Source organism: Rousettus aegyptiacus, unplaced genomic scaffold, assembly GCF_014176215.1.
Source record: "Rousettus aegyptiacus isolate mRouAeg1 unplaced genomic scaffold, mRouAeg1.p scaffold_m13_p_3, whole genome shotgun sequence".
NCBI classification, from domain to species: domain Eukaryota; kingdom Metazoa; phylum Chordata; class Mammalia; order Chiroptera; family Pteropodidae; genus Rousettus; species Rousettus aegyptiacus.
The window spans coordinates 22,647,622-22,791,800 of record NW_023416306.1 but is presented as its reverse complement, the minus strand read 5'-3'; the positions used below and the strand labels follow the sequence as shown (position 1 = coordinate 22,791,800).

General features: G+C 36.8%; 3 protein-coding genes, 1 long non-coding RNA gene and 1 pseudogene across 15 annotated transcripts in view; 4 read left to right on the top strand and 1 right to left on the bottom strand.

Moving 5' to 3' along the window:
* Nucleotides 1-49,334, top strand: part of FKTN (fukutin) — a 56,821-nt gene extending 7,487 nt beyond the window's left edge. For 2 of the 8 annotated variants that reach the window (XM_016156091.2, XM_016156090.2), the window contains exons 3-11: nt 3,143-3,329; nt 9,635-9,694; nt 13,215-13,418; nt 17,926-18,203; nt 18,865-18,997; nt 23,955-24,084; nt 26,092-26,225; nt 29,945-30,072; nt 44,930-49,334. In XM_016156091.2, the coding sequence (XP_016011577.2) occupies nt 3,225-3,329; nt 9,635-9,694; nt 13,215-13,418; nt 17,926-18,203; nt 18,865-18,997; nt 23,955-24,084; nt 26,092-26,225; nt 29,945-30,072; nt 44,930-45,143 (1,386 nt within the window). In that variant the 5' untranslated portion in view covers nt 3,143-3,224 and the 3' untranslated portion in view covers nt 45,144-49,334. Of the gene's footprint in view, nt 1-3,122; nt 3,330-7,487; nt 7,539-9,634; nt 9,695-13,214; nt 13,419-17,925; nt 18,204-18,864; nt 18,998-23,954; nt 24,085-26,091; nt 26,226-29,944; nt 30,073-44,929 lie in introns of those variants that run through there. The other 6 variants (XM_016156093.2, XM_016156092.2, XM_016156095.2 and 3 more) reach the window with 4 other exon arrangements.
* A 7,814-nt stretch (nt 49,335-57,148) lies between these two features.
* Nucleotides 57,149-71,492, top strand: TAL2 (TAL bHLH transcription factor 2). Of its 2 annotated transcripts, XM_016156067.2 has the most exons (3): nt 57,149-57,243; nt 62,238-62,316; nt 70,841-71,492. In XM_016156067.2, exons 1-3 carry the CDS (start codon nt 57,160-57,162, stop codon nt 71,188-71,190), a joined length of 513 nt encoding a protein of 170 aa, XP_016011553.2. In that variant the 5' UTR covers nt 57,149-57,159; the 3' UTR covers nt 71,191-71,492. The 2 variants fall into 2 exon arrangements, with proteins under 2 accessions (XP_016011553.2, XP_016011554.2); XM_016156068.2 differs by lacking the exons at nt 57,149-57,243; nt 62,238-62,316 and adding an exon at nt 63,778-63,814 and having other exon boundaries at nt 70,863-71,492.
* An 18,842-nt stretch (nt 71,493-90,334) lies between these two features.
* Nucleotides 90,335-94,852, bottom strand: LOC118600346. Its single transcript, XR_004949925.1, has 3 exons — nt 94,731-94,852; nt 91,981-92,090; nt 90,335-90,718 (listed from the first exon to the last, which is right to left on the bottom strand). It is a non-coding gene; the product is annotated as an uncharacterized LOC118600346 (long non-coding RNA).
* LOC118600991 lies at nt 91,225-91,343 on the top strand (annotated as a pseudogene).
* TMEM38B (transmembrane protein 38B) lies at nt 94,543-140,374 on the top strand. 4 transcript variants are annotated; one of them, XM_016156101.2, is made up of 7 exons: nt 94,628-94,764; nt 103,369-103,516; nt 111,183-111,339; nt 120,508-120,692; nt 121,511-121,598; nt 125,609-125,726; nt 139,409-140,374. In XM_016156101.2, exons 3-7 carry the CDS (start codon nt 111,233-111,235, stop codon nt 139,622-139,624), a joined length of 714 nt encoding a protein of 237 aa, XP_016011587.1. In that variant the 5' UTR covers nt 94,628-94,764; nt 103,369-103,516; nt 111,183-111,232; the 3' UTR covers nt 139,625-140,374. The 4 variants fall into 4 exon arrangements, with proteins under 4 accessions (XP_016011586.1, XP_036073449.1, XP_016011587.1 ...); XM_016156100.2 differs by lacking the exon at nt 103,369-103,516 and having other exon boundaries at nt 94,543-94,764; XM_036217556.1 differs by lacking the exon at nt 103,369-103,516 and having other exon boundaries at nt 94,582-94,639.
* Nucleotides 140,375-144,179: the final 3,805 nt, after the last annotated feature.

Here is a 144,179-nt window from a genome sequence, read left to right as displayed (position 1 = left end):
GGTAGGTAGAAAGTAGAGACTGGGACATCAGTTAAAATTAGGACATTCGATACAATTAGAATCTAAATTAGAATGACAGTGAAAAAGAAGAGGGAGCTGATGCCAGAGATATTTTAGATGTAAACTCAACAAGCCTTGGCCTCTCTTTTTTTTAAAGTGTCATATTATTCATTTTAAAGTGGTAACTACATTTGTAACGCAAAGGTAGCGCTAGGAAAAAAAGAATGTTTTCACAGGCTAATACTCCTCCTTTGCAGTTGAATTGCCTTGGTATTTATAGAAAGTAACTAATGAAGTAAAGTTAATTGGATATCATCTTGATAATAAAAAATGTAGTTAAGTGATGATAATTTTGACATTTGTTTCATATAAGAATTAATTAGATTGGACACACGTCTAAAGAGAGAACAAGATATTAATTTGGACTTTATGTTTCTGTAGTGGTTTGTATAGATAGGCCTTTTATGCATTCCCATTTATCAATCCAGACGTAGAACAGGCTGAGCTGTAGCACAATCTGAATGTCAATTTAGATTTCATTAGGAATCAGTATACGTTGATGCACTATTCAATACAAGAAACTGAGCTGAAATCTTGAAAATGAAGAATATTCTTGTTACCTTGTGAGCTGCCCTTTTCAGAGTATTTAATTATTTTATTTTAGTAGATCTTAGCTGACAATGAAATCTAATACCATCATCAATGTTATTTTATGTTGCTAGTTTTCATTTTAAGGAGATAGAAAATGATCATGCTTTACTCGGTTATCTTTGCTAAATACACATTATACATCAAGTGGATTGTTTACATCACTGTTGATATAATTTTTTTTAAGTAGTTTGTGGACTTTATAATTGCTTTATATAGGCTTCAGCTCTGGAAGTTCACTTGGATTGGTTTAAAATCCCACAGCAAGACTGCTGATTTCATATGGCAGAGTAAAAACATTTGTGCCCTCTTCTGCCTGAAGTTACCCTGAAACAGCAAGGAGGATAAGAGAGAGAGTTGTAATCACATCTTCAATGAGACTAGAAGTCCTGTAACCTCAAATCAAAATATTTGAGAAATGGTTGTCATATATAAGCAGGAAGACATTAAAAGAGGATGCTGATAGAGTCTCAGACACAGCCTGCAGAACAAGGAGAGATAGATCTCCTGTTTATGGTGGGATCAGGATGCATAGGAAGGCCGTGGGAGCTACCTTGGATTGTTTGGCAACATGAACTAGCAAGAAAGCAAGAGCAAATGAGAAACCACACAGATATACCATCTTTGTAGGAAGCATTCCCTTGGTGAGGCAAGAAGCAATGGTCCAGAATCCAGCCCTGTTTCTTCCTTCCACAATCTTCTTGCAAATAACTGATCTGGGGAGAGCTCACATCATTCAAATATAAATAATAATAAAAGAAATAAGCACAGTATAAAAAATGCTACAAGAAGAAAGAAGAATCTAAACAGGGAAAAATGAGTGGCAAAGAATCCATGAGAAAACTATTAGTCTAACAAATTTAGTGAAACAGTCACTTTTAAAAATAAGAGACAAAGTTCATTGATCCAAGAGGTAGGCAGAAGGAGTAAGGGAACAGTCAGTATATGGTGAATTATAATCGCAAAGCTGAAGAAAGAAAAGAAAGAAAAATAAAATCAGAGAAATAGAAGGCCACACTGAAAGCAAAAAGGAGAGTTAACATTGTTGAAAACTCAGGAAAGGACATGATAACAGGCTTTTGAAAGGTGGACAAAGTGAAGGGAGAATGAAGGTATTGAAACAAGTGCTTAATTGTAGTTCTGGAAATAGAGTTTAACATTAGAACAGAAAAATATTCAAACATATAATGTAAGAAAACTTTGCACAAACAAAAGAAATCTAAATTCTACAAATTGATAGGGCACACAATAAGGAAAAACTAATATACAGTCATCAACATAATTACATACTAGTTTTTTAAAAATTGGATTTCAAAGGTAAGGAATGTGTTCTTTGCTCATTCCATTAAAGTGATCAACTTACCTATAGGAGAGTGTGGGGCGGGGCGGGGAGGGGATGGAGAATCATATTATCAAGGGAATATTTAGCATTACAGAAGAGTGGCACTAAACCTGTAAGTCATCAAGGGTAAGAAATTGTGACCTCAAAGCCAAATATCAATTGACAACCATTTTTGAACAATGCAAGAACTCAAAGTACATAGTACACAGAAGTTCTTTTTGATAAACTATGAGAAGATGAATATCAGCCATCTACTAGATGAATAGAGATGATACGGCAAAAGGATTGGCAGGAAACAGTAGGAATAAGACCAAAATAACTGTGAGATATGTAGTTAGAGAACACAAAAGACTAAAACAAGGTAGAAAGAAATAATAAAAAGGGTTGAAAGAGAAGGCAGGAGGTAGTATAAATTTGCTGTTTTAATTTTAGCTGGAAAACAAAAGACAAAGTTTAGACATCAAGTAATACAGGTATTAGTATATTTAAAGGAGTAAAGATAAATACAACTAAATGTAATATGTTTAACCAAAATCAAACAGTGGAGAGGAGGTTAGAAGAAGTAGAACTATGTTAAATTTCTTGTCCTAAAGAAATAATCAGATGAGACTAAAGGTGAAAGAACAAAAATTTTTGTAATGCTTTCTTTACACTAGCAAAAAAAACTGAGAACACACACGGGTCTTTATAAAAACTGACCACCTCCTAAATCACAAAAACAACAAAGAGCTATCATACAGAGATGGTTTCTTGACCAAAAGCTTTCTCGATTTCTTCTCTGGAAGTAGTTCGTAGTATGGTCTACGGCATCGACATCACCTGGAAACTGGTCAGAAATGGAAGTTCAGAGGCTCCACACCAGATCTACTGAATCAGAAGCTCTGGGGGAGAAGCCCCCCAGTCTTTTGGTCAGTTTTTATAATTATCCAATTCATGGCTTTTGTTAGTTGCAGCCATAAAGAATGCCATGATAAACATTTTTGTTCTTTCATGTTTGATTTCATATCTGATTTTTCTTTAGGATAGGAAATTACCAAATGGAAGAACATTCTGTAGAACGTTAGATAACTTTTTTCTTTTGTTGCTGTTTATTAGAAGTGAAAAATTAAAAATAAGGTTTTTGTTTCTTTAGAAATACCTTTTTGTTCACAGAAAACAGGATTATCTTCTTATCCAAAAAGATGACACCAACTGGGTTACTTTCAAAAGACAACCAAGTGAGCACCGCAGACTAATGAGTAGAATCAATAAGAACGTGATTTTGGCACTTTTAACTTTGACAAGTTCTGCGTTTCTGCTGTTTCAGTTGTACTACTACAAGCACTATTTATCAGCAAAGGTAACTTTTTTCTCTTTTCTCATCATTAGGCCTCATTTTAGCTATATATTTTCCTAACATACTTTCCTTTTGCAATACATAAAATTAACCACAATTTTTCAGATCCTTGCATATTTCTTACCGAGATTCTCATCTTTGTGGAGTGTGGCAAGCAATTAAAAATTGCAGTTAAATGTTATATTGTGATAACATGCTAGAAGTCAGAAGTGCCAAGTTTCAGTGATGTTGAATCTATTGAAATTTTCTGATAGTTATATAAAAATTATTTTTCTAAACAGATTATCCTTCATTAGAAAGAATTCAATGATAAATACATAGACTATTAGGTAAATAGACTATCAAAGAACCCAATGATAGACTATCAAATTAGTTAATTTTAGTACAATGTATTTTTTAATATTGTACCTACCAGGGAATTGTTATGGTATAACTTACCTTTGTTATAATCTGTAGGCATATAGATACAGAGATAATGGATTGGAAACTAATAGCTACTGAAGGTCACACAGAATATACTTCTGTAGTCCAAATAAAAAATACAAAGTTGAGAAGGTTTTGCCAAATTATGAAAAATTACCAAATACTCCCACTGGAGTTAATTATAATGACTTCCATTATTAAGCACTAAGCTAGATCCTCTCCATGCTTGATTTAACCCTAAAAACAACCCTGGGAAAAACATACGGTTTTTGTTTTTACTTTTTTGTTTTCATCTGATAGTTAGAATTTTCTAAAGAAATAGTTCTTTCCTCTCTCTCCCACTAAGGGGAGGCTACTTCACTGCCTACTCGAGCTTAACGATGAGACTTGAATCTGGCTGGTGGAATGTTATAGATATATGTAGATATTTCAAATGGGCTGTCATGATTTGAGTTGCCCTTTGTGCTTACCTGACCTTCCAGGAGAAAAATGTGCCCTAGGCAGGTGCTGTTCCTTCAGGCTGGGCCCTGAATAAGATGTATGAAGCAGATGAAAGCATAGCTGCCCAGCTGACTCACAGATCTGTGAGGGGGAAAATAATGACTTACACGTCTTTATGATCGGGGTAGGTTTATTGTACAGCATTGTTACATGGGGTTGCTAGACCTCATTTTACAGACAGGAAAATCAAAACAGAGATGGTAGATAACAACCTAAATCACCCAGTTTCTAACATGCAGGGAGGACTGTTGAACCTAGCTCCATTCTTCTCAGGCTACATTATTTTTAAAATAATTGGCAAGTACTGAGGCTACCAGATATCTTGGCTGTTTATCTATGAATGTCTCAGGGTGAAATCAACCTTTCCTGATTATTTTCTTAGTATAAAGTCTTAGAGTATAATTTCTGCACATTTTAGATTTTGTTACATATTGCAAAGTCACCTTTCATAAGGATAAGTAGTGTACTGGATTTCCTATACCCTTTCCAAATATGGGAATAATAGCAATAATAATAGTGATGGCATCTGTATCAATTAGAGGTGCTTTTGGCTGACTAATAGTAGCTTAAACTAATAGATGGTTTTTTGTCTCTGATACCTTTAGGTCCAGAGCTTCTAAATTCTCTTGACATTTTCCTTGTCGAGGCTAGAAGAAATAGTGCATTCTACCAAGCTTCTACTTTTGTGACATTAGCCTACAGATTCCCAGCTATAAGAGAATCTGAGAAAGCAAGGTTTTACTACTCTACTGGCGTTGTTATTTAGCTTTTCCAGCCTCCGTGAGATTGCAAAGGAGAAGGGGTTTCGGATTTCTTGAGTTTGGGCCCTATATAGTCTTTCTTTGAATTCTCATTCGGTTATTTGTCTTTCAGCCAGTCACTTAACTTCTTTGAGCCTCAATTTCTTTAAATGACCCTAAGAGAAACTTTGCCAGTTGAGATAATATAGGTAATGCATTTAACTTGGTGTGTGATACATGTAGATGCTCAGAAGTTGGTAGCTATTAATAGCTTACATTTTCTAGCACTTTTAAGGTTTACACTGGCATTTGAGAAATGAAATCGTATTCACTTTAGTGTCTTTATGAACCTATATTTTTTACTTTTTCATAAATGAGTTTAACCCAGATATGTTAAAGTTCTTGCTCAAGATGGCCAAGTGCAGGTCCTATAACTTGTGTCTTCACTCATAGAGCTACTGCAATGGGTAAATACAAGTATGCTCAAAAAAAACTTCTCTGAGATAGATGAGAAGAAATGAGAGTGCTTTAAAGACTGTTGAATCACAACAGAAGATCATAAAATATTGATGCCTTAGTGGAGTGAAGATAACGTCAGTGAACTGTGTTTGTGTAAAGCACTGAGTGAACCAACTATAATGATGTTCTTGACGTAGCCCCAAAGGCACACCGGTGCCAGCAGTAATGAGCTGTTCTCAGTACTGAAGAGACCACTTACAGGGTTCTGTGCTAGGATATCTTACTTTGCATTCTATTTGGTAATCTGTTTGTGTTTTTAGTTAAAAAGCAGGGAAAGGGAATTGAAGGGAGAGTTTGGATTTCAAATTTACAGTAGTCATTCACAGTGAACAATTTCGTATGTCATTATTAGACATAGAAGTAAATCTTTTAGCCACTTAGATAATGTACAGCAAAGATTTTTGAAATATTTTGAATTGGTTAGGTACTCTTTAAAATTATGCAAAAACATGACTTTCCTTTGATATTCTTAGACTATTGGCTAGTTCCATTTTGCTCTGAAGGATATTACACAGGTCATTGCCGGAGAAGAATACTATATATGATAGTCTGATCTAGTATTTAAACTGATAGATGCTGTTGTCCCTCTCTTCCCATCCCACCCTTCCGTGTCCCCCAACTCCTGGCATTATCCAGGAGAAATAAATATTTTTTCATTAGTATTGAAGGATTTTTAAAAATTCTTTCATTTATTCTCAGACTGCAGACTGTATAGATTTTCTGGCCAAGTAGTTTTGATTATTAATAAACATAGCTTTCCCACTATTTCACATTTCTGTTATGAGTCCTATCCACTACTAACTTCTATGTCTGGGGAGTAAATGTGTTTCTCCTGGAAGGACGGGCACCGAGATACAGAGGGGGAAGGCTGCCTGGAGGGTGCATTCACCGTGGTCAGTGCTTCTGAGCCTCAGGTTTGCACATTTATAAACAGTGGAAAAAGATCAGTTATTAAAGACTTCATTTCTTAAAAAATATTACTGTTTGATTCTATGTAGGAATAATTAATGATCATGCCGAATTAAGAATTTGTCTTTTTTGGTTTCTGTCAGAAACTGATTCTTGGATACTGTTTTTCAAAAAAGACAGAATTTTTCCTTAAATCATCACCCGGTTCCCAAATGCATTTTCTTTCATGGCTTATCTTAATTTGACTCATTTATCAGTAAAGTTCATTAGCCATTAGATTTTTTCTGCCAGTCCTTTTCAGTATCTGCTTCCATCTCTCCTTTTATTTGTTTATTTCACTTAAATTTTCACTGTAAATATCCCATAGACAGTGCTTCAGAACATCTTTAGGCTTTTTTTAAACCTCTTGACTTTAACCATATGACATTTCTTATAGAACATTCAAGTATTTATTGAGGGCTTAATGTGTGCCAAGCACAATACTAGGCTATGAGACAGAATGATGAAATCAAGTGTAATCCTTGCTGTCTAAGAACTAATACATTGGGGAAGTTTAGGGTTAAAGGGGAGAGAGGTAAGAAACCTATAGACATATAAACAAATGACAACTGACACAGGTTACTTCTTCAAAACACATTTCATAAAACCCTGTTCTGTCTACTTCCCTGCTTAAAGCTTAAGAACTCTTCTTTCCTTTAATCAGTAGCCTTTGTAATCCTCTACACAGCTGATTTTAAGTAGAGATCTAATCTAGTTATTTTCTGCATGGCATACCTATGGAGTAAGATTCAGACTTCTTAGTATGGTGTGGTAGGGAGCCTCTGTTTGCCCCTGCAGATCTTCTCCTCACTATACTGTGTGCCTTGGGAGGGTGACCTCTCTGGACTGCATTAGCTGAGCTCCCTCCCTTGCCTGTTTTCTTTTCTTTTCTTTTCATTTCATTTCTTTTTTTTTTAATTAATAAAATTATATAAGTTCAAGGACACAATTCTATAATACATCATCTGTATATTGCATTGTGCGTTCACGTCCCAAAGTCAAATTTCTTTCCCTTTATTTTCCATTTGAGTTCAGCCAGTGGAAAACATCAGTTGGAGATTGGAGACCGGCGAAAAGCGAGGTCAGCTTATTTATTCTCTTGGTGCTCTATTTGTAGGGTCGTTAGTTAATAGTGACTGCATTACTTTTGTTTTTTGTTTTTCGGTACATGTAAAGTTTGAGATGTCTATTTGACATCCAAATAGAGACAGTTGGATGTATAAGTGTAGAGGTCAAAGGACTGGCATGTTCGGAAATATAAATTGGGATTTGGAAGAAGATAAATAGTATTTAAAACAGTAGGTGTAGAAGAGTTGCTGTAGAAGTAGAAGGAAGTGAACATAGAGTGAACAAAAAGTCCCATGGCTTGAATTTTGGGAGCCTCTAATGGGTCAAGGAGGTGAGAAGAACTAGGAAATGAGACTAAGAAGGAGTAGCCAGAGAGAAATAGCAGGAAAACCAGAAGTGTGGGGATCCAGAGAGCCAAGCGAATGAAGTGTTTAAGTGAGGCAGAAGCAATCCACAGTTCTTTATAGATTAGATAAGACAAGGACAATAAATTGTGGCTCAAGTGAGTTCATGGAAGGAGACGAGTTAGAGGCAGTGAAAGCAGACAACCCATCAGGAGTTTTGCTGTAAAGGGGAACAGAAAATTATTTGTTGGGAGAAGAGGAGTTAAGAGGCGGTTGGTTTTTTTGTTTATTTTTGTTATTTGTTTTAAGAAAGCAGAGATAATATCCTGTTTTTACACTGATGGGAATTAACACTGATGCCTCTTTTTTCTCAAATATCCCTCAGTATTAAAATGTTAGATTGTCAGGTGGCTCCATAGTGTAGTGGTTAGCACATCTGCTTTACATGCAGAAGGTCCTGGGTTCACTCCCCAGGTGGAGCCATGGACCATACCATACCCTGGGAGCGCCAGGCCCCCCGAGTGCGCTGGGGGCACCAGGCCCTGGTTGCACACTGCGATCTTGTAGGGTGAGATTTCCCCGCCTTCAGAGATCCAGTTCTTAAGGGGAAAGGGCAACATCCATAGGTCAGGGGAAGAAGTGTGTGTGGTGGGGAGAATTAAAGAGGGGAAAAACCATAAATTGAAAAAAAAATAAAAATTAGGAATGTAAATAACTTGAGCTCAGAGAAAATAGGAAACAAAAAAATATATTAATAAAATAAAATGTTAGATTGTCTAAGTTGCTGATATTATGAGAAAGACTCTACCTTCATTACTCAGTATATCCTTTCTTTCATCCCTCCATTCCTCCAATTAACAAACCCTTATTAAGCATTAACTAATTACTATACACCATGCAAGGCACTGGCAATATAAAGATGAATTGGATTTTGTTCCCTGCCTTTGAGTTTATGTTTGAGGTAGGATGAGTCTCCTTTTTAGAAACTTGGAGCACATTTCATTTTTAGGGTGAGACTACTCTATTCTTCAACATCCTCCTATCTATACCTTATAAAGAACATTCAAGGCATACGAAACTTCTGTGGTTCTTCTTTGAGCTTGTCCCTAGGCCATCAGACATTCTTCTGTTATTTTCAAAGTATTTTGGGGCTTATCAGTTGAAAACTGATTCTCTAGGCCTGAATATTTAAAAAAATATTTTAAACTCAACATTTGGAATTATGTATGTTAGGAAAAGTGTGGGCACTGAAACTGTCTGTAAAACAAATAATGCCTACTTTGCAGAATTATTATGTGGGGTAGATGAGAATACGGAATTCAAATGTGGAAATGTCAAACACAGTACACCTAGAAGCTGCTTAATAAATGTTATACTTTCTTATCACTTCGCCAAGGTGTACTAACACTAACTCAGTGTGTGGAGATAAGCTGAAATTAAGGATATGGAGTTAAATGGATAAATCCCAAATCCAAAGAGATAACAAAGGGTTTACTATTCATCAATGGAAATTAATTAGTTTAGAGATGTTGGACATATACACCTTACTGTTTAATAATAATTTATTACAATCTGTCAGTATTTTCCATCATGGGTAGTTGTATACAATAATTATAGAATTCTTAATTCATGACTATATGAAAATGGTGAATGCTTTTTAATGGTTATGAACCAGTTGTATAGTTTGAATCTCACGCTTACCCTACATGTAATGTTGCATGCTGGGCTTTGGATTTACTAAAATGTTCTTTTGTTATCTTCCTAGAATGGAGCTGGTTTATCAAAATCCAAAGGAAGCCGAATTGGATTTGATAGCATACAATGGGTATGTACAATAAGCAAGAAATTCCTCAGTTACAATGTCCATGTAGTTCATTCGTTTATATACTCAGTAGGTATTTGTTGAATGATGACAATGATAATCGCTACCTTGGTGAGGAGTAGGGGTAGGTGGTCAAGGAGAAGGGGCAGACCCTGTGCCAAGTGCTTTACATGCAATGTCTCACTTAGTCCTTATGGAAACTCTGACAAGTCAGTACACACTGTTATCCTTAGTTCACGGAGATTCAGTTAGTGTGCTAAGCGACTGAGTCCTGATTCTGTTTGCCTCTAGAACCCTCATTCACTGAGCTATGGTGCTTCCCCGTGTGAATAAATATGTGAATAAGGAATGAACTACAAAATAATGATTAGGAACCAAAATCTATTCAACATGTTTCCTTTATAAGATAAGGAAAACTAGCAATATATACAATATATCCCCCTTTTAGTTTACAAATTTCAGAGCCTGCACATTTATAAAATATATTTTCTTACCTTTTTTCTAACTAAACTTAGAATGAAAAACTAGATTACTAATAAAAAATTACATTATCCTGTTAGTATACATTCCGGATATGACTAGATATTTCTTGTAGATGTACTTCAGTCTTTGGCTTCTCTTAACCAGGGACACCAAACGCTTTAGTTTAGAAGTGCGCTTTCACATGACCAAGCAGCAATAAAGTACTAGTAATAGTTTTAGGTCACTGTTGACACCAGTTGGGTTTGAACCACTATTGAAAAGGTAAAGTCTAGAACATCCTGTTATCAGGCTCATTATCTATCAAGTCTAGAAATATCGATGTGAACTTTTAATTTATTAAAAATAGCAGGTGTTTTGCTCTGTGAACTTGAGATAGTCTGAAGGGAAAGAGAAGTATGGTACACTTGGGGTTCATAATCCCCAGTCACAATTATAAAGACTGAAGCAGATGAAATAAGGGGGCATTTCGAGCATTCTATCTAGCTCTGCTCTACTTCCATCCAACTTTTAAGCAAAACACATACATAATACTTGGATCAGATTTATTGTCCTATGAGTGAAATAATTTGTTGAGATTTGAAATTCAGTATTTAACAACTGTGAAATATATCCATCCAAAGGTAATGGGGGTGCTCTCTCATACATTTTAACATTCTAAAATGTGATGACACAGTAACAAACTTTTCAAGTTTGCCGTTTATTAAGAGTCTTCATATGTGCATTGAAAGACCATGTTAAGAAAAAGTTTTAAAGCTTTAATAGCTTCAGTGTGACAGAAGACTTTACTTTGGCTCAACCAACAGCATTCCCAAAACCTGTACTATATAAAGCAGTCAGCAAGGATGCAGATTCACTGATATATTTTAAAAATGGAGTTTGTTTCTTATTTATGGCTTAACATTAACAAAAAGTAGAGCAGCCCCATCTTTTTCTTGCAGAGAATGACCATTGAGGTGGAATAAAATAATTGATTTTTTAAAAAGGGTTTACTTTTAAAGTAAATGATCAAAAAAGTTAGAGTGGCTTACTATATTCAGTGAGTTCTCTTTGTTAATTACATTGCACTCTTTATAATAGTTGCAAAACCACAGTGAAGAGAGAAGTACTGAAATACTTTGTTCTAATATTTTATAAGCAATGAAAGGTAAAATCTGATCAACAGTTGTGTACTGAAGCCTGACGGAATGAATTATTAAACACATTACTTAAGAGCACTTAGAAAAGATAATTATTAGGAACTAGCGTTTCACTAAGAACAAGTCCCACCAAGCCCTTCGAGGTTCTGATAAAATTGTAATACACTGGCCGATGAATAGGCTATTATAATGTCAGTGTATCCCATTTTCAACAAGACATTTTTCTTTCTTGTAAACAAAATGAATTACTGAAGGCCAGATGAAAATAGCCATCTTGATTTAGAATTAATTGAATTTAGAGTCTATTGGACATCTCTTTCCAAGAAGCATTGATGATTGCGTTTATAACAGCCTGGAAGGCATATTTACAAGGTGAGTTATAGAATTTCTCCTTGACCCTGACTTAATCTATATTTATAGTAATAATCATAATGAAGCCATCAGTGTGTTTATCACGTTTGTACTTAACACCAAGCGAAAGAGATTCATTCAACAAACATTAAGTACCTTATTTGTACTAGTGTCTGTCATCTAATCATCTTTCTTTTAAAACCATTTCTTCTCTTTATTCTCCTAGTGTAAAGCATAGAAAGCAATAATATAAAAAGAAAAAATTGATTAGACTATCAAAATTTAAAGTTTCTGTTCATCAAAAAACACCATTATGAAAATAAATAGATGTGCCACAGGCTAGAAAATATTTGCAAAACATGTATCTGACAAAAGACTGATATCATGATAAAGAACTTCAACAACTCCACAATAGATTTTGTGCATACTTTTTATCAAATAGAGGAGGTATCCTATTCCTGGTTTGCTGAGAGTTTTTAATCATAAATAGGTACTAAATTTTATCAAATACTTTTTTTGTGTTGAAATTATCATAGATTTTCCCTCTTTATTCTGTTTATATGATGAATTTCATTGATTGATTTTCAAATGCAGTCTTGTGCATGGGATAAACCCTACTTGGCCAAGACATTTATTTTTGGGGTGTCTTTTTTTTTTAACTACTGGAATTGATTTTCAAGTGTCCTATTAAGTATTTTTCTATCTTTGTTCATGAAGGATGGTGATCTATAATCTTTCGGTATGGAGAGGTATACATCCCTTTGAAGTCATAATTGCTTTCAGTGAAGTCCGCTTTTAAGCAATAATACGTACCCCCTTATTCTATTTATCTTTGCTACTTTTAGGTTTTATTATTTTTAAGTGGGACTTAGTTTGTTTCCATTCTAATTTAAAATTTTATTTTTTTTTTTAGTAGAGGACCCTACTTACTGTCCACCAGAATTGTATTTAAAAATATTACAGTATGTGATATTAGAACATACTGTATTAGAAGAATTACATATGTGAACAGCTAAGCAGGCAATGTATTTTAATTGGGGTCTTTTCCTTAGAAAGATTATTAAGCAGTATTATAAATATGAGGGAAAGTGGCATATAAAATAGATTTTTGGTTTCAAAAAAGTTGACTGATTTTTAAAAGCTAATAGATCTGCTATTTTCTCTTCCACTTTTGCTTGAACAGGTTTAGCTAATATCAAGAGAATAATTTGTAAGCTTGACATTTTCATCTCAGACTACTTTTTCTACAAAGATTTTCTTATTCTTTTGACATACAGTTAATTAATAGTTTACCGTTCTATACTTTATAAAATGTTGCATATATTTTTACTGTAGTGTATTTTATCTTGATTTATAAATATTTGTTCATCTTCCTCAGTAGACTGCATACTTCTTGAGGGTAAGGACCATGTATTATTATTTTCTTAGCATAATAATAAGGATGATCTCTATTGAGTAAACACTCTATGTACTTATAAAATTAATAAAATTTAATAAGATAGATTGTTATATTGGTTTAATAGAATTAAGGGGATTCTTTTCTTCTCAAACAGCGTGCAGTTAAAAAATTTATTATGCTAACCACCAGCCAAAATGTACCTGTGTTCCTTATTGATCCTTTGGTTCTGGAATTGATTAATAAAAACTTTGAACAAGTCAAAAATACTTCTCATGGCTCCACTTCAGAATGCAACTTTTTCTGTGTTCCAAGAGACTTTACTGCATTTGCCCTACAGTATCACCTATGGAAGAATGAGGTAAGATGATTTGCTTTCAGATAATGGAATGTGTCTTTTACAAAAAATATGGAATTAAACCAGTTTAAAAGGTAAAATGTTACAATTTTTTCTACAAGTTTTTATATAAATCGCATCAGGATATTTTCAGCTGTAAGTAACAACACAGTTAACTAGCTTAAGCAAATAGGGAAATTATTTTTCTTGTATAACAAGTGGTTAAAAGGTTGGTGGCTGTGATATTAGTTCAGCTGCTCACTGACATCAGGGCTTGTGTCACTGAAGTTCTTTCTTCATTTATCTCATCATCACAAGATAGCTCTCAGGGCTCCAAGGCACCACATTCATGTTCAAGCTGGAAGATGAGAGGAAGGGATAGCAGTTCTATCCATCCTCTGAAGGAAAAATTTTCTCAGAAGCTTTCGATAAACTGCTTATAGCTCACTGTCCAGAACTACGTTCATATGTCTCCTTTTTGTGAAGGAAGCTAAAAGATAGGTTTTCCGCATTTCCATCAGTGTAGGCAGGCAAGTAGGAAGGGATCTGCCACATAAGGTATATGTGAGGGTAGCACCCCTCGTCTGTAGCACCATTCTTTCCACTTCGTAAGTGCACAGCACTTGTTTGGTACTCGAGTGTGGTGCTTCTTAGGTGTATCCAAAATTTGAACTTTTATTTTTATCCTGCATAATGGTTACAGACAATAGTCAGACTAATAATAATAGTAATAATAATAAAGGCTCAATCAGACATGCCAAAACTTTGCTTACTTCTTTATTTAGAATACCCCTAAAATCCCAATTTCATTATTTTTTTCATTCTGAGGGGTTGTTACTCAAATGAGAATAAGAAAATTAACATCAGATTAAATCAACTAAACTAGTTAGTCAGCCAGCCACGATAGACTATGCACTACTTCTGCAGATGAATCTGTTTTAGTTGTGTTGACCTCCGATAGGTGGGGGTTACACTCCCGGGCGATGATGTGGTCTGGGAAAGCAGGATAAGCTACCCGTTTTCTTGATTGCCCTGGATTCTTACTTACCCTGGGCCTCAAAAGAATGAGCTTTGACGTATTGCTAGCCTGTGGTTCTTGTTTTTTCTTTCCTCTCAATTTTATATTTTGAAAATATTTATACTTATGGAAAAGTTGGGACATAGTATTTTAAATGTAATTTTTACTTTTTAAATCATAATGCTAGTACTAAGTTTAAAAAGTCAGATAGTAATGCAGAGCTCATAATGAAAAAAGTAGTATCTGCCTCTTCTTTCCCCACCCATTATTCCTACTCCTAGAGCCAACCACTTTGGACTGCATCTACCTTGCTTATCTTCTCATCTATAAATGAAATACTTATGCTTCTATTTTTGATATCTTATATTTAGATTATGAATTATGAGAATTTAGCTGTTATATCTACTTTGTCTCATTTACACACACACTTCTCCCAATTATCATCCTAAAATAACAGTATCACAAGTTATTGTTAAAACAGTAGTCAGTGTTTACCATATTATGAAAATATGATCACACAGATGATGCCTAGTTTACTCTGATTATAGTCCTGTTCTTATACAACTTTTTTCTTCTTTGTTGTTTGCTGGTTTTCTTTATATCTATTAATAATCCATGTATGAACTCTGCAAAAGAAGTATAAAACTCTCGATAGGATCTATCATATCAGTAATCTCAGTTCCAATTTTCTTTTCTTGGTGACCTACTCCTAGAGCTCTTGGACTTTCTGCCCTCATGCAGATGGATCTGCCCTGCAGATGTTGTGCTGTAACTCCTCTTCACATTTTAGGAATTCTCTTCTGAGAAAGGGTGCATGGGAGGTTGAAACCTCGCATGTCTGAAAATGTTTCTTTTTACCTGCACATTTGATTTCTAATTTGGCTTATATAGTAGTTAGCTCCTGCTGTGTAACAAGTCCCCCCAAAATTTAGTGGCTTAAACAACATCCATTTATGTACCTCATGATACTGTGACTTAGCAATTTAGGTAGGATTCAGCTGGGCCGTTCTGGTCTCAGCTAAGCTCACTCGTGCAGCTGCCAGTCAGCTAGGCAGCTGTGCTTCCTCTGGATGGCTGGTTTTCAGGTGTGGTGGCGGAGGTGCTTAGGCCTTTTGTTTTTCATTAACCAGGCTCGTTCAGGCTAGTGTGAGAAAGCAAAAGCCTTCAAGGTCTCTTGACATTGTTAAAATATTAAAATTTCTGATCCATTAACATGAAATATATGTCCTTTAACTTCAGGTATCTTGTGATGTCATTTCCTAGAATATTCTAATTTTTCTTACAGATTTTACACATCTTTTGTAAGATTTCTTTCTTGCTACCTTATAGTTTTTTTTGGGGGGGGGAAGCAGGTATTTTTCTATTTTTCTCTTTTATTTCCAATTCTTTATTATAGGTGAATGAGATGCTTTTGACTTTTGTATTTTGATCTTGTTTCTCAGCAACTATACTGGGCTCTGAACTCTATAGATAACTTCCAATAGTTTTCCCTTCCCCCGCCCTTCTCTCTCCCATCCTCTTTTCCTCCCTTTCTTTGTCTTTTTTCTCTCTCTTTGAATATTGATCATTGTATTCTCTACACATTGTAGTCTTTGCTCTATGGTTTTTCATCTCTTTTTCTAATGGTTCCACTTTTAAACAAAATCTTTAACAAAACCATTGTTTTTTAAAATATTTTTACTTGAAAGTTTTATATTTTCATTTTCTAAGAACTCTGTGTACTCTGTTTATTATAATAGCATTCTTGTTTTATGGGTGCAGTTTTGGTTTTTTTGCTATGCAGATTTTAAAGTTTTCTTTCTTTAAAAAAGTTTTTTGCTCCCTGCTGCATTTTGTTTTTCTACATCCCTCTTTCTCGTTTTTTTTTTTTTTTTTTGGTATGTTTATTTGTTTTATTTGTTTTTCATGATACAGATGTTCTACAATATTTGTTGATCTTTGTCTTTTATATTTAAGAATAAGGCACTGAAAACCAATTGGAAGCTTTTTGTTATAGTCAGACCTCATTAATTGGTGGGCTTCACTATAGGATAATCAGAGCATGGCAGCATTTTCACTGGAAAGACCCCCAAATGTCATTCCTGTTTGATTTCCTCATAAAGAAAAGCCTACAAGGTTTCTAAGCCCTTTTTACAGAGAGTATTTATAATGTTTTTTTTATTTTCTCACAATGAAGTTTGTAGAAATTATAACCTATCTGCATACATAATGTCCCAAATCAATATAATGTCTTAAATCTAATAAAGTAGAAATAAAAGGAAATGTATATTTCAGTGTGTAAATGCTCAGACATGACCACACTGGAAGGCATAATAAAATAATTCAGATGCTTGCACTTATCAGTAGGACCACTGAATATGATAGCTTCAAATATTATTGAATATGTTTTTACTAGTATGGTTTTCCAAAATAATGAACACGTTTCCAACAACAAAAAAGTAAAATTGTCTCCCCTTTAACATGGCTATGGTATTCCTAGGAAATGGAGGCTCAGATAATTATAAACAAGTTTATCACTTTGTGATTATCTGATAGAACATTTGAAATTATGCAGGACACAGGATAGATTTTTCAGTGCTCCTGACCTAGGCCTCTAAATGCCAGACGTGTCCTCCTCAATCATTATGATAACCAAAAATATCCCCACAGAATTCTAAAATGTATCTTGGATACAGTACCACTTTGCCTTGATAACTGATACTTTAGAAGAAAGGGAATATGCCACAGTTGGCAAAATTGTTATGACCAGAGCCAGTGGAAGAAGTAAAAGGCCAGCAATATCCAGAATAAGAACACCAGTTGACATTTATCCTTTTATACATATGACATCATGCAGAGTCCTTGGATGTACCTCCCTAAAACTTCTCCCAAGGTAGAGCTAATTAGATTAGTAGATCTAATTACTATAGACTTAATCTGCATGTGATTTTTTTTTAAATTAAGACCATTATTATAAAGTGCACAAACCACTGTAAAGGCAACCGGGAGTAGATTTGTGCAGTTCAGACTTGACCTAGGCCTTTACTTTGTCTCAGTCTGTTTTCTAATGATTTACATTATGATGGGCTTCTATTATGGTAGCAGTTTAAGGTGTTGAGATATAATCTGAGTTGAAACCACTACTTTTTTCAAACACGTTTGAAGATAAGGTTAATATAAGTTAAATTGAGAATTATAAGTTTAAGTGGTATCCTTATATGTTAAAATTTATTTTATAAGTACTAATCAGAGAACACTAAAATGAGCATTCTCATTCCAGGGGAAAATGTTTGTATTTATTTTCATAAAGAGGATCTTTGAACACATCTTCCAAGCTATGTAGTTTTTCTGTTAGGTCCTTTCCTTTTTTTCTCCCATCACCCCCTTCCCCTCAGCACCCTCATTTTTAAGTCTTCAGGCAAAGAACAGATCAGCACAAAAATATGTATGGCTTAATTCAGTGTAAGAATCATTTTAGTTTTGCTACTAGTATTTGGTTTTAAATATTCATTCTTGCTGTTTCTTCGGTTTCAGGAAGGCTGGTTTCGGATAGCTGAAAATATGGGATTTCAGTGCCTAAAGATTGAGAGCAAAGATCCCCGGCTAGATGGGATAGACTCACTTTCTGGAACTGAAATCCCCCTGCACTACCTCTGCAAATTGGCCTCTCATACCATCCACTTGGTGGTCTTTCATGAAAGGAGTGGCAACTACCTCTGGCATGGCCATCTACGACTCAAAGCCCACGTTGACAGGAAATTTGTTCCTTTTCGAAAGTTGCAGTTTGGTCGTTATCCAGGAGCTTTTGACAGGTCAGTTCAGGGTCTAAATGGGAAATGCGACACCTATATTATCCAGGCATGAATTTTTACCTTTTTTTTTTTTTACATTTAGTAATTAAACTTAATATGCAGTTCACGTAAATCAATTTTGAAATGTAAATATTTAACGGGAAGAAACTCATGCACAAATGCACCAGGGAATTTATATGAGAATGTTTATAGCAACATGGTTCTTAATGCCCCCAACAAGATGTTGCATATTCATACAATGAAGTGGTACTGTAGGGGGCAGGGCAGTGAATGCACAAGTGCTCTGTACAGTAGCACAGATGAATCTACAATGTTGGGTGGCAAAAGCAAATCTTATGGTTATAAAAATTTCAACTCAGGATAAAGTATGTTCATGGGTGTACACTTACGTCATAAAAATAGTCAAAAGGTACAAACTTCCAGTTATGAGAGAAATAAGTTCTAGGGAGGTAACATACAGCAAGGCGACTATAGTATTGTACCAGCAATATCATCACTGGTCAATACTGCCGTATTGTATATTTCAAAGTTGTTATGATATCTGAGATAATTGAAAAAAATATGCTTGATGTTTAGCTGTTTTGCTTATGTTGTATATTTTGAGGAGGCTGCCAGTGCTCTGGGTTAGGTCCTTAAAATAAATCTTAACTTTTGTTTTCAGGCCAGAGTTACAAGAAATTACTGTTGACGGACTAGATGTTCTCATTCCAAAAGATCTAATGCACTTTCTAGAAGAAATACCACACTCCAGGTTTATTGAGTGTAGGTATAAAGAAGCTCGAGCATTCTTTCAGGTTAGAGATAACCAGATATTGTACTTTTTAAATTAAAGGAAGTGTGTTTGTTTTTAATATTTTGGGGCTATGGAATAAGGAGATGAAAAAAAGGTAAGGAAACATCTTTTTTGATTTATCTATTTTCTTCTAGATTGTTTTAATTTTTTTAAAAAGTAGACTAACGTTAACCTTAAAACTATTTGATATGGTTTGATATTTATGGAGCCCTTGTTGGATGGTTTGATATTTATGGTGACCTTGTTGTATTTGGATAGATTTTGATAGGTTTAGCATTGATTTCTGCTTTCAGTTAGCATTGCCCATTAACTTTATGAAAGACAGTGTGTTCTGTTCTTGAAGCAATTGAAGTAGGATAAAGCCACTGCAGAAGATAGACCATGTGAAAAAAATCTTAGAAAAGATTTCATGGAAAATAGTTTTTCTCAACATTGATACTGAATGTGAATTTTTCTGTGTGTTTATGAAGGTTCTGAAGATACATGCTATACAATGACCAAGTGCTTTTGAACTTTACTTTATTCTGCTACCCTAGCTTTCAATTCAATAAACGTTTATTGAAAACCTGTTTCCCAGGAACTCTGCTGACCCTGGGGATACAAAGATGATGTTGAAGGGCATGAAAGTTTAGCTCTAAGAGATGACATGAAACAGAAATACTAGGAACACAGTGAGATTTACAGTGGGGTTTTGATACCCTAATTCTTCCACTTGCCCTTTGTTTTCTGGGTCCCTTTTGAAAAAAGCTATATACACAAGGACAGGAACAGATGGAAAAATGAAGTACCAGCAATATCATCACTGGTCAAATGCTCAACACTTGCAAAAGCAAAGTTTTTCTAGTAGGCTTTTCTGGCCCCCAGGATCTAGCCCTGATGGCCAAAGTGGGCCTTCCTAACCCCATCCCCTTAGATCTGTAACTGTAGAGCTGTAAAGCATACCCAGTCAGCCTCATGGATGAAAAGCTGGAAAACCACATGTGTGGATGGGCCTGCTCTAGTAGCAAGTGCTGCCCATCATATCCCCACCACATAGTAACAAGAAGCAGAAGAGATGCAGCCTGGTGCTTTAACTTGACCACTCCCTCACTCTCTTTTAGGGGAGTTCTGGTTGCCACCTCTGTCGTAGCAGTTATCACAGTGAACTGTGAATGTCTGCCTTGTCCCCTACTAGATTATGTGAACTTCTTGATAACAGGCATTTTATTCACCTCTGTAGCCCCAATATCTAGCATGGTACCTGATAACAAAGAAAAGATCTTATAATTATGGAAAAGTGCATGAAGAATAAGGTGCTCATCTGAATTAAATGATTTTTTTTAGGGACACTTACTAGACCTAATCCATTACCTACAAGCATTTGCCCAGATTCATTTCATTGATCTTTGTGGGAAGCTATTGTAAAATGTAAAATGTTTCAAATATTGATAAATCGTTAGTATAGTGTCATTTTTTTAATTCTATATTTTCATTCTATTGAGGGCAAACAATCACATTTGAGTAAAGAATATGGATGACTGACGCTCAGAGGGCTTATCAGTTTATCATAGCCTCATAATTTTGATATTTAAAGTACTATCACATAGCAAGACTGTAATACTGTCTAGAGGTTTATATTCATAGCAGTATCAGGTGGAACTTTGGATTCATTCTTCACCATGCTATGTGTCCTCACTGCAGCAAGACAGACTTGTGATTCCTAATTTGTTTATCTTTTCTGCTAATGTGTTGGTATTACTGCTATATAGTGCCTGATGGGACTGATAACTTTTTAACTTTTTATGTTCTTAAATGTTTCATTCTACATCATTTCTTATGTTAGAACCACGATTAAAATACCAGGTCTGTTTTCAAATTGAAGTGAATATACATAACTTTGAACGCTTGATGGCGCCAAACTGCCGTAAATACAATGCCTGGTGTAAAACAAGAAATGAATTAATCTAAAAATATCATAAAGCAGCCTCCTAACAGTCTTTTTTTAAAAAATAATATTTGATTTGGAATTATTCTCAAACTTTCAGAAAAGTTGCAAATACAATACAAATAATTTTCTTTTTTCTGAACCATTTGGGAGTAAGTTGTAGACCATATACCCAATAACCTTAATTTAGTGTTTCCTAAAAGTGAAAACATTCTCCTGTTAGTCTTAATACAAAAATAAGGAAATTAACACATAGATTATTACTACTTAATCCCCATTCAAAGTTGTTCTAATTGCCCCATTAATGACCTTTATCAAAATAAGATTCAGTTCAGGATCACATGCTATGTTTAATTTTCGTCTCTTTAGCCTCCTTCAGTCTGGAATGGTTTCACAGTCCTTTTTTGACTTTCACAACTTTGATGCTTTTGAGGATTACAGGCCAGATATTTTGTCAATTGTCCTTCATTTGGGGTTGGTCTGTTTATTCCTCACATTAGATTCAGGTTATACCTTTAGTAGGAATAACATTGAGGTGATACTGTGCTCTTCTCATTACATGCTGTTGCGTGCTGCATGATTTTGAATTGTCCCATTACTGTTGGCATTCACATTAATCACTTGATTAAACTTCTGTCTGCTGGCTTCACCCCTGTGAATTATCTGTTCTTTTTGTCATGAAAGTACTTTAAAACTCTGTAAATATCACTAATATCATCATCAAACTCTATTTTATTTGGTTATATCAGTATGGACTCATGATTTTCTATTTTTTCAATGAGTTATAGTCCATTATTTTCATTATTTATTTTGATCCTCAAATTGTTCCATATTTGGCCATTGGGAACCCCTTCACAATGGCTTTTGTGTCTTTTTGACATCTTTCCATCATTTTTTGAACTCTTTCTTGCCTTTTGGCATAAGACATTCTAGGTTTATTTTGTAATTTCCCTGCCACAACCCTGGAATCAGTCATATCTCTTGAGTCCTGGTTCTTTTTAGAAGCTGATATCTGGATGTCAGGTGCGTTTATTGCCATTTGGGTCTTGCTGCATACAAGCCCCCTCAGTGATAGGAGTAATGTGTGTGTAAGGTGCATAAGTGGATATATGTATACACTCTAACACATATAAGGGTTAGTTCTAAGAAATGGAATCTCTAGGAGTATTATGTTAGGAAAGGTATTTCAAGGTGGGGGTATGTCTGTGCAGGGGGCGGCCTCAATATTATATAACTATCAGAGTAATGTTTTTGTAGAGCACAGAGTTTTCATACCTGTTAATTCATTTGATCCTTTTGGTCACTGCGAAGTAAGGCAAGTAAGCATTTGCTTTAATGGATAAGAAAACTGAGGTTTCAAGATGTTAGCTGTGTGGTCATTATAGGCTGAGCATGAACTAAATCCTGGGGCTCCGAACCCCTAGTTCCAGGCTTTTCCCACTACAACAAAGATAGAAACCTGCATCTTTCATTCCAATTGTATGTTCTAAGAGAAGTTATTGTCTCTGAGGGTATTTTTATCTTGAAGGGATCCTGTATAATTCACATAGTCTGGAGAAGGCAACTTATCTTTAGGAACCCCACTTTCTTCCAAGGGCTACTTTTTGCTTAAGATCCCTACGGTCTTTCTAGGAACCGATTCATCCTGCCATATTGTAAAAGAATGACAGGATATCTTAGGATATTGTAGATGTGGGAGGAAGCTGTCAGTCATTTATTCATTTATCCATTTATCAGTATGTGTTGCTCACATATTAAGTGCAATGTAAATTTGTACTTACAGTGATGGAGAGATTCAGTACCTATCCTTAAGGAACCATTTTTATAGCCTAATGGAGGAAATATAAATAAAGTGAACAATTAGAATTGAATACGTCAAAAATTATAGTACAAGTGTACATAAGTGGTAACAGTTATAAACTCATGAACAGATTATTTTTTTGTCTTTGTCTATATCTAGTACCAAACATAATTCTTGGCTCTCTAAATGTTGAACTGAAGAGGAACACTGGGAGAATAAACATCTTCCTGGGAAAATCAGGGAATGTTTCCCGAAAGGTGGAACTGAAACCTGAAAGATTTTAGAAAATAGCATAAATAAGGGCACAGATGATTGAAGAGTTGCGTATTTGGGGAACTACAAGTTATTGTTGTAATATGAAGTACAAGGAGGATGAAGTTGAGGCTGGGCCAATAGTCAGGGACCAGAACTCAGATGTCCTCGTTTGCCATGCCAAGAAGCTTAGACTTTGTCCCATAGGTAGTGAAGCATCCCCGAAGAATTTATGGTGCTTTCCTCAATTCCAGAACACTCTAAAAATGAAGAAAAGCAAGAAGACTAAGTAAATGATAATATTATTTGTATAGAGCTTCACATTTGTGAGACATTTTTCTGTCATCCATTATTTTATTAAATCTTCACAGTAGTCTTGCAAAGTATGATTATTATCCTTTAATTCCTGATGAGGAAGCTATATCTAAGAGAGGTTTGTTCTTTGTCTCATTCATTTATCAGATACTCAAGTACTCCTCTGAGCACTGGAGATATAGTGGTAAACAAAACGAAGTCACTTCCCTCAGAGAGCTTATATTCTGAGGTGATATGCCCAGGGTCACAGGCGAAAAGAAGTGAGGCTAGACTTGAACAGAGATAATCTGATTCGAAATCTCAGGCTCTTTCTACTCTACTGTACAGTCTTGAAAGACCAATTACGTCAGTGAATTAGTTATTAATTCTCAGTGCATTTGTCCAATCTGCTCATTGTGGTGTGGAGGAGGATTGTGATGTTGATAAGGATATAAATATGACCCTTTGGGAATCTTGGTTATATTTCTTCCCCTTAACTTGTCTCTTCTAGAATCTACTCCTATAGTCTTAATAAAATAAATGTGTGACTAATGGGGAACTATGAAACTTCATTTTTATAATAGGAAACTATATGGGGCTAATTTTTAATTTTTAATTAGCTGTCACAGAAATAGTTCTAGCAACTTAGAAATGGCTGTAGTAGCTGACTATTTATTATATCTGTAGCAATACCTTGATGACAACACTGTGGAAGCGATGATGTTTCGCAAGAGTGCAAAGGAATTGTTGCAGCTCGCAGCCAGAACACTGAAGAAATTGGGAGTACGGTTCTGGTTGAGCAGTGGAACCTGTCTAGGTAAAATTCTTGTTCCTTTATGTTTGTCTTTGTGTCATTTTTGTTCTCTTTAGCTTTAGGGATGACTGCTTGAGATAGGTGACAAAATATCAATGGTATTCGAAGTGCCATATTTATAGATAGAATAAACATAGCGCATGAAGCAACGATTTATTAATTTCTTTAAAGAAATTTTCAGAAACATAAACATGAGTCAGGAAGGTCATATCTGTGTTTACCAAAAGTAATTTGTGTGTATAAAATTTATATCAGAACATGTAGACTGATTCTCAGGTAATTCTTAGATTAGCATTTTATTGTTTCTATTGAAAAGATTCTTGTTGCCTGACACATACAGACAACTTGCACTGCACCAACAGTTTCTAATGAGAGGAGGACTGAAGGGAAGTGTCACAAGGTCCTCCACGTACCTTTTCCAGGTCATCGACAGTATTGCCGATTGGGCATCACTGCCTTACCATGTTCTGTTCATTCCAAGATGGGCAAATGGAGACTTTTCGGGAGTCCTGCTGCAAGTTGCTGTTAGAATCTGAGAAACATTTCTGGATCTCTTTCCTCTATCCATTAGATCAGACTTCTTTGAATTTAGAATTATTTAGAGTCTTAAATTTTGTTGTTTTTATTTCCTCTTGTTTATAACTGTAGTTTGTTACAACTGTATCTGTTCTTTCTTGATTATAACTGTATTTGTACAAAAATTAATTCTGCTTCTGCTTTCATAGGATTACCATATAATTTATTTTCTAATTCAAGAGACTTTCGAAGTGAAAGGGAGTCCCATTAATACTTATGTTGGTACAACAGGCATAAACTATATATGGTTATCCTATCTACTAGGCTTTGTGGAAAATGCACAATTCACATGGTTCTTGCTGTCAAGGAGCTTATAGCTCGAGTAAGCCAAAAAAAAAAGAGTACCTTTCACACATGTATGTGGTATGTACTTTGAGGTTTCACTTTTTGAAGCAAAATTGTTTTATAGACTGCATCATCAGAAATACCGCTCAGTCATTTATCATGATTTGTTTAGAGTTTTTAGCCCCGTGGTTTTCTTGATTTGGGGACATTTATAAAATGGGGGAGTTGGAGGCATTTATAAAATGGGGGAGTTGGATTAAGGAACCTTGCATTTTTAACAGTTTATGATTCTTTGATAGATATAGATTATAGATTTTTCTCAAACTAGAGGAGAGACCTCCATTCTAGGCTTCTAAAGATCCATGTTAAAATAAAATGAAAGTTGAGAATTACAAACAGTATTGTCTGACAGCAGTACCTATAAAGATAATTGTAGACATTTATTTACTTTTTAAACAATTGAGATGGAAGGCTTAGATGGATCATAGGGGAGACCTAGGAGCCCTTAGTAATATTAAGGTGTAAATTTTGTGGGTTTTTTTTAGAATAGTGTTATAGCATGTGATTGAGAAGTGGATACATAGCAAATACATAGAAATACCTTTTGACAGGATGCTGAAAATTGAGATTGATACTACTCTTCTTTATATGATCCATGAGATATGAGCTGTTCAGAGCTGTTAGATTCTCCAAAACTGCTCAGGAAAGACATATTGTTTAACCAAAAGAATTAAATTATATTTGTTAGCAGATCATAAAGGCATCTTCATTACAGGTTTACGATTAAACATTCTCAGAAGTAACTTAATTCTTTGAAGTGAATGGCCCAATTAACATTATTAAAGCTAATAATTTATTCAGAAATTAAAATATTCATGAACTTTTTAAGGCTTCTGAGTGTTCAGACTGGTAAAAATGAAAGAAGGAAGGGAGAGAGGGAGGAGGCGAGAAGGACAGTTTCTTTAACAGGTGGGTTCTTTAACCACAGATTTTAGTTTGAGTTTAAGTTGTAAAGAAATAATTTTAGTAAAGCACCCTAAGTCTAATCCTAAGAGATAAGGATCGTCCATTATAATAATGACTAATTTTTTCCAAACTAAAGTTTTTAAAAAGGTTTTCTCATTTCTTTCTTTTTATTTTCATTTTTAGGATGGTATCGGCAGTGTGGTATTATTCCTTATAGTAAAGATGTTGACCTAGGAATTTTTATACAAGATTACAAATCTAATATGATTTCAGCATTTCAGGATGCAGGACTTCCACTCAAACATAAATTTGGGAAGGTCAGTAATAAAAATACGCTTTACCTCATAAGTAATATCCTCAAAAGTAAAGTTTATATTAAGCAACTCAGAAATGGTTAAGAACATTGCATGCCTCATTTTATCACTAAGTATTGGCCAGGATGAGTTCAGCAGAAGCTTTTTACCACTAGTGACCTCTGCATTATTTAAGGAAAACTGGAAAATCTGGTTTTCTATTGACAATGAGAAAGAAAGATCTTAGACTCTTGCAGATAAATTTGTTCTGATTTTTAGGCAACACCATAAATTAATATAATATACAATTAATAAGTAAGAATCCTACCTACCCTACCTGAAGTTATGTTTTTTCTCATGAGTCGTTTAATTTTACGGTCACTTAGCATTCTATTATCAACATGAAACATTCCATTGATTGCTAAGGGATAGAAATAAGGACTCATTTCAAAGAGTACTTGAATTTATTTTTTTTAATTAGTTACAAGTATACCATACATTGGTTAGACATCTATATAGTTAGTGAAATGATCCCCCAATTGCTCCCTCCCTCCCCTGATCCTCCACCTAGACAATGTATTATTGCTAATTGCGTTTCCTATGCCGTGCTCCCCATCCCTGTGACCATCCCTCAGCTACTAATTAGTACTTCTTTAACCCTTCACCCCATTCTCCCAGCCCCCCAAACATCCCTCTCCTCTGTTTGTCACCAAATTGTCCACCAAATTTGTGAGTCTATTTTAATTGGTTTGTTCTTTTTGTTCCTTAGATTCTATGTATAAATGACTTAAATACCTTCTAGGTCCATCAAAGCAATATCTTTTCCCATCCCCTTCCTTTTCATATGTAGAGGTCTTATTTTCTTATCCTTTCAGCCACTCTATCTTTTGATTGTAGCACTTAATTCTTTTCCATTTAAGGTACTTATTGATAAGAATGTAGTTGTTACCATTCTTTATTCCTGTTTTTGATTCATGTTTTTCCTTCTTAAAGAAGTTCCTCCAACATTTCCTGTAATACGGCTTGGTGGTAATAAATTCCTTTAGCTTATTTTTGTCTGGGAAGCTCTTTATCTGTCCTTCAACTCTAAATGATAGCTTTGCTGGATAAATTATTCTTGGTTGCATATCCTGAGTCTTCATCCTGTCAGATATTTTCTGCCAAGCCCTTCTATCCTTCATAGTTTCTTTTGAGCAATCAGCTGCCAGTCTTTTGGGTCTTCCCTTATATGTAATTTTTTTTTTCTCTCTTGTCGCTTTTAATAATCTTTCTTTGTATTTAACCTTTGGCATTTTAATTATGTGTCTTGGTGTGGGCCTCTTTGGATCCCTGATTTTTGGAATTCTCTGAGTTTCCTGGGGTTTTATGTTTCTTTCTTTCACCAGGTTAGGGAAGTTTTCCATCATTATTTCTTCAAACAGCTGTTCAACATCTTGATTTTCTTCTGTTACACCAATCAGACGAATATTTGGAGTCTTAATAGGTCCTATATCCTCCTTAAATTATTTTTATAGTCTTGGCATATTTTTTCTTGCCATTCTGATGGAGTGTCCTAATTGGCTGTCCTGTCCTCTAGATAGTGCATATGATCCTCTTCTTTATTCACTTTGTTTATCCCTTTGTTTATTCCATTTAATATATTTCTCATCTCAGATAATGTGTTTTTCATTTCAGACTGGTTCCCTTTTACAATTTCTACTTCCATTTTTATGTTTTTTATCTCTTTGTTGAAGTTCTCACTGAATTTATTTACACTTCCCAAAAGTTCATTGAGCATCTTTAGAACCAGTGTTTTGAACTCTGCACCTGTTAGATTACTTGACTCTATTATTTCTGGATCTCTGTTCTGTTCTGTCATATGTTTCTGCTTCTTTGTCTTCCCATTTTGGCTGCCTTTCTGTGCCTATTTCGATGTACTAAGCAAAGCTCCTAATTCTCCCAGTCTTATTAGTGTGGATTTGTGAAGTAGGTGTCCAGTGGCACAGTCCTGAGAGGGGTTCAGCTGCAGGGCAAACCTAGCCCAAGCCTCTACTCCTCCGGGGCCACCTGTTAAGATTCAGCAAGCAAACTACAGATGCTGTGCTTATAGTTGCCTCAAAAGGCCACACCAGAAACCGAGCCCAGCTGCCTCCAGTGTGAGTCTCAGCAAGGAGCTTCTGACTCGCTGAGGATATACCTGGATGTGGCTTGGGTGGGGCCGTGAGTTGGGGAAGGCGGTTTTCCAGGAAATCCTCTGGGTGGAGAGACCTCTGTTATCCAATTTGATGATGTCATGGCTATTGTCATGGCTGTCGTGGTGCCGTGTCCCCGCAGTGAGAGTGAGGAGGGCTCAACAGGTAACAATGGATACCACCCGCACTTCTGTACCGAGTAAGTCTCCCCTCAGCCGTCAGTCCGACAGTGTCTCCCTGTAAGTCCCTGGCGCCCCTTGCCCGCAGCCAAACAGGCACTGATGCTCAGAGCGAGCAGGTCTGTCACCGCGAAAATCTGCTCGCTGTTGCGGTCCCTTTAAGAGTCAGCTTCTGCTGCCGCAGCCTCCATCTCAGCCACTTGGGACCGGCAGCCCTGTGTCCTCGCCCCATCCTACCTTCTGCCATTGTAGGGTGCTTTCTTGGATTTCTCCCTAGTTGTATGGTTGTTTATCTAGATATCAGGTGATTTTTCCTTGCTATTGCTCCTTGTTTCCATCACAACTTTGATTTGGTTGCCAGAGTGATGAACAGAGCCTCTATTATCTACGCCATTTTTTTCCTCCAAATTTCTTGTTTTTTTCCAAGTCATAGCAGTTTTCTCACAGATCAACTAGAAGTAGGTCATTGTGGCTTAGATGAAATCTCCTTTTAGACTATTTGATTCCTATGCTGTGAGCCAGTCACCTTACTCTTAATTATCTTGTTCCTAGGGTAGTGTTGTCTTGGAAAGCAAGTAGAAGTATGTTTAGTCACTGGAAAATTAATTCCCTCATCATAATCATTTATGTTTACTAAAAAATTTAATAAAATACTTCCCTGAGTTCAAAGTCAAAGTAATAGAACTCTGGTCATTCAGCAAATGTTTATGCAACACTCACTCTATGCTTGGTACTGTGCTCTGCACCCAGGACACAAAGATGAATGTTATAGTCCTTACCTTTGAGGAGTTCACTGTCTAATTGGAAGGAAAAAAATACGTAAATAATTATTGTGTGATTAGTGCTGTGACAGACAGATGTGCCAAGTCCAATGGGACCATAATTGTTTATAGAATAATTTTCTTTAGGGAAGTACTCTCAGAATTCTTTGTATCTTTAACTTTTCTCTTTTTTTCATGTATGTAACATAATCTATGGTATGTATATGGGTTTCTATAATACAACATTTACTTAGTACTTATTTATTGTAATGAGAAACTTCTTTCCTGATAGTTTTACTTGATTATTAAAAGGAGCGATTTTTCCTTGGTTCCTTTCCTTCTTTAGTTAGGGGCTCAGGGACAGGATATGCTACAGAGTGATAATTACTACTGTAAATCATTATCCTGAGTTGTCATAAATTATATTAATTGTATCAATATTATTTTATATAAATTTAAGAAAGAAATCAAATGATGTGCTATTGATGTATCCTAATTTCAGAGGTGTTCCAAGCTGAAAAAAACATGTATCCAAAATCAACGTTCTCTCTCTATAAAAACATTATCTTATTTTAATTTAAAAAATGTATTTCCTTTGTTTTAGTCTGTGAAGGTTTTCATCTTCCCTCTAGGTAGAAGACAGCTTGGAACTATCTTTCCAAGGAAAAGACGATGTGAAACTTGACATTTTTTTCTTCTATGAAGAGACTGACCATGTGTGGAATGGAGGCACTCAGGCCAAAACAGGGAAAAAATTTAAGTATGAATCAGATAAGTACTTATAAAAGGAGATATGGAAATAATTTCAGAAGGCTGAGAAATACTCCGTCAAGGCTCCAATATTGGCTAATACTTTCTCAGCTTACCTACAGAGCCCAGTTATGTTTGTAAAATGAGACTGCCTGTCAGGATACTCTATAAGAAGTAAGCGTCCCTGGGTTTGTCAGTCCCAAGATTCATTATGATAATTAGGTGCCTTTGAGTCATCAGAAGGGGAAAACCAAAACAAGGAACACAAAAACTGGACCTAGAGCCTGAGCCAAAAAACTGATTGGTTCTTAGAGCTGTAGGAGCTTGATAATTTAAAGAGATAGCCAAGGCGAAGTGAAGTCTCAGCGAAGTCGAGATTGAGTGGGGCTGAGGCCGTGAGTGCTGAGCAAGGTCAGGTATATACCTTTAACATAGACTGAGGGCCGATCCTCATTGCGCTGAATAGGTACCATGTTTTGTCAAATGTAAGATGAAATAGATTGTAAGATACACCATTATTTTAGTGCCTCTAAGAAAGAAAAACTCTGCCAATTATAATTATAAGACACATGATTCACAGATGGAAAAATTGGGGGGGAGGGGTGTCTCAGAACTGAAGGAATGCAGTATGTCAGATTGGCATTTTAAACATTTTTTTTTTTTAATGCCGCCATAGTAAAACTCCTTGATGAAAAAAGACAAAAGTGACATTAAAATAACTATGCTCTCCTTTGTGATGCGGTTGGCCTATTCTCAGTTCTGAGAAAGAGAGAGAGAATGAATGGGAATGAGAACCTAGTGAGCAGGGGCTTTGGAGTCAGGAAGACCTGGGAAACCTCAGCTACAGCTCACTAATGTATGGCCGTTAGCTCTTTTGAACATTAATCTCATCTGTTAAATCTAGGTAATACTGCTTACTGTGTGTCAGGCACTATTCTGAACATTTTACATGTGTTCACACATCTAATCCTCAAAACAACCTTAAGAGGTAGCAATTCTGTGAGGCACTGAGAATTTAAGTAGTTTGTTCAAGATCGCATGGAATGTAAGTGGAGTCAGACAGCAGCCTCTCTCTAGAGTTCATTCTTTTAACCACTACTCTCTAATGCTGCCCTAAAACACCTGACATATGAGGCTCTTAGCATAATGTTTAACATTTATTAAGTAAATGGTGGTTATCATTTTTATTATTGAATGTTATTAATACTGTCATTATTGATGTGATTACTATCATTACTGTTATTATGGTAGTTATGTGACCAGTAGCATAGATGTACCTCACCATCTAGCTAAGATTGGGGCATTGAATACATTTGAGCCATTGGGCACGGGGAGAATGTCCTGTCACACAGAAGAGGAGTTCCCCGTTCAGCCTGGTTTCTCCTGGGAACATTGACATATGCTACTTGGATGGCTAAATCTTTTATTTGAAGGCAAGGAGTCTCCATGTAAAGTTAAACTTGTTCTGGAGGTTTGTGAGTAATCCAAACCTTTTTCTCAAAGTCATAAATTATTCCCAAATTGACATTGACCTCAAAGCATATTCTCGAAACTTCCATTTATTATAAAACACTAGTGTGCTTTTTGACAACAAACATTTATTTGTATAAGCTGTGATTATAAGACAGAAATTAATAAGCTAATAAATGTATAATTGCTATCACTGTGGTTAGGTGAATAGCAGGTGTTTTTAACATCTAGCTACAGTTTGCTATTCAAAATATGATAAAGATGCCAGATTTAATGTATAATTTAGAGGCTTTAAAAAAAAACTATAAGATAGTATGGCATAGAAATTAAAGGCATGGAGCCAGTCTACTTGCTTTTGAATCCAGTCTTTACATTTTACCAGCTATATTGCCTTGGGAAAGTTATTTAACCTGTTTGTGCCTAAATTTTCTCAAGTGTAAAATGGGAATAATAGAAATTGCTACATAGAGTGGTTTTAAGATTAAATGAGTTACTACACAAGAAGGGTTTTGAAGAGAATTAAGCATGCCTCGAATGCTAAGAAATTATAAGCCGCTGTTATTAATAGTGGTGGTGGTGGTAGTAGTAGTAGTAGTAGTAGTAGTAGTAGTAGTAGTAGTAGTAGTAGTAATAGTAGTACAGAAAATTATTCCTCTTCTTAGTCTTATGAGAAATTTACAGAATAGAAGCCGATATAATTATCTCAATATTAGACTGCCAAATCTATTCTTAGAGAACTTGTATGAGAATGTCACCTTTTCTAAGAAAGATAATTTCTGGAGCCAGAATGATAACCCTATTATTCTTTAATTTCCTTCTAAGGCTTGAATTTCTTTATTACTGACATGATCTGAAACCCACAAACCTCAAAAGAACTGTTCATTTCTAACCACTACATTTCTAGATAGAAAGAGCTTATTTCATTCTGCTTTAACTGCTCTTTATGGTGGCAGTGTTTGGGAAGTGTGAAGTGTTCTGATTATTTAACAAGAGAAATGAGCAGTGATAGAACTGTCTGGACAGATGGTGTGAGTCCCAGATTTTCTAGCATGTTACCGTGACCTTAAAAGGCAGAGAAAAGAACAGGGGATGGCTGCGTGGAGTAGTTTCTTTGGAAGATTCCCTCAGCCATATGCCATTTTCATTATTTTCAGCACTATTTACTGAAGGAACTGTAGTATTTTCATCACTACTATTCCTAGAAGAAGAAGAAAAAACCTTTAAAGCTAGTCTAAGGGTCTTTTTATCTTTATAATATTCTACTTTTTATTCATGTAGAGTTAATTCTGAGAAAAGCTTAATATCATAAGATGCTTACCACTTTTTAAAAGGTCGAAGAGGAACTCAGAAAGGAAGAAAAAAGTTACCCATTTCAAAACTTTACCATATGCCTTCAGAATGATATTTTTGGTCTTAAGATTTAATGATAATTATAATATTAACAGCAATAATAAAGATATATCTACAAGGGTATCTGCTAGATATCAGGTACTTTATGTTTATAATCTCAGATAATCCTCACATTATCCCTGTGGGTTACGTGTTCTTACTCCCAGTTAGATATGAGGGAATTAAAGCTCAGAGAAATAAAGGAACTTCCTCACAGTCTTAACTCCAGACCTATTGGGCTCTAAGGCTAAATGCTTTCTTCTAAATGTTAATAGATTAAATGAGCTAATATATGCATATAGAGCAGTATCTGGCGTATAGTAAATACTACATGGTATTAGTTATTGCTGCTACTATCATTACTATTTATTACTATTTATTATTACTATTACTGCTACTGTGTTGCTCTGTCACAAAGCATAGCACCTTCAACACAGTAGTAACTTGGATTACTGTGCAAGCATTTTCTTCCCAGGTCTCATATTCATTCTATCCTTAGTTCTCAGTCCATTACTCCTTTACCTAAATTCATTCTTTTACCTAACATCTAAATTCCATTCTTAAATATTGTTTGGATTTTTTATATTTATTTTTTCTCCAGAGTTCCAATCACCTGTAATAAAAACTGATGACTATAGTAGTAGTTATGCCTCCAGGATGTGAAGTTTCTGTTGCACAACTTCACAGTTCCTATAGACGACCCACATTTCTTTGGGTCATTTCTTTCCTTCCCATCTGAATCGAATCAACTGATGCAAGTAGTGGCCAGAATTTGAGAGGTAATACTAATGGTAGTAATAAAATGAACTTTTATTGAGTATTTACTATGTGCTAAGCACTATGCCAAGCTTTTATGTACATCATCTCATTTAACCCTAAGTTTACAAGAGAGATCTTGTCACCGTCACCTTCATCTTATGGATGAAGAAATTAAGGCAGAGCTAAGACTCACACCTAGGGCCATTTCACATCAGAGCCCATATTCTTATCCATCTACAATATTAGTGTCACCAGACTCTCTATCTTACTGATAATGAGCAGGTTCTTAAAAAAATTGGTTTTTTTTTTCAACATTATTTAGTTATAACATTGATGAGATGCTGTAGGAACATAATTCTCACATTTATTCCACTATGGTAAAATTGGTTTCATTATATGTCATTTTGCTTGAAGTCTCAGAACTTACCAACAATGTTAAGGGAAGACATCCTGTACTGCCTCCATGAAAATAGCCCTTCTGTTTATTAACATCGTCAGGGTAATACAGCTACCTCTTTATCTTCTAATAGGAAATCCACTACCCACTGAGCTGGTAGTGGGTTCCTTATACCTTCTGTCATTTGAAGTTTCTGCTTTCTGTATATATTTTCAGGAAATTTGGATTTTTTTTTTTTTTTTGTGGGCCTAGACTCCCATCCTAGTGTGGCTCCAATATAATTTAACATTTCATTTCTAAAAAATGTATTTACTAACTGCTATGTGTTAAGGGTTCTTATGTGAATATGACTTAGTTTCTTTTTTCACGGATCTCATAATCTAGACCATGAAAGAAATATATACTATCAGCAGTACAGAAATTAAAGTACAGTCATACGCCACATAATGATGTTTTGGTCAACGATAGACTGCATATATGACAATCCCATATGATTATAATAGAGCTGAAAAATTCATATTGCCTAATGACTCATATTGTCTTAATGTTGTAGTGCAGTGCATTCATTACTCACACGTTTGTGGTGATTCTGGTGTAAACAAACCTGCTGCACTGCCAGTTCAAGAAAAGTGTGGCACATACAATTATGTATAGCAGGGGTCCCCATCTTCCAGTCCATGGACTGGTACTGGTCCGTGGCCTGTTAGGAACTGGGCCACACAGCAGGAAGTGAGCAGCGAGCAAGCAAAGCTTCGTCTGTATTTGCAGCCGCTCCCCAGAGCTAGCATCACTGCCTCAGCTCCACCTCAGATCAGAAGGCATTAGATTCTCATAGGAGCACCAGTCCCTGGTGCCAAAAGGTCAAGGACCACTGATGTGTAGTACATAGTACTTGATAGTGATAATAAATGGCTAAGTTACTGGTGTATGTATTTAATATACTATACTTTTTATTGTTAGAGTGTATTCTTTCTACTTATAAAAAAAGTTTCCTGTAAAACAGTATGCATGTTGTGATGGCAGCAGCCTTGTATATCTCGTGTTTACCAAGTCTCTTGATTGCATCATTTTCTCTTGTGCTTGATTTAATCTCGTGTTTTGTATAGTAACATGCAGCACAGCCTTATATCCTTTGGGCAGTAAGATGTACTCTATAGCATTAGTGTTTAGTAGGTTATACCACCTAGGTTTGTGTAAGGTCTGTGATGTTCACACAGTGATGGAATCACCTAATGACACATTTCTCAGACAGTGTCCCTGTCTTTAAGCCGTGCATGACTATATATGTGTCATGTATACTTGAGATGCCAAATTAAGTCTATCTAGAAGCAACGGCAATGGCTTAAAAGAGAAATTTGTTAGGTAGACTTAGGAGGAATGTGGAGAAAGCCATAGTAATACATTTATTTAACTATTTTTCTATTTAGAGTTTCCCATTTTTTATACTTTTCTGTGAGCGTCTTTGTACATAAAGTAAAAGCTTTATTAGGGATTATTTCCTTGAATAGATTTCTAGAAGTAGAATTATTATTATTGTTTCACTGTGCTATTTCAGAAATCGAGAGGTACATGGGCAGTGTTCTACTACCAGCAAAAGTATAACATTTTATTCCTCAATGTCTTGTTTATCTTTTGACTCCTTGAGGCTCTTAGTACCTGTATAGGCCTCTTCAGTCTTCCTTGTCACGGTGCTTTGTTCTGCTTGCCTTTTTTCTCCCTTATTTTTTTAAGTAAACTTTTTATTTTGTGATAATTTTAGTACAGAAAAGTTACAAGATGATACAGATAGTTTCTGTGTACCAGTCACCCAGTTTCCCTAATGTTAACATATTGTTACCATGGTACATTTGTCAAAACTAATTAAACAACATTGGTGCATTACAATTAACTAAACACCAGACTTTATCTGTATTTCACCAGTTTTTCCACTAATGTCCTTTTTCTGTTCTAGGATCCAATCCAAGATAACACATTGCATTTAGACACCCAGCCTTTTGAAACTTGATTTTAGTCCAAGATTTTAAGCATGTCACTAGTAGTACCAGATTATTATACATCTTCACATGTCCCAGTTCTTCCTGTTCAAGGGCATCGAGTTGTCTCCATTTTGGAGATGCTCCTCAGTACCTCTAAGTAGAAATAATCAAACTTCCTCTGAATTTCCATAGATTCTGTGCCCTCCCCCTTCCCCTTTACATCTCTTGCTTTATCTGGGTACTTAATTTGGCTGTACTGTCTGAGTTATAGATAGAATCAGGCCTGGTAAATCTGGCTGAGTGATACCTGAGCCCTACTTGAAACTAAAATTAGGTCCTCTTAAGTACAGTCCATGGTGTTTTGTTAAGGTCATACGATGACACCAGATTGATGACTTGATCCAGACTGGCATCTTTAGAGAATCAGGGCCATGAAGTTAAGTCACGCTAGTTGTTTTCAGTCACTCTGCTTCACAAGAAGTTAAAGACTAGAGTTAGCTGTCGAATCCCAACTCATAGGTTCCCTCAGCTTCATAGATACTATGCTTTGTAGTTTTAGTTCTCAAAAAACATATTTGTCTTTTTAGTACTTACAGCTGTGAAGCTAAGAAGGCAAATTTGAATAATTAAGTGAGTATTTTTAAAACATTGTCTTTTCTAAAAATGATCTCACATTTTCTACTCTGTTTATGCTTTCATATTTTACAACAGATAGATTATATCTTAGGTTGCTTTAATTATACTTCCAAACCTTTAGTGAGTAGGAGGTGCAAAATTAAGTAATTGAAGAAAGAACTCTGAATGCATGTTACGCGATAATTGTATTCTTATACAGTATATAGAAGTGGCAATTACTTACACAGTAAGCTTTGTTTGTTTGTTGTTTAAGAGATTACCTCAGAATGAATAAATAGCAGATCTTTTATTTATGTGAAATAAATTACATTTTTTAAGGCTGCCATATATTTTGTTGTTTGAATGTAATTCTATAAAATATTCTGTAAGGTAGTATTTTGAGAGATATAAAGCATATTTTCATAAGACTTGTACACAGATGTTTATAGCAATGTTATTCATGGCAGCCAAAAAGTGGAAACAACCCAAATGTCTATCTTCCGATGACCAGATAAACAATTTATGGTCTGTTAAAGCAATGAAATACTGCTCAGCAGTTGAGAGGCATGAATTCCTGACATACGCAATAACGTGGATGAATCTCCAAAACATTTTGCTAAGTGGAAGAAGTCAGATAGGAAGAGTACATGCTGTGTAACTGCATTTATTTCAAATTGTAGAACTGACAAAACAAAGCGAGAATGCAGTACAACCAGTGATTGCTAAGGGCCAGGGTAGACTGACTGTGTGACTGCCAAAGAGCATGGGGAACTCTGGGAAGCAAGGTGATAGAAATGCTCTATATCTTGATCGTTGGGCAGTTACATAGGTATATGTATTATATGTGTATCTGTCAAAACTTAAAATGTGTACATTTCATTATATATAAAATATACTTCGAAAAAGTTGATTTAAAGGCTAAAAAGGAAAACAAATATTTATGACTTATGAAACCAACGCTCGGAGAAAAGAGCCCAGGATCACAAGTTAAAACAGGGAATCTGGGACCAGAAACCATGAATTTGATCAAGGCAAGCCTAACTGAAGTGATAAACTTTGAGCCTTTTGCATCTTATTGGAAAAATTGGGTAACCTGAGATCAAAATAAAAGAAGCCTTGTGCATTTTGTATGTAATTTGAAATCATAATTTAATCCCCTTTTAAAGATTTTTTATCATATCCAAAGAGAAATTTTATGAAAATTGTGTGAGAGAAAGCAAACACAGCTAGAATCTGGTTGGTTGTTGATGAGCCATAGAGCTAGTGTTTTGGAAGTTATGCAGTAGAAATGAAAATCTCTTGAGGCTTTGTCCTCTGGCTTTAAAGAAAAATTTTGTTCATGCTTTAAATGGATAGTTTTCGATATGGTTATTATGCACATGCATTTGGGTGCTAAATGAAAACTATCTGTACAAGCTTTAATTTGTCTGCTCATGATGCCTTCATTGTTTCTCCTTCTTGTTTCTCCTGCAGTACAGGAACCACTCATTCTGTCCTATGGAGATTGCATAGCACAGTTTAATAATCAGTAGGATAGATGGAATCACTCATTTTACAGTGGAAGTCAGTGGGAAAATGAGGTTTACTAAGTAGCATTTTACTTTCTAAAACATGTATATGCCATATATATTGATTATATGTTAGAAGTTTGGGGTAGAAATGGAGTATGGGATCAGTAAAGACCTCACAGTGACTATATTCTAGTTTAGGTTCTGATAAGTATGTAAAGTCATTTCTGTATTTTTCCCTTAGCTTCCACATAATCTGTATTAAGATCGTGATGGGGTTAATGGAAGAGATAGTTAAAAATATACTAATTAGTGTACTGTAATTTTGGTTTTCAAGATTTGATTCTAAGAAAACTATTTATGGCCATATTGTTGGTGATAACTAATTATTAATGTGGCATAATAATTCCTAACTTTGCTCCAAACACAAATCACAGATGAATATGTCTAAAGACATAACTTACCTAAAAGAATGGAATAAATGATGAAGAAGCAGTATTTAAAGAGAATTTCCATATTAAGGACGGACAAGCAGGATAAATAATAAATCTACATCTAGATACTTCTTAAGGGAACTATAATATCAAAAACAGGCTATGAGTGAAAATAAATGGCTCACAAAAGAACAGCAAATATATTTCAGCAACAATAGAGGCTAAAAGATAATGCAGTGATATCTTCCAGAAGCTGAGGAGAAATAACTGTCAACTTAGCATTTTATGTACAAAGTTACTATTCAAGAGGGAGGTCAAGATGAAGACGTTTACATGTGTACAAAGACTAAGAAGCTTTATGTCTCACAGATCCACACTTAAAGACGTATTAAAGAACCCAGAAGGAAGAAAAAATTAAAATTGAAAAATAAATAAATAACCCAGAAGGAAGATGTGATATATATGAAATAATGTTGAACACAAAATTGGACAAACTATGTCAGTAAGTTTGTTAGCCATTACCTGTTAAAAAAAAAATAAATAATAAAAGGACAATGTTAAAAATAAGTGGAGGAGAAAATGGTTTCCCAAGGAGTAAAGTATACTAAATTTCATGTTCCAGAAACGGATAGAAATTCTGGATACATTTAGTCTTTATTAGAAAATGTTATGGTGAAGCATGTATGTTAAAAAAATTAATTAACTATTACAAACAGTAACTACTAGTGGATATAAATATTATTGAAAACTTCCAGATAAACAGAATAAAAGAATATATAAACCTTCATTAATCCAAATTTTGTTGGAAAAGTAGGTCAAAAAAAAAAATATGGTAAACTGAAAACGTATAAAAGTAATCATAAAAGCAATAGTCAGCATTGTAATAGCATTTACTAAGTATATGTTATACACTGTTCTGAGCACTTTACACTTATTTATTCATTCTATGCTAACATCTCTCTGAGGTACTGTTAGTGCTCTCATTTTATAAATTAAGCAGTTAGGGCACAAAGAGGTTGATCAAAGTTGCATAGCTAATAACTGATAAAACCAGAATTTGAGTCCAGGCAGTCTGGCTCTAGTGTTCAGAATACATCCAAATATATAATTTATTATGATAAATGTTAATAGATTAAGCTAACCTATAAAACATAGATTATCAAATTAGATAGAAAAACAAAATTTAGCTATATAATGCTTGGCAGGAAGCACTCCTAAAGCAACATAAGAAGAAAGGGTGAAAATTGTAGGGCTGGAAAAAAAATACCCCAATATTATTAACCAAAGAAAACTGATACTATAATTAATTTTAGTATCAGATAACATAGAATATTGGGGGGGGGGGAGGTAGAGATATTAAAGGATTAAAAGCCCATTTTAATCTTACAAAGAAACAGTCCACCAAAGAAGAAATAATGTTCATGAGCTTGATCTTTAATGATATGGCCTTTAAATATATAAAACACTGATGAAATTCTAGTGAATATTTGACATATCCACAATTATGGTGGGAGATTTTGATATATTTTTATTTTTAAAACTGCTGATATAAGCATAGAAGAAATTAGTAAAAATGTTGACGATATGAACAAAATTAAGTCTTGATTTACTTAATATATATAAAAGTCTTTACTCAACAAATAGTGAATATACTTTCTTACCTGCTATAAACGGAACATTTACAAAAGTTGACTATGTACTATGTCATAAAGGCAATCTTAGTACATTTCAAAGATTAATATAAAGGCAATCTTAGTACATTTCAAAGATTAATATAAAGAAATGTGTGTGTGGATGCATGCGCACATGTGTGTGTAAAATTCTCCACATTAACAGACTGAAGGGCAAAAACCTGCATGAGTATGTCAATAGATGGCATTGTATGACCACAATGGAAATTAAATTAGACATCTTTAAAATATGTGGAAACTTTAAATGCCTCCCCTAATAACTAAATGAATTAAAAGGGAAATCATAGTGGGAATTATAAAATTTTTAGGACTCAAAGATAATGTACTACATATCAACACTTACAGAATGCAGTTAAAAGGTAAAGTGAAGAAGGAAGCCAAGAGAATAAATTAATAAAATAAAAATCAGTACCAAAGATCAACAAATCCAAACGCTAGTTCTTTAAAAAATAAATTAAAAACTAGTTAACAGACATTTAACAAGATCGATCAAAAAAAAGCAAAATTAAAGATAATATTCAATGCTCAAACCAGGATGTTTGATTTTAGAGTTTATGCTCCTAACCATGTCACACTATTTCTCTCAAAAGAAAATGCTACAAACAACTTGAAGTCAGTAAATGTGATAATTAGATAAAATGTGAACATGATAAATTTTTCGTTTAAATATAAATGTAAAAATCAACTCAAGAAGATACAGATAACCTATATTCATTAAAGAAATTTAATAACAAAAAAGCTCCTTTTCCCCTCTTTTCTCTACCAAAAACCCTAGAAAGTTTTACCATGTCTTCAATAGATTATTCCCTATGATGTATAACCTATGTCATAAAATAGTAAAAGCAAAAACGTAACTAATTTTATGAGACCGATAGTAATACAGGACTTGGACAGTACCCAAAAAAATTTTAAGAGAAATTACTGTCTCAATGAACATAGATAGAAATATCCTAAGTGAAACCCATGAATAAAGTTTTGTAGTGTGTGTGTATTAGTATAATTCTCAATATTAAAGGATTAAAAGATTAAAGGGAGAAAAAAAAATACGCGATTGTTTCAATATATGGTGTTAAAAACTTCGGTAAATTTCCTAATTAAAAAGAAAAAAAAGGTTTTTTAGTAAATTTGGAATAAAAGGGATATGGAATTTCTTTAAACTGATAAAGGGAATATAACAAATCCTAGAGTGAGCAATTGCAATTAATAGTAAAACTTTAGGAACCTTTCTATTAAATTTAGAGAAAAAAAAACAAACAAACAAGAATTTGTGCTGTCTCTGCTTCTATTAAGTAGTACACTAGAGGGCTTAACACAAGAAAAAGAAATTAAGAGTTAAAAGAAGAGACAAAATTGGTAATGAGAAGAAACCACTTAGGTTGTTTTGTAGGAAATTCTTTTTTAAAAAAAAATGACTCTGCTGTTCCAACTTTAGAGTTTAATGCAAACATATCTAAAAAGGTCAGATTCAGTTGTAATTGACAGTGTCTTTATCTCACTTAGTCTAGCTAACTAGTAATAATAAAAAGTTATTTTCATTTAGCAATTGTGTTTATAGGTTGTATAATTAAACTGATGAAATTACTTTGTCCAACCACCAGTAAGTAGTTTTACAGATATTAAGGATCTCTGTGAGGAAAGAAAATGGTCTACTCCAACTAACTCTTAATTCTAATGACTTTTATGGAAAAATAAAATGAAGTAAAAATGGTATGAGAAAGAAAATAAATGGACGGATTTTGTGTGTGTATGTGTGATATGATCCCTTGAATTTATATTCTGATTTAGTATTCCTTAGCCCGATTGTAAGTCTGTTCACATTTTGGATCCTTATCAAGCTTTAAAGGACGAACCACTTAGCTGAACTTAATCTTAGCTTTAAAGGCTAAGGTAACATTGCATACCCATGGTGTATTATTAGTCACTGTTTATTGGTAACCTGGACAGAATGCATGGCATGTGCTGTTCTGTGTCACTCACCCCCCCCCCCACGCACACACCCGCTTTTCCTCTCTACGGTTCCACTTTACAGTCAGTTTTCACATTTTGTGGCTTGTTTAGTTTTCTTCTCCTCGGAAGCTGGAATCTTCTCTTAGCTGAATGGATTGGAAATTATTTGGTAAAAAGAAAACCACAAAGAGTTTAGGGATGTTTCTATTTAGGAACAAAAATTAACATTTGAGTTAAATTGTCTTTGAATTATTTTAACATTGTTTATGTATTTTAAATGTTTTGATTTTGTTCATAAATCTTTTGTTGTTCAAAACAATGCTCTTGTAAAATTTGTAGTATTCTTATTTACCATCTGTATCCTGGACCTATGATTTTTCTTTTTTTCACCTCTGTGATGAGACTGTGGAGGCTAATATTTAAGAGAGAAATTTCCTGGACTGTGTTACTAGATAGACTGTGATTTTTGCCTCATTTCAACTTCAGTGTGTCAGCTTGATAGGATGGGACAGGTGGACATTCTGCTGACCAGGGTGTGATTGGGGAGGGTGGAAGCTGGTGATGGATGGATATGTCTGATGACAAAATAAGCAATTCCATGAATATGAGTGTGCAGAGTAAAAGTGGGACCAGCAGATGGTAGAGCTATGCTGTATCTTATTTCTTCCTCAGCTTTGAGATTTGCCGTAGCTGTCTTTTCACAGAAGCCAGCTGGGATTGTCTATTAGCTGCCAGCACCCATTGGTTTGGGTAGAAGAGACTTGTTGCTTTCTTTAGAATTTGTTCAGCCTCTCATTTTCATGTATGGCTCTATGTTCATCTGGTGGTAAAACATGATATTTGAAAGCAGAATATATGAAAAGTGACCTTTCCTTGGAGAACATCCCAGTTAGATCTCATTTCCACAGTATAATTGCACTTTGACATCTGGCTTTTTTCCCTTTCTTTTTTTTTATTTTAATCCTCTGATATGTTGAATTTCTCTGATCTCTGCTATTACCACTTCAAACTTCATTCTTGAAAGTTCTTCCCATGTTGCGAAGAGAAGAAACATTTTTTTCAAAAAACAACAAATATAGGGCAATAACTTGAATCTAACAAAGCTGGTAGTTTTACCTTCCCTTTGTAATATATACAGTTTTATTTACTGATCCAAAGTGCCTTTAAGAAACATGTTTTCGTTTAATTTCTGAAACTTACCCACTACTAATTAATTAAGATAGTTCTGCTATAGATGGAGTAAAATTCGTTATAACTAATATTCCTTGGGCTGGTTTAGAAATGTTCTTTAGCATTTGAAATGAAAGGAAAGAAGGCAGAAACTACAAGTACGTTCACGTGAGGGACAGAAGCCTGAGAATGCATCTTGGGTTCATGCTTGCTATACAGCCTTGGAAACTCCAGATTGTGAAAGAAAGGAATATTCACCTTACATGTATGCTGTTTATTTTAGTGTTCTTCGATTAGATTCTTTTAGTACCAGCTAGAATTTAATGGTGATTTAATGATATGTAAACTATTTTTTAAAAGTAAGAAAACAGTTTGGGGCTGAGAACAGATTTAAAAATGGCAGGTAGTAAAATAAAAGGCAGAGCAAGAAGAAGGTGGTTTGTGCAGCTGTCCTTTAAGAGAAGTATTATTGAAGTACAGTGCATCCAAGCAGTAGATGTGTATTCCTGCATTTTGTGTGTGTGTGTGTGTGTGCGCGGGGGGGTGGGGGAGGGTGGCTGTAAAGCTTTATTAAAAAAAAGACAAGTTAATGGCTCCTACCTCCCATGTTCACATATTGTGGTATGAAATTCTCACTAGAGTATGAGTTAGGAAAGGAGTTTGAGAAATACCCCGGCAAACCCTGGGAATTTCTCCTTCTGCTATCTAAGCTGAGTAGCATATCAAAAGCCATCTGGGACCACAGTAAAACCCAGGACACAGAAATTAACATGACCCAGCATAAAGATACAAGCATTTGTGATGTTCTTGATGAAGAATGTCAGATATTACCAGGATTGATTCAGGTTCTCTGACTGACTAGGAGGGTTCCATTTCCTTTATCACTGCTGCACGTGTCTTCCTGAAGGTATTAAGAATTTCAAGTATTAAAAATGTAGTTAAAAAATATATATTTATTGGTTCACCAAAATGCTTAGGGAATGGCCACAGCCAAGTCCAGGCGCTGCCCCAGGACTTTCTGAACCCTGTCATTTTCCTCCATCTTTTGGCAGTTTTTTTGCTTTGACTTCATCTCAGACAAACTTTCTCTGCTAATAGCAAAAAAGTCCACCAGCGTGGCTCAGCTTCTATTCTACCAGCTTAGAAAACTCAGCAAAAACACCACCTCTTCCCCATTCTAACCAAAATTCCAAAGCTGACTTTCTGTGCCTAATTTGTGTATATTCCTGGGTAGTTTTTACCCATCTCTGGAACCTAAGAGTGGGGTCAGCCCTCTTGAACCACAGGGACTAGAAATAGGAGAGAGAAATTGAGCTGCAGTTAACACTAAAAGAGGAAAGTGATGCTGGGCAGTCAAAAATAATAAAATGTCCACTCTACCTGTCCCCAAAGCTGTTTAGCGGGAGAGGACTATCTTTCAGCCATGAGTTCACTAACAACTGAGGTTCCTTAGCCCAAATGTCCAGTGTTAAAGCCTAACCCCTCTCCACATTGCCTCTGTTCTGCCACAGATACCTGTTTCCCAAGTTCACACTGTGCTGGACTGAGTTTGTAGACATGAAGGTTCACGTGCCCTGTGAAACCATCGAATACATTGAAGCCAACTACGGTAAGACCTGGAAGATTCCTGTGAAGACATGGGACTGGAAGCGCTCTCCTCCCAATGTGCAGCCCAATGGAATCTGGCCCATTTCTGAGTGGGATGAGGTTATCCAGTTATACTGAGACAGTAGGTTGAAACAGTAGGATCCCCCTCCCGAAAAACGACTATTTTAAAAGATGTATATCTATTTGTCAAACATAAGTAGAAGCCAAAGAAAAATAACAAGTTTAGAGACACAGAAAGAGTCCTAACTCCTGAGCCGTATCTGATTTAATTCTCTCATTTTACGTTTATTAAGGAGTATCCGTGTGCCAAATACGTTGCTAGGTTACAGTGGGGAGCAGGGATGAGTGAGACAGATGCCTGCCTCTTTTTCCCTCTCCCTTTGGTAAGCACCCCAATTTTCCTTTGAGGGAAACACCCTCACCCTTTGTAGAGCTCATTCAGAATATGATGTGTTCTGTAAGCCCTTTCAAAATGTTGCTTCATGTTGGACTAGAAGATGGGCTTACGAGGTGAAGTGAAGCAAGGATATACTAGGTAAAAAGAATAACCGTTCCAGTTTCAGCATTGAAGCCTGAGTGGTAGTGCTACTTTTAAGGTTGTGGAGTTCATAGTCAAATGATCAGACCTTAGGCAGCATCAAGAAACAGTGCTAGCAGATTCATTTTATAAGCAAGCTGATATGGAATTGATTTAGAGCACGGAGCATCACCCTATAAGAGAATGAGAAGCTTATTTCTGGCCTTGTCAAAGATACCTGAATTTCCATATACTTTTCTATTTTTGTATTTGAAGTGAAGAGAAAGCTTATATTTGTGCAGTGCTTACATTTCCAGCCATTGTGAGACTCTTCACTGACTTCTGATAGTACTTGTTGACAAATCATTCAAGTGACACCTCGCTACTAGACATGATTTTGAAAGGGTTGTCATTTCACAAAACTTCTTTATTTCATTCTCAACCATCTGTTAAGTAAAAATGGGACCTATTGATGGACATTTAATATTTTTTATTTATAATCCTTTCACTGCCAATTTTAACATTAACACTAACATATTAATAGAAATAACTCTAATTCTCCTAAATGTACTCTTCAGTGTATTCATTTATTAATTACAGCTCCACAGCTTTCATTTATGGCCTATAAACCACTTTAAATGGTATGATGTAAGCCTAACTTTTCCCCACCCAAGACCATGGCGTTAGTAAAGTTTGTACCCATTCTAGTTGTTTTATCGGTTGAATATCGCTGAGGCAAGAACTCAAACTTGTGTACTGTATCGAGCACAACACTCTGAAACCCTTCAATTTCCTTTTCTCCTACAAGATACATCCCTGAGTGGGCTGCGATGTCTCTGTCTCCCTCATCTCTTTGTGGATCACTTTACATAGTCTAAGTGAGAAGTAAAGGGATATGTGGGCACAATAAGCACTGTGCCTACATAAGCTATCTTTTTTGTTCTTTTTTTTTTTTTTCTTTTTGTCTAGGAAAAGAAGCTAAATGTTACATTTTATCTAGACCGTTTAGGACTACTTTCTGGACCAGATTGGCAGATTTTCCTCTGAAACTAGAGAATAATAGGGATGTCAGAAATGGAAGCCAGGCCCGAGGGAATGGGCTGGCAGAGTTTTCTTAAAAGAAAGTCGGGGCAGTATGGTGGTTACCAGAAGGGAAGGCGTGTTGGGGGAGGATGAAGTGAGTAAAGGGGGTCGGATATGCGGCGATAGAAGGAGACTAGACTTTGGGTGGTGAGCGCACAGTGGAGTACACAGATGTGTGTTATAAAGCTGTGCACCTGAAACTTATGCTGTTAACCAATATCACCCCAATAAATTTAATTTTTAAAAAGTTGGTGAAAGTAACCTATAACTATTCCACTCCAAATTTTAAAAGCAATGAACACTTTTTTTGATAAATGATAACCAATGGCCTCTCTCTTAGGGTGAACTTTCCAATGCCATAGTCATTAGGTCTTTTCATAAATAACATAATTGGGTTTTCGGGGACCTTTACAAATTACCAGTAAATTGATCTCCAAACGACAGGCCATTGTAATCTGTTTTCTCTTTGTTAGAAAATCGGCCCATAGACATTATACCCAAATTCTAAATAGCCAAACCTAATTTTATTTTTCATGGTTGAAAAAATATAGTGGATGATAACAGTGTTGCTGGGCAAAACCCACCTTGGTTAGTGACGACCATTTGCTTGTGCTCAGCATTTAGACGTGCATACATTCCACATTTCTCCCCATTTCAAATTGGGACTGCCACTGGTCCCTACGGGCTCTCACCCATTCCTGTTTAGCTTATTTCTCTTTAATCTATCCCCGGAGTCCAAGATCTTGAAGTGCTCAAAATCTAAGATACCTTGGCCCCCATTGGCTAAGGTTTTGTATCCTTCCGTACATAGACCACTGGCTGCAGGAATGCCTTTCTTGACTGTCACATGGGAAAGCAGGGCTGTGTAGATTGGGGACTAGAGCAGCAACTGGGAATCACACTTGTAATGAATTCCCACACTCCAGCCTGAGGCCTCACCCAGTATTACAAGCTTAAGGCTGCAAATGTTCCTCAGTCGCCCACTAGCTTCACCTTTTGGAAAATGAACGATTCTTTTATCTTTAGTGTTATAAACCCCCGGAGGAAATTTTCTCTCAAAACCTAGTCAAGGCAAATGCCACATCCTCACCTTCTAACACACAGTCATCATTTGAAATGGCTTTAAAGCATGGGAGTCAAAAGAATTTCTCTGAAGAAATATCCCTCAGCTCTTTCTTTTCCTCCTTCTCTTCCTCTGTCATAAAGACCTGGGCTCGGTCATCTCTAACATCTTTAGGGAAGACACCATGTTGGTTTAAAAAGACCACAGGCTTTTGAATTAGGCCTGATTTTGGATCCCAGCTTCATCATGTGGGGTTTGTGGTATGGGACCTCTCGGCCTTAATTTTCACGTGAGTGAATTGGGGGATTTTACTTAGGATTAAATGAAATATAAAGACCTAGGCATAAGTAAGTAATACCCAAGAAATGTTCTGTTTTCTACTCCCAAGTCCTTTTCTAATTCTTCTTCAAGTGGGACTAAAGAAACTGTGGGCCAGGGTAAAATTCTTCTTCAGATGGCTGAATACTGAATTTGCTTATGAAAACTTTTTCATTATATCAAGGTATTAAAGGACAAATTGTATGGTTTATGAATTCAGAGACTTTCCCAAGTTGCCTCCCTCTCTACATAGGCCTTGTATTTTCATTTTATTGGTCAAGCTGTTGTCTCCAAGGATCTTCTTATACTAGCCCATGTGCTATGTGCTACTTTGTTCTTCGGTTCCAAGCAGTTCACTCTGTACCTCCCTAGATTTGGTGCCTACTGTGCTCTGCATTTTTTTTTCCCAGTATTCTACCTTTTCCTAGACATAAACCCTCACCTCCTTTTTAGTAAACCTCTGCGCAGCCAAAATCAGATATAAGTCATGATTTAGAGAAGGAAAGAATTTAGAATATTAATTGTATTTAATTGTCTATACTAATGTATGAATGCCTATGTCAGTATTAATAGAGGATAATTGAAGATATTCATTTCCACCTTCTTCCCCCAAATTTGTGCTTCTGTCTCAACTAGGCTAGAATCAACAGAGTATGTGATGCTATTTTCAGCTGCTCCACATCAAGCTGAAGTTCTCATTATAGTACATAAGTCACACAGCCAATTCAATGGTAATAGCTTTTGTACAGGACAGTAGATAAGTGTAAATTTTTCTAAAGAGAAGTCTCTGCTTCTGTAGTCTCAGAACTGCTGGCTCAGAGTGCTCCCCTTGCCATCCCCTAACCCAATGCAGATTATGTAGGAACACATTAGCCAGCCCAGCAGCTACATACTTATTATCAGCTCACAGTGGCACTGAAAGGGAGTATGAGGAAAATTAGAAGCTCTATATTTTGTTCTATAAAACGATCGTACTGTCTTATGCACCATTTTTTAAAGAAAATTACCAGATTTTGTAGCCTTCTATTGACTCATAAAGAGCATGGGGAATATTTCATGTGTTTGTTGAATGAAAATTATATGTAGCTATTTGTGTGTCCCTTATTCATAACCAGAAAAACATATATGTGAATTTTCTAAAGAAAGAAATATTTTAAACATGAGTAAATTTTAGTGTATGCTTACCAGTTTATTATTTGGTTTTATCTTCTGGTACAGATAGTTTGTAGTTCTACTAAAAATATCTTTAATATTATTACTTTGATCAGAATTTGTAATATATAAACTAGTTTATGATGACGAATAAAATGTTTCTAATCTCTTGATATGTTCTGTGTTTCTTTTCGAAGTTTGCAGTAGAAATAACAGCGACTAACATTTATGAGCAATCTGGTAAAGTTATAATCTTTCACTGGTACAATATTTCTAAAATTCAGGTCTGGGAATCCAAACGTTCTCAATCATAGCCAGCCAAAGACCTTCGGTTCCAAGCCTCAGCTTGCCAGCCAAAGACCATCAGGAAAACAACTGTAATCAAAGAAAATTAGGTTTATTAGCTTGTTGCAGCAAGAGAGAATACCCACCATTGGGAACCATAACATTTTCAGAAGAAAGAACTAGAAGGGATTCTACAGGATTTGAACTAAAGTCAGAAGTATGAAGAGTAGCTACAATGGAGTGAAAATAACATGGCATAGAGTGAAGTCCTAGTTTGTCTGATTCCAACAATGTCTAAAAAGGAATTACACACCATGACAAAGTGGGATTTATTCCAGACATATATAGCCTGGTTCAGCATTCAAAAATCAACAACACGAGAGTCTTATTGTTTCCCCCCTAATATTGTAAACAAGGTAAAGATACCTGTTCTCACCATTCTTATCTAGTATAATACTGGAAGTTCTCACCACTGCAAGGCAAGAAAAATAAAAGACATACAGGTAGGAAAGAAAATAATAAAGCTCTGTATTTTCAGATGACATGATTATCTACGTAGATAATACCAAGAAATCTACTATAAACAAAACCAAAAACCAAACAGAGAAACTTCCGGAGCTTATAAGTGAGTTTAGTCTGGTGATAGTATACAAAATTAAGATCAACACCCCAAAAAATCTTGCATTCCTACATTCTAACAGTGAACATGTGAAAACTGAAATTAAAAGCATTTTACAGTCCAAAGAAAATCAAGTTCTTAGGTATAAACTTAAAACATATACAGTATATGTATGCCAAAAATACTGATGAAAGGTATAAAAGGAGACCTAAATAGAGATACATACCATGTTTATGGATGGGAAAACTAAACAGAGTAAAGATGTCACTTCTAACCAAATTGATCTATAGGTTTAATGCAGTTCCAATCAAAATCTCAGCAATATTTTTAGTAGACATAGACAACCTTATTACAAAATATATGTGGAAAGGCACAGACTCTGAATAACTCAAGCAATCTTGATAAAGAAGAATAAAGTAACAGAAAGATTTGGAACTGGAAGACTTAAGTTTGTCCTTACAATAGATGTGTCATCTGACCTTATAAAGTAGGTGTTATCCCTTTTTTTGCATATGAAGAAGCTCCAATTTAGAGGTAAAAGAGATCTTAAACTCTTATTTTCTGTCTTGAAATGCAGTGGCTACTCTCTGCCAATTCTAGTTAACTGCCTATTGAAAAAAAAAATTTGCTTTAATTAAAACTTGAGACCGACTTCTTATACTAAAACTGAGAAGAATCACTTTACTCAACATTAAGGCTTACTATATACTTGTTGTACTTGTTATGAGCTGAATTGTGCCCCCTGACATACATATATTGAAATCCTAACCCCTAGTGCCTCAGAATGTGACTGCATTTGGAGATAGGACCTTTAAAGAGATAATTAAGATAAAAAGAGGTCATGTAGGTGGGCCTTAATCCAATATGTTGATGTCCTTATACGAGATTAGGGTACAGACAAGCTCAGAGGGAAGATGTGAAGATTTAGGAAGAAGAGAGCCATCTATAAGCCAAGGAGTGAGCCCATTATCAAAAACACAAGACATAACAAGTGTGGGTGAGGATGTGGAGAAAAGGGAACTTTTTTTCGCTGTTGATGGGAATATGAATTGGTGCATCCATTATGGAAAACAGTATTGGAAGTTCCTCAAAAAATTAAAAATAGGACTACCATATGATTCAGCAATCCCACTTCCGGGTATATATCTGAAAGAAGTGAAATCACTCCCAAAGAGATATGTGTACCCCATGTTCATTGCGGCTTTATTTATAATAGCCAAGAAGACTTGGAAACCACCTAAATGTGTATCGGCAGATGAATGGATAAGATGTGGTACAGAGAGAGAATGAAATATTATTCAGCCATAAGGAAGAGAGAAATCCTGCCATTTGCGACAACATGGATGGACCTTGAGGGTGTTGTTTTAAGGGAAATAAGTCAGAAAAACAAATACTGTATGATCTCACATGTGGAATCTAAAGAAACCAAACTCAGACACAGAGAAGAGATTGGTGGTTGGCAGAGGCAGGTGGTAGGGGTGGGGGAAGGGGGTGAAGGTCAAAAGGTACAAACTTCCAGTTAAATAAGTCATGGGGATGTAATGTACAACATGGTGACTATAGTTAACAAAATTGGATATTTGAAAGTTGCTAAGAATAGATCTTAAAAGTTGCCATCACAAGAAAACAAAAATTTGTAATAATGTGAGGTGACAGATGTTAACTAAACTTATTGTGGTAACCATTTCATAATATATGCTGTTATCAACTCTTCCATTATATGCCTAACCATATACAATGTTATGTGTCAATCTAAATAAAAGCAGAAAAAAAGACATTACCATTTTGTATCACAATTTCTCCCATGAATATCTTGTAAGATTTTCTTAAACTAAATATTCATACATATTTAACATTTTAGTATTAGTTCTTGCTCAGCTGATAATTAGAAACCATTTTCTATGTTGTCATTGGTATGAGGAATGACTCTGATCAGAGCTTCCAGGCAGTTCAGCCTGTGCCTCGGCCTTGCTCCTCACGCTTGTGGTTTTGGAAAATCACAACCACAATGAGATAATACCGCACACGTATTAGAGTGGCTAAAATTTAAAACAGTGATCTCACCACACACTGTAATTGTTTCTTTGATGGTTTTCTTTTTGAATGTGAACTATGCTCCACTGTTTGTACTATGATTTTACAAGAGGGTGTGGACATTCATAATACCTCATACTCTTCATCGTAAAATCAAAAGGAATAATCTTGTCCCAGTTTTTAGAAAACAGATTTTTAGTTTTTTTTTCTCCTTTTCTTCAATTCTTCATTGAATTGCTCGATAAATTTAATAAACCTCTTTAAACTCTATTTACTCATTTATTATCCTTTTGTGTCCTTTGTAATTGACTTTTCCCTAATTAGATTTATCAGCAAAAATCCTTCAATAGCTAGTGGTGTTCTTAGTTTTCTGTAACTTTACATTTCATATTTATCATCATTTTTTTCATCTAAAACTTTTAAATTCAAAGTTTGTCTATAGTTTCAATAATTTGGAGAATATTTTCTAGTGAACGTTGCAGGAAATGTGATTGGGTGACTAATTTTCTGAAAATTGATTACCACCAAATGTCTTTCAGGTGTCTTAGAAAAATGATAATCTCATAGTTGGAATGTTTAAGACTTTGTTTTGAATCCTAAACTGGGTAACCCTCGAATCCAGCCAGATCCTGCATAGCAAAAAAACCAGAGTGATTTAACAACCAAAAAGAAAGGCTTTGCTTTTAGGATGCTGTTCTCTCCTCACAGCATGCCAGTCATAATTTGCTAGAAGCTGTCTTTCCCCTATAACCTAATGAGAGACCAGAGAATATCTAGAGCAGTGCTGTCCAAAGAGAGCATTTCATATACTGGAAATGATCTCTGTCCAGTATAGTAGCCACTAGCCACATGTGACTATTGAACCCTTGAAATGTGGCCAGTGTAACTAAGGTACTGAAAGTTTACTATAATTTTAAATACTATAAATCATGTAGGAGGTAGCATAAAGGACAATGAAGTTTTAGAGGGTTTGATGGGACCAGCAAGGGCTTAGGAGTTGTAGAGTTCTGGACTCAAATCGAGGGGCTACCACTTCCTAGTTTAGTGATCTTGGACTAGCTATTTAACTTTTGAGCTCCAATTCATTTTTCAACAAATGGAGTTTAATACCTACCTTTAAGGGTTATAAGAATTATAGGAAATCTACAATATCTGGTATACTTAGTACATAGTAGATGCTCAATAAATGAGTTATTGTTATTTTCACTTATTTTAATTTCTGCCTTTGACATAAATTCTATTAACTTGTATTTTCCTGATATAATAATTTTTCTGTAGAATTTGGTATCTCACAGCTCTCCTGAGTAGAAGACCCCTTCCTGAGGACTGTGATAAGAAGGGACCAGGGCCTCAAGGGCATAGGGGCAAGGCCTATCCTTTGGGGAGATAGGACATGGTATTAAAACATAACACTTAACAGAATTGAGTCTCAAAGACCAGGCTTAGGTAAGGGGACCAACGGTTCCAGACTTTCTAGAAGGTGGCCTGAGTACCTGGGGCTAGAAAAAGCTCCAGGAAGGAGGGCAGGGAGAGGGACAGTGAGGTTCAGCTGGATCTTAAAGATTAAACAGAATAAATGGAGAAATGGAAGAAAATATTACTGAATAAAGGGAGTTAGTAAAATCACAGAATGGACTTTATGGGGCGGTGAATAAGACCATCTAGGTATATATGGATAAATAGTAAAAACAAACAAAAACGACTAGAAAAGTGGGCAAGGAGCAGAAGGTCAGGGGACTGACGATCCTGCTATGAAGTTTGGGTAAGAAAAAGCAGAGTAAGTTTATTTGAATAAGAGCATAGTACCTTCAGTGAACACTTTTGGCTAGATGACTACTCAACAGGCATTGTGTAAGGCCCCAAGGTTCACTGACTCAACAAACATTCATGAAGCCCCTTCAAGGCCAGAGTGAGGATTTTGGAGAATTTAGATTCACTGAGACCGATTCCAAAAACCCTGAGATTCCTAAAATTTCAGGGAACAAAGGACAGAGAACAGAAGTTCAGCCAGGTGGACATTAAACCCCAGGTGGCCCAGGTAAGTTTACTCCTAGGAATTCCTAGTCGGTGCCAGGCATGTACACAGAGAGTCCAGGGGCAGGAAGTGCTTGAGGCTGAGGAGCATTTGGTGTTGGTCTGAGAAGTGGAGCTCGGGAGCAGTGCTGCCAGCCACAGAGAGGAAGTATGTTGGGGCCAAGGAAGGTAAGGTCTTATCCAGAGGGTTCCAGGGAATTAGAACAGTTATTTGAGAGCCAGGTCAAAAGCTCAGATAAATTAGGTCAAGAGAGTTGGTAGTGAGGTCCTAGGCTCTAGTGAAGACATGAAGGCAGTTTCTAGAACGTGGTAGGGGAGGGGGTACACGAAGGAGCCCAGGGGTCAGTGTTAGGCCTGGGCACCGCCGTGCAGGCAGTGCAAGAGATGTGAGGAAGAGGCTGGGGCCATTCCTACACCTGCGGCTTCATTAGAAACTAGGACATTTGGACTGTCCACAGGACAGGTGGACTGCCCATGTGAAGATGCCGCAGGGCTTAGCCTCAGGAGCTAGGGAAAGCAGAAGGCAGAAAAGGAGATAGGCTCAGTAGAAATGTTAAATTCTGGGTCTTAACTTGGTCCTCATTTCCCTGCTGACTGTTCGCCTCTGCAGACTCTGGTCTCCGAAAGGTAAAGAATTGCTGTTCTAGTTGTTAAACTGACCTTACTTTCCCCATCCTGCCTCCCACCCTGAGAAAGCTTGGGACTCCACTGGCTTTCTGGGCCATTCTCGGCCACTTATCAGGCCAGGCCAAGTCCATATTGATTTCAGTCTTCCTCACTTCCACCCAACCAGATGCTGCCTAGGTCAGAGAACTCACACAGGGGCTGCTGGCTAATGGGGTTTGGACCAGTCTAAAACTCCTACTGGGATCAGAGGGGTGGTGGGTGGGAAGCTGCATCTTATTAATACAGTCTGCCTCAGTGACACCGTAAGTCCCAGAATCAGGTCCGAACCCCCAGCTGGTAACCTACTTATTTTCAGGCAATTTTCAAAGAAACTACATCCCCACCAACTACAAAAGATAGGTGTGCTCTCGGGTAGTGCAGAAGTGTCTGCATTATGAAAAGCAGAGGTGAGAACAATGGTGAGAAGTCAAAGTTTCCTCTGTAGGCTTTCATTGGTTATATTTAAGGTAACATCCTCTAATTTTCCCAAGTCTCGCTGAAGCCTCCTGAAAACATCTGCTGGTTTAGAGTGTTAAAAGAGACCCTCCTTCACCCCCTAGGGTGGTGTGTATGTGTGTGGGAGGCGGTGAGGGTGGAGGGGTGTTTAGTCTTGGATTTGTCAGTCTGGGAAGCTGAGGGCTCTGGGCAGCTCAGGCCTGGCAGATTTTCCCCCACCTGCCTGAAATTCGGCCAGGCCCGGCAGAGGCCCCTCCCGAACCCAATCCTGCACCTCCACTCTTCATCCCCTGGAGCTGTGGCCTTTATTTCAAGTCTGGTCCCCAGGGGGCTGAGTGGGGAATGAGGACAGCTGATAAGCCTCACGGTATTGACTTTATGGGGAGTGTTCAATGAATTTACTTTCTGCAAGAAGGCTGCACTCTTATCTGCTGCCCACAGAGCATCTAAATCCTCATCTAGGGGACCCACTGATGAGTCATGTCCCTATACAAAGACGAGAGAATAAAGAGGAAAAGGGAAGTTGCACCCCACCCCTTTCTTTTCTCCAGTACCTGGTTCTGCCCCCTCTCCCCTGCCCCTTTGCTTTCCCTGCTGCCGCTGGGTTTATTGGCTGGAAGTACAGCTCCAGGCCTACAGAGCGAAGGCCAAGCCAGCCTGGTCTTGACAGCATCAGCAGCTGGGCACACCCAGGACTGTGCGTCCCTCTAATTGGTAACTATGGGAAGGAAGAAAAACCCACTCACTTGAAGCAGTTATGTGCCCTGCTTTCTGCTACAATGGTCAACATTTGCTCTGGACAGAAATACCCACCTGGCCTCAGCACCCGGTGCCTTGGTGCGGAAATGTGTATGCATGTGGGTGTGTGGGTGTCACCATGGGGTCCTAGGTCTGGGGAGGGGGACAGTGGCAGTTGTAAGAGAGAGCCTGATGCTCAAGAGAAGCTTTTCTTTTCCCCCTCTGACTTCTCCCTGGTCCAGCCCTGGGCTCTGTTCGCTTCACATAGTGAAAGGAAATACGTGCCTTTAGCAGCACAGAAACTAAAGCAACTGGAAGGAGAGAGGTGGGGGCCAAGATGCCGGGTTGGGCAAGTGAAAGAAAAACATGAAAGTGCCCTTTAGAGCTAATGAGAGGTATGTTTTCAGATTCCCCACCGAGGTTTTGGATAGAGTTTTTCTGGTAATAACTCAATAAAACAATATTTATTGAGCAACTATGATTTCATTAGATGTCTGTTACCATCATTTTTAAGCATTTGCTCCACATCACTAACCTTAATACATTAGCTCACTGAATCTTCACAATAACCCATGAAGTTGATATATTTCCAATTCACAGTTGAGAAAATTGAGACTAAGAAGTAACTTACCCAGGCTGACAACTGGGGTCAGAGCAGAGATTCAAACACTGGTCAGTCTGCCTCCAAAGCCAAATAGAAGGTCTTCTCTTAGCAACTACACTAAACTACTCCCACTTGGTATTTCTCAATACTTAATTCTGTGTAATCCCCACCAAAGCAATGAGATTTTATTATTATAATTTCATAGGAAATAGCTTCAGAAGGGTAAATTTTTTTCTCAATTCTATCCTTTTATTTCTTAAATAAGTAGCAATTTGATTGAGAAAATAACAAAGCAGCAGCGAATCTCTAAACCAATTCATAAATACCTCTGCTTACAATCTAAACCGGTTACCTTATCATCGTACTTATCCTGGGCAAGACACAGGGTTAGACAACAGACAGAGAAAATGGGGGAAAGAGGAAGAAAGGGCATCAACAGCGTAATGTTAAACACAAAGCAGGAAACCTTTGTAATTCTGATTTCAGACTGTGTATGGCTCACTCTCCCTCACCCCCCTTTTTTTATTCAAACAGGGCTCCAGTTACATCTGATTCCAAAAGACCATGCCTGAGATGCAATGTTCACTGCTTCTTAAATGGAGGATGTCTGGTAACTCAACCAAGCAGCGAGCTGTGGCAATCTCCCAAGTAAGGATAATTTTATTTACAGAGTAATACTGTCTCTCCTCCTTTGTCAATGAAAGTCACTGCATGCTGTGGCGGAAAAAAAGCTCAGTAGACAGCAGATTTGTTTCCTTCTAAATCAGTACCATTTTTTCCTTTATTGTTCCTGTCTATGAGTGTGTCCAGGGCCACAAAACCAGTGTACATCAGAGACTCTGCTCTACAGATGCTAGCATCTCTCCTTTTCTGTCATATGTAGGGAATGACCTTGGAGAAGTCCAGAAATGACAATGAAACCACCAAATCTCTCTTTCCTTATCAGAGAAAACCGAAGCGCTCATCCTTCCATACACCCCTCCCAGGGTTCAGCTAGAGATGGAGCCATGTCAGCATATTTCTCCCTCCAGATGCCTGGTTTCCCACATCACCTGCTTTCATCTGCAGTTACTTGCTTTATTATTATTGTGTGTGTTGTGTTTTTCTGTTTGTTTGACGGAGGTTAAAGTAAGGGCCTCAGGGAGTGTCTCAAGAGTTGGTGAGCTGATCCTTAAGTTGCCCTACGGGTCCTGTGAATGGAGTGACATTAAGATCCATGAGAATTTACAGCCTCTGCAGGCTCTGGAAAGATGTTTGTCTAAGAATCGCTAGTAAAACAGTGTTAGCTGCATGTGAAGGCTTGTTTCTTTGGGCACACATTTTAGTATTTGACTTGGGAGTAATATTTTATTTTCTCAAGGGTGATAACTTGTTATATAACTTTATGATCAAAATATACAATTTCTCATATTAAATGAGAAAATTGGGTGAAATGCCTAGCATGACTCATAGTACTTAATGCTAAATAATAGAGATAGACTTTGGCCCAGAGTTGGTGCCCGATGCCACCCACCCTGCTTCAGGTCAGGCCACCGATCCCTCTCATCTGCATTCGTGTCATGACCTCTTAACTAGTCTCCCCACATCCTTTCTTGGTCCATTCCATATAGCAGCCAAAATGCTTTTTCTCTGCTTAAAAAGCAATCATCCCAAACCTCTTTCCATGGTCTTAGAAACATTCACTTCAGAGAAACAAACTATGTGTCTTCTGACAGAATACACAGTCCAGGCTGGAGGCAGCTGTTTGCAGAAATGAGTCACCGTTGTCTTGCATTCATTCAACAAATGTCTTGTCAAACAGCTTTTACATGCAGTGAGCACAGTTTGTGGGATCTAGTGATTAATGAAACTAAGTCCTTGCTCTTCTAACATTTACAGTGTAGTAGGCAAGCCAAGCCAGTAAACTAGAATGAGATTTATTTTGAAAAATTCAGCATGGGCATGGGACCGCTTTAAAAGAAAATCAGAGTCAAAGGAATTGAAATTTACCAAATAAAGTTCCACAGAAAGATAAAACCTATGACCAAGAGTCACACCCACACACCCACACATAAACTGTAAGTGAATGGACACAATTGTATTTGGAAAATGCAAATTTAAACTAATATAAAACAAAATGGAATTCATGGCTAAAAGCAAGGCAAAGAAGGTCATTTTATATTGATACAGCATACAATTTTCTAAGTCAGTAAAACTTCCATGAGTTTTTATGTGTCAAATAGAGTGCATCAAAAGGTATAAGGATCTAAAACAAGTACTCCCAGAAAAACCAGAAGGAAGGAGTAGACACTAAGTAGTCCAGGGAGATTTTCACACAACTCTAACAGATCAAATAGACCAAAACTCCCAAGAATATAAAGGATCGATTTAATGGATTCTAAAAACAAAAACAAAAACATTTTTTTCAAACAGAGGATATACTTCCTTTTCTATTGCCTATGGGACATTTATGAAAGCTGACCATGTGTTTTACCAAAGAGATAATTTTAATAAATATTCCAAAGCAAAAAATGTATGAGTTATATCTTTGACTACACTGCAATACTATTATAAATTAATAGCAAATGGTTACACAAAATATAACAATAAGGAAATTTTAAAAAGACTTTCTAAAAGAAAATGTTAAATAAACAATAGATATTAGAAACTAATAACAAAGATGCCGCAAATGGAAACACGGGGTGACACCAAAAGTATATCAGAAGAAAGTTCATAGTCTGAAATGCTTTTCTTGCTGAACAAGAAAAGATGAAAATAAAATAAACACTCATCTAAGAATAGGAGGTGAAGAGAGAACAAAATAAACATAAGCACACGAGAAAGAGCAGATTTAATAAAGATAGAGCAGAAATTAATCCATTTGAAAATCATAAAATGATGAATTACAGAGGTAGTCTTTTAAAAAAGAACAGTATACAAGCATCTGCTAAGCTAATCAAGGAGAGAGAAGTCATGAACACAGAACATGAAGGATGAGAAAAACGTTAACGCAAATACAGAGATTTTATTTAAATCATTGCATAACTATATAGAATGCTTTACTAATAATTCTAGAAGTGTCAAAGTTTATATGTCAAAGTGCCAAAATTGACTTAAGAGGTGGAACACTTAAAGGTCCAAAACCTACCTAGAAGCGTTTACCAGAAAATTCCATTAACTCTCAAGAACCAGCCAATTCATGTGATGAATAAATTAATGAATGCATACACAATAGGTGGGTGAAAGAAGCAAGGGGGGGGGGAGGGAAGGAGGAAGGGAGGGAGAGAGAGAGTGAGGGAGGGATGGATGGATGGATGGATGGATGGATGGATGGATGGATGGATGCATGGATAAATGGAGAGATAGACTAGGGCCTGGATATACAGAGTTCAGCATTGGGAAGGTGGCTAAGAATGCGGTGGGAGGAGGAAGATTTAAGACTGGTTAAGGCAGATGCTTGACCTCCAGCCAGAATGACCATGGCCCAAAACCACCTGGGCTGATAAAAATCCCCTCTGAAAACCAAAATTTGGTCTTTCCTAAAACTGAAAACCCCTGCACACAGGACTAGAGGTCCAGTGTTCACAGGATAATCCAGACAGATCAATTAAGCCAGTAAAACCAGATCCTGACAAGGCCAAGCTCTCCTAGCGATCTGCCTTCCCTCCCCAGCCCACTCTTCCCTCCCTGGGAGCCTGCAGGTGCAGTCTCTCCAGGGGGTGGTGAGAGCCATGAATAGTAAGGGTTTTAGCTCAAGCACACAGAGGCATTTAGCTGCCCGAACCTAATCCCCCAATAATCGGATTATGTAAATTTGTACTTCACCCCCTTTCCCGGGACCTAGCCCCTAAGCTGTCCACATTGGAAGACTAGGATGGGTGAGGAGGGCCCATCTCTGAAGAATCACTGCTAGTGGAATGGTACACCAAAATTGTTTCCATTTAAAAAATTATAAGACCAACACTCACGTGTAAGAAAGTTTTAAGAAGAAAACAAATGTCAACCCTGGTTCCAAGGTTCCCACACAGTTGTGCTTCCTCTGCAGTCCTCACTCTATCTCTCAAGTCCTTGTCCAATTGCAAACAGATGCTATTTTATAGCTTATTGTTTCTTCAGCATCTGATCAATCTTGCTACCCAGTTGCCACGATTCTTCTTCTTCTTCTTTTTGTTCTTTTTTTTTTTTTTTTGTTGACAACTGTAGACTATACCAATAAGAGAATATATTACCTCACAGGTTTTTGGCTAAGATGAAGGGTAATATAGATTCTTGGTTTAAAAATCTCACAAGAGCTCTATCAGAATTGTGATACAGTCAGGCAGGGTGGAAAAGCTTAGTCACCGTGAGTGCCTTGAGGCAGCAATTCCCCGTCCGTGCCATACAAAGAAGACAGGAGGGCAGCAATAGGACAACCAGGTAATGTTTACCACACCCATTCGGTTATGTTTCTAAAGGCCCCTGTTGTGCCTCTGCACAAATTGACCAATTCTCTCCAACCCACTCTCCAATCCTTCCTTTGCTCTGCCACCAGAATGAACCTTGTACCCTGAAAATAGAAACACATTACTCCCATATTTGAGGCACACAGATGCCTTCACATGGACCACCGTCTTCCCCACTCCTTCACATGTAATTCCTATTTAGCCTTTCCCGTCTTACCTGGGTTCTGTGCCCTCCTCCACCTACCTCGGGCCCATTTCCCACATTCTAGGCCCCACTCCGGGTATCTGGGACCCCTGAATTTAGACCATACTATGAGTATCCAGGACCTCTGAATTTCTACTCAAATGGCCCTGATTCCATTTTCAGAGTCAGCACAGGGCTCTTTCTTAGGTCTCTGTGCACTGCACGTCTACATCGTATACACAAGGCCCTTCACAGAGCAGGATGGAGCTGGAGTCCTGAGTCTCACGAATGTCAGAGGCAGCTCTGCCTCAGAGCCTAGTTTATTTTTTAATTATTTATTATTCTTTTTCCAAAGCCTAATTTAAATGTCATCCCTTCTACGAGCGATCTCCGATCCTCCTGCCGGAATATTTTGCCTCCCTAACTCCAATTTCACACTCTCTGGTACTCGAGACAATCTGTCTTATATCTAGTCATTTTTGTTGTGTCTTCTCACTCCCAAAGGCTGTAAACTCCTTGACAGTAGATGTAGTTTTCTTTACCTTCCTGCCCCCTGAGACACAGCTGTATTTTTTTTTTTTTTTTTTTTTTTTTTTAGAGGATGGGGACAAACAGCCCCAAAGTTTCAGTGGCTTCCAACGGAAAAGATTTATTCCCCATTCATGTTACATGAGGGCTATGGTTGGCTGTGGGTTTGCTCCATGGCTTCTGGGCTGAAAGAGCAACCCCAAACGTGACTCTCAAGCCTGTGCCCAACGAGCAATGACTCTTAAATGTGAGTCAAGTCTGCTCACATCTCATTGATGGAGCCACGTGGCCATGCCTGGAAGCAGGCAAGGAAGTGCTCTCCATCCACCCAGCGGGGAGGCACTGCCAGCCCCATGGGAGAGGTCAGGCTATATAATTCTCTCAAAGGGAAGGGGGCTAGTGGTTGTAACAATAACACACTCTACCACAATAAAATGTACAATATTTTGACTGAGAGGTAGGCGCAGTGCTAAATTTTTACTGTTTTCTTTTTCTCATTTAATGTTCAGAATCCTATCATCGTCCCCATTGTACAGATGAGGAAACTGAGGCAGGGAGAAGTTACATCATTTGCCTGGGATCACAAAAGTGAGTAGATCAGAGATTTCAACCTGGGTATACAACTCCAGAGTCCTTTGTTCTCATCCACCAAGCTGTGATGCACTTGTGAATTTATTATGCCAAATCCCATGCTGAGTCCTTCAGAGAATGCAATGCCTAGAAATTCCTTACTTATCCATTCATCAGTTGGCCACCCTTTGATGGATGCTTGTTCCCTGGGGCTAGGGAGGAGATGGGAAGATAAATAAGTAAAATATTACTAAATGGAGGTGAGTACTAAGGGGAAGAATAAAGCCAGGCAGGAAGATCAAGAGCACTGATGATGTCTGTGAAGATGCAATTTTAGATACTGTAGTCAGAGAACCTTCATCTAGAAGGTGACATTTGAGCCAAGACCTGAAATATGACAATGACTTGAGGGCAGGAATTTGTGTCCAGTTTTTTTGAAGTTGCATTCCCAGTGCCCACCACAGGCACTGGCACATAGTAGGCATGCAGTAAGAATTTGTCGAATGAATAAAAGGAGATAAGGGAGGGGACTGTGTAGATTACTTGGGGAGAGAGTGTTTCTGGTAGAGAAAACACTGCAAAGGCCCTGAGACAGGAGGGTGTCTGGTGTGTTCCTGAAACAGAGGTCGGAGTGGCTGGAGCTGAGGAAACTCAAAGACAGAAGGAACAGGTCCGGTAAAGGGTATCTCAGGACTCATCGTAGACTTGAGCTTAACTCTGAATGAAATGTGGAGCCACCGGGGGCTTGGGGCAGAGAAGTGCCGGGAATCTGACTTGGGTTTTCACAGGACCATTCTGAGTGATGTTGGAGAGCAGATGGAAAGAGGCGAGGGCGGAAGCAGGAAGGCTGCTGCAATAACCAAGCCCCGCGCTGGGCCCTGGACACTGAGATTAATGTATCTGGGAATCTGCCCAGTGCCATGATTGTTAAACTTGGTCTTGCATCTCAATCTCTTTTTGATACTTTAGTAAAAATAGATTTCTGATCCCGCCCCCAGAAAACCTGCTTTCTGGTGGGTCTGGGTTCTGGGTGTTGAGATCTGCCTCCCCTCACCTTTGATTCTGAAGCAAGTGGTTCTTGTCCTACAGTTGGAGCCTTCCCTGGGCTTAAATAATTGCCATCTGATGAATTAACGGCGGGGCACTTACTTTCCGCGGTTTGTCGACATTGGACAGGGTTAGTAAGGTGCATGCCAGGCCTTTTGCTATAGCCCGGGTGGGTGGCGGGATCCCTCCCGTCCCCCAGCCTTACACGAAGTGGGGTTCTCCTTCTGCCTCTGCCCCCTTTCTAGGGCACAAGGAGGGCTGGTCTCGGGAAGCGGGGGAGTAATGGGGGATGTAGGGACTAAGGCGGGACGGGCAGGGGTCCCGGGCGGGAAGGGGCCCCGTGGGCCGCGCTAACAAAGGGCGGTGTCCTATAAAGGCAGCGGCGGAGGCGGGCGTCCAAGCGAGGGCGCACTGTGCCGGAGACAGCAACGACAGCGCGGGCTCCAGGGCTCTGGCTTTTGGCGAGGAGGTGCGTGGACTCGGAAGGAAAGTGGGCGCCGCGGTGACAGGGCTTGTGGGCCAGCGAGTGTCCCCTAGAGTCCCTCCCGAGTCCGAGCCGCACTCGCCTGGGAGGGTAGGAGTGTGGAGGTGACTTGGTAGCAGCCACCAAGTCTATTTGGTGAGAAGACCTGGGGACTTCCTGCAGGGCAGGGGCGGTGGCACAGTTCTGGGGGAGTCTGGCAGGTCCTGTAGCGTGTGTTGGCGGGGCGCTTCGCTTTCATAAGCGACGCGGGTGAGACCCTACAGCGCCTCGGAGGGCCGTTTAGATCGCTCCTGTGTCCTGGTGAGCGACTCCCACGTACCTGGCAGGTGCGACCCTTTAGCATGAGATGCTTTCCTGGACTCCTGAACTACTTATTCTTAAGGCTAGGCACTGCAGACAGAGGGAGCAAAGGTTATAAAAACGAAAAAGGGGAAAGCTGGGTAGTGAAGCGGGCAAGGAGCGGCAGCGGGTAGGGTGGGGTGGGCGGCGAGCGCGGGTGTTGAGCACACCCTGGAACTGGTGGTTCCCCCGGTGTCCACCCAAAGGCTGGCACTCACAGGACATGTACCTATTTAGAACATCAACGTGCAGTTGTCTGAGAAAAGTAACTTGCATAATTGTACTTATTCTGATTTTTAAAGGATATGTCTCTCTCTCTCTCTCTCTCTCTCTCTCTCTCTCTCTCTCTCTCTCTCTCTCACACACACACACACACACACACACACACACACACACACACAAACTGGCTACCACTGGGGAATGAGATTGGATGGATGGATGGACGGGTAGGTAGGTAGGTAAGTAGGTAGGTAGATAGATAGGTAGGTAGATAGATAGAAAGCCTTTTATTTTTTACTTTATGTTCTTGTGTACTGATTGATTTTTTTCTTAAATAAACGTGTTACTTCTATAAACATATCAAAAGGCAAAGCTGTATCTGATGGAGATTAGGCACCTTCCCTTAACCCAATTATACGAATCACCCTTCATCTCCTTTCTGGAGAGCGTTTTCATTTACTTTCAAGCAAAAGATAAAAGAAGAGACACACAGGACCAAATTCCAGGAAGGTAAAAAACAATCTTATTTAAAAAAGTGCCGTATGTGTCTAAATGCCTGGGACAGGCCACGTAGGAATGTTAGCTGTGTACCTGTGCTGCATCCTTCTAGTTGACCTGGGCTCAGTGTCCAGGAACCACGAGCACAAAAAAGCAGCAACTCCTATTGGGGGCATTCGTCAACCTCCTCTGGGAGTGTGATTGTCATTCTTTTCTCTGGTAACCTGTTGCCTTCAGTGATGACACTATGTTTATACACACCTATGTTTCTAGTATTTACCATAACATCCCTCCTGCCCAGACATTCCTATCCAGGATCCATGAAATCTTCCTACCCGGGGACATAAAATGCAGGAGCTTTATATAGTCGGATGGGGAAAAAATTACATCTTTATTTCCACAAAATTTTACTCTAAATTTAGCATTCCATTTATTTGTAAATGTGGGGAATAAACTGCAGTGGCAGTAGCAGTACTGGTGACTTTGTCACCAATAGAAATCATAGATACTTTCATCTCATGTGCCAGATGTTGCAGATATTTTTAAAAAATCATTTACATGTCACTATGTAGAAAGTATGGTAATCAATCTATTTCATGTGTTAAAAACACATGAATTACCGTGCCGCAATTTCATGTTAATTTAATAACTATTAAATATAATTGGTTATTTTATATGCCTGTATCCATGCATTCAAAAATCATTATTTTGAGAAGAGAATTAAAGCCTTTTTATTTTATGTATTCAAAATCATTGTTCTGAGATGGAATCCATCCCTAGGATTCCCCAGACTGCCAAAAGTGTCTATGGCACAAAAAAAGGTTATGGGACCCTGACCCAGCAGGAATCAGCGGTGACATAGATGCATAAATACCCAAGCCTGGAACGCGAGCTCTGCCACTGATCTCCTGTGTGACCTGGGCCAAAGTGCTTTGCCCCTGTTTTGACACCTATGAGATGTTTTCTGACTCCGTGGCATCCGGTACATTTTTTAAGCTCTTAAATTAATGTGAAGTCAAGAGTAGCAGCAATCAGTTCTTGCAACCGGAAAAACACTAAATGTAGTTTTTCTTTGATTTAATGAGGACTTTAGTAATTTTCCAGTGACTTCTACTTTGAATTTTTCCAGCTTGTTAAATCACTGATTTTTATTTCCCCCTATGGGGAAGGCGAGTAACGTACTTGAGGATAAATCAACAAGTCATTATTAAGCACCTCCTAGGATGGCAGGCCTCCTCTCAGAAGCTTGTCTTCTCTTCTCCCCACTTCCTCTGTCTGCTTCTAGCACAATGGGATAGAGCCCTCTTAGAAAAGAAGACCAGTTAGTTTATTCTGCCTAATCTTTTTCTTCCCAGCTTGAAAAAGACCCCCCATGAGACTAGAGTTGACTTAGTGAATGAGTTAAAGCCTCTTTTGACAAGAGAAGCTTGAAAGTAACTTTGCTCCCATACTCCCAGGCTGCAAAGCAGCCAGCCTCGCTGTGAGCAAAACTTGACAGGTTGCTTTCTATCTAAAAATCCTCCTGATTTAGGTTCAAACTTTTACATTTTAGGTGTAGCTAGACAGAGTTCTGACAACACTCGTATTTTCTTTGTAGAACCAAAGGCGAAGCTATTCGGAAATGGCTTGGTTAGATAAATGGCAATAGGCAGGGTTTCGTGGCTTTTCAGAGCAGAAAGAGGCCTTGGGGATCACCTTGCTCTGGTTCACCCTTTCACGTTGGGAGGATACGTAAGGAGCCTGGAAGCACCCCAGAATGCCTGGGTTACGTGCTGTTTCTCTGCTTAGACCGCCCTTGTGTTTCCCTCTGCATGTCACACGGGCAGGGGGGCCCTCAGGATCCGGCGGCCAGCACAGTGTCTGGCACATAGTGTCAGGAAGGATTGATACCAAAGCTCAGAGGGCATATGATTGTACCTGAACCATGGGTTTAACTGGGAGTGTCTGTGCAGAGAGAGGAAGTGGACTTTTGTGGCTGGTGGAGGGAGCCTGAAGCCAGTCAGTGAACTTAAGCCACCGTGGTTCTGCTCACCACTGGGTTCTCCGCACCGCACTAGACTCTCCAACCCAGACAGAAGCAGGAAAGACAATGAGAACCAGGCAAGGGACATGTTCTGAGAGTATAAGGATGATTATTTCTACAGTAAAGTCCATAAATTTTTTAACGTTTTCCTGTTTGAAGCAATGAATGATTGATTATAAAAATATAAAATAATACTGACTATAAATAAAACACAAAAGTTTCCTTTATCTATCTTGCCCCAACCCCCTGTCCTCTCCTAAGTAAGCATTGTTGACAGTTTGACTTGAATCCTTCTAGGTATTTCACCACACACACACACACACACACACACACGCATCCATACACTCCTAAAGAGTGAAACACACACACGTGAGGCTCAGATCTTTTCTACTGCAGTGTAGCCACTATGTTAGGAAAAAAAATTACAATGAATATTTACTTTTCTATGTTTCACGTATGGGGATAATTATAATCATTTAATATCTATTGAGCACTTGCTGTGTGCCAGAACTTCACCGATATACTTCATGTGTATCATTTTATGTGTCCTTATGGGTAGTACCCTGAGGCGCTCTCCAGTTATGAAGCATTTTAAGCACAGAGAGATTAAGAGATTGTTCAAAGTCACAGAGCTAGAAGTAGAGCCGAACCAAGGTTCTGGCTCCAGAACCTGTGCTCTTGACCACCACGTAGATGCCTCCACTGAGGGCTGACTCCTGTAGTGTCAGGGCTTGGGGGTAACAGAGTGACTTCTTCCAGTTAACAGAGTGGCTTGAGGGTAACAGAGTGGCTTGTTCCAGATCATCATTTGGTTCCTGTGGAAGGGCAGAGATACCAATACACTGTATAGTAAAATAACTTCTGGAACATGTCTGCATCCCTAAGCCAGTCCCAGCAATGTCTACAACAATATCGCCACAGCCAGTGCTGCTTACACATGTATGTAACATGAGTTAATATAGAAAAACTGCCTGGCACAAAGCAAGTGCTCTGTTTGCTTTTACTTTCTTCCTGTACAGAGGATGCTTTTCATATGCAGTGTTTCATTTAATCCTTCTAACAACCTTGTGAGGAGAGAATGGTAGTATCATTAGCCCATTTGATAGTTGAGGAACTGATGCTCAGGTGAACTGATATGGAGCTGCCTCGTGGCTAGTTAGAGTTTGGTGCTGTGACTAGCACACACGCCTTCTGAAGGAAAGGGTGGCTTTTCCCTTCTATTTGGTACTCCTGCTGTACCTTCCTCCATGACAGCAGGTGTCTCAGATGAGACGCTTTCTCATTAAACATAGTTTCCCCAGGCATCAGTCTGTTTGGAGGGTCAAGCAGTGGTTCTCAACACTGGCCGCACACTGAGATCCTAAGGCAGTGCACTGCTTGGATCTCACAAGAAAGAACTTGCGGTTCATTTGCAAGGAGTGCAGTTCGCCCACAGCCGTCAGCTGCAGTGCCTTCAGGATGGGCCTCTGTGCTTCCTGGGCAGCGCCCAGTCAATGACTGAGCACAGCAGGGTGACCAGGATCTGGCTATTTCTGCCTAAGCAGGGTTCTCTACCAGGCGGTCTTTGCCCCAGAGCTCCCTCCCCGTTAGTTGACAGGCAGTTTTTCAGATCTGATTGCAGGCTCAGGCTCTTCTGACCAGTCTTGCTGCTTTTCTGCTTTCCTTTCACGGGTATCAGATGTGCATTGCAGTCTGGAGGCATTCTTTACCCAGTTCTGCTTTGTTCCTTTTTTATCTTTCACAGGCATTAACCCCTGGTAAACTGCTTGTACACAAAACTCCAATTTAGTGTCTGTTTCATGGAGAACCCAGGGGATCTACCTGGGCAGTTTAAAAACTACTGATAACCTCAGAGATTTTTATTTAATTGGTCTTGAATGCAGCCTGGTTGATGCCAGTGAGCAGCCAAAGGTCAGAGCCACAGGAACAGAAGAAAAGTTGAGAGGCATAAGTTCCAAGTGTTTTAAGCTAGAAAAGACCTGCTTTCTCATTCATAATTCACTGGGACCTCAAGAAGTCATTTCTTCATGTTCTTTTAAAACAGTATAATAGACCCACCCTTTCTTACCAAACATACCAATTTTGAACCCTCCAACTCCTTCCCGCAATGGGGACTCTTAGCATAAGCAACAGGTGTGGAAGGAAGCTGGCGTTTTGAGAGACATCTGCTGAGTTCCTGCCTTTCTACTGATGCTTCATATAATTTAGGTATGAGGGTGTTTACCCACAAACTCATATCCTCTTGAAAATCCAAAATAATAATAATAATAATAAAGGTAGAATTTAGGGAAAAGTTTAATGATGTTGACCTGATCATTTTGGTCTTGATGTGATTCTTTTACATCTTTCTCAAGTCGGCAGGTGTTCTGGAGTTGGCCCTGAGTGTGAGACTTGGCGCTGTGATTTTTAAGTGCTTCTGTATATGCCACCTCCTCCACCGACCATCTTAGAAGCTCCCTGAAAACAAGTACTCCATTGCAACCATATCCACAAACCCAGCTCATAGCACAGGGCCTGGCACAGAGTAGGTCCACATGAATGCTTAAAATAAAAGAAGAAAGGCACCAGCCACTGAGAGATTATAGCAGGCTTAGTTATAGAACAATAAGATGTCACCCCCCTCAGGAATTTTTACTACCCCACGAGTCATTTTTATTTATAAATATATTTATTATCTTGTTGTACTTATTCATCAACACTTTAATAGCAATTACTATGTGTCAAGCACTGTTATAAGTGATTTAAATACATTATTTAATTCTCCTTACAGCCTTTGTCTAACAGCAAGAGGTGCAGATGTTCAGTGAGGGGAGGTCATGGGGTGGGGATGGGGGGAGTATTCTGGAATGGCTTGGGCAGCTTCACAGAAAAAGAGAGTTTGAACTGTTCTTTAAAGAATGTGTAGAAATAGGCAAGGAGAGTTAGCAGGAACTTTAAGGAACAGAAAAGGGTATGGGTAAAGGAGCGGAGTTAGGGATACTTACTCTTTGGGGGAACAGGAAGGGGCCACTGCTGAGGGAGCTGAGACTGGAGCGGGTGAAAAGCCGACAGTAGGGAGCCAAGAGCACTGGCCTGTCAGGTGCTGGGCTTTGGCTCATTTGCTGGTGCATCATCAGAAACGTTCCCGCTGGTGTATGGTCAACCCAAGCTGCATGGAGAAAAGGGGCCCGTGCCTCTAAGAGTTAAAAATGGCATAGTAAGATTTGGCTACATAAGAGGATAATCCCCTCAGCTAGGGTTGGAGAGGTCATCTACATGGAGCTTTGGGGAGGCCTAGATATCTTCTACAGCATCCATGCCAAGTCATCACCCCTACCTGCCCCTTGTCTTTCTTCTTTTGTCGCATTCAATATCCCCACTTCTGTTCTTTGTACAACAGTGTGTCAAGACTCTTCATCATCCTGTTCATTCTCTTCTAAATGCGATCCAGTCTGGGTATTTTAGCTCTTACACAGTGGGGCCCAAATCCTCTATGTGAGGTCTACCAGCTAAGAGGAGAGTTGCGTTACCATCTTCTCCAAATATGAGCTCATAATACGATTATAGCTGGTTTTTTCCCTGTTTTTGAAAATCCATATTCAATTATTGGCTAAATATATTTTTCATTACTCAATCCTATACATATATTCAGTCCTCTACTGTGCTTGATTCTGAATAATTAGGAAGAGTTGTTTATAAAAGAAGTAATGAGGGTATTGGAGTAAAACAACCTTATAACTAAAGGCTACAAAACAGCCAAGGAGAAAAAGGCTGAAGGGTCTTGTTCTTCCCTGCCCTTTCTTTTGCCACATATTTTTTCCTTATCAAAAGGAAGATTCTAAAGAACCTGAAAGTGAGGTAATGAATTTTCTAAAAGCTGGGTAGAGAAGATTTCAAGTTTTTAGCAGGACATGTGATACCCACCAGGCCTCTTACAAGGTATTGGCCCTCAGAGCCCTTTTTCTCTCATCTCAGGAGCTCAGACATGACCAGGAAGATCTTCACAAATACCAGGGAACGGTGGAGGCAGCAGAATGTCAACAGTGCCTTTGCCAAGCTGAGGAAGCTCATCCCCACTCACCCTCCAGACAAAAAGCTGAGCAAAAATGAAACGCTCCGCCTGGCAATGAGGTATATCAACTTCTTGGTCAAGGTTTTGGGCGAGCAAAGCCTGCAGCAAACAGGAGTGGCTGCTCCAGGAAATATCTTGGGACTCTTCCCCCAAGGTCCCCACCTGCCAGACATGACTCTACTTGGTGACTACCAAGTTCCTTCACCTGGCCCAAGCCACCACATTCCTTAGCGTGGCTCTGACTCATCACCCAGGGCAGCACTCATTCAGAAGTGACTGGCTATCAACAGCCTTTTTCATGTTGCAGAGTCAACTTGAGGAATAATTTGTGTAACGAATTTAAGCTTCATAGACAGTGGCTTGGGGACAGCTGGAGGGAGCTGAAAGAAAGTCACAAGTAATGTGGCTTTGGAGTCTGCCACCCCCTGGCTTCAGGAAGAGCATCCTGTTTCTATTTTATATATCCAGGATCTGCATAAGATGTTTTTTGGAGAGAAAAAAATATCATAGATTAAAAAGAGGTTTGAAAATCATTGTTTCACTCAACATGTTTTCAGTTGTAGGGTAGAAATTTTCTTATAATGCACCTCAGATAAGTAGAAAATGCTCCCCTCAAAACATATTCAAAGTTTTGCAAAATGAGGCATATTTGATCAAGAGTGAGCAAAATAAGTCTTCAGGTTGACAGATGTAAAAATAGCCCTTGCAGAAACCAACCTGGAGCCTTGAGGAAAATCTATGGGGAAAAGACCCTGCTGGCAGGTGAGGATTACAGGCGCACAGCAGATACATGTGGAAGAGCTCTGCATCCTTTATCTCTATGGAAATGCGAGGTGTCACTTGCATCAAGTCATTTCTGTACGTGTTATCGCTAAAGCCAAATGGTGGATTATATCTGAGAGGAAAGGACTTGATAATTTATGAATTAGAGTTTATAGTTTTTTAATGAAAAACAGCTAAAATAGGTTATCTAACCCCTCAGTTTCACAAGTCAGGTATTAAAATGTCTAATTCAGCCTGAGTTCCTACTGATTTAAAACCTGTAAAATTCAAATATAATTATGAAAATCCAAACATTACCATGTAATGACTCATTTAACAGAGAGCTTAGTTTAAACAAAAGATTTAGAGTAGACAATAGGAATGTAATACCAGATGCTAATGAATTAATGAATATGTAATTTGTCTTTCCTGCTATGGAGCATTAGCTCAATCTTATGTTGGGAGGGAGTGGTACCCACAAGTCAATGGAACAGTGTGATTCTGGCAAAGCCCAGCACTGCATACTTGGATTCAAAGATGACTCCTATAGTTTAGCCCAGAATACAAATAATATCATTTGATTGTCTCTGGAACATTTTCTTTCCCCAACTTTCTTGATGGTGTATTGGTTTTAAAGCCTTCTGAACCATGTATAGAAAATTGGTGGATTCACGATTATGGATATCCTGTGCATACACAACAGAGGAATTTAAATCTCCTGCCACTCTAGAAAGGAGATCTTTGATTTAAGAAGGTCGAAATGAGCCTCCTTGGTTTTGTGATCAGAAGAAAGCTGGACGAAGCCCCCTCAAAATCTCATTCTTCCAAAATAGTAGGGCTATTACATTACATCATTACATTCTATACAGCAGTCACACTTGTAGCTCATTATGTTTACCTGAAGCAAATTCCTTCAATGTCCTTTCTTTAAACTATAATCAGTAAACTTCCCTATAGACCCAGAACAGTCCAGGGAAACACATGAGCACAGAGACCACAGGATTTCTCTGAAATGTGCATTTCTTTCTCATGAGCCTATGTGGACTTAAGTTCATCCCCTGACTTCCACAGCTTTGATGATAGTTGTCCACTGAGCAACATTACTTACTCTCTCATCTGGCAGTAAATCAAAATAGCACTTTACGGCAGTATTTTTTATTCACTTCATTTTAGCATGTGGCCAAGAAAGGCACAGAGGACCTCTTTGCCTTATTACAGGATTTCATTACCGTCCTCAGAATGAGTATGCTTTTCTGCTTTCGGTGTCATATCTGCACCACTGAAATGTCACAGTGCTCCTGAAAAGTTGTGAGGAGATTGAGTTATCACTAAACTATACGAGGGGGATAATTATTTAAAGAAACCCTGCAGGAAATCCCTTTGATAATGAATAAACAGTTAAAGTATTTCTTTATGTACTTTATCTTTTAAACAATTTCTTTGGCAAGCTTGGATTTTGGTACATCAAGTTGCGTTAGGTTAAAGTGACTGTTGAAAGAAGTTGTGGGTAAGCGTGGACCAAAGCCTTCGCGAGGTGGCCTTGAGATTGGAAGCTAGTTTAAAACTCTATGGTCTTCCTTGGTGTCCTGTACTTAGGGCTTGGTGATTGCAATAGCGAGGATTTACGGTTCAAATGTATTATATAGTTCACCAATGGTACATCTCTTTATGGCTCATTTGAACCCAACAGAAGAGTTTAGATCGATTATATCTTCTATGCTACTCTGTTACTTGCAAACAAATGTTTGGTCTGTTATGGACACCACTGGAAACCAGGTATAAGCAGTTCATTTATTTATATAGATCTTTAGATTGGCTAATTCTACGCCTCATATGACAGAGGAGAAAATGGGTCCAGAGGCTTTTGAAGAGACTTTCTAGACATCACATGGACAGTTGGTGGAAATCAGAACGCGGTGCCAGCCAGATTCCTGACCCAAAGCCCAGCCTGTCTACAGCCCTGTTCAGTCACTAAGTATTTTAGGATTGAAAATGGACAAGTACCTTGTTATTATGCTCATCTTTTTTCAGAAGCATTTCATAATTTTTGTATTCCTTTTTATCAAAGTTGAATTATTGTGCTTTGTAGAATGTGATTAGAGGTATCCACCAAAGATTTTATTTGTTGTTTTGTGAGTTTTTAACCACTGATTCTAATTTATTGAACTATTAATTTATTGAAAATAAATCAAGAAAATAAATTGTTCTTTTTTTCTTTTTAAAAAGAATTTCATACATCAACTAAGCACATCTACCCATTCTCTCCATCCTCACAGACATTATTCTGACTTTGAATCCTGCCTCCCCCACCACATTGTCTTTAGAGAAAAAAATGTCGTGTCCTAGCAAACCAGGCCTTCTGCAGCCTGATCCCACCGTACCCTTTTCTTAACCTTCCACAATCTCTTAAATATATTGTACATGCTAATGAAACTACTTCACTCGACGGACCCCACTCTTTTAATACTTCCGACTTTACTCATGTGATTCCGTCTGCTGGCACAAATGTTCCCATTCTCACTTTTTCTGCTTGCCCTTCTACCTGCACCAGATTCTACTTGCAAAAATCCTTCAGGTCTGATCTTAAATACCACTCCTTCAGGGAGCTTGACTCATTTTAAACACCATGTCTTACAGGAAGTCCTAGATTTCCACCATTCAATCTAATCTCTTCTTTCTTAGAATCCCCTATGTCCTTCACGGTACTTATTTCCTCTGCCCTGTGTTACAGATATTTTTGTATATTTTGTCCCTCCCTCCACCCCAAACTAAAATCTCAAGGGCAGTGACAGTTTCTAACATTTAATCCATACAGCAGCCCTGCAAGTGACCTCCCGTTCAAAATGAGAAAACTATATCAAGACTGGCTCTGTTAAGAATACTTCTCTAGCCTCTCCTAAAAGATCATATTAAAATGAAATGAACAGGCTGAATTTTCTTGAGAAACCGTAAGTCTTAAGCTCTTCTTAAAAGTTTGTTTCTCATGATATCCATTGAACATGGCCCTTGGAGCACCTGCCTTATGAGGTTACATCACCTGAGAATGGCTCGAGATGACCAAAATATGTATAAGTTAAGCACAACAGGCTTTGTTCTTAAAAAGGCAAAAGATGAAAGGAATCTGGTAGAATGGACAGCTTAACTGCTGACCCTCAGGCCAAAGGTTACTTAAAAGTCACATTCTTAAATTAAAAGGTCATAGATAAGGAGGGACTCTAAAAGCTCAATGGCAATGCAAAGTGAGGGATTTAAAGTGGCAGGTGTTACAAAATGCCAAGAAATGAATGTAAAGGATTACAGGAAGCCAGGGACAAGCTCTTCTAAACTGAATTTACACTTCTGTGATTCAGAGTTTACTATAAACAGGGAAACTTCGCCTTTTGTTTTTTCTTTATCCCTAATGACCTATCACAAAGAGATTTTAAAGAGCACTGAATTTTTACATAAACCTTAGTTAGCTTTGTAATTTATCAGATAATTTATACTCTAAGAATTTCCAGAGCTCAAGATTTCCCTGGTAGTTGAATGAAACAACTTGTTGAATTGCCTTTTTGGATAACTTTAAAAAACAGGATTGTTTAATATGTGCATACATTTGGTCCAAATTAATTATTCTTTTAGGAACCTATCATAAAGAAATAATCAGAATTATGTTAAAGAATTATGTATATGTATGTCTATTTTTAGAAACCTACAATCTAAGTATAAATAAAATAAAATTATAATAATAATAGTAAGAGCCAAGGTTCCCTCCCTGAGTGCTTACTATATGCCAGGCACTCTGCCAAGAGGGTCCTATGCATCAGCTCACCTAATCCTCATAACAGTGTTCTATTGTTAATAATATATTGGTTACATGTATCGTTCTCACTTCACAGAGGAGGAAACTGAATTCTAAAAGATTGTTTACCTTGTCCAAGTTTTTACTGCAGAGACAGAATTTGACTATCAGTCGTTTTTACTCAAAATCACTGCTTTTCACAGACAGAATTTTTTTTTTTTTTACATCAGCGTTCTTAATTTTCTTTGATTCTAACCACCTTAACGGAATCTCATGGACAAGGCATATTCCCCAATAACACTATTTATTGGGTAGGCAAGCACAACCCTGAAAAAACAAAGTATCCTGTTCAGAAGCACCCAGCCGGGGTAACACCATGATGAGATCCCGTGAGTGGACCGTCCTGCAGAAGCAGGCTTGAAGGTGAGCCTGCAGGGGTGACTGGTTTATTCTGTCGTCTGGACTGGTGGGGTGCCAGCATGAAATTGCTTTATTTTTTCCCAGTCACTGCCTTCGGCCATGCTCTGCTTAATCTTCCTTTCCCATTCCATAATGGCATGTCAGGCAGAGCCCACGCCTTTCTTTCCAGTGTTTCTGGAATAAAAAGACCAGTTCAGGCCGATTCGAAAGCCCATCTCATGTCCTTTCCACCTCCACCATGGCTCTAGCATGACCTATGGCTCAGGACACTGGCACTTGTGAGTGTGTGTGTGTGTGTGTGTGTGTGTGTGTGTTTACACACAGGGTGGGAAATCTGCTCCTTCACTTCTACCTGTCCTGGTTTCAGCTCCTCTGAAGTTGAGGAGGAAGGAGGGTCTAAAAAGGGACAATGTTTTTCTTCATTGTGTACGGGACTGCATTTTCTTCCTATATTCAGTTTGGACTATTTGTATCAATTCCTTTTAACTAGTGATACAAGTCCTAGGTTTAAAAACACTGGAACAACAGTACTCTTCCCTGAGAACCCGCTCCTCCCATGGAGCGTACTCTGTCTTTTATTTCTTTGATACTTTCACCTCCTAAATTCCACAGGGCTACGGCCTTCCTTAGTGTGGTCCATCTCCTTCTGAATTATACTTTTAACAAATCTTACTTCTAAATCTCAGGAAAGAAAAAACAGCACTGGAACATCAGAGAGCTAAGCCTCTTGGGTTCAGCAGGACTTTCCTCAGGCGGCCTTAATGGCCACCCTGACACCCTTCCCACTTTGTGAGAAGTGGAGTGCTGAGCATTTTGCATCTGCTCCAGTAGCCAAATCACTTCAGTGTATTTTTTTTGTACCTTTCACTAAGTAAATCAAGATTTGATTTTACCATATGGTATGTGCATGTGAGTATGTGCACATAAGTCTATGTACGTACACATGTTCTCTTTCTACCAACTTATAATGCACTTGAGAGTGTACAAATGTGTCAAAAATTGGGAAGCATAGACCCCCTCACACTTCATACAGGCATTGCACAAAGAATGGATTTAGAACGATTTAAAACAATGGAAAATACCTAGAAGGGAACTGGATAGTCTGTTACATGAGCCTGTTGGGTCTCTAAAAGAAGTTTGGGTGGGGGTTGTCGTATCAGTGAAATCTATCAATATTTCCCTCACTCCTTTCGGTTTGGGCCAGTGCATAACTAGAGAAGGTTAAAACAGAGCATCAGCTGACCTCAGATCCAGTATTTTGGTTTTTCTTTAAGGTTTTCGCCAAGGAGGTAGAGGCCATAGATCATAAGATAAATCCATAGGGAGGAGCCTGGGGTAGGGAATGTGCCCTGGGGATGTCCCCAATCTTATCACATTGTGTGGTAAATATTCTGGATGGGACAGGCTCTAGAGATACCCCCTCCTCAGCCACTGCTAGAGGGAGGATGAGTGGCTTTCTGGGCAAAAACTGGATACATGTTCAGCTTTTAAGCAGTATGTGAGACTAGATCTCAAAATGCTCTCTGACTTTACTGTCCCTGGGTGAGAAGATTTAAAAAGGAGGATGAAAGAAGGATGGCAGACAATCAAGAAAACAAACAAATGTAGTGTTCACCAAACTGGCATCGGTATCCTCTAAAAATCAGCTTTTACCTTGGAGCCCTAGTATGGACAAATATATTATAAATACTTGGGTATAAAAATTAGTTTTCAGAAGACAGTTGCATATATATTCAAAAAGAGGACTTTCTAAGCAAAACTTTAAAAATTAAAATTCGCAAGGTGTAAACATCATTTTTTTCTAAGTACTTCTGTTTAAAGAATAGATATGTAAGTGCTACCAGGTAAAATGTTTAAGTGGATGGTCTAAGTGTGTAAAATGTTAAAAAGCTATACATTTTATCATTTGTGGTTATAAGTATGCTAAATTCAACTGCCATGTGTCTATAAATAGATAAAGTGTTTTAAAATCTATAGTTTTTCTATTTCAGAAATAATGTTTTTAAATATTATCTTGAAATAATATGGGGGATATGGTAATATGTCCAGAAAATGATTATCATAAAATTATTTTCTTAAGTTATTTTTAAGGGGGTGGGGAACAGAGTAGGACATCAGTATTGAAAATATTTTTGAGCTCTATGAAAGTGTCAAGAGAATGAGAAGACAAGCCACAGACTGGGAGAAAATATCTGCAAAAGAAGCATTTGATAAAGGACTGTTATCTAAACTGCACAAAGAACTCTTAAAACTCAACAAGAAGAAAACAAAAATCCTGATTAAAAAGTGGGCCAAAGACCTTAACAGCACCTCACCAAAGAAGATATGCAGATGGCAAATAAGCACATGGAAAGATGCTCCACATTATATGCCATCAGGGGAAACGCAAATTAACACAACAAGGTGCCACTACGCGCCCATTAGAATGGCTGAAATCCGGAACACTGACAGCAACAAATGCCGGCAACGATGTGGAGCAACAGGAACTCCCACACGCTGCTGATGGAAAAGCCAACTGGTACAGCCACTTTGGAAGGCCATTGGGCAGTTTCTTAGAAAACTAAACATATTCTTCCACATGATGCAGCAAGTGCACTCCTTAATATTTACCCAAAGGAGTTAAAAATTTATGTCCATGCAGAAGCCTGAACATAGATGTTTATAGCAGCTTTATTCATAATTGCCAAAATTCGTCCTTCGGTAGGTGAATGGATAAACTGGTATTCCAGACAACGGAATATTATTTAACGCTATAAAGAAATGAGCTAGCAAGCCATGAAAAGAGATGGAGGCAACTTAGATGCATATTACCAAGTGAAAGAAGCCAAATTGGAAATGCCACATACTGTATGATTCCAACTATATGAAGTTCTGGAAAAGGCAAAAGTATGGAGATAGTAAAAAGCTTAGTGTTGCCAGATGTGGGAGTGGGAGGGATGAAAAGGCAGAGCACAGAGGATTTGGGGAGCAGTGAAAATATATATTGTAATGATAGATACATGTCATTATGCCCTTACCGAAACCCTTAGAATGTACAACACTGTTTGTACATGCAGATCCAGGGGAAAGCCTGAAAATCTACCTCTGTAAGCAGAGGGCAGCGAAAGACCAAAGAAAGAGGCTGGCCACTCCAGTTTCTAGTCTGGCAATTTACAATTTGTTGAGGAAAAGGTATGTATGAGGCACGTCTTAGGCAGCTGCAATACAAAGTGGAAATTCTCTGTGCCACTTGTCAGGCACCAAAGAATTATATAGAACAGGGCAGGGTAGACAGGGCTACTGGTATATGAATAGTCTTAGGTATGAGAAAATGCTTTACATGCTTGACTGGGTCAGACAACGGCCTGTTCCAGGAACCAGCATGCCATGGGGCACAGGGGAGAAGAGAAGTATTGGTTTATGTCAGAAGGAAAGCATCCATTAAGATCATACAGTCTCCGAGTGGGCTTATGGGAAACAATCTGCATTCTGGCCCGGTCTAGCTTACAGGTCCAGCATCTGTCACATTATGGAAAAGGCTCTTCTCCACAAACACCTGACCGGGCAGAGGTAAGAGGACACACACACCTGAATGGGAAGAAAAAGAAACATCCAAAAGGCAGGGAGGTAAAAACAAAACAAGAAATAAAAATTCAGAACAACTTGCTCAAAAACTGGCGCCCCAGAGAGGGCTAGCTGGGTAAAGGTGGGTTCAAGGTCTGCTGCCCTCTGGTACCCCCAGTGTTACTGGAACCCAGCAAAGGCGTGGCAATGAAGAGGGACTGCCTGATTAGAACTGCGGTTGCGGAGGTAGGGCAGGGGAGGATAAACATCTGGACCTCTTTTTCTCCTCCCATCCCCTGTTCTGCCATCGCCTTCCACTGGTGAACCCAACCTGAAGCCTGAGAGCAGGGAGGCCAGAGTAATGGAAGCTGAGGCTAGGTAGGTTTGCCTCCTGGGGCTAGAGTAGGGCCAAATTTTTACCTTCCCTACCCCCAAATAAGGACCAGGTAATAAATTTTAATGAAAGGTTTTTTTTTTATATCTATTGAAGTTGATATGGGATATATAATATTAATATATTTTTTGCATTGTTTGGATGAATCTTTACTTGGTCATGGCGTAATTGTATTTTCCTATTCTGGCCAATTACATTCTCCATTCATATCCTGACTATAATGTAAAATATGTCTGAAAAATTCAGACTTTTTCAAAAGGAGCCTTTACTAAAATCTACTTGGGAAGACAGAGCATCTTGTCTCAGAACACCTTGCATCACTCCCTTTTACACCACTCAACTGCCCTGTCTACATAAAAGGATGTATAAAATGCAGCTGTTTCAGCCCACAGCCCCGGGAGATATAGGCTGTCAGAGGTAATGAGCTTCTCAGGCTTCCCCTGATCTGCTTTTTACCTTTTCTCTGGATATCAGGTGCCTAGACCTCCTTCTCGTACTTAAGGTGTTCTACATGCTCACTTTGGCTTCTAGCAGACAGAAATTATTTTCCTACCTGTCTCCCCAGACTAAATTTCTTCCCTAGGTTCCCTAGCTTCTGTAAGCAACCTTGCAGAGGGTCTCCTTTGCCCCTTTCTGAGAGGCTGAATGGCTCCAGGCTTCAGGAGGAAAGATGCTTCGTCACAGAAACTGAGAAGGATAAGTGTACTGGTGAAAAGACAGAGGAGACAAAGCAGAGAAAAGGCAGCTCTGAGGACTTGTAAACTCTTTGCCCTGTGTTTGAATATCATGATTCACCTTCTTGGACATACGACATAAACAGATCTGAATATGGCAAGTTGGAGATGGGGAAGGGACATACATATATACATCAAGGAAGGATTATTCGTAATTATTGAGAGCCTGTTAAAGATGCCATCTCCGATACTTTTAACAACCATTTAATGAAGATATTTACTCCAGTGTATAGTTGGGGGAATTGTGGCTTTAAACAGTCTAAGAGAAAGTTGAAATCAGGCAGTAAGCGAGCAACAAGGCTGAATTCTGAATCCATGTCGGCCTTCCAGCCTAGGCCAAATTTCTTTTACAGTGTTCTTCTGCCTCGAAGAACAGAAACTTCCTGCGAAAGAAATGCTTGCTGCAGATAGGCGATGATTAAAATATGGGGTGGGCGGGAGGGGTGGGGGGGAAGCAAGCACCGGCTAATTTGGTTGGTGATCTGGGTTTTCTAACCAGAATTCTTTGACGAAAGAAAAATTACCCAAAGGAAGCAATGACAGTTCCATTCTTCTCAGATATAAATTATATTGAATGGCACTGCTGAAGGAGTATGAGCAGAAGTAAGCCTTCTCTACCTGGCCTCTGATGTCAATCATGTCTTAAGTCGGGCTTGCACGAGGCTTGAGGCTTGCGTTTAGTCCCACAGAGTGAGACACGTTTCGATGCGCTCTGAACTTCTTGTAAACTGGTGCAGATGATGCTCCGTCCTTGGTGGGTACAGGGACTTGGTTTCAGGACTCCTTCGTCCTTGGGGGGATAAAAACCTTTCTTTTACATAAGAAAGGTAAAAGAAATCACTTGCTTGAAACTCAACATATACTGTACACATACAGTCTCTTTCTTAGCTTTCAAAATAATGAAAATCTCAGTTACATCCATAAATTGTCTATAGTGAAGAAAGGTTCGCTCGGCCAAAAATTTCCTTGGCTTCACCTATTATAACAAGTTAGTTGTTGAGTTTTTCTTTTATAGTTTCTAAGCACACATCCCCCAAAGGCGTATAACAACTGCCGCTGCCCAGGGTTTTTTTTTTTTTTTTTTTTCCCCCAGAAATAAAGAAAAGATACAGAAGTCCAATTCAGAAAGTACTGAACTCAAACATCCAATGAAGTTTGTTCCCTGCAAGTAAACCCCTTATCAGTCTCCTGCAGAGATTCTAAAACACTGATCTCGATAGACCAGATTATGGAGCCGACTTACTTTCAATGCTGAGGAGAAATCAAACCTGCATTCTCTCTGTCAGCAACCCCCGATTTGCCAATCCAGATAAATCAATTAATGGGATGCAGAGCTGCTGTCGTGCCTTTCTCTTCCCCACGCTTACTTCCCTGGGCTTCCTCCGACTCCTCCGTCCCCTTTTTAATACCATCTAAGAGTCCTTATTTACAAGAGGGCTTGTGCAGGTGCAAGCTTTCGGCCGGCGACACAGGAGCGATTGTCGCCCCTCCCCTTCCAAGCTCCAGGCTCCTCTCTTTGTGAGACACTTTTCTTTTCTCTGCTTTTCAGACCAAAGACGCCCCTCAGCAGCTAATCTAATCGGATTATGCTAATTTGTACTTCATGAACCCAAACAGCAGAACTAGATCTGCGGAGGGCTAAGGCCGGGAGAAGAGGCGCGACAACTTTGTCGGTAAACCTACCCCCAAAAAGTGCCAAAAGAAAATCTGTCATCCTGTGTTTAGCCTCACAAAGCTGCTACTCCGGGAAGCCCACAGAGCTCTTGACAATTTAAGAGTGCCCAGAAGCCGTCTGTGTTCAGCATAGAAAAGGCAGCGCCGAGAAGAAACAATAAGGACCACAATGACAAGGCTGTTTGTCTCTCTCATAAAGTAAGGTTTCTCCTCTTCCTTCTTCCCAATTTACTCACATTTCCTCTCTAGGCGAATTAATATATAAATTTGGAAGCTAAAGCCAGGTGATACAACTTCACAAACATTTACTGGCATCTACTACTACGTATTAAGGATGATGCTTGGTGCTACCAGCTGCACGAAAGCGTCTAAGACTTCATATTTGCCCTTTGGAATTTATACTCTGGTAGGGACAGATTAGAAAATACCTGCGTGAGGCCATTGCAGATTCTCTATTTGTTCTTTTTGTCCCATGTTTGCTGACCCTGCTGGTCATCTTCCACGACCTTTTACAGATAATTAAAAAAAAAAATAACATGTTTTTAAAAAGCCTTGTCTTCATATGAAGCTTTATTTTATTCAAAATATATAACGTTAAGTATTACTTAATCTTCATAACAGACCGTGAGATTAAAACTGATATTTTCAACCCCATTTTCAAGTGTCGAAATTAAGATGTAGAGACCTTAAATGGCTCATCCAAGAATCATCCGATTAATAATTGGGCTTCTAATTCCAAAATGGAGTGTTTCTTGCCCCCCAACCCCCACCGCACCCCCGCCCCAGCATGCTGCCTCACATACTGCTGGAAGGCACCTTAGAAGGCTAACTCCATTCTGTTGTGTATGAGTAGGACTATATACAAATATTAACATTTTACACTAACAGCTCTTAAAAAAAAAAAACTTTTGTGCATTGTGAAATAGGAAAAACCAATTTGAGTTTTCAAATGGTTAAGTGAAAGTGTTCAACTGGAATAATCTTGACAAGTGGTTTTGATAAACTGCAGCCTATTTTTAGCCCTTAACTTTCCTGTCACTGTTTTCATTATGTATTTATACCATTCGGTTTCTTCCTTTCTTGGTCAAGACATCTATAAACGTTCCCTGAATGGGTCTCTTCCTGCATTCTGGAGTCAGACCCTTTCAGGCTCCAAGTTCCTGTTGCTCTGGGTGGTTAGCATTAGGTGCTTTTAGTAATTAGTTCCTGAGCAGGTTATATCCTTGGGTGACGAAGCCCCAGCAGTTGCAAAAATCTTCCCCAGAGATTACCATGTACCTATTTCTGTCACAACTTGCAGAGGAACATGTCTTTTCTCTTATTCCAAAGTCCTCACTCCCTCTGGGGCCTCACACTGAGTTCTGTATCTGATCTGAGAGACTTGCAATTCACAGTTCATTTATGGAGTTAAAAAGATGGACTATCCTGAAAGTAATGAATGATTAAGGCCTTCTCGCAGTTCACATGCTCACTGTACCACATCTTTCCATCACCCCTAATGTAGACTAAATATGCAGCGATTATCAGTTTCCATCAAGAGAAGAACAGAAAGGCATATTTCATTTCTGCTGTCTTCCCCCTTCCCCTCACTTAAAAAAAAACTAAAAAATTATTCACATAACTTCAGATCCTGTTTTGGGTGGAGAGTGAAAAGGCAGAGGGTTAGAGGTGGAAGATTTCAGATGTGTTTAATTAAATAATCTCTTATCACACACACAAAAAAATGTTATTCTCTACTTACAATTGATTTAACATAGGTTTTGTCTGAAAAGCTTCCACGACCGGTTTAAATAGGCCAATTTCATACTTCCTTTTGCTAGTAGTTTAATATTGAGCAATCTAAACAATAATGAATAGTAGTGGTTTCATGGGTGTATACTTATACCCAAACTCATCAAGTTGTATACATACATTAAATATGTATGGCTTCTTGTATGTCGATCATACATCAGTGATGTAGTTTTTTAAAAAATAGGAAAGATCAAATAGTTATCAGACTTAGTGGTTTGGTGTGTTGGGGCTTCTAATAAAGGTATTGAGTTATTTATTGTCTCTCTTTTATTATTTATAAATATTGAACTCTCTGGATGAATATGTGACCATGGTATTCTTTCCTTTAGCTTTATGCCATTTCTCCAGTCTAAGTAGTGGCTAGTCTTTGAATTTTCTGGGAAGGGGTTAGTGGAAGGATGCCTTACGTTTGAGGTATTGCAGAAGGTGGCAGCAAGTTTTCAGTTTCACCCTTTGACCATTTTTCCAACTCCCAATCCCCATCCACTAAATGCTGCAATTGCTAGCTCTTTGCCATTCTGAGGGGCATAAAAGATATCTGTTTCTGAGCCTAGTCTTTGGTAGATGAATATATCATGGGACAGGCTCCACATGAGGCATCAAGAGACATAGCAGCAGGCCTTAGAGAGGTTTTAATATGATGCTGGGAGGCAGGAGCATGTATGCAACACTTGGTCCATGCTTCTGAGAAGTAGATTGCTCTATGAAATTGTTAATCAAATAGTGGCTGATTTGGCTGTAGGACAACTGTTCTTCTACCTGCTTTATACAGAAATTCATAGACTTGACCTTGGGCTTCTAGGGGACAGCTGTTACAAATTTTAGACTTGTAGACCAGAATCCTGGTCAAGTTCCAAAGTCTCTTCTTTTAGTTGGAAGCTGGGCACACTATGAATTAAGATCTGGGAGAATGCCCACTATTCAGTGGCCTAATTTGTTGCCACTTGATTGGTCAGTAGCCTCCTGAAAGAAATTCTCTGCTTCATAGCCAGGATGGCAGGCAAAATGCTGTGGTGTATGAAATGGGGTCATGACTCTAGTGCACTTAATCAACAGCCATTTTCCAGACTTTCTTAACCTCTAGAGTTTGGGTTAGGGGTTCATCCTCCAAGAGCTCTCAATAGTGCCTTCTGCTTCTTGCTGTTGTAGCACTTATCATGCTGCACAATCTTCATTCACGTGTCTCTGTGCCACTAGAGCAAAGCTCCCGAGAGCCAGGAGGTGTTCTTCATCGGTACATAAAGTTTATTAGATGCATGAACCAGCTTGTTGAAATTTCCTTGCGAGTATCTCATGAATCCAATGTAGGCAGTGATGGTGATGGTGGTTTATCATGTAACTATTGAACCATTCACCATTCAACTTCTGAATGGCAACCTTTATGGGGAGTTGTGTTCTCACCCCCACCCTCACTGGCTCTCATGATCTAGCAGCCTGATGGAGAATAGCTGCTTAATGAATTTTGAGCCTGACTGCAGGAACCTTTGCCACCCAGCTCAGTGTTCAAAGTGCCCACCAAAATTTGCATGTCTGGAGCCCAAATTATATGTTTGTTTAAGCAATAACACAAGACAAAAATTGTACCACTACTTAGCTAAAATTACCTCCTTTTAGGAAGAAGAGATCCCTTGCAATGTGCACAGGCATATATTTGAGGGGGCTCACAGTGAACTTGGCAGCTGACCTCTCTCTCCCACTTTCAAAGCAGCTCTGCCTGTGAATATTTCTTATAAAAGTAAATGATGCGAAGAGCTGATCATTCTTCGGGGCCAAGATTAGTGGCAGCTAAGGATTAAAAATAATCATTCTGGTTATTATTATTATTATATGATTATTATTAACTTCATGTGCTCTCGAGGGAATTCTTTAGGAAACAGACTCTAAGACAGTATAGAACTTGCATGCAATTTAGGGATTGTTTCTCAGGATTCCAGATGAAACCTCTCACTGAGCTGATAACTTAGCAATGTCTTTGACCGGAGTACAAAAACTTGAACATGTGTTTTCATACCTTGGCTCACTGTGCTACTCTCATAGAAAATAGGCTTCTTCTCAAGAGACAGAAAACCCAGTCAGGGCCAGACTTACTACCAAGCCTCAAGCTGCCTAGTCAGTTTGTTAGAAAATGTCCTTCCTTCTCTTTAACTGAAAATTTTTTGAAGTGTAAAATACATATCAAAATCGTACAAATTTTAAAAATGGAACTCTATGAATTTTCACAAAGTGAACACACCAACATCATAAAACAGAACCAAAACTCCAGAACCCCCTCCTCCTGCCTCCAAAAGCGACCACTCTCCTGACTTCTAACTCCACACGTTAGTTTTGCCTGTTTTTTGAACTCTATAGAAATGGAATCACGCAGACTGTACTATTTATTTACTCATTCATTCATTCATTCATTCATTCACTCATTCACTCATTCATTTACATCTCTGGCTTCCTTCTCTCAACATATGTTTGAGATTTATTGAGGTTGATGCGGGCACCAGTATTTCATCCATTTCCATTGCTGTGTAGAACATAACACATATATTGCAAATGTAGGCCACAATTTATTTATTCATACTACTTTTGATGAACATTTGGGCTGTTTTCAGTTTGGAGCTATTATAAATAATGCTGCCATGAACGTTTGTGTACACGTCTTTTGGTCAACATACATTCTCTTAGGAATGGAGTTGTTGGGTCTGAGGTTATCTATGTTCACCTTTAGCAGATAAGCATCAGTTTCCCAAAACAGTCGTATCAATTTATACATTCACCAGCAGTGTAAGAGAGTTCAAGTTGCTTAACATCCTCACCAGCATTTGGTATTGTCTCTCTCTCTTTTTTTTCATTTTTACTATTTTAATGAGCAAGTAGTAGTATCTTAGTGTAGTTTAAATTTGCATTTCCATGATGGCTATTGAAGTTGAACACCTCTTTATTTGTTTATTGGTAATTTGGATGTCTTCATTTGTTAATTACATGTTGACATTTTTGCTTAGTTTTGTGTTGAACTTAAAAAAACTGGTTGTCTTTTACTCATTAATTTACATGATCATGTTCTTTATATTTTCTGGATAAGACTCCTTTGTTGGAGATAAATACATCTAGGAAGTATTTCTTCCACTTTGAGTTTGCCTTTTTATTTCTTTAATAGTGTCTTTTGTAATTGGAAATGCTTAATTTTAATGTAACCCTATTTATCAATTTTTTTTCTTTTGTGGTTAGATCTTTTTATAAGAAGTTATCTTTAGGATAGCAAATCTTTTTTGGGAGCACTCTTCATCCGTTTGGCTCCTGCTAAGTGTTAGCTTCAGTAGTTTTACTATGGCTAGTCTTCCACATCTTGTCACCAAGGTGTTTCTTACTTCATTGGCTTGATTCTTTTTACCTGACATTTTTAATCTGGTAATGTTTGACTTTGTTCCTGTTTAAGGCAGCTGACTCAACCTATTCTGGTCCTCAGGTTGAATTTCTTAGTCTCAACTACAATTTGATTGACCAAATTTGCCAATTACCCACTCTAATCAGCTATTCTCAACATTCCTACATCTAATTTTATCCCCAGCCCTCTCTCCTAGTTATGGATTTACAACAGTTGTTGGCCCAGTTGTCCTAACTTCCATCTGGTAGAGAATGTTCGCAGCCCTCCTTTAGAATGTTCTCTGGCTAACTTTTACTTTATTTTGGCATCTCAAAGTTAGGTGAACTTACAGAATTGAAGGCCCTGCCAAAGACTTTTCCCAACTGAACTAATAGATTTCAATGTAGATGACTTCTAGCTGAGAGAATGCAATAACAGAACTCCTAGAAAACCTCAAGAACATGCTTTTAGTAAAAGCGATAGCTTCATCTTCACGTATTAAGGGAAGTGTTCTTGTTATTTCTATTTGGGCACACATTATTATCACCAGGTATAAGGATAAAGAGAATGAAATAAGAATAAAAAATAAAATGCAAAATGTAGAGAGAAAAATACAGAAGAAAAACCTATACTTTTTCTTTCTAAAGACAATTTTACTGTGTGACCTAAGCATCCTTTTTTATTGCACAATGATCATTTTGTTCATTATTCAGGTCAATATACTATAGCACAAATTTGAGTATTACTTTAATAATTTGTTACCCCAAATTTTATGGATCAGGTATTTTCTGTGAAATTAGGTTTAAATTGAATTTTGTTCATCGTAAGAGAAAATCATTAAAGTCCGTATAATGTTGGCTAAGTTCTGCATAATAATAACTTACATTTATTGAGGGCTTTTTCTGTGTTAGGCACTGTCCTTTGCACATATTAACATATTTAATCCTCACAAAGCCCCATGAGCACCAGAGCATTATTTTCATCATTTTAGAAATGAGAAAACTGAGACCCAGAGAAACTTGGCCAAGGTAATTTAGCCAGCAAAGGGCAGAGCCGGGACTTGAACCAGGACATCTGGCTTCAGCACCTGTACTCTTTACCATTATGCCTCTAAAATTAGTAATAATCTATGTAACTTCAGTAATTAAGAAAGCAGTTGGAAGGAAACGTCTAAGTTCCTTCTAAAAGGTCTGAATATCATAGGAAAAGAGTAATGGCTAAGATTTATCAAGCAACTACCATGTTTCAGGTATATGCTAAGCAATTTATATGCATGCTCTCTTAATTTTGGAACCAGCACCATGAAGTAAATACTGTTAATCCTAGGTTAAAGGTGAAGACTCAGGCTAAAGCGATTTAGCAACTACTTTCTATAAGATTGTGCAATAAGTCGAATGTCTGACTCTAGTGACTGTGTGTTCTGTTATCGCTACACCACACTGTCTCCCAGTATGAGGGTTTCCCAAGTGAACTCGTGGTATAAAGTCAATCATGCAATTCGATATGCTGCTACTGGCTGGTTAAGCCTGACAGAGAGGTGGGTGAAAGAGTTGGAGGGAAAGACTTTGCTATTATGATCTGATGGGCCCCACTTGGAAGATGAGATTCATATTTATAAATAACCTGTTTGTCTAGCTGACTATAGTGGAGATAGGAAAGACTTTATACAGGGTTCTCCATGCTGGATTTATAGTTTCATGAACTACTTAGAGGGGAAAAATAGATTTCCATGTTTAAATTGCTTTTGGAAATTATCCTCTTTCTGAGATAATCATAATGCCTATAAGAAATTGTGCTGTTATTAAAAATATTCTCTTTAGCTTTTTTCCCAGACTAAGAAAACTGATTAATTTTTGTGTGCAAAACTACAAGAATATTCAGCTTCATGGATAATAAAGATTTTTACATTTTATAGATTTTACATTGTACATGATTATACAGATTTATAGATATTTTTAAAAAACATAGTGATTGGAGCAGTCCCTGGAATATATGTTCTATCCATACATACATATACAATTCCACTAATTGAACATAGACTTTAAAATAGGCGCAAGAGCTATGTGATGTAGCCATGTTCTGTGTGAAAGCTAGATTACTTTGGGCTCCAGTAATGGAGTCCATATTTGTTGTCCATGGTCATATAAAGACAGCTTTACATTGGAATGATTTGCCTCCATGGGGTTACTGGTCAGAACCCACCTGCAATTGCACTTGCCCTTTCTATTTGTACTTTTGAACCTTCCTGTTGTTTGGACACATTTATGAATCTCTAGCTAGGAATCTTTTTGTTTGCCCAAATATCTGGTGCACATTGTGTTCTCTTTGCTAATGTTTTAGTTCAATCAACCCATTTACACAGATCACTAACATTTTGTAAGTTCCTAGCCCTAGCTACTGTGCATTTTCTTTTAAACCTCACTCATTGACCTCATTTTCCAATGTCTCTCCTTCACCTGCTTTCTGGCATAACAAGATGTTAATTGGGATTTATTATCTTGGAATGCCAGCTAGAGATCCTAAGATAAAAGATGTTACCTCCACATTCTAAAGAGAGGAGCTAAATTGTCTAAGTGGGACTTAATTAAAGGTAACAACTGGTCTAGAGACTTTCCCTCCCAACAGCACAGAAAGTCAAAAATTTGAAAGGGAATTCTTAGAAGGGAACTCAAAGAGTTAGAATGCTTTGCTTTTATAGTCCTGTCCTTTGAGAAAAGAGGGGCTTCCCTCCTCCAAGCCATTTCAGACTCTATTGAAACAGATGAAGGATTATTTTTTCTCACATAACAGTAAGTCCGGGAGAGATAGCTGATACCTTTGATTATCTACTATTTTCTTTCTCTCATGGTATGGTCAAAAGATGGCTACAGCAGCTCAATGCAAAAAGAAAAGGAGAAGGGCCCATCCCAAGGACATAAATCATGTTTATAAAAGAAGCCACATTGTTTTTATTGATGTATTTGTCTGTTCTTTTATCAATACTACATGGTCTTGATCTCTGTAGTTGTAGAGTAAGCCTAGGTCTTTCAGATTTGTTCTCCTTCACTTTATTTTCAAAAGCATGTCAACAGACGTACTCTTCAGTTTCATTGGCCAATATTCTAACACATGGCCACCCCTTGCTGAGAGGCTGGAAAAACCATATTTAATATTTTAACTCAACATGCAGAGTTGTATATGCATATTTGGTTAGCCATCTGCTGGTGTCTGCCATAAGTGCAGATGTCGAGAGAACTTGCTATGTAGAAGTCCATGGCATAATTGTGGAATCCAGAAATGTGCCCCATGAATGAGTCAGCACTGGGAGCCTGCCAGAAAGAATATCAATAGCTAAAACAAAAACAAAAACTATAACCCACACTTGATAACTAGAAAGCTTCTGTTCCTTTTCTACAATTTCCTCACCTACTACCCTGCCCCTGGAAAATGCGGAAGATGGAAGGGGCAGAAGATGAGGAAAGGTTGAAAGAGCAAACCATGCCCCCTTTTCCCATTGCGAGCCTGTGGGCCAGGCAGACCTGAGGTGAGGGAATGGAAGAAGCTCTGAATTCGATGCAAAATTGATATTTTAACTAGACTGGGCTTCTGATTATCTATCTATCATCTATCTATCTATTTATTTATTAGTGTCATAAATGACAAGGAAGCAGTGGACTCTGCTGAGATAGTGTTAAAGTATGAAAAGGGAAGATCTGACCCAGGATCTTGGTGGGGGGCTTTGTCTGGAGGAAGATAAATCCACTTACTGATTGTGCTCCCACTGAGTTCAGCCCCTTCAACAAACTGGTTATGTTGGAAACTACAAACTCCTTTAGTCTACAGCCATACTACCCTGAACAAGCCCAGTCTCGTCTGATCTCAGAGGCTAAGCAGGGTCGGGCCTGGTTAGTACTTGGATGGGAGACCACCTGGGAAGACCAGGTGCTGTAGGCATACAAAAATAAAAAAATAAAGGATCGTAAGCTGACAAGGTCCTTGCAATCTGTGAGGTCAAACAACGGTTGCCTCGCCTAAAAAAATAAAAATTAAAAATAAAAATTAAAAATAATTTAAAAAACCCAAACCCCTTTAATCCTGGGTGTTCTTGCAAAGCCCTGACTCCCAATAGGTCCTCCTGTCTCTTATCTGGTGGCCTTTTCATTGCTGTAGGGATGCTGGATCTGTCAGTATACGATAGCTTTGTGAGAGTATTTTGAGTCTGCAGGACAGAAGAAAGCCCAGGAGGAGTACTTAGGGGAGATTGGTTGTAACAGGATAATAACAAATCCTTATCTGTCACTTACTGCTTTTGTGACCTCTCTCTAGCCTTTAGTTACCTACTCTGAAATAAATGGGCTAAAGGAAATGATTTTAATAGATATCTCTTGTGATGGCTGCCTGGCTCCCTCCCTTCCCATTGCCTTTGATACCTAGGGATGCTTTAGGTCCATGTGACCCATCCTCCCCCAGAGCTGGTTAACCAGGAGAGGACATCTGTCCCAGAGCAAGGCAGGCTCTCTTTATTGAATAGGGGGACACAGAGACTGAACAATATTGACACTATCAGTAATTGAGAGCAGCTCACACCCACCTGCTGCTGGGCTCAGAAATGCCCAGCTTCTTGTCCTTCTTGGGGCTTGATGCCTCAACAATTCCTTGGTTTTCATGAGGTTTTCTGGTAGCTTTCCAGTAAATCCCTCACTTCGGTTGGGATTTCAGTTTCCAGTGTGAGAAATAAGTGAGCCGAGTCAGATTTTCCAAGTCACCATATCAAAGGCACTATTATTAGATACATGCTGAGCCTAAAGAGCTGAGCTTACACCTGAATTGGTTTCTCTTAGATCTCATGCACCAACACCTCATTTTACTCAGTCAGTGGGTTTTCTCCTTGAGGGCAATTCTCCTTGATGATACCGAATATTAAAAATGTTGAATTCAAATTAAGCATATTTTGTCTGAAATGTCATACATTACACTGTCATTTGGTAGGGCGTAGTTATCAAATACCTGTCAAAATAACTTTAGAATGAAAATGCTTAACCAGAATACTAAAGTTTTAGAGGCCCCTTTAATATGAAACTTTCAAATCATGGACTCTTTATGGTTCTTTGAGAAGTTATTGATTTCCCAAAGTGAAAGGCATGCCACTCAGTGGATAGAAAGCAGTATTGCAGAGAAGAAATAGGATTACATTTGTGATACTGGGTTTTGAGATATTGCCACCTGGACCCAGGGGGATGGTTAAGCAAGCTGAGACTAGGAAGGCTTATGTGAGTTGTCTTCAGTTAATTTGATGATAAATATTAGTGGCATGGCTATAATGTTTGTACAGAGGCACACACTGCCCCCCAAATAATTTATTCATTTATAAAGATAAAGGAATGTATATAAAGTATACAAAGAATCAACTAAAACATGAAAGTATAAATAATCACAGGTGTTGTTTTTCTTTAGCTTTGCTAGAGATCTAAAAAATTTTCTCTATAAGAAATGCTTGCTCGGAAAACCACATACAAAAAGTATTCTAGCAAGTCTATTCTTTCTTGGTAAGTAATAAAATGTAGAGATCTATTACAATTTCCCCATGTTTTGAACACTTAGTGTTTATGGAAGGGTCTCTGACATCCAGCAAAACGCCTGGTACCTAACAGGTATGTAAAAAACATTTGTTAAGGGAATTAAAACAAACATAAACATTCAGGTTAAAAAACCAATCAGTGTAAGTCACCCTTTGCAGTGCATACTCCCATGTAGCTCTTATTATCTAGCAGCTCATTATGTATTTCCAGTTTCCGGTGTCAGCATGATTTGTTGACACATCAAAAAAAAAAAAAGTAGTATCAAACTAAATTTGTTTTTCCTACCCAAACTGGCATCTCCTTCTTGTTTCCTACTTCTCTGAATATAACCATAATCCTCCTACTCACCCGTTCCCCATATCCTTCTTTGACAAGTTGAGTTGACATCCAGTCTATTCTGTTTCTACTGCTTTTCCCCCCATCCAGGTCCCTATTCTTATTGTCCTCAGCCTCCACTACCTTTTGGTTGGACCATGAATCCCCTCTGATCTTCCCTATCAATTTTTACCAATCTATTCCTAATTTTGTTGTTTGGTTGAACGACCCACCCCTCCCTCCTGCCCCCCGACCCCCCCCCCCCACCACCAAAAAAAAAAGAAGAAGAAAAAGAAAAACGGAAAAGGAAAACCCAATTTTAACCCAATTTGAATTCTGGCTGTGATTTGCCTGAATGTACTGTTGTGATGAAGAGCCTAGACTCTTGAAGCCAAACTTGATTTATGATCTGCCTTTCAAGGACTTCTTTTCCAGTCTCATTACTGACTTTGAAGTCTAGCCCAAATACCTCCTTCCATCTCTAACCTAGCTTTTAAAGGCCAATTCGCCTCACTACTTCCCTGAAATAATCTTCCTCTCCTGGAAACTGCCATAGCATGGCTCCTATACTTCTCACTACTTGCTTTGTGCAAATTACATGCGTCCTTTAAAAAAAATTTTAAATTTCTCTTGAGAGAACACACGTTTCTTGAGGGCAGGATATTAATCGTATTCTTTTTATATATCTCCAATGAGTCACAGTATAACTTGAGTACTGTAGTTGCTCAATAAATATAGGTGAATAACATCAATTCATAGAAATAAATCTGAGAATCTCCCCTTTAGACTGCATGTGTTTATCCAAAACCATAGAACTTTATGTGAAAACAGGTGCATATATGTATGTAAATCAAATCTTTTTTAAAAAAACTCACTAAAAATAATTTCTTGAAGACTCCACAAAACTTTTATGTGGGTTATTATAGTTAACATATTAGAAGTTATAACAGGAAAATTTTTAAGTTTTTATGTATTCATTTTGAAACCGTAAATACACTAAATGTTAACATTAGCAAGGTATTTTTATGCATTATTTACGTTTGATTCATCTGCCCATTCTCCCGAGCCTGGCCCAGACCCCAGCACGAGCACGCTGGCCCCTTATTAGGAGAATAACATCAGACCTGCGGAAATAGAAAGAACCCTCTCACCCCGCCCATCCGCCGCCCGCCCGCGCGCGCGCCTGTGTCTCCCCGGGTTCGCGGCCCCGCCCCTCCGCGCGCCGGTGCGGGTGCCAGGGCGCACGCGCAGGGCTCCTCGGAGCCGTGCAGCAGAGCGCGGGGCCGCGGCCGCCCCTCCCCCACCGCTCAGCGCGCAAGCCGTGAACCCGTCGCCTGGGCACCTCCGGTCGCGGTGGTAGGTCGTCGTCATGGCCTCTCCATGGGATGAACTGACCCTTGCCTTTGCTCGCACATCTATGTTCCCCTTTTTTGACATCGCCCACTACCTGGTATCCTTGATGGCGCTGAAGCGTCAGTCGGGTGAGTTCGGCGCGCCGCGGACTGGCCTCCTCGGGGTCCCCTTCACGGTGAGGATGGCCTGAGCCGGCTGAGCGGCCGAGCTACCTCTGTCCTAGAAAGTCATGTTGTCAAGCTAGAGGGGTGTCAAGAGCCAGTTCCACTGACCCGTCCAGTACACATGGGGAAACTGAGGCCGGGAAGGACGGTGTCCTGGGTACTCGCCTGGTGCTGGTCCTACAAGGACTTCCCGGACTGGTGAGTGGGAGGCACTGCAGCCTGCGGAGCCGGGGTACTGCGGATGCCTGACCAGGAGTTGCGCGGTCTCCCGGGGGTGCCACTGCTTCCTTGCAAAGTGTTTAAAAGTCACCTGGGAACAGAGCTCCCAGAGACAGCAAGTCTGACTTAGTCGCTTGGAGTAATGAATAGTTATGAACTGCTGTCCAGTTATGAAAGTTGTATAAACACTTAAAAAGCCTCAAGTAGGCACATCCATCAGGCTTCACGGATATGGCGGGGTTTTTTAACCAAAAAAACCCCCAAAAAGCAAAACACTCCTCACCAGCAAAAAGATTACCATTCACATTATTGCCATAGTCGTTTTATTGCTGTAGTTTGGAACCAAACAGCAATATGTCCGAGATATGCCGGTATTCCCTTTAACGGAGTGTGCTACCGCGTTGCTTAGCGTGTTAGATAAAACGATTATCAAGAAGAGACTGGATTTCTATTTTTGATTATGTGAGTAACATTATACAAGAGTGAGTCATTTGGCATAGTTTTACTATCTGTAGAATGGGGATGTAGTGTTAATATACAGCATTTTGTGTTCTTTTCACTATAGGATCAAGGAGTAATATTCATATTTTCTTGTATTTTACATTCAGGATATGTTTGCTCTAATATTGCTTTACTGGTGCAGTTACTTTACCAGCCTTTTCATTTTTTGAATTGCCTCTTTTTGTGAGGTCAGACGTTTGTTTTCTTTGTCTACTTCCTTCGTGTTTATGCTGCCTTTAATCTGCCTTGTCCTACAGAAAGTTGATGAGTGAGGGCTCCGGATAATGCTGTACCTGTTATGGACTACTGTTTTTTTTTTTTTTTTTTAAGACTTTGTACCTCAAAAATATTTTTATTTTCATTGAAGTTTGTAGCCCAGTCGTTGGTAGAAGAGTTGACTTGGATAAGGGGAATATTGTTGTATTAAATCAGGACATATCATCTGCATAAGCTATTGCTTCCTTGATTTGAAAAGAAGTACATTTTCTCATGTCATATTCAGAAATTGATATTTCCTTGTGTAGGCTAAATCAGAGGTTCTCAAAATGTGGTCCAGGAACCCCTGGGGTTCCTGACACTTGGCAGGTCAAAATTATTTTCATAATAATATGCAGATATTATTTGTCTTTTTCACAGTCATTTTCTCACAAGTGTACAGTGGAGTTTTCCAGGGGCTACATGACTTGGGATACTATAACAGATTGAATGTAGAAGCAGATATGAGAATCTACCTGTTTTCTATTTAAAGCCGAACCTTAAAGAGATTTGCTAAAATATAAAACAGTGTGACTTTTCTCACTAAATGTTTTTTGTTTTGGCAGGTAGTTTTCATAATGAATACATTATTTATGTTAACATTTAGTGCATTTATCATTTTTGAAATGAATGCATAAAGAACTCTAAAAATTTTCCCAGTTATAATTTATACTATTCTAATTTTGATACGTGAAACCCACATAAGCAAAAGATCTTTGAGGTCTTCAATAATTTTTGTCAGGCTTTTTAAAGGTTTCATTTACTTGTATTCACTTTTTAAATATTAAGTTCTTCATTTTTGGATGAGCACATATAATCATGTAACTACCACCACAATCAAGATACAGAACAGTTTCATTACTCACTCCAGATTCCCTTCTGCCATTTTATAGGCAGCCCTGCCCCAGCCCCAGGCAACCGTTCATCTGCTCACTAATGTTTAGGGGTGCAGAGAAGTCCTGAGACCAAAAAAATTTGAGACTCACTATACTAATTGAATGCTGTCGCAGTATTGCACATGGTGTGAAAAATATTTCATGTTCCAGTACCAGTACTTGCAACAGGTAAAAGGGATAGAATTAACACAAATAGTATACTATACCTATAAGCTTTTACTGGAAGTGTGTTAGACTAAATTCCACAGTATTGGCTTTCATTAGTCTTAAAATACCTTGTCATTCTAATGGTCAGAAAACATAGTTTTATTTGTATCTGTTATGGTTAATAATGAGTTTTTACTTAAATTTATTGGGCGTTTGTATTTTCTCTTCTGTAAATCTTTTGAGTTGATCATGTTGTTTTTTTCTATTTAAAATGTAATATAATACATTTTAAATAATGACTCATCTACAGTTTTGGAATAAACGCTGCTTGTCTGATGTATTATTTTAATTCATTAGGGATTTTGATTTTCTAATACATTATATAAATTTTTACTTAAAATTGGCAACTTTTTCTATCCCCTGTGATTGGTTGTATAGAACGCAGACTTCTAGTACAGTAAAACTATGTACTTATGAACTCCTACCATGGTTCTTTATCCTCAAGCATGTTACGCCTTGAGATTCTGACTTTTGGAATGTACCCTGCCACTTCCAATATCTTACTACCCATTTTCCTACCATTTATGTCTTATTCTTTGTAGTCTCTGCCTAGATCTTAAAAAATGCTAGTGGACTCAACAGATTAAAGCGGGGATTAACTTTTTTTATTTGTGACATGAATAAGGATACCATCCCTTTTTTATTTGGTTCAGGTTGTAGGCCTTCACATGCAAGGAAAGATGATGGCCCCCCCGTACCCTACGCCTCCCCATCCTCCTTTCCTTTTCCATGTGTTTTGTGTTTCATAAGCAAAGATATCAGGGTATTTAAAAAATTGGACTTTTTTTATTTGTTTACCTCCATTTATCTCATAATTAACTTTAGTTCCTCCTGAACCCTGGCATGTGATTGTCTGTATTTTCAGTTTTGGCTAATAATATAGGTCTTTGTTTTGTTTTGTTTAATTTCTGCTTTCCTGGGCATTTTATTAGGAAGTTGGAAAATACAGCTTTGGGAGCTGTTAGTAGTCATTTAACTTAGTTTCAAGTACATTGGTTAGACATCTATATAGTTCTTAAAACAGTCCCTCCAATTGTACTCTTCCTCCCCTGATCCTCCACCCAGTCAACATATTAATACTAACTATATTCCTTATGCCATGCTCCCCATCCCCGTGACCATCCATCAGCTACTGATTTGTACTTCTTTAGCCCTTCACCCCATTTTCCAAGCCCCCCAAACCCCTCTCCCCTCTGTCTGACACCAAATTATGCACTATATTTGTTTAATTTGATCTTTTGGTTCCTTAGATTCTGCATATAAGTGAAATCATATAGTGTTTTTCTTTCTCTGTATGACTTAAACAATTTCTAGGTCCATCAAAGCAATATCTTTTTCCATCCCCTCCCTTTTCATATGTAGGGGTCTTGTTTTCTTATCCTTTCTGCCACTCTATCTTTTGGCTGGAGCGCTTAATTCTTTTCCATTTAAGGTACTTATTGATAGGAATGTAGTTGTTACCATTCTTTATTCCTGTTTTTGATTCATGTTTTTCCTTCTTAAAGAAGTTCCTCCAACATTTCCTGTAATATGGCTTGGTGGTGATAAATTCCTTTAGCTTATTTTTATCTGGGAAGCTCTTTATCTGTCCTTCAACTCTAAATGATAGCTTTGCTGGGTAAAATATTGGTTGTAGATCCTGGGTCTTTATCCTGTCAAATATTTTTTTGCCAAGCCTTCTGTCCTGCATAGTTTCTTTTGAGAAATCATCTGCCAGTCTTATGGATTTTCCCTTATAAGTAACTTTTTCTCTTGCTGCTTTTAATATTCTTTCTTTGTATTTAAACTTTGGCATTTTTAATTATGATGTGTCTTGGTGTGGGCCTCTTTGGATCTCTGATTTTTGGAATTCTCTTAGCTTCCTGGGGTTTTATGTCCATTTCCTTCACCAGGTTAGGGAAGTTTTCCATCATTATTTCTTCGAACAGCTACCTGTTCAACATCTTGATTTTCTTCAGTTATGCCGATCAGACGGATATTTGGACCCTTAATAGTGTCCCAGATACTCCTCAAATTATTTTTATAGTTTTGGCATCTTATCTCTTGCTTTTCTGATTGTGTGTCCTTGACTTTCCTGTCCTCTAGATAGGGCATTTGTTCTTCTTCTTTATTCACTTTGTTAATTTTTTTGTTTATTCCATTTAATATACTTCTCATCTTAGATAATGTATTCTTTTCAGACTGGCTCCCTTTTATAATTTCCACTTTCATTTTTATGATTTTTTTTTTAAATCTCTTTGTTGAAGTTCTCGCTGAATTTATTTACACTTCCCAAAAGTTAATTGAGCATCTTTATAACCAGTGTTTTGAACTCTGCATCTGATACATCACTGACTCCATTATATCTAGATCTCTGTTCTGTTCTCTCATGTGATTTCTGCTTCTTTGTCTTCCCATTTTGGCTGCCTTTCCATGTCTATTTCTATGCACTAAGCAAAGCTCCTAAGTCTCCCAGTCTTATTAGTGTGGATTTGTGAAGTAGGTGTCCAGTGGCACAGTCCTGAGAGGGGTTCAGCTGCAGGGCAAACCTAGCCCAAGCCTCTACTCCTCCGGGGCCACCTGTTAAGGTTCATCAAAGCAATCCACAGATGCTGTGCTTATAGTTGCCTCAAAAGGCCACACCAGAAACCGAGGCCAGCTGCCTCCAGTGTGTGAGTCTCAGCAAGGAGCATCTGACTCGCTGAGGATACACCTGGATGTGGCTTGGGTGGGGCCGTGAGTTGGGGGAGGCGGTTTTCCAGGAAATCCTCTGGGTGGAGAGACCTCTGTTATCCAGTTTGATGATGTCATGGCTATTGTGGCGCTGTGTCTGCGCACTGGGAGTGGGGAGGGCTCAATAGGGAACAATGGATACTGCTGGCACTTCTGTGCAGAGCGAGTCTCGCCTTGGCCCTCACTCGGACAATGTCTCGCTGTAAGTCCCTGGTGCCCCCTTTCCACAGCCGAATTAGCACTGGTGCTCAGAGCAGGTCTGTCACCGCGAAAATCTGCTCACAGACGTGGCCCCTTTAAGAGGCAGCCTCTGTCTTACTCACCTGCTCGGGTCGGGTAGTCTCACGTCCTTGCCCCATCCTTCCTTCTGCTGTTGCAGGGTGCTCTCTTGGACTTCTCCCTAGTCGTATGGCTTGTTCCTCTAGATGCTAGGCGATTGATTTTTCGTTGCTGCTGCTCCTTGCTTCCATCACAACTTTGATTTGGTCGCCAGAGGGATGAACAGAGCCTCTTATCATCTATGCCTTTTTTTTTTCTGCTCTCTGTTAGGAGCCATTTTAACAGAAAGTTTACGTCATCGATTTTAATCTTTTTTACCTTACATTTTTCATCTGTCTTCTCTTTTTTATTTAAATCTTCATTAAAATAAGCACATTTCTTCAAGCTTCTAACTTTTAAAGATTTCCAGCTATCCTTTGTTCCCCAAGTAGCAGTGCCTGCTTTCTGCTGTTGATACCTCTGTGATACTGTATTATTTACTTTTTACCTTTTCAACAATCTAGTTAATAATTGTATATCTATTTTTTAAAAAATTTATGTCTTAACCTACTTACTTTATATTAAATTCTCTGTTAAAATAACTATGTATTTTCTGTTTCCTGACTTGACTCTGACTGGTACAGAAACCTAGGAGTGGGGTTTAACTTCCCACTTTCTGGTTTGCATGTATCATATTAACATATCTAAAGTACTGGCTGCTTCCTGCTCAGAGATCTAGTCAGTATAACGTCTTTAGTGTGGTGAGCCAGTGTGATGTTGTCTCAATATGATCAAAATCTCTGTGGACTTTGTTAGAGAGCAGGAGAGTTGACATAGACCTGAGGCAAGACTCATAGTGTACTCTTAACCTTGCCACGTAAAAGCAAAGTGTTCCTCAGATTCTTTGCAAATTAATATGGAGAAAAAAACACGTGATTACTAGGTTACAGGAGTTACACTGATATGTTCCAGTAAAACTACTACATCTGGAATACCAGCTGCAATTGGAGTTATTATTTGTCTATTTTTTATGATAATCACAGTCATTCTCCAAATCCATTTGCCTTATGTGTAGACCAAACAGGCAAGTTAAATGGCATGTGACAGCTCTCACCACCTTGTCATCTTTTGAGTTTTTGGTGGTGACACCCATCTCTGTGGTATTGCTTTTTAAAAGTAACTTGGTGAAGAGAAGAAACTGTAGGGGCTTCCCCCTCATCATTTCTGCCATAATGATCCTCACTCCGTGGATTGAGAATCAGTAGTGGAGATTGTGCCATTTGCCACATGTGTCTATTCAAGTTATACATTAAGGAACTAGAGAAATAACCACAGGGTGGTTATGGATTTACTTAGCCCACTATGATTCCAACCTGATCCAGAACTCTTTGAATCTATTGTGTCATGGATAATCTCTAAGCCTCTGTGGCCTATATCATTATTTTTTAATAGTTTTGATGAAAAGTATGCTTGAGGCATATGAGATAGATTATGTTGTTAAATTTTCTCTTTTTAAGGAGATAAACCTATGAAGGTGGAAGACTGGGGCAAAAGTTTATTAATGTGCAATTTAAAGATCTTAACATCTGGAGTTGAGGCTTTAAGAAGGCTAGAACATTCCCCTGCTTCTTTCTGGAAGTCATATGAACCACCAGCAAACCGAATGTTTTGAAAATAGCTATAGTAACTGGTTCTTAAAAATAGGAACATACTGTAGAACTAAAAGAGACCGAGTACCTCAAAATAAGGAAGTCATGTATGCAATATATTAAAAAATATCTTTCTAAGCTTTGTTGTAACTAAGTGAGTGGAACAATTTTAAACATAGTCTAATGATTCATTTTAGCCAGAGTGCGGGATTATTTTGTAGATGTGATTTTAAGTGAATTTATGGGTGTAGAATGTGACTTTTTATTTTGCTTTCATTTCATAATGAAAATATTTTGACGTTAAAGTCCATAGGTGATTATATGTACTTTAAACATCTTATACTTTGAATTAGATTCTCAGTGTGACTTAATTTTGCCAAGAATTTTTGGGAAAAAAATTCTTTTGATATTATGTTATAAACATGTTAACTCAAGGTAGGACAGAGAATTTTTTTTTCTCTTTTAAATGTCAGTATGTTAAAAATAAAATAATGTGTTCTAATTAACACAGCCTGTTCCTTAGCTAAAGAATGCATCTTTTTTTTTAAATTGAGAAAATAAAATTGAGAAATTAAAAATATCATATAAACAATGTTTTTCTACCAAATATATTTTTTCCTACCAAATATCATTTATATGCTGTAAAGATATACAAGCAGTTTCTGGTTAACTTTATATATTTTCATAGTTTAACTTCACATTAAACTAATTATGGTACCAGTATGATATATACAAAGGAGCGTAACACCCAGATAACTTTGTCACAATATCCTCATACTGTAAAAATGTGTTACTGTAAAATGTGCAGGTATTGAAGAGAGTGTTATAGAAAGCCCTATTTGAGTTAGAGAAAATTTTCTGGGTGACATGTTTGAAAATTAGACAAAAGGACTGATGTGTGGGAGAATTCCCTTCAAATCTGTTCTTTTCCTTTTTTTTTTTCTTTTTGTCTAATAAAATCTTAGTTTCAGTGATTTAAAACTCTTGGGGTTATGAATACTTTTTCGGTGCCATGACGTGTCATTCTTATCCCAGCCTTGCAGTAAGAACTCAAAAGAAGTATATCTTGGGCTCAGAGAATTGAGTCAGAAGCAACCCAAGGGTTGCGTTTTGCCTACTTCTTTTCTCTGCTGTCAGTTATCAGTCTATTCAGCAGATAAACCAACAGAGTGTCTGACATGTACTAGATAGTAAATATGTGTTTTTATGTATATTTTCTCATCTAAAATGCTTATAAGTAATCTATAATTCCCATTTTATGAAAGTTGAGATTTGAGCCCAAGAGGGTTAGAGATCCTACCTAAAGGTTGCAAAACTGGTACACAATCAGAGCAGCCTCTCTCATTGTGACAATATTAAGGGGAATTAATGGTAGTAAAATCGTAATACTGTATACATAATACTACATGATATGGGAAAGCAAACAGTTAAGCTGTTGAGTTCATACAAAGAGTAAGTGCTGGAGCCAGGGTTTATACATGTGCAATTAAGCCTCCAGCGTCCATGCTTCCATACTCTTAAGCACTCTATGTTTCCTTTCAACGTGAGGATGGCTCCATATGGCAGCTAGTGTCCACTGACCAAAATAAAAGAGCATGCTCATTTACTGTGCTGACTGATCATTGTTGACATCAGTCACTATTGTATGGGGCAATACTGAACAGTATCTATACATATATTTAGATAGATATCAATATAACTGTATTAGAGACATAGTGGTATTACATCTTACATAGAGGTTTGGCTCTAATGACAGTATGACCATGTATCATCAAAATAACTTGAAAATTTTTAGGTTTAGGAGAATTTGCTATACTGGAGAGTGACATCCTGTGTTTTAGTAAGTTTCTCATAACCAATTTGTCTTCCAGATTGGAACAGGTCACCATTTCTTGAGTTGTCACCAGATGCATATCATTAAACCTTGGCATCACTTCACTTGACAGGATGTGTACACCACAGAAAATTCACATCTGCCAACTCACGTTCACTCCTGGGCACATTTTGTTGTGTGGAATGGTGGGTTGCACTATTTAAATTTTTATCTCTCTCTTTTTAATTTTCTCCTGAGCACATATAGATGAATTCCCATGTTAATACAGTATCATGATGTTACTGTACTGAACTCACACGTACATTTGCATAGTGTTTTTTTGGTTTGTTTTTGCATAAATAGGCCTCTCCCTAACAGGTAACAACAGATAACAGTTTGGTTGTGTATATTGCACACCTAACTTTATGTGTTACCTGCGCGTGTGTGTGCCTATAGAAATATATGATTTTCTGGTTTCCCCCAGTAAATGATTTCCGACTGTACATATTGTTTATATACATATGGTTTATAGTTTTCTTTTTGTCATGTTAGTGCATGTGAAGCTGCTACATTCTTTTGAATAGATGCATTGTATTCCTCAGATTGGATGTGACATAACGTTAAAATTTTAAGTATACGATTATTAAATGAACATTTTCTTTTAAAGAGTCCAAATACAATTAAATACTATAATTAAATAAATTTAAAGCTCCTTTGATCATCTTCCCTATTCTCAGGATTTTCTCAAAATAAGAAGTAACATTTTGGTGTATTGCAAATCCTTTCTGGCCGTTTCATGTATATGTGTGTATAGAAATATATAGTGTTTGCATTTTTGCCCATAAATAATTCCATGCTTTAATATTGTTGTTCAACATGATTGTATTTGGTTCATTGTTTTTACTTAATAATATGTCTTGGGGATCTTCCCATGGTGATGCTGACCTACCGCTACCACACTCTTGAATTGCTCCTGTCTGGTGTTCCATAGAACAAGTGACCATGGCTTGTTTAACTGCTTCTCTGATGATGGTCATTTAGATTTTTTTTCATTTTTTCCATAGCATTACACACAATGCTGCATATATATATATATATATATATATATATATATATATATATATATAAATGTATTTGAATTTATTTTGGCTTAAAAAGTAGTATAAATAATACATTTTATACTTTCATGTATATCTCTATATATTTTTATGGTGACATTGGTTAATGAAATCCAGTAAGTTCAGTTGTACACTTTAACAGTAAGGCACATAAATATTTATACTGTGTGTTCACTTCCCACAGGTTTCTTTCTGTCACTACATATTTGACCCCCTTTACCCCATCTACCTACCCCCTTCTCCTCCACCTCCCACTCTCTGGTACCCACTAGTCTGTAGTCCATGAGTCTCTGTTTGTTTGTTTTGTTCATTTGTTGCTTTTAGGTTTATATCCCACATATAAGTGATGTCATGTGATTTTCAACTTTTTCTGCCTGGGTTATTTTGCTTAGCATGGTTATCTTGGGATCCATCCATGTTGTCGCAAATGGCAGTATTTCATCTCTTCCTATGGCTGAGAATATTCCATTGTATATATGTACCACAGTTTCTTTATCCAATCATCTATTGTAGGACACTTCGATTGCTTCCATGTCCTGGCCACTGTGAATAATACTGCTATGAACATTGGTGTGCAAATATCTTTTCGGATATGGGTTTTCAAGTCTTTGGCATAGAGGGATTGCTGGATCATATGGTTGATCAATTCTTAGTTTTTTGGAGAACTTTCATACTGTTTTCCATAGTGGCTGCACCAATTTGCAGTTCCACCAGCAGTGTATGAGGGTTCTTTTTTCTCTACATCCTCTCCGGTATTTGTTATTACTTGTCCTGTTGATTATAGCTATTCTAACAGGTGTGAGATGGTATCTCGTTATGGTTTTGATTTGCATTTCCCTCATAGCTAGCGATGTTGAGCATCTTTCCAAATATTTGTTGGCCATTTGTACGTCCTCTAGGAAGGAGTGTCTGTTCGGATCCTCTGCCCATTTTTTTTGATTGGATCATTTATTTTTTTGTTATTGAATTGTATGAGTTCTTTGTATATTTTGGATATTAGGCCCTTATCAGAGGCATTGCTTGCAAATATATTTTTCCATTCGAATGGTTATCTCTTTACCTTGTTGACGATTTCCTTTGCTGAGCAGAAGCTTTTTAGTTTGATGTAGTCCCATGCATTTATTTTAGCTTTTGCTTCCCTTGCTTTTGTGGTCAAATTCATAAAATCTTCTTTAAGTCCATGGTCCTCAAGTTTAATTCTTATGTTTTCTTCTCTACATTTAATTGTTTCAGGTCTTATATTCAGGTTCTTAATCCATTTTGAGTTAATTTTGGTGTGTGGTGATAGACAACAGTCTGTCATTCTAGTTTCATTCTTTTGCAGGTAGCTTTCCAGTTTTCCCAGCACCATTTATTGAAGAGACTTTCCTTTCTCCACAGTATATTTTTGGCTTTTTTTGTCAAAAGTTATTTTACCATATAAATATGGGTTTACTTCTGGATTCTTGATTCTGCTCCACTGGTCTGTGTGTCTGTTTTGCTGCCAGTACCATGCTATTTTGATTACTGTCGCTTTGTAGTATAATATGAAGTCAGGCAGATTGATGCCTCCAGCCTCATTCTTTTTTCTCAGGATGGGTTTGGCAGTTCGGGGCCTTTGTGCTTCCATACAAATCTGATGATTTTTTGTTCTATTTCTTTTAAAAAAAGCTGATGGGATTTTGATGGGGATTGCATTAAATCTGTATAACACTTTAGGTAATAAGGTCATTTTAACTTTTTGATTCTTCCAACCCAAGAACATAGACTATCTTTCCATTTCTTTGTATCTTCTTCAATTTCTTTTAATAGGGTCTTATACTTTTCCTTATATAAGTCCTTCATATGTTTTGTTAGATTTATTCCTAGGTATTTTATTCTTTTTGTTGCAATTGCAAAAGGAATTATTTTTTCCACTTTTTCTGATACTTCATTATTAGAGTATAGGAACGTTACGGATTTTTGGACATTGATTTTGTATTCAGAAACTTTACTGTATTTGCTTATCGTTTCTAGTAGTGTTCCTGTGGAGTCTTTAGGGTTTTCTATATAATCATGTCATCCACAAATAGTGACAGTTTGACTTCTTCGTTTCTTATTTGGATGCCTTTTATAGCTCTCTTTTGTCTGATTGTACTTGCTAGGACCTTCAATGTTATATTGAATAACAGTGATGATAGTGGACAGCCTTGCCTTGTTTCTGATCTTAGGGGGAAGGTTTTTAGTTTGTCATATATGACCTTTATCATGTTAAGTTACTCTCATTCTATACCAATTTTCTTAAGTGCTTTGATCATAAATGGATGCTGTATCTTGTCAAAGGCTTTTTCTACATCTATCGATATGGTCAGATGATTCTTATTTTTTAATTTGTTTATGTGGTGTATCGCATTAATCAATTCATGTATATCAAACCATCCCCGTGTCCCTGGGATGAAGCCCATTTGATTGTGGTGCGTGATCTTTTTAATATGTTGCTGTATTTGAATTGCTAGTATCTTATTTCGAATTTTTGCATATGTGTTCTTGGGAGCTATTGGTCTGTAGTTTTCTTTTTTTGTGTTATCTTTACCAGGTTTTGGTATCAGAGTAATATTGGCCTCATGAAATATGTTGGGAAGTATTGCCTCCTCTTTGATTTTTTGGAAGAGTTTGAGGAGAATAAATATTAAATTTTCTTCGAGTGTTTGGTAAAATTCACTGGCGAAGCCATCTGGTCCTGAACTTTTACTTTTTGGTAGGTTTTTGATGATTGTTTCAATTTCCATACTGCTGATCAGTCTATTTAGATTTTTCAGTTCTTCTTGATTCAGTCGAGGAAGGTTGTATTTTTTTAAGTACTGGTTCATTTCTTCTGGGTTATTGAATTCGGTGTTGTATACTTTTTCATAGTATTCTTGTATGATCCTTTGTGTTTCTGCGATGTCAGTCATAATTTCCCCTCTTTCATCCCTGATTTTGTTTATTTGCACCCTTTCTCTTTTTTCTTTAGTGAATTTAGCCAGGGGTTTGTCAATTTTATTAACCTTCTTAAAGAACCAAGTCTTTGTTGCATTTATTTTTTCTACTTTTTTTGTTGTTGTTTTTAATTTCTTTTTTTTTCTGCTCTAATTTTGATTATTTCTTTCCTTCTGCTGACTTTAGGCTTCCTTTGTTCTTCCTTTTCTACTTTTTAAAGATGAAGTGTTAGATTGTTTATTTGGGCTCATTCTTGTTTTTGGAGATAGGCCTGTAATGAGGGGAACTTTTCCTCTTATGACCACTTTTGCCATGTCTCAAAAGTTTTGATATGTTGTACTATCATTATCATTCTTTTCTATCTATCTCTTGATCTTTCTTTTTATTTCTTCTCTGACCCAGTTATTCTTCAGTAGCATGTTGTTTAATCTCCCTGCATTTGTGTTTCTTCCTGATTTCTTTCTGCAATTGATCTCTAGTTTCAAAGCATTATGATCAGATAATATGGTTGATATGATTTCAACCCTCTTATATTTGTTGAGGCTATCTCTGTGTCTTAGTATGTGGTCGATTCTTGAAAATGTTCCGTGTATACTAGAGAAGAATGTATAAGCAGCTGTTTTGGAATGGAAGGCTCTATAAATGTCAATTATGTCCAGTTGGTCTAATGTGTCATTTAAAGATGTTATTTCCTTATGCTTTAGTATTTTGTATGAAACTCCTTGGACGCTTGAATCGATTTTAAATTTAAAATTTTAATTATACTATCAAATTGTTCTTCAGAATGACTTTACTTGATTATACTCTCACAAGAGTACATGAATTTCTTCACACCTTTGCCAATTTATTAACATAAACTATGATTTATTTTTATTTTTTGCCAAATGAATGTGTGTGAAATAGTCTTATTTTGTTTTTCCTTGATTACTAATTAATTGAGGACTTTTTTTTTTTTGGTATGTTTATTAGTCATGTATAGTTCCTGCTTTGTGACTTACTCATTTATCTATTCTGTTCGTTGTCTTTTCCTGTTGATTTGTTGGAATTTGCTTTATGTAGGTTGAAAAACATTTTGTCCCAGTCTTTTGCCATATAGAAGTTTTAAATTTAGATGAAGTCATACTTGTAAATCTTTTCCTTAATGGCTTTATTTGGGTTAAGTACTTTGCCTCTTTTGTTAAATCGCTAGATTTTTTATAAAAATAAAATGTGTGGAAGTTTTATCCAATGACTTTTTACTGTCTGACTAAAGGAATAATCATAATAACTTGTTAGTATAGTGTGTGATTTTAATGAATTTCTGAGTATTGGACCTTATTTAAATTCTTTGTATATAAAATCCACTCAGACAAGAAATATTGTCCTTTCAAAAAACTACCGATTTCACTTTATTAATGTATTTGTACATTATATTCATGTTAAAATTTCTTTCTTCCCCTCTCCATTAATCCTGTCTCTTTCTCTTCATTCTTTCTGTTTTTTCTTTTTTTTATACTTATGATTTTTGAGTTATGTTGTTTCATAAAATGATTTTTCTCCTTTGCTCATCTCTATAATGGTCATAGCATAAAAATGAGTAATCCAAAACTATTTCATAAATAGTCTTCAATTTATTTCTAATCAACTTATCTGAGTCTAGCAGTTTTCTTTAGATATTTAACTGTCCTGCTGTTTTTTTCCGTAGTGATTTGTGTGTTCAGATTTCTACCTGTTTTTAAGGAAATTTTGCTAATTTATAGTTTCTTAGAAAATTATCCATTTCAACTACATCTTCACCTTTTTTAGAGGAAATACATGCTGTTTTCCTATAATTAAAAAATTATCTAAAATTATCTTTTTTCTTCTAATGTTATGCTTTATTTTCATTCCCCGTGCCTACTCCCATCTCCTTTTTCTCAGACTTGCTGAGCAATGGTCTGTTTTATTGCTATATTTTAAGAACAGCTTTGTGCTGATTTTTTTTGATTGCCCATAACCGTCTTCCTCCTTTAGCATCTATTTAATTAATCTACTTTATTTTTATAAATGACTTCTATTTCTCTGGCTGAGTTTATTTTTTATTTTTAAATATTTTTTTCTTTTGATAATTTCAAACTTACATAAAGGTTGCCCGAATAGATTAAGGAACTCTCATATACTCTATCCACATTCACTAAATACAGTTGACTCTTGAACAACTGAGGAGTTAGGAAGCCAGTCCCACCCCTTGCCCCCACTGCACAGTTGAAAATACACGTGTAACTTTTAACTACCTCCCAAATTAACTCCTAATAGCTGCTGTTGATCAGAAGCCTGATCAATAACATAAACAGTTGATTAATGCGTATTTTCTGTTATATGTGTTCCTGACATATCTGTTTCTTGTTTTTTTTTTTCCTCGATATTTCTAGACTGTACAGTTTGTTTGCAAGTTTTTCAAGTTTACACACATCTCCAAAATATCTGTCCAATATATTTATTGAAAAAAAAAACCATGTTTAAGTGGACCCATGCAATTCAAACCTTTGTTGTTCAAGGGTCAACTGTACTTAAATTTTGCCACATTGATTTTTTTTCCAGCTTTACTGAGGTGTAATTGACAAAGTTGTATGTATTTAAAGTACACGAGTGATAATTTGATAGACATACATTGTGAAGTAATTACCACAACCCGTTAATTAGCACATCCATTACAGCAACACTTAAGATCTGCTCTCAGAACATTTCAGGTATATATATGGCGTTATTTAATGTAGTCACTATGCTGTACATGAGATCCCCAGAACTTACTAATAACTAGAAGTTTGTATTTTAGCGTTTTCTCTCTGAATGTTTTTATTTGTGCATATTAATTTTTCAGAACCATTTGAGTGTAAATTGGAGGCATTTTGCCCAGTTACTTCAAATTACTTAAGTGTTAATTTTAAAAACCACAATACAGTTATCAAAACCAGGAATTTTGATAGTGATACAATACTGTAATCTAAGCCTCAATCCATTTTGAGATTTTTATCACTTGTCCAGAAAGGTCCTTTTAAAAATATTCTTTTCCACTCTGGAATATGATCTACGATGTGCATTTCATTTAGTTGTTGTCTCTTTAATGTCATTTGAAGGGGAACATTTCATCAGCCTTTTACTTGACTTTGACATTATTAAAATATAGGATAGGCCCTCCTCCCCCGGAATAACCCTCAATTTAGATGTATTTAATTAGGTTAGTTCAAGTTATACATTTTTGGAGAAATACCACAGAACTAATGATGTGTTCTTAGCCGCATTATATCATGAGTCACCTGACATGTGTTTACAGTGATGTCTGCAAGCCTCTCTAAAGTTATCATTTCCCTCTGTAATAAGTAATTTGTTAGGAGACATTTTGTGATTTTGTAAATATTTGTTTCTCATCAACTTTTGACTTTGGGCTTATTTTGTTAACTATATTTCGTGCCTGTGATATTGAAAGTTAGTTTGTTTCAGCTTTTATTTTTAAAATTACTTAAGGTTATAAATTTTTCTTAATATGTCTCTTTAACATATCGACCGGATTGGGAATGAAAGGAAATAATAGATTGTTTCTAATAACCTACTACTGGGTAACTGGCAATAAGAGCCTGAACAGAGTATTTTAAAGGTGCGTCAAGTCACCCATGTCTTAACAAAACTTTTCTAGTCTTGATTTAAATAAAGAACAAAAGATATAGTTTGATTATTGTGATTGTCACACTTATGAGTAGTGATGTTACAGGAAATTATGAAATTAAGGGTTTATTTCTTTACCTCAGGACTTGTTTAGTATACAGCTATCTCAGACCACATTGTTTTCTTTACATTTCAGGAGCGGAGGCAATAGCATGGACGAATCCTGTTTCAAGTTGGTTTACTGCTATGCTTCACTGCTTTGGTGGAGGAATTTTATCCTGTATACTGCTTGCGGAGCCTCCATTGAGGTTTCTTACAAACAGCACTAATATATTACTGGCATCTTCAATCTGGTAAGCTGCCATCGTGGTGAATTATTAGACATTTAAGAAATGGTTTTGTAAGATGTTAAGTAGAATTTTTTCCTTTAAAAAATTTTATGTTCTTGAAAAGTTAACGCATGTGCAAGGGAAGGAACCCAGATGATCCATAAGGTTTTAAGTGTAAAGTGTGTCCCTTTCTCACTCTTCTTCTCCTGTGTCCTCTTCCAGAGGCATTATCCTTATCACAGTCTTAATGTATCTTTAATGGAAAAGCACTTCAGATAGGAAAGAGCATCAGATATTTGGCTCCAGACAGTTTGTCTTATGGACCTAACCCATTCACACAGATGTGCAACAGGATTACAGGAACCTGAGCAACTACACAAAAAGTCCAGGCACTTATGATTCATATATAATAATTGTTCTTGTCATATTCTTCATTGGATTTTTTAGGACCTTATGAGATTTCGCATTAATTTGTTTTGAATTTAGTTTTGAAGAGAAGAAAAAAATGTTAGTAGAAATTGCTTTGGATTCTTGCAAATTGAATCCAGTTATCCTTAAGTGGATTGATCCATCAAATCTAAAGAAGTATAATACAAATCAGAGTGTTTTGTTATCTCTAAAACGAAAACTATCTTTTTATTAAAAACCATATCATGACATATATAACATGTTAGCAACACTTAAAATTCATTTTTATTGTGATAATTTTTAAATTCATATGTAACTGGTCATAAAACAGAATATTGTAAACAGTAGTAATGGGAAAAAGCGACAGGGGGAACCTGTGGCAGTGGAAACTTAGAGTAGAATAATAACTTCGATAGCTAATATTTATTCAGTCGTTATCATATGTCGGATAGATTCTTCATATTCATTTTTTATATTTAATCTCAAGAGTCCCATGAGGTAGCTGGAATAACTAAATTATTCCCATTTGACAAATGAGAAAACGGAGGCATAGAGAAACTTAGCTGAAATTTTCACATTTGGTTAGTGATTAACTAGGATCAAAACCGGAAAGTGTGACTTTAGAGCCTTGGCACTTAACATCCACTGCCTCTCAAATTTGTTTAGCCATCAATTAACCATTAACCATATAGTCTTCCAGTTGCTGTGTGTTTTGAAAGACTTTCTCAAGGACTTTTACTTCTATAACAATATGTTTAAACGGTATTAGTGTTTTGGAGAATTTTTAAATGTGTTTTGGATGCTGAAACTATGTAAAAAGTAGGATATCCAGAATCTGACACTGTCTCTCCTACTTCTGCTCATGTGTACAAATCACTAGTCTTTCATGGACAGTTGCAGTAGCTTCCTGAGTGGTCTAGCTGCTTTTTTCATTACTCACGGAGTCTGTTCTTCACATAGCAGACAAAATGATTATTTTAAAACAAGTTAGGACATACTACTCCTATGCTCAATAGTTTCTCTTTCTAGGAACAAAATCCAAAACTCTTACTGTGGCCGATAAAACCCTACAAAATCTTCCCTTTCACTCTCTTTGAGGTAACGCCTTTCCATTCTTGTCCTGCACAGTCTGTTCTAGCCACATTGGCTTTGCCATTTCTTGAACGCATACGGTGTTCAGCGCCTTTGTGCTTGCTCTCTTCTCTCTGCCATGTTCTTTCCCCCGAAGGCTCTTATTTTCTATTTTCAGATAGGTTGTCCCTGACTGAAATAGCACCTCCTCTCCCATGACTATCACATCACCCTTCTTTATTTTTCTTCTCAGACCGATTACTACCTGACATATTATCCGTTCATTTCTTTTTATGTTGGTTTGTTTCACTCAGCTAGAATAGCAGCCTGTCAGAGCAGGGACTTTGTTTTGTTAACCGTGTACCAAGTACTGTTCTAGGTTAAGTAAATACATTGCTAAAGCTGTGTATTGTGATTTAAGGGATTTCTCTAATTAAATAGCAAGGAATTTCAGACCTTGATTAATTGATCTTTTAAATGAAATAAACTTTTCTAAAAATTTAGGCTTCCTTGACTTAAAAGGTATGTTAGAAATGGAAAATAAATGCATTTTTGCCTATTGAATTAATAGTATAATAGAATTAAATTATTTCTTAACCTCAACTCTTTTATTATCCTCCTTTTACATAAGAGGAAATTGAGGCTCAGAGAGTTGGTAAATGGCAGAAACTGGATTTCAACTCAGCATTTAGACTATCATCTTAATTAAGAATTTTCATTATGAACAATATGGTCTTTTTATTAAATTTCAATTAGTATTGAATAGGTACAAAAGAATATTTATAGAACATGAGAAATATAAATAATTTTCATAAAATAAAAACATATCCATTTATATTAAGAAAAAATTTTCACTTGAAACATCTTTTTATTATAAAGTGAAAATTCAGAAAACCACAAAATTACAAACAGTATGGCCTAAAGAATTATTGTAAGGTTTATCTTTGAAACCGCTACTCAGGTCAAGAACTAGAGCCTTGTCCATTCTGGAAATCCCTTCTATATGTCCCATTTCAATTACAACCTCCTTTCCACCTTAAATAACCATTACAATAACGCACCATCATTCTGACTTCTATGATAATCACTTCCTTGCCATTAAAAAATGTGATCTCTTAAGTCTCTTTTATTGTGTAGGTTCCCCCTCCTTTCCATTTTTATTTTTCCTGTATAATGTCTTAAAGAGCTAGAGCCATTTGACATGTAGCGTTTTCCATAGTCTAGAGTTTGCTTATTGCACACTTATGGCGCAGATCATTATTTTCCTCTATTCTCTGTGTTTCTTGAAAATTGGCGGATTGATCCAGAATCCAGTTCAGATTCAGGTTAGATCCCTTTGGCAAGACCATAAGAGGCCCAATGTTTGATTATTTTTGTTGTTGACATTAGCACCATTTTACACTTAATGACTGTACCTATTAATTAATGAGGAATGACAAAAATTTTAGTAGTCTAACTTTATCTTAGTTGGAATATTATTCTAAATGTATAATTCCCATTAATCTGTTATTTAATTCCCATTAAACATCTATTACCCAGATGTATAGTTCATATAGGAAAGGTGAGATAAATACTTGATTTATTTACCAGTTTTTAGGATAATAGGTTTTTCATCTGCCATTATCCAAAGGTGACTAGTTTTCTTTTAATAAGTATGAACTCATGGATTTAAGCATATTTCATAGGTTTTAATAAATTGCAATTACTATCATTAGTGAAGCTCACATTGTTCCATTTTTGGCTGGTAGGAACTTTTTCAGATTGGCTCCTGAGACTTTGATTAGCTTCTTTGTTACTTAATTAAGATTCATCTCAAACTTTTCTTATGAAATGCACTCATTTTTCTAAAAAGCTGTTTTTTTGTTTTGTTTTGTTTTATTTTGTTTTTAGTGAGAAAGGACATATTTTAAGACCACAGTTGAATCACTAGAGATGTTTATTATGACTAAATTTTTAGTGGACAGAGCTAGGAAACAATAAGGATAAAATAACTCATGAGTTTGCATTGATATTTCTAATTCAAATTCAAGAACATAGAGCATTTTTGTTATATATGTATCTCCTTTCTTCCACACTAAGAATTTTGATTCTTAAGGGCACAAGACATGATAGAATTAGAATTTTCCAACATTATTCACTTTTGTATTTTGTATTATGCGCACGATTCACAGTAGTTTTGGAGTAATGGTACTAATACTACCATTGATATGATTACTGAAAACTTTCTCGCGTATATACTTCTCATTATCTTTCCATTTTTAAAATAGATGTACTGTTCTACACTGTCATAGTTATAGCTATTAAATACTATGTACTCTTCTTAATCCAGTCTTAGTTTTATAGCTACCTATGTATTTAATGCTTATCACCAGTCCTTGTGTCTCGGTCACTAGTAATTTTGGTTGTCCGAAGTTTATTTTCTAGTAGATTCTTCAGGAACAGTAGTCTCTGAATTCTTACATGTTGATAAGTGTGTTGTCTGTACTTAAAAGTGAGTTTTACTGAATATAAAATCATTGGATCACTTTTTATCTTTAAATATTTTAAATATGCTACCTGTTTTCTTGTGTCATAAAGCATTCCTGTGAAAAGTCTGATGATCGTTTAATTTTATTTTCCTTATAAGTCATATATTTTTTTTTCTAGATGCCCAAAGGATTTTTTTCCCGTTAAAGCCTAATAATTTAAATAAACTATGTCTTGGTCTTATTCATTCTGGATCAGTATTCTTGGTATGTGGTGTGTTCTTTTTAGTAGCTGCGCCTTTGTTTTTAATTGAGAAAGTTATTTTAGTATTTGTGCTCTTCCCATTCTTCAGGAACTCTTATTGTTGGTATATTTTCTCTTTGCCTTTCTTCAAGGAACCTTTTTATCTGTTTTTAAAATTTAAAGTGTTTTCTATTTTCACATTTTATTTTTTGAAGGCACCGCTATATTTATTTCTCTTTGTTTTCCTCCTAGTTTGGACTTCATTAGTGAAATTATTTTTTTCCCTTTTTTTTTTTCTTATTTTTTCCCTGAATATTTTGTCTTCAGTTCTGTTTTTCTAATTCTGATGTATGTTGTTCTTTTATGTATCATTATCACTTTCTTAATACCTTTAGCTTGTTTGAAATATTAGGACGCAATTTTTTTGATCTGTTTTATGGGTATACTTTTCTGAGTGTTTTCATTGTCTGTGGGGATTTATTCTGCTTTTCTTTTTCTTATAATTTGTATGGGATTTGACTTTTCTATTTTAATGTTGGTCATTTTTACGTAGAATTAGATTTCTTTAACCTTTACCATAAGATAGAATTCAGGAAAGATTTTTTGATATTTCCTAGATCTTTTCCCCCTTCCCAGTTTGGTCTGGATTTTCTTTTGTTGTTCCTCCCTACCCAGTTTTGGTTCTATACCAGCAGTTTCTTCTCATTGTGGGGCTTGTTCTAGAAGACAGGCCTGGTGGATCAGTTTTGAAAGTTCATGGGGCCTACATTGATCTAGCCTCTTCAGACCCATCTTATTGTGGAGCTTTTGTCTTACCCAGATGCCAGAATCTCTCCCAGTTTCAGCTATTGTTGTTTTCCAAGTTGGTCATCTGTGGTTTCAGGTGAACACCCAATAGGTATTTTGGAGTTGTTCTGTTCTTAGGTACACTTATTGGCCCCTTGTTGCTTTGCTTTCTTTTTCCTGCCAAGCAGTGCAGGTCTTGTGGGTGTCGGTGAATTGTCTGTGCCTACCTGTGTTGTGGTATTGAAGGGACACCTTGGCACACGGTTTTGTTGGTAAGTATTGTGGATGGGGTTTTGGTTTTAGTATCCAGATGCCTTGTTTGCTTTTATGTGGGGATTTGAAGAGTCAAAATCTGTGCAGCTGCTGCTACTACCATCTTCCCAGAACCCTCGCCATTAGTTTTGATGTCTCCTGTAAGTCCGCACGATGAAATCGCCTAATGACACATCTCTTAGAACATATTCCTATCATTAAGTGACACATGACCGTACATATTTCTCTAGGACTTGTTTTTTTCCACCCAATATTATGTTACTAAGATTCATCTGTGTTTTTGCCTGTAGTACGTTTCCTCTCACTACTATATAATTCATTAGATTAATATCTGTATTTTGTTTTTCTGCTGATGAGCTTTTTTACTGGTTCTAGTTTCAATGGTCATTATAAAACAACAATAGTAGCCGCTGATGTCAAATTTACTATGTTCCAGATACTTTTCTAAGTGCTTTACACAAAAACCCTGTAAAGTACATACTATTTAACATATGATGTAACTGAGACCAGAAGAGTTAAATAACTTGCCCAAGATATCACAGATATCTAGCAGCTGCAGCCAGAATTCAGACCTCTGGAATCTAGCCCTGTTAGTCTGTGCTTATGTGATAGACTGTTTTGGACTCTGGAAATGGAAATATTGTCTTTGCCCTCAACAGACCCTTAAATACAAGAAATGATATTTGCTTAAAAGACACAGTATATTTTACTGTTTTTTTTTTTGAGGTTTTAATATTGAGAACATATTTGTAATATTCATTTGATTTTAATTTGAGAGATAAAATGGCGTTTGGAATGTACTTTAAAGTCTCTAGCAAGCTGAACTAAGGGATTCTGTGAATACACTTCTTGGAAAGGGTGCAGCTCAGTGCTCACATCTGGAGATGAGCACCATCTACTGGCCAAGGGGAACAACTGGAAGACTGTACTTTCAAAGGATTTTTCTTTTTGAAAATCAAAAATATTTTGATTTTTCTTGTATTGATTTTTGTATCCCAGTTTGTTTTCCTTCAACTTCCAAGTATCTATTATAGAGTGCATATTTGTATAACTGAGACTGCATTTTTCTGAGGAAGAATACAATAAAAGATAGTTTTACAGGTCTGTCATCCTGCAATGGTCTTTTTCAAAGCATACGAAGTTATTTAATAATAAGAAGAGCAAAGCTGTCATATTAGACTAATGTGAACTGTATTTAGTTCTGTTTTGGCTTGCTTAAGTCAACCGTCTTTGATAGTCAGAGGAGTGGAATTGATAGTAAAGTGACAGTAAGAGTTCTCAGTGCTTAACCATGGGAAGCTTCTTTCTGCTCAACTCTTAGTATTAACCTAATTTCTACTTTCATCTTTCCTACTTAATCTTGTTTGGATGTCATTTGTCCATGGCTTAGTATCTGTTCGTAACCCGTTTAGACTAACTTCTGTTATTTAGCACTATTCTTGTTATTTTTTTCCTCTTCATTAACCAAAGTGACTTAAGATGTATGAGAAACTAGTTGCCTTCTCATTCCGTTTCTTGTTGAATATGTACCTTTTGTTCTTTTCTGATAAATTTTCTTTAGTTACTTTACAAGTTAAAATTTGTTAGATGTGACAATTTTAGTTGGAGGTGCAATAGTAATTTTTACAGGAAGGACATGACGACTGCTTCATGAGTGTTCACTGAGTGATTCATTAAAGGAATTTTAGAAAGCTAACTTGTATTATATAGCAGAAATGGTTGGCTAAGGAGCATTGGTCTGATATGTTTACTTGTATGTCTCCTTAGCACCATGAACTATTAATTGTTCTTTTGCTTTGTGACTATTTAACACTTGAAACGAAAACTGTTTTCTCTTTAAAATGTTAGCTTATTATAGGTATATTTTAGAAATATTTGATTAAATAGAATGAAGACATATATTAAAAAATAGGAATAATTACAAATTTTAGATGGTATGCCATAATGTTACATAACTTAATATAAAAAGTCCAAGACTGCTCATGTAATAGTATAGGTTTTTAACTAATGTGGAAGATAGTTTCACTGAAAGAATGAAATTAGGGCCATTTGTGTTCTTTTTGTTTTTGTTTGTTTTATTTTTGAAACCAAATCCCCCTTTCAAATATTTTGGTGGATACCAAAATATTTTTATTTATTTAAAAATACACTTAAAAATTGCTTATTTAAGTATAACTAATTTTTCCCAGTACCTAACTAATTTTCTGAAAGTTTGTTCTATATTTAAAGAGAAAAGAATATAGAAGCTTGGAAAATATATGAACATGTAAAATTTTAAAATCATACCAGTCATTTTCCAAAAGCTGTTTACTATGGTCAGATAATTTCTTTCTTTCTTTCAAACTTTTTAATTATTGCCTGATTGTTTGATGTACTTTGTATTTTATCTCCAGTTTAACTGTTAATAAGTGTTACAATTCAGGACTACTTTTTTCATGCTGAGTGAGAGGATCACAAGATGAATGATTCCTGCTATCTAAGGACTGTTATAATTTATTATGAACATTGCAGCCTCTGTATTTTATAAATAAAAATGTATAATAAAGAACCAAAATGTGGCATAGGAACCAGTTGTTTTAGTTGCACAGAGCCATTAGAATTTAGTCTGAACTGAGACTATTAAATAAAACAGAACTCCCAGAGTCAGTGTATATGGTAGTATTTGAATGAGACCTTGAAGAATAGGAAGGAATTGGTAAGTGGAGATAAAGAAAGAGTACCTCACGCCGAACAAATCATTGTATCTTGTGTTGGGTCTCTGAAGCAGTATTTTGGCAAATGGATTTCATATTCCATGAATAATTTTGGGAATTCTTACTATATGAATTATGAATTGCAATAAGATTAACAACTTCTTTTAGAAGAAATAAAATACTTCTTTTGTGAAGCATAGTCCATATAACTGCATTAGAAAGAAGATATGTTCTGCTTTAAGCACAAAATTGTCTGCCAGAGAGTATTTTAGGAATGGGGGTAAAAAGTAGTGTGTTCTCCACTTTAACACTACTGCTAAACTGTTGGAACAGATGCTTAGAACTGAAGCTTCAAAAAATAATTCATCTGAGGAGGAGTGAATTATTCTTAAATTAATATAACAATTTGATTGGTTAAAACTTTAGCTAACTCAGCTAAATTGAAGAACAAGCTTCATATTCTTTCAGCTGTATGAAAATATGTTTTTCCTCAATACAAATCTGTTTCCTTGAAAGCTACCACCTCTTTTTGTATAGGTTGCAGTTCATGTACAGCACAAAGGGGCACAGGTGAAGATGTAAGGGGCCTAAATGCAGCACTTGCTCAGCTACGAAGGGCCTTTTCTAATTCCTTTTCCCAGAGGAAAAAAGACACTCACTAGAGAAGTCCCTTCCCTAGAAGTGATTATGAGTTCGCTTTATTTTGTTCGTGCAGTAGTCCTCAACCCCTGACTGTGGACAGATACCTGTCCGTGGCCTGTTAACATCTGGGCCGCACAGCAGGAGGTGAGCGGCGGGTGAGCCAGTGAAGCTACCTCTGTATTTGCAGCTGCTCCCCAGCACCAGCATCACCATCTCAGCTCCACCTCAGATCATTAGGCACTAGATTCTCGTGGGAGCACCGATCCCTGGTGCCAAAAAAGTTGGGGACCACTGTCCAAGTGGATTCAGCACTTAGCTTCTAGAAGAGGATCGACACGAATTAAACTTATAAATACTTTAGCATATATAAGTATTCAGAAGTCCAAACAGATGAATTTCTCCTTGGATTATGACTTTTTTGCTTCATGCAATTAAAAAAAAATTGACTCTACCCAATCTGTGATTTGTATTCAAATTCAACGTTTTTGTGGATTTTAAGTTTACGTTTATATGTTATGTTTTGCCAAATTGTTATTGCTGACATGCTGGATTTTTATTTCTATTCTTCTGATTTCACTTATATATTAAAATATTTAAATTTTAATTTCAGGTATATTATTTTTTTTTGCCCATGTGACTTAGTTTCCCGGGGCTATTCTTTCCTACCTGTTCAACTCTTGGCTGCGGGAATGAAGGAAGTGACCAGAACTTGGAAAATAGTAGGTGGAGTCACACATGCTAATAGCTATTTCAAAAATGGCTGGATAGTCATGATAGCTATTGGATGGGCCCGAGGTAATGTTAACAGTATGTGTTCATAAATATTCTGTTATTGGTGTACTATGACTATTGAACAGTTTTCTTGTTACTTTATGGGGACAACTTTAATAACGAAATCTTTTTGGAGGATGGAAGCCTTGTTTGTGTTGGCTGGTATAGTTAATTCAAAACTAGCACATTTCAGTAGTTCTAGTCATCAGCCATTATTTTGAGCCTGACTGTCTTACAATGTAAAATTCTTATGATTGGTTTGATTAGTAGTCCCAGAACCAGATGGATTCATAATTAAGTCATAGTGCCACCATAAATAAAACAAGTTTGCATAATAAATGATGTGTTGTATGTGAAAAAAAAAAATCCTGTTTTTTCTTTTTTTCTATCTTGAATAATCAGAAATGATACATATGATTGATTATGGGTTCATATTTACCTTGCATCACTCACTTTTATAGTTGGGTTTTTTTGTATATATAAATTGAACACGTTTCCCCAATCTCTTGTTATAGTGTATCGCATCTAAAACTAATATGAAGGATGGAAATGGTAAAGCGTAGGATTTAATTTTCAGGTCTGAAACAGACCTCTGGGCACACTCTACGTCTGCAGCCCCAGTTTTAACCTCATTTACGGTACCAGGGGCAGTTGCCATAGGGAAGCATTGCATCAGTGTCTGTGCCAGAAATGTGCGAGACAACTTTTTTCCTTCCTCTCCAAAGTTATATTTTGGGGATCCTCCTGGAATTTTAAGTCAGGAGTTAAAATTCTGGCTTTGTTTCAGATATTTTATCTTGGAAATTTGGCTCAAGAGTCTTGTTTTATTTTCTTATTTTTAGGTGCGGGTGGTAGCATCATCACGAATTTTGAGCAGCTGCTAAAAGGAGGTTGGAAACCACAAGATGATGAATGGCTGAAGATGTCCTAGTGAGTTGGTATAAACTATACTGAGACCCTTTTTTTTATCCTTAAATTTTTTTTTTACCAAATTCCTCTTTAAAAACATTTTGAGGACTCTAACTGTGGATGAAATGTAGGTGAAAAATAAAATAGTAATGATGATGGGGAGAAAGCCAGGAAACTTTATTCTTTCACAAATCTGCTCTCTCAAATGTAATTTTTAAAATAAATATTGATACTTTTCTCAGTGGGCTTCTCTCCTTAGAAAAGAAAACAAAACAAAAAGTCCCGTATTATTGTAGACTTGTGGGAAAAGTGTGTATTTATGGAGAGAGACTTACATAGGAATAAACTTCTCTAGATGGAAATGAATCAGTTGCAGGTTCTTGGCATTTTTATTAATAAAATCACCCAGATTTCAAATCACACATAGTTCTGTTGCTAAAATGTCAAGCTTAGGGAAATGAATCAATACATTGTCATAAAGCCCTGTTGCTTTAAAAGTGAAAGTTGAGCTTAATTGCATATAAAAATAAGAGAAAGATTAGAGGAAATAACCCATTCTCTACCTGTATGATGCAAGCTACCTTTTCTGTCTACTTAAGAGAACCTAATTGTTAGACGTTTTCTAAAGACAGTGACTCAGTCTTAAATAAGTCACATATGTATCCCTGACGCATCTGAACATGAAATAGAGAAATACGGTTACTGTTGCCACAATTAGAGAAGAAGGACTTAGGGAATAGTGTCCATAATAAGCAAGGCGAAGAAAGGCTTTATGTAAAAATAAGCTCATTAGAATGGATTAAAAATGAAGGTTGGAAAGCAATATGTATGACGAAGTGTATATTTGAGTGAATCAACAAATACCAGGCTATTTAACTTAGAAAGCACTTCTTAAAGTTTGAATAAGGTGGTTTAGAAATAGAACAAAGGAGCGTTGGTTGATAATAAGTTATAAATAAGGTGGTAGTGTAATTAAGGGGAAGTTTTTCTCATTTTGAGTTTATACCTTGAGATGTTTTTTTTAAAACCATTAATTGAGGCTTTAAAACCGAAATCAAATTGTGTCTCCTTTGTTCAGTAACTCCCCTAAATGGCCTACAAGACCCTCCAAGATTTGCCTCTCCTCCCACACCCAGTTTGCTTTGATTTCATCTCTTACTATTCTCTCCCTTGTTTACTGGACTCGTTTCTTGAAAAAGCCAGGTGTGGCCTGGTTTAACACTATCTTTTCTCTTTGCCTAGAACTTGTATCCTAGGTGGCTAACTCCCTTATCTGCTTTGCTCACAGTATTTTCTTAGAGCTCACCTTACTGAGGACTACCCTGTTTTTTAAAATTGGAATGTTTCCCTCTATTTTTCTTTTAATTCCCCACAGCATTTATCATATTCTATAATTTACTTATCCTTCTCTCCTCCTTGGCTTTCCCCCATGCTTCAAAAAATATAAGATGCTAAGGACAGGGATTTTTGCCTTTTTTGATTGCTTTTATATCCCAAGTACAAACCACATAGTAGACACTCAATAAATATGAATGAGTGAATGAATGAATGAACAAATAACAATTTGTCAGGCAAGGTAGAGCATTGGTTCATTATAGTATTTTGTGTATGTGTGTATATTTAAGTTTTCATATATCTATTAGCAAATATTTTTGCTTATAGAAAAAGCCTATTTGGTCTTAGAGAATACATATATTGTCATACACAGAATGTTGGTAGAAATATGAATGTCAGAGGTGCTGGGGAGGGCTTAGAAGGAAATGAAGACCATAATATTAGAAACTGGAGGAGAGATGATATGTAACTCTGATGTGGTTAATAGTGGCAGAAAACTTAGCTGAACGGTGGAAAACATAACTTGTAAGCAATAAACTTACATATTTAGGTGAGGAGATTTTGAAGTAAAGTGTTGAAGTTTGGACTGGTTTCTTTTTGCTGCTTATAATACAGTCTGAGAGGGAAGAGTTGAATTCAGGGAATAACTGCTAAACAAAGAAACCAAGACTTGATGATTTGGGAAATTCTCAGCCTATCCAGATTGCTTTGTTCCTAGGAAAATTAGGAGATTTGTTGCTAGGAAAGCCTGCTGTAGAGAGAAAGTCCGGGTGTGGCTGGACAATTTTACTAATGTTAAGAGATTAGGCAGGTAACTCATGGACTCAATTTAGCTATCACAGCAGAAACCAGGAATAGAAATTAGATTATATGGGAAAGATCTGTGGAGGACCATCTTGACTAACGGCATGGATCCCTGTGTCATATACAGGAGACCTGCAAGGTCTTTGAAAATGTTGTATCAGCAGGAACACTGCCAGCTTGGACTGAAAAGGACAGAGACAAAATGAAATAAAAGAAGGCTGTCAGACTCTCAAAATTCTGCAGGCAGGAAACTAGTTGATAAAAGTGCTTAGCTGCAAACATATGCTACCCGTCAAGGAAAAGGAAGGATGGCTTAAAGGTGGGAGCTGTGAGTCTAGAGACCTGAGGCCAGGAACACAGGTTGGAGTCACAGGTGCAAACTCCAAAGCCATGAGTGCAGAGGTCAGAACTGCAGAATCAGAGGATAGAGCCTCAAGCCACAGAGGATTATTCCCAGACCTTAAAATTTAATGGAATTGCCCTGCTGGATTTTGAATTTGCATAGGAACAGTGACTACTTTCTTCCATTCTCTCCCTTTTGGAGTGGGAATGCCTACAACTATTATCCTATGCCCATTTCACCACTGTATTTTGGAAGCAATTAGCTCATTTACTAGTTTCATAGGGAACATTTAATAAGTTTCTAAGTGCTTCCTGATCTTCCCAACCAATCCCACTGACTTTTCCCTAAAGCCCAGCTCTTCTCCAATACCCTGCACCAATTTATTTTCTGTAATCCTTGTTCCTTAGATTCAGTGCTTCTGAATTTATGTTCTCAGGAAACACATACCCGAAATGGAATGTGCATATGCTAAGAGGATGCTCATAATGAGGCATGATGGTGCAGAAACCAAACTGTTAGAAACAGTAGCAAATGGCATTTAGACAAATCTAATTTCATTTGTTTTATCTCATCATGTTAAAATGTCAATTTGGTGTGCATTTTATAATACAGTCATACATATATTATAATGGATAAACTTAGGGAATGTCTTAAAACACTTTTTTTTTTCTATCAATAGGGATGTATAATCAAAAAGTTTAGAGACCACTTTTCCAAAACAGGAATGCTGTCCATTCATTGTTAAGTGAGGTCCAGACTCCCGTTGCCCAAACCTAACCCTGTTTTGAACTCAGTCCTTAGATGGTGATAATTAAATAAATAACTTATTTTTTATAAAATGGCTTATAGCAACTTTTAGCTGTCATATTTTGCAGTGTGGCATTCTAAGAGTTTATTTGACATGAAAGTAATGCTGCTTATTTGCGGATTAACATTGTATTATAGACTTTAAACATTCAGTATTAATTTATTAAGATACCAGCTAATGCTAATATTCTCTGCCGGAGTTACCCAGGCAGTGTGCTGAAGTCGGCCCTCGCCGCTGTGTGAGAGCCAGCTGTGTGTTCCTTCCGCGTGGCAGTCTGAAGTTGGTGGTGATGGGAGTGGGAGTGTTTACACAATGCAAAAGAGAAAACGTTACAGGTCAGGGCTTGCTTTTCCTTCCCCAAGCCTACCCAACGAGCCTGTTTCGCACTGTAAGGTTTTTTTAGGACTAATCTCCTTTTCCCAAATTGTTCTGTTGAATGTGGGACTTTAGATTCCTTACGAAAAAGTATTATATGGTCAAATTTGTTTCAGAAATATTGCATATAGAAATGTACATAATATTTACGAACATTCTAAAATCTCCGATACTTTGTTCTGTGAAGAAAGGTTTTTAATTTTATACAACTTAGCATTTTCAAAACTTTATAGGTATATTCACAGAACTTGTTTTTGTGTTACATGTATTATTAACTCATTAAATAATATTTTGCAGAGTACTCTGAGAAATATAGACCTAGATCATGTTTATTACTTACTGACTTAAAGTGTGTTTTATTTTCAGCCCTGCCAAGGTAACCCTGCTGGGGTCAGTTATCTTCACATTCCAGCACACCAAGCAACTGGCAATATCCAAGCACAATCTTATGTTCCTCTATACCATATTTCTCGTGACCACAAAGGTAAGAGTTCAAAGTAGCAGGGAATCAGGGTTACAAATTCTGTGTGACCAGAATTCTGCGTACAAGGCAAGTAACAGGAACATTTATTTTTTATTGTTATTACAGTCTAAAAAGGTGAACTTTGGGGAATTTATTCAGCACATCCATGGCTTTTTAAACATAGTTCTCCTATGATTCCTCATTTGACTTATGCTGAGGCTATCAGAAAAGACTCGCAGATGACCTGATAGTGTTGTATCATTTGTAAAATGAGGTGCTTGGGTAGATGTTCTCTGAGGTTCCTTTGAGTTTTAACATTTTGAACTTTTTAATTTGGGCATTTTTGTGGTCAGTCTCTTCTGTTATTATTGTCTGGTTGGAAACTTTATTCCTTCTGGAGGATAGGAGATAGTATGATGTAAGATCACAGTTTTTAGAGACAGGTAGTCTTAAGTTCAAACGTAGCTTTGTTCTCTAATCTCTGAATGGGCAAGTTACTCAGTGTCTCTGAATCCCGATTTCCTCATCATCATTGTACGATCGTTGAAAGGATGGGAGATGATGTATATCATTCTATCAATGTGTCTGACACATCTTATGAATTATATTTGCAGCTTTATTATGAAGCTAATTCTGATAATTATTATTATTACCATTATTAGGTATTGTTCCTTATTCACAGCTAGACAGTTGATTTTAAAATAAGATTATCCTTGAATCCTAGAGAAATTTTATAGCTAACTCTATCACGGCCTAGGTTTTTGGCTAAAAACTTATCTATAGGATTCTTAAAGGAAGTGGTTTATATTTTACATAAATTTATATCTTAGAGAGAACTAAGTCACTATAGGGATCATTTATTTCTGTTTCAGTAATCTCTGCAATGGAGGTGTTCTGTGGCGATAATTCAAGTAATGCAAATATCTGAGGCAAAAATCTCTTCATGTGTGCCCTCCTCTTCCAGTCCTCAAATTTTGAGCTGTATGTATTTCTTCGTAACAGCCTTACTGAGATATATGTATACGTGCCATACAATTCATCCATTTAAAGTGTACGTTTTCAGTATTGTCACAGAATTGTAGAGCCATCACCGCAATCAATATTAGAACATTTTCATCTCCCCCAAAAATAAACCGCATACTCATTATCAGTCACTTCACATTTTCCCTCAATCCCTCCAACTGTAAGCAACCACTAATCTACCTTCTGTTTATAAATTTGCCTATTATGACATTTCATGTAAATGGAATCATGCAATATGTAGTCTTGTGTCTAGTTTCTTTCACTTAGCATAACGGTTTTGAGGTTCATCCATGTTGTAATGTGTATCTTTATGTTATTCTTTTTTTATTGCCAAATAATATTTCATTGTATTGATAGACTGCATTTTTTTTAATCCATCAGTTGATGGATATTTGGGTCGTTTTACTTTTTGGCCAATATGAATAATGAGCTATGAGCATTCATGTACAAGTTTTTTTGTGGACGTGTGTTACATTTCTCTTGGGTATATCATATAGGAATGGAATTACTAGATCATATCGTATTCTATGTTTAACCTTTTGAGGAATTAACCAAAGTGGCTTCATCATTTTGCATTTCCTCTAGGAATATATGAGAGTTTTAATTTCATTACGTCTTTCCCAAAGCTTATCTTTTTATTAGAGCCATCTTATGGGGTCTGAAGTGGCATCTCATTGTTATTTTGATTTAGATTTTCTTGATGGCTAATGATGTCTAGTTCTTTTCATGTGTTGGTCATTTGTATATCTTCTTTGGATAAATGTCTATTCAGATCATTTGCCCACTTTTTATTTTGTTCTTTGTCTTTTTAATGATAACTGTAAGATTTTTTAAAATATATATTCTGATTATTAGGCACTATTACATTTCTGGTTCTCAAATGTTTTCTCCCTTTCTGTGGGTTGGCTTTTCACTTTCTTGACATTGTCCTTGGGAGCCCAAAATTTTAAAATTTTGATCAAGTCCTAATTTACCTTTTTTTGTTGGTATATACTTTTGGTGTATCTAAGAAACCATTGTCAAATCCAATGTCAAAAAGTTAGCTCTGTGATCTATTTTGAGTTAATTTTTTGTGTATGGTCTGAAAAAAAAGTATCTAACCTCATTCTTTTACATGTGGATATCTAGTTGTCCCAGCACTTTTTATTGGAAAAGACTATTCTTTCCCTCGTTGAATTGTCTTGGCACCCTTGTTGAAATCAATTCACTATAAATGTAAAGGTTTATCCCATTCACCTACATGCCTATCCTTTTGTTAGTACCACACTGTGTTAATTATTTTAGCTTTGTAGTTAGTTTTGAAATTGAGAAATGCGAGTCCTCTGAGTTTTTCTTAGGATTGTTTTGACCATTCTGGGTCATTTAAATTTCCATATGAATTTGAGAATTAACTTGACAATTCTGCAAAGAAGGCCAGCTCATATTTTCATAGGAATTGCGTTGAATCTTTCTTTATAGAATCAATTTGGAGAGCATTGTCATCCTAACAATATTAAATCTTCCAATCCATTAACGTAGATGTCTTTCCATTTTTTTTAGGCCTTCTTTAATTTTTTTCTCTTTCAAAGATTTTTTATTAAAATATAACTAACATATTGTATTAATTTCAGGTGTACACCATAGCCATTTACCATTTACGTGCCTTAAGAAGTGATCACCATGATAAGTCCCCAACCATCTGACACTGGACACAACCATAGTATTATTGATTACATTCCCTGTGCTGTACACCACATCCCCATGGCTTGTTTTATCACTAGAGGTTTGAACCTCTTATTCCCCTTCACCTTTTTTCTCTCTCTTTTTTTATTTTAGATTTACAGTTGACATTCAGTTTTATTTTATATTAGTTCCAGGTGTATACAGAGTGGTTAGACATTTGTATAATTTACAAAGTGATCTCCCTAACTAGTACTCACATGGCACTATACCTAATTATTACTATATCATTGATTATACTCCCTATGCTTTACTTTACATCCCCATGACGTTTCAGAACTACCAATTTATACTTCTTAATCCCTTCCCGCTTTTCACCCTTCCACCAGTCCCCCCTCCCACCTGGCAACTATCAGCTTGTTCCCTGCATCTATGAGTTTGTTTTGGTTTCGTTTATTCATTTGTTTTATTCTTTAGATTGGACATATAAGTGAGATCATATGGTGTTTGTCTTCCTTTATCTAACTTATTTCATTTGGCATGATATCTCCCAGGTCCATCTACATTGTCACCAATGGTAAGATTTCCTTCTTTCTTTTTTTTTTTAATGGCTGAGTAATATTCCATTGTATATATGTACCACATCTTCTTTATCTATCCATCTATTGAAAGGCATTTAGGTCGCTTTCATATCTCGGCTATTGTAAATACTACTGCAATTAACATAGGTGTGCATATATCTTTTTGAATTAGTGTTTTGGATTTTTTTGGATAAATATCCGGAAGTAAATTTTTTTCAATAGCGTTTTTAATGTACATGTCTTATACTTCTTTTGTTAATGTTAAATTTATTCTTAAGTATTTTATTCTTTTTGATGCTATAGTAAATAGAATTTTTTTTTTCAGGTTGCAAGCAGATGTGTAGAAATAACATTGATTTTTGTATATTGATGTTATATTCTGTAACCTTGATGAACTCCTCTATTAGCTCAGTAAGGTGATTTTTGTGTGTGTGTGTGTTTGTGTGGATGCCTTATTCAAGATATTCAAGATCATGACATCTGCAAATAGGGTCATTTTACTTCTTCTTTTCTAATCTGCATGTCTTTTTCTCATTTTCTTGCCCAGTTATCCTGACTAGAAGCTCCTGTACAGGGTTGAATAGAAATAGAGAGAATGAACATCCTCGTCTTCTTCCTGATCTTGGGGAGAAAGTGCTCAGTCTTTCACTATTAATTATGGTATTAGCTGTAGGGCTTTTGTAGATGCCCATCATCAGATTGAGGAAGTCAGTTTTTTTCTACTCCTAGTTGGTAGGATGTTTTTATTATAAGAGTGTTGGGAGTTACATAATTTTTGATTTTCTAACTTTAATCTTTGAAGAAAATAAACATGTAGTTTTCATAAGAATAAGTAGGACTGATATCAAGTTTTTGAATTGCAAAGGTCAATTTTCATTGAAGGCCTACTTTGTGGAATAAAAATGATACTTTTTCTTACAATTATTGCCAGACATCTAGTTCTTTATTTTAGCATCTAAACTTAAACACTGCATTACAAAGCAGTAATGAAAAAGGTAATTTAAAATAGAATAACTTATAATATTGAACTTTTCTCATACTATTCCTCAACATTTTCCTAATTAGAATATTATTCCCCTAATTAGAATAATGTTCTTCAACATTTTCCTCAGTATCCACCAATTTCTAAATAAAGTATTCATTTTCGACTCATTCATTTGTCTAAATTCCCTTTAGATTTATACTGATTTTTAAATGGCTTGTCATTTGCTTCTGAGTAGCCACTATGGTTTATTTCTTAGATATAAAAAATGAATTTACAGAACATACAGAGAAAAGTTTGCCAATAATTTTTTTTTTTTTACTTTGCTCTTTCTTGTATTATTTATATAGTCAGAAAGTTTGCATTGTGTGTTTGTTTTGGATAATCAGTGTGTTGGCATATACAAAGATGCTAATAATACAAGTATAAGAGGAATGAGCGTTAAAGAACGTAAATGCCCCCAGCATTGCTTAACCTCTGATAACTCTTGTCATCTCAACCCACTAGAAGCCACTATGTGGTAAACCTGGGGGAGTCTCACTCTTGACATACATGTACAGCCTAGCTCCAAGCCAAGGACTTGTGGCACCATCCCATAAAGACACCAGGAGTCTCCTTTCCTGGCTCTCGAGCCTGCCTGGCTTCCTCCTCTCGGATTCCCTGTCCTGCGGATTCCAGTCACTTTAGCTGCACCACCAGTTTCTGCCATCTCCGTTTCAGTTCCAGCTCTGCTCTGAGGCAGAAGTGAGGGCAAATATGGGTACCACTTCATCAGTGACCCTTTTCAGATGGATCAGCCTTACATTGTCTATTGTCCAGTGCCTGAAAATAGTTGCCTCATGTATTTTGTCAGCTTGATGGTTTTTATAACTGGAAGGATAGTCTAGAACCAGCTGTTCTGTCACAGCCAAGGAGGAAGCTCCTCTGTTCTTTCTTGATTAATCTTGTCAGAAGTTTATCTGTGTGCAGTTACTTTTGTGGTTTTGTGGTTCCGTTCAATCATATGGGTAGAGAATAGAAAAATGATTGTAATAGAAAGAGGTGAATAAGAGGGAGTGGAGTCAAAGCATATGAAGTATTTTAAAAGGAATTTTGAGAGAGTATAGACAGGAACAACTTGGGAGAGCAGGTTGGTAATACCCGACAAAGTTGAAAATTCACATTTCTCATGTCCCAGTAATTTTATTTCTAGGTGTAACTTATGATAGTCCCCTAAGGTGTGGTACAGAACCCAGATTCATCAGGATCTCTTTAAAAGACATTTTAGCAAAATAGCATTTAATATTCATTAAAAAAAAACTTAGGAACAAGCTCCTTTAAATTTTTTAAAAAATCAACTTTATCGAAGTATAATTTACGTATTATAAAATATATTCATTTTAAGAGTACATTTCCATGAGTTTTGACAGACTTATATACCTATGAAACCATGACCACAATCAAGATAGGGAATGTTTCTATTTGAAATGTTTCTTGTGTGCTGCCCCAGTAAATCTCAACCACCTCATGGCCCCAGGGTACCACTTATCCACTTTCTGTCACTATAGATTTTTCTTTTCTCAGATTTCATGTAAATGCAATCATATAGTATGTATCTTGTATATCTGACTTCTTTTGCACAGCATAATGGTTTTGAGATTTACCCATGATGCTGCATATTCCTTTTATTGCTAAATAGCATTACATACCACAGTGGATTTGGATTGTTTTTGATTGTTTGAATCGAGTTATGAGTAAAGGTGCTATGAACATGTGTACTTTGTGTGGACATATATTTTCATTTCTCTTGCATAAATAACTATGAGAGGAATTGCTGGGTCATGTAGAAAACATGTTTAACTTCTTACAAGATTGACATACTGTTTTTCAAAATTATTGAACCCACCAGCATTTCTACCAGCAACGTATGAGAGTTCAAGTTGTCCTATGTCCTTGCTAATATTTGATATTGTCAGCCTTTATAACTTTAGCCATTTTATAGGTATGTACTGGTATCTCATTTTAGTTTTATTTTGCAATCCTCTGATGGCTTGAGATTTGAACATCTTTTCATGTGTTTACTGGCTATTTATTAACTATCGTATTTTGGGCAATGTCAGTTCACTGATCGATCGATTTCATTGATTTGTTTGAAAGACCTGACCTTTGGTTTGGTTGTTTTCTATTTTCTATTTCATTGATTTCAGGTCTGTATTATTTTCTTCCTTGTATACTTACTTTGGGCTTACTTCATTCTTTTTCTCTAAAGAAAAGGTTGATAAGTTTGACTTCACAACTTTTTTTTTAAAAAGTTGCTTGGCAAAAATACTATGGATTAGTCAAAATACAACTGTCAAACTGTGATAAAATACTTGAAACATATATCACAGATGGCTTGTGTTTCTAATATATAACAATATATAAAAATTAAGAGATATATTTGTTCCTTTAAAAATGAAAAGGAAGTTATCAACAGATAATTCATACAGAAAAGATATGAAGATATCCCTCAACATGAAAAAAATGTGAAATTCACTCATAATTTGAGAAATATTAATTAAAATAACATACCATTTCTGACTTAACAGACTGGGAAAAATTAAAAGTCTAGCTATATAATCTGTTTATGAGGTTGGGGAGAATCAGGTAATCTTGAATTTTTTCTTCTTCAATGTTTTCTGGCTATTTTTGCATATTTGTTTTTTTTTTTCAATTTTCCCCCAGCTATTTTTGCATATTGGCATGAACTTTAAGAGCAATTGGTCTTACTCCATAAAAAAAAAAAACTTGTTGGTATTTTTATTGAGATTGTATTAAATTTATAAATTAACTTAGGAGGCAGTTATATTAGAGGGAGGAAAATAGAGTGAGCCAAGAGTGAGAGCAGAGCCATGAGGTTCTCTAATGTTTAAGAGGAGGAAGATCCAGAATGGGGAACTGACAGAAAGTGGCTAATTAGTAAGTAAGAGGAAAACCGAGAATGGTGTTACGAAGGATGGACTGCTCAGTTGCGCTGAATGCTCTTGAGAGGTGTATCCAGGTAGTATATTGTTGAATACAAGAAGGAGGCTCATTCAGGGATACAGATGAACACGTAAACTTTGAACAATGATCCAAACTCTCTTCTCAAGATTTATTGTCTAAAAAGGAATATGAGACATGTATACTATATTTTTAAACTTTGTGAGGGTAGGAACTAGTTGTGTTTTCTTCATCACTTCATCCCTAGCATTGTACCTGGTGAACATAGTAGATTTTTAATATGTGTTTGTTGACTGACTGACAAATGAGAAAATGCTTTTTTAGAGGTCTCTCTGTATTTAATTCTCCTATAGTTACTTATCTAAGACTATACTACCAGATGGAAAATTCATTTACCCAGCTTATTGAAAAGAACATTTATGAAAATGGAAATCTTAAGATTTTAATTTATTTGACAGTCATTTAAGTTAATAATTATTGATGTCTGAATGAATGATATCACCAGTGAGGAAAGCAGAGAGTGACCAGAAAACCTGGTTGAATATGCCATGCGCCATCAGGAGTTTATTTGTAGAGCAAGGTGATTTTCACTGGAGGACTTCTGGAGTAGACATTTGAGTTACACTGAGAAGGATTGTTTGGGTTTTGGCAGGTGGAGACAAAAGATGTTCTGGGTGGAATAGAGATTAATTTTGCAAATTTTGCTTACACAGATTTGTTATAATAGGCTTTAAATTATTCATGTGAGATAGAAGTTATTTTTATTAATTATACTCTCAGTGCTAGATGCCAAAAAGGATATAAAAGCACATAAGTAATATTTGTGTCCTTAAAGAACTTAACATTGTATGCCACATTTTTCTGGGCATTTTTAAAATGATATAACGAGATATTATGTAAAGAATGTGACAGAGCTTTAAATAATTTCTTTACCTGAATTATTTATTTTTTAGGATATGTTGTAAATATAAGATTATCTTTAAGATTTCTACTTTCTTATGTTTCCTTCCCTTTTTAATCAAGAGGCCATTAAGTCAAATGCTATTTAATTTAGGTAATAGTGCTTTTTCTTTCAATACTTTGCTAAATAAGGAGAGTTTTATGTTTTATTTGTAAAAGAATAAGGGTTCATTCCATTTGTCACCATTGTATTGCTATCACCTTGCTGAATCAAGGCCTGATAAGGGGCTGAATTCACAGAAGTCTGTCCTTGAACCTCCTAAGTCTATCTCAGCAATAATTCCTGATGCCGGCAATACTTCTTAGCTGAGTGATGGCTCTACTGGGAAAAGAGATTCTATTAAAACACTCGACTTTGAAAAATACTGTAGTTCACATTCTTAGGAAATACTTTAGATACTGACACTCTTCTCTTTTCAGTTTTATATATATATATAAAAATGCTGTTTTCCTGACAGTGGACCATTGTTTATATCTGAATTCTTTTATCTTTTATTGACAGTCAATGAAGTGAAGCTATGACCAAGATAATCATGCTAGTATATCTCATTGTAACTATTTATTCTAAAGAATAATATAAAGAAATTCTTCTTAAATCTTACCCAGTAATGGCATAAATTTGGAGGTTAACATTATATTTAGATTCTTCTCACTCTATATTCTTTCCAGGTGAGCACAATTCATACTGTGCCTTTATCTTTTACTTGTATGATAATGATTTCTAAATCTATATTCTGTACTTAAATGTTTCAGAGCATACTTCTGTTACTGCACTTATTCTTTACTGTTCTGTATTTACTAATTTACTTGCTTGTTTCTGACTAGCCTATGAGGTCCTTGAGGATAGGGACTACTTTCCACATTCTTCTGGTTGCCAGGTGTAATGCACAAGCAGGTTATTTAAAGCCTGTTGACAGTTTTAGGCTTTGTTAGTGCTGTTCTAGTTCAGATTTGCCATTCTAGAATGTGACCCTTTTGGGGTCTTACTTTAAGCCTGAGGTTTATCCCTGGGCAGTTCCACCTTGCCTAGCCTTGAACTTCAGCCTGTCTTCCTAGCACCAAGCAGCTGGCTGCTGAAATGTCTGCTCAGCTCTTTGGTGTCCTGGCTCTTGCTCTGTGCTAGGTTTTTTGAAATTACTTTTTATGTTTCCACAGTTTAGGACAGATTATGCATGGATTTTTTGGGCTCACTTCTATGTGGTTCCCTTGTGTTAGAACTGTATTGCCCTCAAATCCTAGATGCTTTGGCCTTCTCAGACTCTAGCCTCTGTCTCCTTAGCGCATTTGGGAATTCTGCTTTTTATTCCCCTGTGCTGCGAATGGACACATGTACTTAAAAGAAAAAGCCAGGGTGAAAGCGGAGTTCACCTTGTTCAGCTTCCTTTCTCTTAGAGATCATACTGCCATCAGAGTCTGCCTGTACTGGTCTGCCATTGTTGTTCTCCAGTGCCTTTTAGCAGTTGTTTTATGTATTTGTCTTTTATATTCATTTTGGAGACAGATCGAGTCCGATTTCTAGAAGCTATTTGGTAACGGCAGGCCTGAAGTCCATGTGCATGCATTAAAAGTTGTTTATTTTTGTTGAGGTCAAATTCATATAACAAAATCAACTATTTAAAAGTATACAATTTAGTAGCATTTAGTACATTTACAGTGTTGTGTGTACATGTATTTTTAATTTGTATAGTGATAATAGGACATTACAGCTCTCGTTCTTTGTCTCATTTTCATCTAATAGTATGTTTTAAGAATTTTTCCAATACAGTAATAGTAGGGGACTTTAATGCCCAACTTGCATCAATGGATAGGTTGCCCAGACAGAAAATCAAAAGGAAGCACTGGCCTCATATGAGATGTTAACTTGTATGGACTTGGCAGAGATATACAGAGCAGTCCATCCAAAAGCAATCGAATACACTTTCTTCTCAAGCACACATGGAGCATTCTCTAGAATAGAGCATATATAGGGTCACAGAACAAGTCTTAAAAAACTTTAAGAAGATCGAAATCATATCAACCATTTTTTCTAACCATAATTATATGAAACTAGAAATCAATTACAGAAGAAAACTGGAAAATTATAAATATTTGGAGATTAAACAACGTGCTACTGAATAAGCAGTGGGTCAAAGAAGAAATCAGAAGAGAAATCAGAAAATATTTTGAGACAATTGAAAATGGAAGTACAACATGCCAAAACTTAAGATATGCAGCAAAAGCAGTTCTAAGAGGGGAGTTCATGGCAAGAAATGTCTACTTCAAGAAGCAAGAAAAATCTCAACAACCTAACTGTACTTTAAGGAGTGAGAGAAAGAACAAATGAAGCTCAGTTAGTAGAGGGAAGGAGATAACAAAAGTCAGGTAGAAATAAATAAAATAGACTAAAGACAGTAGAAAAGATTAGTGAACCTAAGAGATGGTTCTTGGAAAATATAAAATTAATAAACCTTTAGCTAGACTCACCAAAAAAAATGATAGAGAGAGAGAGAGAGAGAGAGAGAGAGAAAGAAAGAAAGAATGGGAACAGAAAATTAGGAATGAAAGAGGAGACATTACAGCTGATACCACAGAATACAAAGAATCATAAGAGACTACTATAAATATTTAAACACCAGCAAATTTGATAACCTGGAAGAAATGAATAAATTTCTAGAAACACACAACTTACCAAGACTGAATCATGAAGAATCAGAAAATCTGAACAGACTAATTACTAGTGAGAAGATTTTTGAATCAGTAATCAAAAATCTCACGACAAACAAAAGTCTAGGACCAGGCAGCTTCACTGGGGAATTCTACCACACATTCAAAGGAGAATTAATACTAATCCTCAAAGTCTTCCAAAAAATAGAAGAGGAGGGAATGCTTCCTCATTTTACAATGCCAGCATTACCCTGATAAGGACCCTTCAGAAAAAATTACAGGTCAATATCCCTGATGAACATAGATGCAGATGTCCTCAACAAAATGTTAGCAAACTGAACTCAACAGTACTTTGAAAGGATTATAGACCATGATAAAGTGGGATTTATTCCAAGGGATGGCAACAACAGCAAATCAGTCAATGTGATATACCACATTAACAAAATGAAAGGTAAAAAGCATATGTTACTTCAATAGATGCAGAAAAATAATTTGACAAAATTCAACATTTATGAAAAAAATTCTTAACAAAGTTGATATAAGGGAATGTACTTCAACATAATAAAGGCCCTATATATGACAAGCCCACAGCTAACATCATACTCTGCAGTGAAAAGCTGGAAGCTTTTTCCTCTAAGATTGGAACAAGACAAGGATGCCCACTCTCACCACTTTTATCATAGTATTGGAAGCCTTAGCAAGAACAGTTAGCCAAGAAAAAGAAATAAAAGCATCCATATTGGAAAGGAAGAAGTAAAACTGCCTATATTTGTAGATGACATGGTATTTTATATATATATAAAAAAACTAAAGTCGTCACCAAAAAACTGTTAGAACTAATAAATGAATTCAGTAACATTATGGCATACAAAAATCTGATGTGTTTCTATACATGAATAACTATCAGAAGGAGAAATTAAGAAAATAATCCCATTTACAATTACATCAAAAAGAATAAAATACCTAGAAATAAATTTAACCAAGGAAGTAAAAGACTCGTATACTGAAAACTATAAGACTTTAATGAAAAACATTGAAGCTACAAATAAATGGAAAGATATTCCATGTTCATGTGTTAGAATAATTAATATCAGTACAACGTCCATACTACCCAAAGCACTCTACAGACTCAATGCAGTCCTTATCAAAATTCCAGTGCATTTTTACTGGAATAGAACAAACAATCCTAAGCTTTGTATAGAACCACAAAAGGACCCCAAACAGCCAAAGGAATCTTGAGAAAGAAAAAAATAGCTGGAGTCATGATACTCCCTGACTTCAAACTACATTACAAAGCTATTATAATCAAAACAATATTGGTATTGGCATTAAAACAGACACAGAACAATGGAACAAAATTGAGAGCCCAGAAATCAACCTATACACGTATGGTCAGTTAATTTATGCCAAAAGGGCTAAGAATATACAATGGAGAAAGGATAGTCTTTAATAAATGACGCTGGGAAAACTGTATAGCCACTGGCAAAACAATGAAGCTGGACCCATATCTCATATCCTACACAAAAATCAGCTCAAAATAGATTAAAGACTTGAACAAAAGACCTGAAATCATAACACTTATGGGAGAAAATAGGCAGTAATCTTCTTGACATTGGTCTTGGCAATGATTTTTTGAATCTGACACCAAAAGCAAAGGCAGTAAAAGCAAAAATAAACAAGTGGGACTGTATCAAACTAAAAAGCTCCTGCAAAGCAAAGGAAACCAGTAACAAAATGAAAAGGCAGTCTACTGAATGGGAAAGAATACCTGCATACTGTATATTTGATAAAATAACTCAGCAGAAAAACTAAATAACTCAATTTAAAAATGGACAAAGGACCTGAGTAGATTCTTTTCCCCCAAAGAAGATATACAAATAACCAACAGGTACGTGAAAAGATGCTCAACATCACTAATGATCAGGGAAATGCAAATCAAAACCACAATGAGATATCACCTCACACTTGTTAGAGTGGCTATTATAAAAAAGACAAGAAATAACAAGTGTTGGTGAGGATGCGGAGAAAAGGTCACCCTCATGCACTGTTGGCAGGAATGTAAATTGGTGCAGCCACTCTGGAAAACGGTGTGGAGGCTCCTCAGAAAATTAAAAGTAATACTACCATAGGATTTAGCAATTTCATTTCTAAGTTTTTATCTAAAGAAAATGAAAACGCTAAGTCAAAAAGATATATGCACCCCTACGTTCATTGCAGCATTATTTACAATAGCCAAGATGTGGAAAGAACCTAAATATCCACCAATGGATGGATGCATGAAGAAAATGTGGCATTATACAGTGAAATATTATTCAGTCAAAAAAAAGTAATGAAATCTTGCCATTTGAGACAACATGCATGGACCTTGAGGGAAGTATGCTAAGTGAAATAAGTCAGACAGAGAAAGACAAGCATAGTACTATCGCTGTTATATATGGAATCCCAAAAAGTGTTAAAAAGCTCGTAGATACAACGAAGAGATTGCTGGTTGCCAGAGGCAGGAGGTGGTGGAGGGCCATATGTGTGAAGGGGCTCAAAAGATATAAACTTGCAGTTAAAAAATAAGTCATCGGGACACAATGTACAGTATAGTGACTATAGTTAATAATATTGTATTGCTTATTTGGAAGTTTCTAAGAGAGTAGATATTAAAAATTCTCATCACAAGAAAAACATTTTTTTGGCGTAACTATGTATTGTGCTCATTTTGCAGTATATTCAAATATCGAATCACATATCGTACAGCTGAAATGGATGTAATGTTATATGTTGGCTATACCTGAATAAAAAAAAAAGAACATATTTTGAAGTTTTTCTTTTTTTACTTTCCCCTCTCAGTTTTGGAAAGAAAACATTTGCATTTAAATTCAAAATTGAACTTTTTTTTTTTCCAGATAACCATGATGATTACAGAGACTGCTACTATGCCTTTTGCTTCTATTGAGGATACGTTGAGTCGGATGCTGTTTGGCTGGCAGCAGCAGTTCTCATCATGTGAAAAGAAAAGTGAAACAAAATCATCTTCCAATGGGACTGGGTCATCGAACTCAAAACCCATAGCTGATACTTCAGATAAAGTTAAAAAGAAACATACAAAGAAGACTGAATAAATTTACTTGATGAGTTTTAGAAGGCAAAAAAAATATTTTTTTCTTATCTACCTGTCAGATTGTGATAAATATTTCTATGTAAATGATGTGAAATAAAGATTATATATAAGGAATGGAGGTGACAAAAAGAAGGAACGTTTTTCTGTTTCAGAGAGACTATCCCTCTCTGGATTGTAATTCTTGAGCGTTAGGAGTGTATCATGTGAAATTGTTTTTCTAAGTTATATAGAAATAGTCTATTGTGATTATTTTATAGTTTTATTTTGATAAATCCTAGTTTGTTTTAATGTTAAAGTAAATCTGTTATCATTGCAAAATTATAAAACTTTTTTTTTAATTTAGGTGTTTTCATACATAGTTTTTATTCGAATCTATTTGAGCTTTAGTTCAGCAAAATTAAAACTTTTCTTTCACATTACCATTATAATTTCTAGATATGGAAAACAATTCCTGTTTAATTTTGAGGACTGGAAACAGTAAACTTTAAATCACTTTCTATTATGAATGGAAATAAATTGCTAGTTTATGGAAATAAATTACTAGTTTATATTTCAGATGTATACATGTACTTTTTGTCTACATTAAATGGAAATATCTGAAATTTTGGTATTTTTTTTCTAGTAGTATTTTTCAGTGAGAACAGTATTAGCATGAGACTCGAAGTCTATTTCATACCCTTGTTTATACTGTATTTTTTTTCCTCAAAAGAAAATCAAGGGTGTAATTTTTAATAAATTACTTTTCCCATGTTTTGCTTTGTAAGTTTCATTTGAGGAGTTTATATTTTTTCTCTCTCCTTAAAACACATTTGTTTTAACTGTAGGAGAAATTATTCTTCTCAACATTTCACATACTCTTCTTTCTGATCTTAGTTGGTTTGAATTCACTGATGGTAGTATATTAATGGTTCAAGAAAAAGTATTCAATTAAAAAATTTCCCCATTTATATTACTTCTAATAGGAGCCTTTTAGTTTTCTTGTTGAAATGTCTTTCTAGTTTGAATATATTTATGTTATATTTGAATATGTTTATGTTATATTTTAATATATATTATATTTTAATATATATTAAAATATAACATATATTTTAATATATATTATTAATTTTACATATATTATTAATTTTATTTTAAGTTAAATCCTAATTACCCTTATGTGAAAATGCTCAGCTCTAATGAGAATTGTCCTTGGGCCTTTGGTAATAACCAGCTAAGCAAGAAGAAACATACCGAAATCTCATATAGTAGAATGACTTTAAGTCTAGTTTCACTTTCTTGCTTTATTTTGTAGTTTAAAAGTCCAGTTATAACTTTAAAACTCTTTGACTGACATGATTTCTTCTATCCAGACCATGAATCTGCTGCCTGCAAAGATTTAGTATTTATTTGGCATTTTTGGATGGCTAAGAAGTACTCACATCACACTCAAGTTAGAAGGTTTTTTTCATTTATTTTAAAACATTTTTAATAAATATAAAGACCAGCAGGGACTGTACCTTTACTTGTTAAATTATTTTTTGCGGGGGGGGGGGGGAGGATAGTTAGGACTTTTGATAGCCTTGGAATGCTAAGAAGTTTATTTTTAATATTGTGACAGAGGGCATTAAATATTTAAGAGTTCTTTATTATATTTGATACTCTTGTAGTTGACTTTTCAAAATTAACATGTTACTAATTGTTGACTTGGTTTTGAAGTTTGGTGTAACTATAGTTGAAATTGTAGAAATTTTGTTTTACACTTGTATTAAAGACAAATTTATTAAACTAAGTTAATTTAGCACCAATGAAGTATTACATTGTTTTCTGTTTTTTCTTTTATATTTTACTTGTGTTAGGAAGTCAGAACTCCTCTGGTGTTTTGACTGATGTAGTATATACTCCAAGGTTACTGTCCATGTGGGATATTGGTACAAACTTTATTAATCTATGCAAGCATCCTGAAACCTTCAATTTAAGGTTCTTAGTGAAAAGCTGTACTGGGGAACATGGCTTAGGCCTGAAACCTCCCACCCTGAATCGACGCATGCTGCTCATGGAGACTTAACTGGTTTTGCAAAGCAGATTGTTAGACTCCTTGCCAAACGTATAGCAAGAACTTGGGCTGTCTTACCTCAGTGATCTCACCTTCCAGTGAAACAGGGCCAAATTAATGTCAAACTCTTGATTGGTTAGATTAGTCATTCTTCCTTACTGAGGGTGAAGGGCTGGGGAGGGGCCAGGCGTGTGGAATGGGTGGATTTCAATGGAAATTCCAGCTTCCCTATAGGCAGAGACCAAAAAGTGGGGAGACGAAAGAAGACGGGACATTCTCTTTCTAGTGTGTTTTTGTCTATTCTTTTAAGGCCTAACACCATGCCGTGAAAATCTATTTCAAATCACAAGTCAGTTGCAGTTGAGCGATATATTGAAAGTGGAATGTGTTTGAAAATGCCCTCCTTCCCTGACTGCTCTCTTGGAGTTTACCTTGCACTGATGGAGAGACATATAAAAAACAAATGTGTTCTTGCAGTGATACCAAAGGTTGTGAAATAAATATTAAGCAGGACACAAGGACAGAAAGTGAGGGAGCAGCACTTTATACTGTTATGTAAATTAATTATTCTGTTGCTTAACAAGTCATTCAGGCCTAGTTTTTTATTCTGATTCTTGCAAATCATTGAACATATCATATATGTGGTCGCTGTTTCTTTGCTTGTGTTACAGATTATACATGAAAGCAATTTAGGACTTTCCTATATATGTGTATTTAGGACCTTTCTGTGGGCAGGCTTGACCTTGGTTTATCACAACTCTAATATTTAGAAGAGATGCTACATAAGAATATGATAATGGAAAATGTTTCAAAAAAGAGATAAAACTTCTTTAAGGCCAGTGTAGGTATGGGATTGATTGGGAAAGCAGTGGTATATAATCCAAGTGCATATTTGTGACAATGTTGACCAGTAGACCTTAGATTAATTTACATGGCAAACTGTCCAATAATCTACTACAATACTTCTATACTTGAGAAGATTTAGTTAGGATCCAAAAAAAAAAAAAAAATTTAAAAAGTTTATATGTTGGGGTTATTATCAGCAAATAATGGTTTGCGGGGACTTAGGGGGGTGGTCTCCTGCCAGACAAATTTAGTAACTTCAGATGTATTTTTACTCCTATAGAATAGTAATATTAGTGAAGAGAATAAAATTAATAATGGATATTTTGTATTTTTATAAATTATTTAGTGTAATCATGCAAAGTTAGACTTAAAAATTCAGTCCAATCTTAATAAAAATAGACTGTAGACTGAAAACCTTCCTTGAGAATAATATGAAATGAAAGGAATCTACTACAGTGGCTGATAAGCAGCATTGGTATGTTGACATCTTAATGAGCTGTGAGAGGAAATACTTAGCATCTTGATTAAATTTTCAAAGGATGTTAGGTATTATGAAAGCCTGTGATGACAGGAAAAATTTACTTAAAGGACTAATAGTATGCTTGGAAAAAGATTTAGCTTAAAAAAATTAAGTATACATCTGGGAAGAATTATGTAAGTTTTGAACTTAAGGAAATACACATGCATTTTGAAATAAACTTTGAATAACAAAAATTAATGAAACACTAGCATGTTTTAGTCTGTATTTTGAGCAGCCTGCCATTTTGGAGGTTATGTTACTGAGGAAGAGGGAGTAATTCATGTTGCAGGACAAGTAGCGCTCTTCCATGACTGCTTGCTTACTTTAAAGGCCTGTTTTGAAAAAAAAAAAGATTATGTGAAAATGTTTTTAAAACATTTTACAGAGAAGAATCTAGTTAATTTATAGGTGAAACCAGAATTGTATCTAGTTTGGAGTACAAATAATGTGCACCAGTCATTTCCCGTGTGTAATACTTCAATCCCACAAGCTGGTAAGACGAAGTTGGGGCTGAGTTGCTCTGTGTATGGCATTCTGACTCGTGCATTTAAGTCATTCTGTCACTTCTATCACTGCACTACTATGCCAATTATCACATTCACAGTCTGTGTCTGATCTTTCATGTCTCTGTTGGATACAAATCCTCAAAAACTCACATTTGCAGACTGTATTATGACAAATTTTGTGGTAATTCAATCCATTTGAACACAGTCTTTTAAAAAAGCCCCTGCTCCCTCCTTCCAGTGTGGTTGTGTGTTCAAGGGGCTTCAGGTCTGATCCTGCCTCCTTATCTTGAGGAGTTTTATTAATGTACTCTTAGCAAAGGAGACTTTGAAGCCAAACTGTCGAGAATCTAATTTCCAGTCCCTTTTTTAATCAAATCCATGGGATGTTAGGCCACCCTGGGGCAGTGGGAATGGCACAAATTGAGATGATGGGAAAGATTTGAGTCAATGGTGGGGCAAAGCAGTTGAGAAATGGGGCAGAAGGTATGGGCAGCAGGAACAAGGTTAAGAATTTCCTAGGAAGAGATGAGGCTCCTGGGAAAGGCTCTAGGGAGGACAAGTGCTTTCTGTGCTGGCACAGTTACTCCCTAATATTAGGTCTGAAATAAGGTGGCAGAAGCTAAGTCTGTGTTTGCTGCCATCAAAGCTGCCG

Excerpts from the sequence above, each read along its gene's own strand:
- TAL2 (XM_016156067.2), top strand. The coding sequence starts at position 57,160 with ATGCCTGAGATGCAATGTTCACTGCTTCTTAAATGGAGGATGTCTGGT. Across the intron at positions 57,244-62,237 it reads GAGCTGTGGCAATCTCCCAA|AATCCTATCATCGTCCCCAT; the intron begins GTAAGGATAATT and ends TTTAATGTTCAG. Across the intron at positions 62,317-70,840 it reads ATTTGCCTGGGATCACAAAA|AGCCCTTTTTCTCTCATCTC; the intron begins GTGAGTAGATCA and ends ATTGGCCCTCAG.
- TMEM38B (XM_016156100.2), top strand. The coding sequence starts at position 94,653 with ATGGCCTCTCCATGGGATGAACTGACCCTTGCCTTTGCTCGCACATCT. Across the intron at positions 121,599-125,608 it reads GAATGGCTGAAGATGTCCTA|CCCTGCCAAGGTAACCCTGC; the intron begins GTGAGTTGGTAT and ends TTTTATTTTCAG. Across the intron at positions 125,727-139,408 it reads TATTTCTCGTGACCACAAAG|ATAACCATGATGATTACAGA; the intron begins GTAAGAGTTCAA and ends TTTTTTTTCCAG.